The 144,179-nt window shown below is 38.8% G+C and overlaps 5 protein-coding genes across 7 annotated transcripts; 3 read left to right on the forward strand and 2 right to left on the reverse strand.

Moving 5' to 3' along the window:
- Positions 1–4,372: 4,372 nt before the first annotated feature.
- Positions 4,373–36,200, forward strand: LOC127659718 (protein transport protein Sec24B-like). 2 transcript variants are annotated; one of them, XM_052149663.1, is made up of 24 exons: positions 4,373–4,625; positions 6,084–6,740; positions 8,987–9,133; positions 10,092–10,199; positions 14,033–14,116; positions 14,214–14,377; positions 14,455–14,639; positions 14,757–14,859; positions 17,659–17,785; positions 17,977–18,086; positions 18,445–18,557; positions 19,360–19,478; positions 20,679–20,734; positions 22,943–23,149; positions 23,302–23,425; positions 23,524–23,682; positions 24,148–24,321; positions 24,515–24,625; positions 28,134–28,309; positions 28,585–28,722; positions 28,864–28,968; positions 29,144–29,236; positions 33,010–33,113; positions 34,449–36,200. In XM_052149663.1, exons 1-24 carry the CDS (start codon positions 4,529–4,531, stop codon positions 34,561–34,563), a joined length of 3,576 nt encoding a protein of 1,191 aa, XP_052005623.1. In that variant the 5' UTR covers positions 4,373–4,528; the 3' UTR covers positions 34,564–36,200. The 2 variants fall into 2 exon arrangements, with proteins under 2 accessions (XP_052005623.1, XP_052005624.1); XM_052149664.1 differs by lacking the exon at positions 10,092–10,199.
- A 13,196-nt stretch (positions 36,201–49,396) lies between these two features.
- LOC127659757 (homeodomain-only protein-like) lies at positions 49,397–55,768 on the forward strand. 2 transcript variants are annotated; one of them, XM_052149714.1, is made up of 3 exons: positions 49,397–49,448; positions 49,630–49,897; positions 55,316–55,768. In XM_052149714.1, exons 2-3 carry the CDS (start codon positions 49,736–49,738, stop codon positions 55,391–55,393), a joined length of 240 nt encoding a protein of 79 aa, XP_052005674.1. In that variant the 5' UTR covers positions 49,397–49,448; positions 49,630–49,735; the 3' UTR covers positions 55,394–55,768. The 2 variants fall into 2 exon arrangements, with proteins under 2 accessions (XP_052005674.1, XP_052005673.1); XM_052149713.1 differs by lacking the exon at positions 49,397–49,448 and having other exon boundaries at positions 49,487–49,897; positions 55,316–55,767.
- An 11,850-nt stretch (positions 55,769–67,618) lies between these two features.
- LOC127659748 (ADP-ribosylation factor-like protein 9) lies at positions 67,619–74,272 on the reverse strand. The gene is made up of 4 exons (XM_052149699.1): positions 73,780–74,272; positions 72,635–72,803; positions 70,376–70,551; positions 67,619–68,730 (listed from the first exon to the last, which is right to left on the reverse strand). Exons 1-4 carry the CDS (start codon positions 73,987–73,989, stop codon positions 68,554–68,556), a joined length of 732 nt encoding a protein of 243 aa, XP_052005659.1. The 5' UTR covers positions 73,990–74,272; the 3' UTR covers positions 67,619–68,553.
- A 1,328-nt stretch (positions 74,273–75,600) lies between these two features.
- LOC127659728 (signal recognition particle subunit SRP72-like) lies at positions 75,601–87,891 on the reverse strand. The gene is made up of 18 exons (XM_052149676.1): positions 87,754–87,891; positions 86,443–86,563; positions 86,193–86,316; positions 85,797–85,940; positions 85,468–85,579; positions 84,820–84,851; positions 84,602–84,726; positions 81,633–81,690; positions 81,213–81,344; positions 79,702–79,830; positions 79,549–79,621; positions 79,402–79,466; positions 77,644–77,739; positions 77,372–77,553; positions 77,068–77,205; positions 76,878–76,915; positions 76,636–76,795; positions 75,601–76,377 (listed from the first exon to the last, which is right to left on the reverse strand). The coding sequence occupies exons 1-18, from the start codon at positions 87,851–87,853 to the stop codon at positions 76,209–76,211; spliced, it is 1,998 nt and encodes a 665-aa protein (XP_052005636.1). The 5' UTR covers positions 87,854–87,891; the 3' UTR covers positions 75,601–76,208.
- Positions 87,892–96,099: 8,208 nt separating this feature from the next.
- Positions 96,100–120,618, forward strand: adad1 (adenosine deaminase domain containing 1 (testis-specific)). Its single transcript, XM_052149686.1, has 11 exons — positions 96,100–96,253; positions 98,052–98,186; positions 98,293–98,460; positions 103,876–103,950; positions 105,935–106,060; positions 111,133–111,256; positions 115,428–115,598; positions 118,148–118,380; positions 118,887–119,121; positions 119,701–119,833; positions 120,505–120,618. The coding sequence occupies exons 1-11, from the start codon at positions 96,100–96,102 to the stop codon at positions 120,616–120,618; spliced, it is 1,668 nt and encodes a 555-aa protein (XP_052005646.1).
- The last annotated feature ends 23,561 nt before the right edge of the window (positions 120,619–144,179 follow it).

Consider the following 144,179-nt stretch of genomic DNA (forward strand, 5'->3'; position numbering starts at 1 on the left):
AAGGAACACAAAACTTATTGTGAAGGAACACAAACTACAGCAAGGAACACAAAACTTATTGTGAGGGAACACAAACTACAACAAGGGAACACAAAACGTATTGTGAGGGAACACAAACCACATCAAGGAACACAAAACTTATTGTGAGGGAACACAAACTACAGCAAGGGAACACAAAACTTATCGTGAGGGAACACAAACCACATCAAGGAACACAAAACTTCTTGTGAGGGAACAAAACTACAGCAAGGGAACACAAAACGTATTGTGAGGGAACACAAACTACAGCAAGGGAACACAAAACGTATTGTGAGGGAACACAAACCACAGCAAGGAACACAAAACTTATTGTGAAGGAACACAAACTACAGCAAGGAACACAAAACTTATTGTGAGGGAACACAAACTACAACAAGGGAACACAAAACGTATTGTGAGGGAACACAAACTACAGCAAGGAACACAAAACGTATTGTGAGGGAACACAAACCACAGCAAGGGAACGCAAAACATATTGTGAGGGAACACAAACCACAGAAAGGGAACACAAACCTTATTGTGAGGGAACACAAACTACAGCAAGGGAACACAAAACGTATTGTGAGGGAACACAAACTACAGCAAGGGAACACAAAACTTATTGTGAGGGAACACAAACTACAGCAAGGAACACAAAACGTATTGTGAGGGAACACAAACTACAGCAAGGAACACAAAACGTATTGTCAGGGAACACAAACCACAGCAAGGGAACACAAAACATATTGTGAGGGAACACAAACTACAGCAAGGGAACACAAAACGTATTGTCAGGGAACACAAACCACAGCAAGGGAACACAAAACATATTGTGAGGGAACACAAACTACAGCAAGGGAACACAAAACTTATTGTGAGGGAACACAAACTACAGCAAGGGAACACAAAACGTATTGTGAGGGAACACAAACCACAGCAAGGGAACACAAAACATATTGTGAGGGAACACAAACCACAGCAAGGAACACAAAACATATTGTGAGGGAACACAAACTACAGCAAGGGAACACAAAACGTATTGTGAGGGAACACAAACCACAGCAAGGGAACACAAAACGTATTGTGAGGGAACACAAACCACAGCAAGGGACCACAAAACGTATTGTGAGGGAATACAAACCACAGCAAGGGAACACAAAACGTATTGTGAGGGAACACAAACCACAGCAAGGGAACACAAAACTTATTGTGAGGGAACACAAACCACAGCAAGGGACCACAAAACGTATTGTGAGGGAACACAAACCACAGCAAGGGAACACAAAACGTATTGTGAGGGAACACAAACCACAGCAAGGGAACACAAAACTTATTGTGAGGGAACACAAAATTATTTCAGAAAATAAATGATCTCCCTGTCCTCTAAGCTTTCATCAAAATTGTAAAACTTATTCAGCTTCTGAAATGACTTTTCCGGCTGATAACACCTAATGTTAACCAACAACCAAATCACGGTTCAGGCATTGTTTTTGGCTACTGTCGTAGGTAATACAGCCCCTCCCTGATTTATTGTTTTATCGTTGATTATTCTGGTATTGTGGTGAATGCCTTTTAATGTTGATTTTAACACCACTTGTGGTACTTTAACATGTAGGATGCCTGGAGCTTCATTGAGTTAGTCTAAAGTATCTGTTGTACGGCTACTTTTAGTTAGAGAGTAACTATTGAAAATCATTTTTAATTTACATTTTAACAAGTGGTTTTTCTTGCATTGTCACTGTTGTTACAAATGCTGCCAGAATATATGAGCAAAATGCTCTGGACTTTTACAGAAGTCACTGGAAACATTGTGCAGAGGTTTCATTGAGCAATGCTGAATCAATTGCAACAGATTCAGACTTGGTTATTTTCCATCCGGCTTTGTCAATCAGTTCTTCCTTTTGCTAATTACTAACTTCAGTTTATTGCTGTTATATAAAGTGTGTTTGACTGCCAGGAAGATTTTTGCCTAGAGCAAAGACAGACAATGCAATCTTCTTAGTAAAAATGGAGTGGTAATTATTGCCTAGAATTAATTAAGTATACGGTGTATGTGTATGATAAATAATATCATGCAGCATCAGTACATTTCAATGACAAATTAAACGAATGCATTGAAGGATTGGAAGTATTTGTACACATATAATGGATTTAGCAGCTCAATGGGTCAATCTGGCCTGGTGATGGAAGGTTGTAGGTTCAAACCCTAAAAACGACATCACCTAAGATTAAGCCAGTCTTGTCTATGTAAATGACTAATTAACATATTCAGCTGTAGTCATTTTAGATGATATTTCTATCTTCTGAAAATCTGTGGAGAGTGTTTATCTCCAAATATTCCACATACGGCATGGGCCATACAACAGCCTTTAATTTAATGTTTTAATAAATGATCGTTCTTGCACAATTTGTAATGAAATGCGCAGTGAGGTGCTGAAACACGGTCCTATTTTATCATTGGTGTTTTCTAAGTCTAAATAGTTTTTCTTGTTTAGACATAAATCTAACTACATTTCGTGAGTTTTATGCTTAAAACAAGTAATAAACCATTATTTCAAGAACTTTAGCTTCTCCGTGTATCTATTGTAAATGACTCTTTTGCAATGCATAATAAAGATCCTGGGAAAAGAGCATTAAAAGACATATTTCATGGTGTTCAGCAGCTGAAATAACATTGAGTCCTTTCACTGTTTGTCCTCTGGGAGTTTATCCTTTATAATATACATATCCAGTTGGGCTCTACCACGTTCTACTTTCATAATGATATATTACTCATTGCATAAGTACTCTAAAGTCATGATACAGCTAGTTTGTGAGATTGTTTTGCCATTATTGCTCAGCACAATGACTTCATCTATTATGATTTAATTAGTGATCAGATCCAGAATCCAAACCTCCTGAATGAAGTCATTGAGAAATATTGTATCGATCAAATCAATGTAATTAAAGTACATCTTGTCTGCCAAAAATAATCATCAGGATGGACAACCGACGTTATAAACGGGTTAAAGACATGGGTAGCACATCTGGAGAGGTTTGTCTTTTTTCACCCCTGTCAAAACAAACTAAGATGATGCGTAGCGCCACCTGGACAAACATCTTTCATATGGATAAAACACTCCTTTTCAATAATGTTAATGTGCGATTATGCAATGAATACTGTATGGCATCCACCAAACCCACATTTTCATCAAAACCTTTTGCAGGTGCTTAGTTTGTATGTCTCGCATTCAAGTTATTATTATTTTTATAATTTTATTTTATCGCTTTATATATTCAATCGTATTCAATCGTTTTATTGACCTTTCAGCATTATTACAGGTTCATAAAGACAGTTGTCATCAAAAACACTTCATTATTTTGCTGATGGGACATCAATACTAAGTAGACCTCAAATTTTATGTAGACTAAATAATGTAAAATCAACCAAAATTAAATTAGCTAATTAAAAAAAAAAAGAAGATAAATAGCTAAAACTTCATGTTACATTTCCCTCAATTTAACCAAAGATAATTTTACTTTATATTATTTTATTTATATCTGTTCACTTTTATTTTGAAGAGCTTTCGTGGATCTGATCCTTCTGATAGTTTTTTTTTTCAATTTTTTTAATTTATTTTTTTCACACTTTTATTCCTCAATATTTCCACTCAATACAGATTATTAGCTAAAACTTCATGTTACATTTCACTCATTTTAACCAACTTTTTATTTATTTATTTATTTTTTATTTATTTTTTTTACAGTTATATATGGACACGTTTATTTTGAAGAGCTTTTACTGATCTGATCCTTCTGATAGTTTTTTTTTTTTTTCAATTTTTTTAATTCATTTTTTTCACAATTTTATTCCTCAATATTTCCACTCAATACAGATTATTATCTTAAAATTCATGTTACATTTCTTAATTTTAACCAAATTTTATTTGATTTGATTTGATTTTTTTTTTTAAATATATGTTCACTTTTATTTTGGAGAGCTTTCATTGATCTGATCCTTCTGATCGTTTTTTTTTTTACGCATTTATTCCTCAATATTTCCACTAAATACAGGTTATCAGATAAAACTTCATGTTACATTTCGCTCATTTTAACCAAAGTTAATTTTATTTTATATTATTTTTTATTCTTGTACACTTTTATTTTGAAGAGCTTTCATTGATCTGATCCTTCTGATAGTTTTTTAAAAAAAATTTCACACTTTTATTCCTCAGTATTTCCACTCAAAGCAGATTATTAACTAAAAATTCATGTTACATTTCCCTAATTTTAACCAAATTTTATTTTATCATGTACACTTTTATTTTGAAAAGCAGTCAATGATCTGGTCCTTCTGTCACTGGCTTCGCTGTTGTTGATCTCTCTGGATGTAGCGGCTCGTGATCGGATCAGTCCGTCCGTTCTGTCAGACCCACCGTTTAGCTGAGGGCCGGTCGATGGAGACCCACAACTGGTGACAGCGTTATTTGCCTTTTGACGTTATTGAGGATCGTGAAACGCTCGGATAGAGATGTCCACACCGGGTTATACCAACCCGATCTCGTCCGTGAATAACTACGGCATGAACGCGAAGCAGAACGGAGGCGGAGCGGCATCCTGTCAGAACGGTGCGGGAATAAAGCTAAGATACCCGAGTTAGCGGCTAATAGATAATCACATTTAAATGGCTGAGTCAGATATGACAACAGGTTTTGTGCTAAGCTAAAATGCTAACGGCTAAACACATTTAAATCAAATTGAAAGGCTAAAATGCTAAGTGCAAAGACAACTGGATACAGGCCCGAGTTAAAACACTTGTCCTCTGCCTGTCTGGGGTGAAGACTTAAGCTCTGTAGATTAACTGTGTTATAATATATATATATATATATATATATATATATATATATATATATATATATATATTCCTTTCATATAACTCGTGTATTTTTATGTCAATAACTGTAGTCAGTCTAATGCACCTGCTGCTGTGTTGTTTTTATCCTCGTTTTAAAACGGTTGATGGTGCGTGTGATTGATCCTTTCAGGCCTTTTCATGTTGTAGATCTACATTATGAACCAAAAGTGTCATAGTTGTTAATATGTGACTCTTTTTGGATCGCAGTTGTGCTCAGGTCACCGCTCTTTATTTACTGTAAACAGTTTGTCCAATTGACTTCTATTTTATCCGTCCTTCATAAAGCATATAATCCTATATTTACAGTAATCTGGTCATTTTATCTCCATTAAATGCATTTAAAGTAAATTAAAGGAATATTCCGGGTTCAGTACAAGTGAAGCTCAGTCGGCAGCATTTGTGGCATAATGTTGATCACCCTCCTTCGACTCGTCCCTCCTTTTCTTTAAAAAAAGCAAAAATGGAGGTTACATTGAGGCACTTACAATAGAAGTCAATGGGGCCAAATTTTGGAGGGTTTTGAAGCTTATTATTTTATAGAAGCACTTGCGTTCATTCTTCTGTTAAAACTCATGTATTGTTTGAGCTGTGAAGTTGCTTGAATCATAATTTTCAATTTCGTTTTGGGTTTACGGTATTGAAGTTGTAAAATTGGGTGTAACTTTGCACAGAAAAAATTAGTGAGCGAATTTATCTCACTAGAATCATGTTAACACACATATATTGTTTATATCTTATAGCTATACTTTTGAAACAGTGATTATATTATAGTTTACTGTTGGCCCCATTCACTTTCATTGTAAGTGCTTCACTGTTATCCAGAGGGACAAGTCAAAAATATAATTTTGCTGTAATCAACATTATGCCACAAATGCTGTCGATTGAGCTTGTATTAAACCTGGAATATTCCTTTAAGTAGGGCTAACATTAGCAGCAATTAGCTGTGTATCTATCTTTCGTAGATATTGCTTGATACACGAGTGACAGGTGCGTGTTGTTAAATTTCCATCTTGTAATACAGCCATAGAAAAAGGTAAATTTGTCTACAATATTTCCTCATTTGCATTAAACCTGTGATTTGTCTCAGTAATGAGGAAAATTCACATGTGTCATATTTGAATTGCATTTGCATGTTGGTGTTACTAATCAAAGTGATGTTGTTTTTTTACAGGTCCGGCACAGACGTTCCCTTCCGTGTATCCTGCGACCGGCTACTACAGTTCTGCTCCACCGCAGGGTTACGCCACTATGGTGGGACACAGCGCCCCTCCATCTGGGAAAGTTTCAAGCCCAGGCTATAGTGCAAACTATTACATGAACAGCCATGCCCATGGGGGAACTGTACCAGGGGCATCTCTGTACCCAGCACCACCAGGTACGCACCAGTACACCCCCTTTAATGCACCAGCACCCAGAGCGTCTCTCCACCACCCAGTACAGTCATTTCAGCAGGCCACGCCGCACACGATGCCAGCCGGATACTACGAACAGCCACATAAGCACCCCTCACAGGGGCAAACTCATGCCCAGCCTCAGCAGATGCAGCCCAGCTTGGTACCAGCATCCAGCGGCAACAATCTCGGTGCCCCGCTGTACCCCATCGTTTCTTACCCATCAGCCCCTGGTAGCAGTCAGTATGGCACGCTGAGATCGTCTCAAACAGCCGCTGGGCAGCCACTTGTTAACACGGTAATGCAACCACCGCCGACACAGAGTTCTTTGCAAACGTATTATCAAGGGAGTGGGGCCACACCCACACCACCTCATCAAGGTTACGAAGCCCCGCCTCTCAGCCAAACAGCCACTGTCAACGGCCAATCAAGTGCAGGTTTGTATTATTGAGTTTTTCAGTGGATTTATGCTATGATATAAAACAGTGTGAAATCTAGGAAGGATACAATACACGTTGCAATACTTGCATCAAAATACATTGTGATGCATTACAAAATGTACGCAATATTTCTAAATTAAAGGACAAAAGATGACTTAAAGGGACAGTTCACCCAAAAATTTTAATTCTCTCATCATTTACTCACCCTCATGCCATCCCAGATGTGTATGACTTACTTTCTTCTGCTGAACACAAACAAAGATTTCTAATCGAATATCTCAGTTCTGTAGATCCATGCAATGGTGACCAGAACTTTCAAGCTCCAAAAATCACAAAAAGGCAGCACAAAAGTAATCCATATGACTCCAGTGGTTTAATATATATTTTCAGAAGCGATGCAATCACTTTGGGTGAGAAACGGATCAATATTTAGTTCCTTTGTTATGTAAATCTCCAGTTTCACTTTCAGAATGTGAAAGTGAAAGTGGAGATTTATAGTTAGAAAGGATTTAAATATTGATCTGTTTCTCACCCACACCTATCATATCACTTCTGAAGACATGGATTTAAACACTGGAGTCGTTTGGATTACTTTTGTGCTGCCTTTATATGCTTCTAGGATGGCATCTAGGATGGCATGAGGGTGAGTATATGATGAGAGAATAAACATTTTTGGGTGAACTATCCCTTTAAGTCATCTTTTGTCCTTATAAGATAGATTATCCTCTATTTACTTTAAGTTGTGCCTGTGGTTTTGTAACTAAATAGGACTCTGTCATGTGCTTAAAGTAAATTGGCCTTTCACTTCATTCAAAGATGGCCACTTTGATGGGATTTTGAAATGTATTTGACCGTTCAGGCACGTATCCGCAATACCACTAGCGTTCACAGATCACACGCACATGTTCAACGCTCACACACATAAGCCACCTGTCAATCAAACAGCGTGCGGCTGTTTACTAGATCGCTAGATAATTATAAAATCACGTGCTCTGGATTATTATAACAGCAGAATAAGAGTATAAACTGTGTAATTAGTGACAACCGGCTATATTACAAAAATTATTTTGCTATTGGCATAATAATCAGGTTACTTGTCTGGTCAGGCAAGTCAAATTCTCGTGGCTAGTGGATTTTTTAAGGGGCAAGCGTAAATGTCGAGCCCTGTGTGTACTTATACAATGTCATCATTTTGTAAAATTAAACTGGATTTTATATTAAGTAATAATTACAGCCATTTGTTTGGTACTTTCTAACATTTCTAATTTAGGGTTGATTGAGCAGCCTAAAACCTTTTTATTTGACTTTTTTATTCTTATTCTTATTTAATGTGGTTTTTGACGTTATACTTTGTTATACATTTTCAAGAAAATGATATAAAAGAAATGTTCCCTGTTCAAAACAAGCTAAGCTCAATCGACAGCATTTGTAGCATAATGTTGATTATAACATACTTTTTTGTAAAAACATAATAAAAAATTGCTGTTACAATAAGGCGCTTAGAATGGAAGCGAATGGGGCGATCTATAAATGCTCAAATACATACCGTTTCTGAAGTATAGCCACAAGACGTAAACATGCAGTATGTGTTAGCATGATGTTAGTGTGATGAAATTGCTTACAGGGTTTATCTGTGTTTTTTTGTCATGGCGATTAAGTTGGAAATACACCGATCAGCCACAACATTAAAACCACCTGCCTAATATTGTATAGGTCCCGCTTGTGCCGCATAAACAGCACCAACCATGTGATTATCTAATTATCTAATCAGCCAATCGGGTGGCAGCAGTGCAGTGAATAATATCATGCGGGTCAGGAGCTTCCGTTAATGTTCACATCAACCATCATAATGGGGAAAAATGTGATATCAGTGATTTGGACCATGGCATGATTGTTGGTGACTAGAGTCATGTTAAAATACACATTGTTTATGTATCGTGGCTATACTTTTGAAACAATTTGTATTTTAATGTTCTGGATTGGCCCCCATTCACTTCCATTGTAAGTGCCTCACTGTAACTGTGATTTTGAGTTTTGTTAAATAAACGAGTGACAAGTTGAAATAGCTTTTTTTGGTAATCAGCATGATGCCACAAATGCTGTTGATTGAGCTTAACTTGTATTAAACCCGGAACATTCCATTAATGCACACATAAATACAAAATATCAAAACAAGGATCTCTTACAGTCATTGTAAGAGACTGATATTGATTTTTTTCATGTTTTATCTGATGTATTTTTAGTTCAGCAACACTATAACCAAAACCTTCACGATCCCATGAGCCATCATTATGCCGGGGCACCTTCCAGCTCAGAGGCCCACGATAGAGAGAGAGCACCCTTGGGAACCCCCGGCACCTCTGTGCATTCCTCACCAGGACACCATTCAGGTACGAATGATCCACTTTCAGAGGTCATCCATGTACCTTCATCAAATGCCATGTAGTTGGCATTTCATTTCTTGCTGTAGTAGAGTTTCCTGTATTTAGACCGATGACGTGTGTGTGTGTGTGTGTGTGTGTGTGTGTGTGTGTGTGTGTGTGTGTGTGTGTGGTGAATCTCACAAAACCGGAAAAGAACATGAATGTGTCATATTTCACAACAGAATCAAAAGAACACAAGAAACTAGACATTTCAAGTTTGTCAATACACTGTAATGATGGCTTTGAAAGTTTAAACTGTTTTTAAAATTTTTAAGTTTGAGCGAGTGCAATGTAAAGCAGATTAAAGGCCTTTTGCGGGTTTGTTTACACTTGAATTTTTGACAATTTCAGTTTGAATTAACGAGCATTCCGTGGCCCGTTTGAACATTCCGTCAGTGTAACTCTGTGGGATGTTTCAAATTCTTGATCTGCTGTGCCAAAACCAATGTGACATTATTTTTATGACAATTAAGCAATCCTTTTCATTTACTATATGCAAAAATATATATTTTGAGTGGAAACACGACATGGACATGTTTTCGTGAGATTCACCTTGCTGCTCAGATCGATCACAGTCTTTCTCAGATCTGTTTTGTTTTTTATTTTTGGTGTCATTTCAGATTTATTTAGTCTCTTCTCAAAGTATAGAGCTGCGATACTTTAGCTAAACGTTTCATTCATTTCTCATGTCGACTGATAGCCGTATATTCCTTTCACTCAGGCAGCATTTCATTCATATTTCTTTGCATATTCTTTTACACGCTTTGTGCTGTTCGGGTTTTGGTCATATTTTTGTCCTCCTCATGTGCGATTTGGGTAGAAAAAGCACAGATCCCCAGTTCTGATCACCCTCTCTCTTCCTATACTCAAACCCATCTGTCTCTCTCTCTCTCTCTCTGTCTCTCCGATGGTTGATGTATTTCAGGGATGCTGTACGGTGACCACAGGGTGAATAACGCTGTTAGCTCGGCTGCAGACGATCACTCCTCATCCAGTTCTGACCATGAGGAAGAGGATGAGGATGAGGAAGCAGGTCTGCTTTTGCTTTTATTCCTCCACTCACCTCCGTTCCTCACTTTGACATTCCTTCATCTCTCCATTCCAGATTTCCACCTTTTCCATCCCTCCATCTCCTTCCCTTGCATTTTTCTGCTTCATCCCAGTTAATCAATCACTTCAACTCTATAAGTACCCATGAACACACACACACACACACAAACCTTTTCTGTTCTTGAGATGTTGCTTCAATATATCCACATAACTTTCCTTCCTCATGATGCCATCTATTTTGTGAAGTGCACCAGTCCCTCCTGCAGCAAAGCAACCCCAACAACATGATGCTGCCACCCCCATGCTTCACGTTTGGGATGGTGTTCTTCCACTTGCAAGTCTCACCCTTATTCCTCCAAACATAATGATGGCCAAACAGTTTTGCTGTGGATATAGATACTCGTCTGCCGGTTTCCTCCAACATCTTCACAAGGTCCTTTGCTGTTGTTCTAGGATAGATTTACTCTTTTCGCACCAAATTATGTTCATCTCTAGGAGACAGAATGCAGCTCCTTCTGGTGTTTATACTTGCGTACTATTATTACTATAAGTGTTATACTTCTAACATTTGTAGTATAATGCCATTAAGAAAAAAAAGTGAAACACTATGCAGTATGCAACTATAAACTTTTAAAACTGTATTGCAACATGCAACATTTGTCACATGACTTTAAAACATGCATGTTTAATTCGGCAAATGCCACCCAGTTATGGAAATAAATAGTTGTTTTGCATTTTAATCCAGTTTTTTGTGTCTTTTGGCAGTCTGATCAAATAATGAGTCAAGAAGAACAAGTTTTGGCAAATACAGTAGGTCATCCATGCATGCGGATTTGCATACTGTGCTCTACTTGCATTCTATGTGCTGCATACTGCATATATAGAATGAATTGTATGGCAGTACACCATTCCAAACATACCAGCATCACACACATTTCCATACTATCCTGAAATGCCCCCTTTTACATGTACATGTAAACTCTTAAAACATCCTGTACAGACTGGATGTAATAATGAGAAATGTGTCATTACTTCCCTTGAACTCCTCATGCCATTAACTAGGACGCAAGAACTGTTTGTTGTGTAGATAAATGTGATTTTACATTAAAGATGTTAAGTTTACTTTGACCTTTAGCAGCCCTGTTTTAGCTCCTGTGTGTGTGTGTGTGTGTGTGTGTGTGTGTGTGTGTGTGTGTGTGCGCGTGTGTGTGCGCGTGTGTGCGCGTGTGTGTGTGCGTGTGTGTCTGTATCTTTGTGTGTGTGTGTGTGCGTGTCTTTGTTTGTGCACGTGTGTGTGTCTGTGCGTGCACGTGCGTGTGTGTGTGTGTGCGCGCGCGCGCGTGTCTGTCTGTGTGTGTGCACGTGCGCGTGTCTGTCTGTGTGTGTGCACGTGCGTGCGTGTGTCTGTCTGTCTGTGTGTGTGCACGTGCGTGCGTGTGTCTGTCTGCGTGCTTGTGCGTGCGTGCGTGTGTGTCTGTCTGCGTGCGCGTGCTTGTGCGTGCGTGCGTGTCTGTCTGCGTGCGCGTGCATGCACGTGTGTGTCTGTGTGCGTGCGTGCACGTGTGTGTGTCTGTGTGCACGTGCATGCGTGCGCGTGTGTGTGTGTGTGTGTGTGTGTGTGTGTGTGTGTGCACGTGCCTGTGTGTGTGTGTGTGTGTGTGTGTGTGTTTTAGAGAAACCTCTTATGATCTATGAGCGTTAGTGTCATGGGCAGGTTTATATTTAGCTCTTCATTATGAAATATAATTTCTCATAAGAGTTTGGATGTGTCATGTCCAAGCCTGTTACTGATTCATCACATACACTCCAGAGGTTACATCCTCTTTACAGACTTTCCTGCACCTTTCACTGCTGTGAGTGGGAGTGTATTGATAAAACTCCCTGTGTGTTATCAGGAGGTTTGGCTTTCAGATGGTCCCTAAGGAAAAGTTCTACCTCTGATGGCAGGTCATTTATCTCTCCTGAGTTGATGAATTGCAGCTGTGATGTAGTGTGCTTCTTACATTTTTAAGGCAGCTCCTTAGATTCAACACTAAATGGCCAGTGTCCTTAAAAAACATGAAACAGTATTTGCAACGCAAATATTCACAATCCAGATAACCGCTCTGTACAGATGTGGTGAGAAGAATATAATTTCAGAATGCTGTTCTGAGATGCGGGTTGGCGCTGTTTTGGCGGCACAACAGGGACCTCCACAATATAAGGCAGGTGGTTTTAATGTTCGGTGTGTGTGTGTATAGACTGAGAAGCTGCTGCTATGAACAATAATAAGGACCGCTTCACAGCTTGTGCTGTTTTCCCCTTACCTTGTCGTGTGTGAAACGTCACATTAACAGTACAGTAGACAAACTTGTTATATTCGTCATACCTCTCCCACTGCTTCGTTCTTAACTGCTGAATAATTTGTTGTCTCACAACACAATGCTAGTATTCTTCACACTCTGTGATGTCATGACAGTGCAGCTGATGTCTTAAAAGAGCCACACGTGTTTTGCGACATGAGCAATCGGCTTATGCGGCCGGTTAAATTACCGATCACCGATGTTGGCCGATACTGATCAGTGTCTGATTGAAAGAGATATATATATATATGCCGATACTGTATACTCTAATTCAGACCTGTATTTTGTGCAGTTATATACTGGAGTAAACGTTTCAGAGAATGTGGTTTCATTTCTTTAGTGCAGACTGCTGATCCAGTGAGTGAACAGATTGAACATGGGATAACAGGAGCTTAGCCAATCACAGTCTCTCTCTGTGATTAGTGTCAGGTTAAGCTCTCAGTGAGTTTATTACTCAGTCTTCTCCATTGAGAGGATGCTTTGTACTGCAGTGTTACTGATTCAAGCACTCAATCGCTTGAGTCTTCCTTAACCGAACTTGAACCAAACTCTCTGTAAGTGGATTATAAAGTGAAGGGAATAACACAGTTTTCTTTACACACTTCACACGACACTATCCCTGACCTTAAACATGGACTCAATGTGGTTCCTTTTAGTTGTGATAAGGTCTCTGACTATTTTCCGGAACACGCGATTATTTGGAATTCTGGTAAAAAACACGGAAGAACTTTTCACAATGCAAGTAAAGGGAATCACATCTCTGGGGGATGTCTGAGTTTCTTTTTTTTCTTTTAAGGGGTGTGAGTTTGTTTGTTGAATTCACATAAAAGTCTAAATACTTGTGAACCCCTCCATCGACCGGATTCACTGAAATATTTCAAGAATATCAGCTCAGTGAGTATTGATGCTGACTATCACCCCTGGAGTCATGAGTTTGAATCCAGGGTGTGCCGAGTGACTCCAGCCAGGTCTCCTAAGCAACCAAATTGGCCCAGTTACTAGGGAGGGTAGAGTCACATGGGGTAACCTCCTCATGGTCATGATTAGTGGTTCTCGCTCTCAATGGGGCGTGTGGTGAGTTGTGCGTGGATCGTGGAGAGTAGCATGAGCCTCCACATGCTGTGAGTCTCCGCGGTGTCATGCACAACAAGTCACGTGATAAGATGCGCGGATTGACGGTCTCAGAAGCGGAGGCAACTGAGACTCGTCCTCCGCCACCCAGATTGAGGTAAATAGGGATTTTTTTTTTTCCCCCGTTTTTTTTTAAAATGTTCTTCATGACTTTTTGGTATCCGTGGGTGTTTGCTTTTTTTATTAAAACTAACAGGTTTCAATTTTTTTCTTTTGTTATATGAAGGTCACATTAAAACAGAGTTGTAAACTTCTATAGATTCTGTAGTTTCTGATATTGTGAATAAGTTGTGTGTGCAAAAATATGAAACCAGTCATAAACAGCAACTCCCACATCTCACAGGTGGAGACAGCTCATCCACAACCACAGGCAGTGCTTCTCCGGTTCCCAACAGTTATGAGTCTCTGGAGGGCGGCAGTTACCCAGGTACACCCACACAACACACAATGTGACCTCATAGTGCCAGATCTACACATGAATGATGTGTTGACACTTATCGTATTTTAATCTTTCCTTCCTACAGCAGATCTATCGGCTCCTGCTGGCGTGCCCCCTAAACAGGCCCCGCCCTTCGGCTACAACTATCCAACCATGCATCCTGCTTACCAACAAATTCCCGCCCCTTTAACAGACTCCTCCCCCTCTCACAGAGGTTACAACCCAACAGGATACCAGCCGAACTCACAGGTACATATAATGGTGCAAATTTGTGATGTTTCTTTGTAAGAGTTTTTTTTAAGTCGCCTTCCTGTTTGTCCGTGCAGCCGTTCCCGTCTCTTTCCGAGCTGTCATCAGCGTTGGGCGGTCTCAGCGGCGTTCCTGACCTAGAGGTGGAAACCTTGAGACCTGTGAATCTACTCCAGGAGAGAAACATCCTTCCACGCAAACGCACACCTCCACCTGAGCCCAACCTGAGCAATGACCTCCGCAATGTCAACTGCAGCCCAGAGTAAGACAGCAGAGAGATGACGCCTGTCTGTTTGTTTTCATATGGTTGTGGTTTAACACCACAGGTGCACATATGAAGATATGAGTTTCCCTTTCATTCTTTCTCTCTTCCTTCCAGCACGTTCCGCTGTACTCTCACTAACATTCCCCAGACTCAAGCTCTGTTAAATAAAGCTCGCCTGCCTCTCGGATTACTGCTGCATCCCTTCAGAGATTTAACGGTAGGACTCAACCTTCTCTTGCTTTTTTGAAAAGAGTTGGTAAAACTACTGTAAAGTTACTCCCCAGTCCACACAGAACATTCATTGATTCATTGATTATGAGCTCACTGACATATGGTGTCCATATTGACATATCAACACCTGTTTAGTGTTCAGCAACTTGGCCCATCCTGATGAACAAAAGAGAGAACTATACACTAAAGGTTAGCCTAGAGTAGCAGGTTAGATATAGACAGGGTTGTGAGGGTTACTTTTGAAATGTATTCCACTACAGATTACAAAATACATGCTGTAAAATTTAATTTGTAATGTAATCTGTTAGATTACTCAAGGTCAGTAATGTATTCTAAATACTTTGGATTACTTCTTCAGCACTGGTAGATTTTTTAATTTGTTTTGACTCTAAAAAGTTTTCTTGATAATAATAAGATCGTGTCTGGTAACATGTGCATGTAAAATGTCTAGAATTAGCATTTTAGCTTAGCATAAAGCTAACAATTTACACAAGGTTTATTTCTATTTCTTCTGCTCCAAACTTATTTCAAACTTACTTCTCTGTCTGCTCATATGAATGTAACATATCGTAAATAAAATGCAAAGTAATCTCTTCAGTAATCAAAATACTTTTGGGGGGGGGCTGAGTAGCTCAGCGGGTAAAGATGCCGACTACCACTCCTAGAGTCACGACTTCGAATCCAGGGTGTGCTGAGTGACTCCAGCCAGATCTCCTAAGCAACCAAATTGGCCCGGTTGCTAGGGAGGGTAGCATCACACGGGGTAATCTCCTTGTGGTCACTATGGTTCGCTCTTGGTGGGGTGCGTGGTGAGTTGTGCGTAGATGGCGTGGGCCTCCACACGCGCCATGTCTCCGTGGTAACGCGCTCAACCAGTCAAGTGATAAGATGTGCGGATTGACGGTCTCAGAGGCGGAGGCAGCTGAGATTCGTCCTCAGGCACCCGGATTGAGGCGAGTCACTACGTCACCACGAGGACTTCGAGCAAAATTGGGAAATGGACATTCCAAATTGGAAGGAAAAAAAAAGAAAAACTTTTAGAATGTAACTGTATTCTAATTAACAATGATTTAAATTGTAACTGTAGTGGAATACAGTTACATATATTTTGTATTTTAAATACGTAATTCCGTTACATGTATTCCATTACTCCCCAACCCTGCATATAGAAGTCTTAAAGGTACAGTAGCAATAACAGACCATTTAATTGTAAGGGTCAATGAAATTACGACTGTTTTTGTTTTTTAAGACTTTAGGGGGTAAAAATAAATAGTTCCTGTTTAGGGTTAAGCTTAAAGGCCCCAATGTACTTCTTGCGAAATCGAAGAACGGACAAGATTTCGAACAAAATATGTCCAAAAAGGTGTTTTTGAGTTTGATTTGGTGGTTTGAAAGCATGAACTTTCAGTAAAACGTCGTACCTGCTGCTGAACACCATACTGCAATTGGTCTATGCCATCGGGGGTGTGACTTGCTTCTCCATCTACTTTTGACACTGACAGCTGATTCCAGTCATATTTACATTTATTCATTTGGCAGACGCTTTTATCCAAAGTGACATTTTATCAATTTCTGTATTCCCTGGGAATCACGTGCCCTGCCTAGCGTAGCTGTTTTTTCATGAGCCTCAACGCTGCTGATCCCTGCTTGTTTGAGGACTTCAGTGTTAGTAACGAAGTCACTCCAGTGGATGTTTAGGATGGTACGGAGGCAGCGCTGATGGAAGCATCCAAGCAGACGGAGGTTCTGGCTGTAGGTGACCTGGGATGCTGCACCATATAGGAGGGCGGTCAGTACAACAGCTCTGTTGACGCTGATCTTTGTAACCCTCTTGAGACTGGCATTGTGCCACACTTGTTTATAGAGTCTGCCAAAGGTACTGTTTGACTTGGCTAGTCTGTTGTCTATTTCTTTGTCGATCTTGGCATCAGAGGAGTTCACACAGCCTAGGTAGGTGAACTGGTGAACTACGGTGCAAAAAACATCCCGTGAGCTGCAGTTCTGTAGACGGAAATGCCTTGTTGATAAGAGAGATCAACAGAGAATGTCTACGGTAACTCAGATAACCACTGCGTACAATTGTCATAATGCTATTCTGAGATGCGCTGTTTTGGCGGCACGATTGGGACCTACACAATATTAGCCAGGTGTTTAATGTTGATCTGTGTTTATTACTTTAAATCGTTATTGAGTGGTTAAAACGGCTTCCTTTATTGATCATGTCAATTCTACTCATAGAATGAGGCAAATAGTCATTGAAAACACATTTTAGTTAAGATTAAGATTCAACTTTATCCCAACTGAGCTGGGGTCAGAGCACAGGGTCAGCCTTGAAACAGCGCCCCTGGAGCAGATAGGGTCAAGGGCCCAACAGTGGTATCTTGGCTGTGCTGGGGCTTGAACCCCCGACCTTTTGGTCAGTAACACAGAGCCTTAACCGCTGAGCCACCACTGTTGTATTAGTTGATGATTACATGGTCCTCATAGTAAAATGGTCCTCCAAACGCCTCCCCCAGTGTTGTGGCTGGTATCTGAATGTTTGCAAATAGTGTACCGTTGCTCGACTGTTTCAAACTTCTTTCTAGCTCTGAGCGAAGAATGAAGAAGAACTGCTCTGTGAGTATATTGGGGCCTTTACTCTGACTTTCCTCATGAGGGTAAATAGAGCTGACATTTGTGACTATGTTGATTACCACCAACAAATTATTTTGACTCGTTCTTTCGACTTAACTTGTACCGAACCCGGAATATTCCTTTAATAGCCTGTGTCTTTTTCTCTCTGCAGCAGTTACCGGTCATCACCTCTAACACTATAGTTCGTTGTCGTTCATGTCGGACGTATATAAACCCTTTCGTTTCATTTCTGGACCAGCACCGGTGGAAGTGCAATCTCTGTTACAGAGTTAATGATGGTAAGAGCCTACAGTTGTGCTGGGACAGTCTTTGGTCAAATGATTTGTCCTTGGTCTTGGTTGGTGTTTGGATTGTCCCAGTTAATCAAATGACCGTTAAATGCTGGAAATGAGTTTTGGAGACTTCAACATGTTTAGCATGTTCTGTAGGGTGTAGAGGTGTCCTGATAAAGTGTCTTTTTCTCACTCAGTCCCTGATGAATTCATGTATAATCCTGTCACTCGTTCATACGGTGAGCCACACAAGAGACCAGAGGTCCAGAATTCAACGGTCGAGTTCATCGCCTCCTCTGACTACATGGTGAGTGTGTGTGTGTGTGTGTGTGTGTGTGTGTGTGTGTGTGTGCGCGTTTTGGTCACGGCTTGAATAACAGCAGCTCACTTCAAAAATGAATTGGAGAAATTGTAACGCTCCATAAAGCGTCTGTTTAGTTAAAAAGAGTCAATCACTGTTTTGATCCTAAAGGTTTTTAGCCTGATTTCAGCTAAAGAAACTAAATTTACCCAAAACATTCTGTCCCAAACTTACCAACCATTCTTGGAGATTTCAGCCTTTCCCAAGTGAAGTAAATAGGAGCTGTATTATTGCTTAGATTGAAAAGTCGTATGTTTTTTGTTAATCTAGGACATTTCTGCATGTTTTCTCTCTCTTCCTGAAGTTGCGGCCACCTCAGCCTGCTGTGTACTTGTTTGTGTTGGATGTGTCCCATAACGCTGTGGAGTCAGGCTACCTAAATGTGTTCTGCCAGTCTCTACTGGACAACCTGGAAAAGTGAGAGCTCGGACTGAATGTTTTAACATTTTACATAATTATTCTTGTTTTTTCCACAGTCTGTTTCCTGGTATTTATTGTGTGTGTTTGTGTGTCTGTCTGTGTGTGTGTGTGTGTGTGTGTGTTGTGTGTCTGTCTGTGTGTGTGTGTGTGTGTCTGTCTGTCTGTCTGTGTGTGTGTGTGTGTGTGTGTGTGTGTGTGTGTGTGTGTGTGTGTCTGTCTGTCTGTCTGTGTGTGTTTGTGTGTCTGTCTGTCTGTGTGTGTGTGTTTGTGTGTCTGTCTGTGTGTGTGTGTGTGTGTGTGTGTGTCTGTCTGTCTGTCTGTGTGTGTGTGTGTGTGTCTGTCTGTCTGTGTGTGTGTGTGTGTCTGTCTGTCTGTGTGTGTGTGTTTGTGTGTGTGTGTGTGTGTCTGTCTGTCTGTCTGTGTGTGTGTGTGTCTGTCTGTCTGTGTGTGTGTGTCTGTCTGTCTGTGTGTGTGTGTTTGTGTGTCTGTCTGTGTGTGTGTGTCTGTCTGTCTGTCTGTTTGTGTGTGTTTGTGCGCGTGTGTTTGTGCGTGTGTGTTTGTGTTTTTGTTTGTGCGTGTGTGTCTGTGTTTCTGTGTGTGTGTGTGTGTTTCTGTGTGTGTGTGTGTGTGTGTTTCTGTGTTTGTGCATCTGTGTGTGTGTTTCTGTGTTTGTGCGTGTGTGTGTGTGTGTGTGTTTGTGCGTCTGTGTGTGTGTGTGTGTGTGTGTGTGTGTGTGTGTGTGTGTGTGTGTGTGTGCGCGCGTGTTGTGTGTGTGTGTGTGTGTTTTTCTCTCTCTCAGGTTGCCGGGGGATACTCGTACACGAATCGGGTTTGTGACATTTGACAGCACAGTTCACTTCTATAACCTGCAGGAGGGTCTGTCTCAGCCTCAAATGCTCGTGGTGTCTGATATTGATGGTAATTCTGTCGAGTTATCTTGCATTTATCAGTGGAAAGTTTAGGCACTGAAAAATTGCTCATTTTTGCCTATTATAGCCACTTCCACACATGAAATTGCCAGATTCTACTTTTCTATAACCTTTGACAAGCTGTTCTGGAAATATAGAAAACCGCTACTTGTTTGAAAAAAGCGGAGCATGAATCATTTACGTTTGCTGCATTTTCCTGGCAAATGTTTACCTTTGGGAAGTTTCTCATGCCATCACGGGCTTACATGTAAACATTGTGGAGTAATATTTGTGCAGAACTTTGTAACTGGCCCAGACTCGCAGACTTTGTATGTCTGAACTTTTTTACCAATGTTGCAACTTCGTAATTCAACAAAATGTCAGAACTGATTTGTTTCACACATGACCCCTTAAAGGGATAGTTCACCCAAAAATTTGAATTCTCTGATCATTTACTCATCCCAGATATGCATGAATTTCTTTCTTCAGCAGAACACAAATCGAGATTTTTAGAAGAATATCTGTAGGTCCATGCAATGCAAGTGAATGGGTGCCAAAATTTTGAAGCACCAAAAATCACATAGGTCATCAAAAAGTAATCCATATGACTCCATTGGTTAAATCGATGTCTTCAGAAGAGATCTGATAGGTGTGGATTAGAAATACATCAATATTTTAATCAACTGTTACTATACATTATCCTCCCTGCTTAGACAATCTCCTCTTTGACATTCACATTCTTCTACTTGTGTTTGGTGATTCACATTCTTCATGCATACGCCCCCTTTTGGGCAGGCAGAAGAATTTATACCAATTAACTTTAATAATAATCTGTTTCTCCCCCACACCTATCATATCACTTCATGGATTAAACCACTAGAGTCTTATGGGTTACTTTTATGCTGCATTTATGAGCTTCTTGGAGCTTCAAAATGTTGGCACCCATTCATTTGCATTGTATGGACCTGCAGAGCTGAGACGTTCTTCTAAAAATCTTAATTTGTGTTCTGCAGAATAAAGTCAGACACGTCTGGCATGGCATGAGTGTGAGTAAATGAGGAGACTATTCCTTTAACTGAGAAATGCCTGTGTTTTGAAAGCACCTACTGATATGTGTTTGTTGTTGTTTATATCATTTAAAATCGCCTGACAGCATTTGTCTTGTTTTTGTATGAGAGATTAAGAGATGTTCCTGTTTGATTCTGTTTAGATGTTTTCATCCCGACACACGACACACTGCTAGTGAACCTCAAAGAGAGTAAAGAGGTATGAATCTTACCTCACTTTTTTGTTACACCTCACATCTGTGTGTGTGTGTGTGTGAGCTGAGCTGTATATTCACAATTCTGCTCGTATCACATGACTTTTATGTGTGGCTTGTCACAGTTTTGCAGCTATATTATCTCACAGAATGACATCAGAGTTTACGTATTGTGTATGTTTTCTGGTGTACATACTCAGGCTGGGTATTGATACAGATTTCGAGTGTGTGTGCCCGCGTGTGTGTATATGTGCGTGTGTTTCTGTGTGTGTGTGTGTGTGTGTATTTTAGTCAAATTTATTAATTTAAAGTAATTGAGTCGCTGTATTATTATTGTCGCTTGTTTGTGTGCGAGCGATGTGCGTGTGTGTGTGTGTGTGTGTGTGTGTGTGTGTATTTTAGTCAAAGGTATTAGTTTAAAAGAATTGAGTCGCTGTATTATTATTGTCGCGTGTGCGCGTGTGTGTGTGTGTGTGTGTGTGTGTGTGTGTGTGTGTGTGTATTTTAGTCAAAGGTATTAGTTTAAAAGAATTGAGTCGCTGTATTATTATTGTCGCGTGTGCGTGCGTGTGTGTGTCTGTGTCTGTGTCTGTGTGTGTGTGTCTGTGTGTGTGTGTGTGTGTCTGTGTGTGTGTCTGTGTGCGTGTGCGTGCGTGCGTGTGTATTTTAGTCAAAGGTATTAGTTTAAAAGAATTGAGTCGCTGTATTATTATTGTCGCGTGTGCGTGTGTGTCTGTGTCTGTGTCTGTGTGTGTGTGTGTGTGTGTGTGTGTGTGTGTGTGTGTGTGTGTGTGTGTGTGTGTCTGTGTGTGTGTGTGTGTGTGTGTGTGTGTGTGTGTGTGTGTGTGTGTGTGTGTGTGTGTGTCTGTGTGTGTGTGTGTGTGTGTGTGTCTGTGTGTGTGTGTGTGTGTGTGTGTCTGTGTGTGTGTGTGTGTGTGTGTCTGTGTGTGTGTGTGTGTGTGTGTGTCTGTGTCTGTGTGTGTGTGTGTCTGTGTGTGTGTGTGTGTGTGTGTGTCTGTGTGTGTGTGTGTGTGTGTGTGTGTGTCTGTGTGTGTGTGTGTGTGTGTGTGTGTGTGTGTGTGTGTGTGTGTGTGTGTGTGTGTGTGTGTCTGTGTGTGTGTCTGTGTGTGTGTGTGTGTGTGTGTGTGTGTGTGTGTGTGTGTGTCTGTGTGTGTGTGTGTGTGTGTGTGTGTCTGTGTGTGTGTGTGTGTGTGTGTGTGTGTGTGTGTGTGTGTGTATTTTAGTCCGATTTATTAGTTTAAACTAATTGAGTCGCTGTATTATTATTGTCGCTTGTTTTTGTGTGAGCGAGCGCGCGCGCGTGTGTGTTTGCATGTTTCTGTGTGTGTGTGTGTATTTTAGTCAAATTTATTAAAGTAATTGAGTCGCTGTATTATTATTCTCGTGTGTGTGTGTGTGTGTGTGTGTGTGTGTGTGTGTGTATTTGTCCGATTTATTAGTTTAAAGTAATTGAGTCGCTGTATTATTATTGTCGCTTGTTTGTGTGCGAGCGAGCGCATGTGTGTGTGTGTGCATGTGTTTGTGTGCATGTGTTTGTGTGCGTGTGTGTGTCTGTGTGTCTGTGTGTGTGTGTGTGTGTGTGTGTATTTGTCCGATTTATTAGTTTAAACTAATTGAGTCGCTGTATTATTATTGTCGCTTGTGTGTGCGTGCGAGCGAGCGTGTGTGTGTGTGTGTGCATGTGTTTGTGTGCGTGTGTGTTTGTGTGTCTGTGTGTGTGTGTGTGTGTGTGTGTGTGTGTATTTTAGTCCAATTTATTAGTTTAAACTAATCGAGTCGCTGTATTATTATTGTCGCTTGGAGCTTTCTTTGTGGGGAGCGGTAGTGTAGCGGTTAGCGCGCTGCGCTTCGAACCTGGCGACCCGAGTTGAGTGTGTGTAAAAAATGAGTAGGTGTGTAAAACATCGCCAATGGGGAGACAAAGGCGGTCGGGCGAAGACCGTTCCGGCCTTCATAGGTGCTCGCTAACAGCACTTGCCCCTACAGTCTGTTAAGGCTAAATGGGGGATCTTTGTTGTGTGTGTGTGTGTGTGTGTGTGTGTGTGTGTGTGTGTGTGTGTATTTTAGTCAGATTTATTAGTTTAAACTAATTGAGTTGCTGTATTATTATTGTCGCTTGGAGCTTCTTTCTTTTTGAAACTAGCATCTGTAAAAACATTTGCATGTTTTCTGATGGATGTGTGTTTGTGCAGCTGGTGAAGGACCTGTTGAACGCTCTTCCGGGGATGTTTTCACACACGCGTGAGACTCAGTGCACTCTGGGTCCAGCTCTGCAGGCGGCGTATAAGCTCATGTCACCGACAGGCGGTCGAGTGTCCGTGTTTCAAACCCAGCTGCCCACTCTCGGCGTGGGACTCCTGCAATCACGAGAAGATCCCAACCTCCGATCCAGCAAAAAGGTACCTCTCCTGAAACAACATTACACTTAAACCATGTTCCTGCTGTTTAATGTTACCAATAGCTACTGATACCTCATATTAGGAAGGTAACAATCTCATTCCTAGAAAATAAATCCAGATGTGAAGACATAGTGTGTTTTGTTTGTGTTTAGAAGGTGCAGCATTTGGGTCCTGCTACAGACTTCTATAAGAAACTAGCTCTGGATTGTTCTGGACAGCAGATCGGAGTGGATCTGTTCTTACTGAGTTCTCAGTACTCGGATCTGGCTTCATTAGGTACACGCACACTCTCACGCGTACATGTAGTACACGTAGTTTGTCAGCTCTGATATGTGGCTTAATTTCTAAGATGAGACTTTTTGACTCTTGTTCAGCATGTGTGTCTAAGTACTCGGCCGGAAGTGTCTTCTACTATCCATCCTATCACCACGTTCACAATCCAGCACAGAGACAGAAGTTCCAGAAAGATCTCCAGCGCTACCTCACCAGAAAGATCGGATTTGAAGCCGTCATGAGGATCAGGTGTACCAAAGGTGAGCGGGCAGAGAGACACGAGCCAATCGTGGTCAACTTTTGCTATGATTGACACCAGGGCTGGACTTGGAAGTGAAATCGGTCCGGGACTTTACATAGCAACTGGACCAAAAGTTCGCTGTCCTTTTGTGCATATCGGGGCGCAGTTTTGTGGTCCGTTCAGCATAATGCGGCGCCTCATTTTAGCTTATCTCGGCCCGTTTCGCGGCCGGCCCACTGGCCCGTTCGGTTCTCCCGGTGGCCAGTCCGCCCCTGATTGGCCCCAAAGTCCGTCGGCCCACCGGGAAAATGCCCGGTATGCTAGATTACCAGTCCAGCCCTGATTGACACTATCTTTAACCAGCATCTGTAGATATACGGCTCTCTTCAGAGATTGGACAACTCGGCTGTTTTAAGAAACAGGATTTTATTCATGGACAGTTTAGAACCTGCTTTAACTGAAACTTTCTCTGATTGGTCAACAGGTTTGTCCATCCACACTTTCCACGGCAACTTCTTTGTGCGCTCCACTGATTTGCTGTCGCTGGCGAATGTGAACCCAGACACTGGTTTCGCCGTGCAGATGTCCATCGAGGAGAGTTTAGCAGATACATCGCTCGCTTGTTTTCAAGCCGCTCTACTTTACACATCAAGCAAAGGTAAACAAGAGTGTGTCAGATCTACCGGTAGTTTTGATGCACCTCTAAATTCAACGTTGTTGTTATTTATTTATTTTTACTCCTTTTTTTTTTAAGTGGGCCTAAATGACAAATATTTGGCACGCCAGAGTTTATGGGAGTGGTCAGCCAACTAAAGGAGGGTTTCTGATTTGTGTGTATTCATGATTGACAGGTAAACGTCGAATCCGAGTGCACACTCTTTGTCTGCCGGTGGTCAGTCAGTTGAGTGATGTGTTTGCTGGAGCTGATATACAGGCCATCTCGTGCCTGCTGGCCAACATGGGTGAGTACAACACACACACACACACACACACACCTTGATGTTTTTATTTTGTATTTAGTGCCGTGTACTTGGGCAATAATGCACTGGAGGGTGTATTTCTGAAACTATGAATTTCACAGTATGTCAACATACTGCACATTGTGTTCCAGCATATTATATCATATTATTATATAATATTAATAAACTGTACATATTCTTATATTATATTGTCTTATTTATAACATGTTAATATACAGCATAGAAGTGTTCCAGTATTTTAATAATATTATGTTATATCTTATTTATAACATGTTAATATACTGCACAGAAGTGTTTCAGTATTTGTATTATATTATATCTTATTTATAACATGTTAATATACAGCATAGAAGTGTTTCAGTATTTGTATTATATTATATCTTATTTATAACATGTTAATATACAGCATAGAAGTGTTTCAGTATTTGTATTATATTATATCTTATTTATAACATGTTAATATACAGCATAGAAGTGTTCCAGTATTTTAATAATATTGTTATATTTTATTTATAACATGTTAATATTCTGCACAGAAGTGTTTCAGTATTTGTATTATGTTATATCTTATTTATAACATGTTAATATACAGCATAGAAGTGTTCCAGTATTTTAATAATATTATGTTATATCTTATTTATAACATGTTAATATACTGCATAGAAGTGTTCCAGTATTTTAATAATATTATGTTATATCTTAATTATAACATATTAATATACTGCACAGAAGTGTTCCAGTATTTTAATAATATTATGTTATATCTTATTTATAACATGTTAATATACTGCACACAAGTGTTTCAGTATTTGTATTATATTATATCTTATTTATAACATGTTAATATACAGCATAGAAGTGTTCCAGTATTTTAATAATAATATGTTATATCTTATTTATAACATGTTAATATACTGCACAGAAGTGTTTCAGTAATTATATTATATTATATCTTATTTATAACATGTTAATATACTGCACAGAAGTGTTCCAGTAATTATATTATATCGTATTTATAACATGTTAATATACTGCACAGAAGTGTTCCAGTATTTTAATAATATTATGTTATATCTTATTTATAACATGTTAATATACAGCACAGAAGTGTTCCAGTATTTTAATAATATTATGTTATATCTTTTTTATAACATGTTAATATACAGCACAGAAGTGTTTCAGTATTTGTATTATATTATATCTTATTTATAACATGTTAATATACAGCATAGAAGTGTTCCAGTATTTTAATAATATTATGTTATATCTTATTTATAACATGTTAATATACAGCATAGAAGTGTTCCAGTATTTTAATAATATTATGTTATATTTTATTTATAACATGTTAATATACAGCATAGAAGTGTTCCAGTATTTTAATAATATTATGTTATATTTTATTTATAACATGTTAATATACAGCATAGAAGTGTTTCAGTGTTTGTATTATATTATATCTTATTTATAACATGTTAATATACAGCATAGAAGTGTTCCAGTATTTTAATAATATTATGTTATATTTTATTTATAACATGTTAATATACTGCATAGAAGTGTTCCAGTATTTTAATAATATTATGTTATATCTTATTTATAACATGTTAATATACTGCACAGAAGTGTTTCAGTATTTGTATTATATTATATCTTATTTATAACATGTTAATATACAGCATAGAAGTGTTTCAGTATTTGTATTATATTATATTTTATTTATAACATGTTAATATACTGCACAGAAGTGTTCCAGTAATTATATTATATTATATCTTATTTATAACATGTTAATATACAGCATAGAAGTGTTTCAGTATTTGTATTATATTATATCTTATTTATAACATGTTAATATACAGCATAGAAGTGTTCCAGTATTTTAATAATATTATGTTATGTCTTATTTATAACATGTTAATATACAGCATAGAAGTGTTCCAGTATTTTAATAATATTATGTTATATTTTATTTATAACATGTTAATATACAGCATAGAAGTGTTCCAGTATTTTAATAATATTATGTTATATTTTATTTATAACATGTTAATATACTGCACAGAAGTGTTTCAGTATTTGTATTATATTATATCTTATTTATAACATGTTAATATACAGCATAGAAGTGTTTCAGTATTTGTATTATATTATATTTTATTTATAACATGTTAATATACAGCACAGAAGTGTTCCAGTATTTTAATAATATTATGTTATATCTTATTTATAACATGTTAATATACTGCATAGAAGTGTTCCAGTATTTTAATAATATTGTTATATCTTAATTATAACATATTAATATACTGCACAGAAGTGTTCCAGTATTTTAATAATATGATGTTGTATCTTATTTATAACATGTTAATATACTGCATAGAAGTGTTCCAGTATTTTAATAATATTATGTTATATCTTAATTATAACATATTAATATACTGCACAGAAGTGTTCCAGTATTTTAATAATATTATGTTATATCTTATTTATAACATGTTAATATACTGCACAGAAGTGTTCCAGTAATTATATTATATTATATCTTATTTATAACATGTTAATATACTGCACAGAAGTGTTCCAGTATTTTAATAATATTATGTTATCTTATTTATAACATGTTAATATACAGCACAGAAGTGTTCCAGTATTTTAATAATATTATATTATATCTTATTTATAACATGTTAATATACAGCATAGAAGTGTTCCAGTATTTTAATAATATTATGTTATCTTATTTATAACATGTTAATATACAGCACAGAAGTGTTCCAGTATTTTAATAATATTATATTATATCTTATTTATAACATGTTAATATACAGCACAGAAGTGTTCCAGTATTTTAATAATATTATGTTATATCTTATTTATAACATGTTAATATACAGCACAGAAGTGTTCCAGTATTTTAATAATATTATATTATATCTTATTTATAACATGTTAATATACTGCATAGAAGTGTTCCAGTATTTTAATAATATTATGTTATATCTTATTTATAACATGTTAATATACAGCATAGAAGTGTTCCAGTATTTTAATAATATTATGTTATCTTATTTATAACATGTTAATATACAGCACAGAAGTGTTCCAGTATTTTAATAATATTATATTATATCTTATTTATAACATGTTAATATACTGCACAGACGTGTTCCAGTAATGTTATTATATTATTTTAGATTTGTAGCGTTATCTCTTTGATTTATGAAAAATAAAACCTCATAATATATCAAAAATATATTTTAATTGTCTTTTTTGAAAATGTGTCACTAGCTGGGCATTTTGTACATCCACTTTTTGATAGATATAAGTGTTGTGTCTCTAAAGACCCGATTATGTAAGATTGCTTGGGAAAATAACCATGCCTTTAAGGGTTAATGTATATGTTTTGTGTCCATAAAGTACAGAACTGATCATTAACTGCCTATAACTTGTCTTACTAAACAAAAGTTATCTCTCGCTCTCTCTATAGCAATCGACCGCTCCATCTCCTCCAGTCTGTCTGATGCGAGAGACGCGTTAGTCAACGCTGTAGTGGATTGTTTAACAGCTTATCGTGCTAACGGCTCAAACATTCAGCCCTCAGGTCTGATCGCACCTGCTGCCCTGCGTCTCTTCCCTCTATATGTACTGGCTCTGCTCAAACAGGTGAGGGTGCTATACACACATATAGTAGCAGAAGTTCAGTTACTAATCACATAACATGCAAAAGTGATTCTTTCCTTCAGTCCTTGAGCACAACATCACAGAACAACTTGCATTAATGCTTTCTGTAGAGCTAAAAGATACAAACTATACATTTTGAACAATGCAAATTTACATTAGCAATATTAGCAATGCAGAACAATGTTTATGGAAAGTCCTGATGCTGTTATGTGATGTCTAAGTTTGATTTGAGAGCGATTCTGTGTTTGGTCTTTCAGAAAGCACTTCGTACCGGAACGAGCACCCGTCTGGACGAGCGCGTGTTTGCCATGTGTGAGTTCAAGTGTCAGCCGCTTCAACAGATCATGCGTATTGTTCATCCAGACCTCTACAGAATCGACAACATGACCGAACAGGTTACATGCTTTAAAGTGCTATTAGTATGTAATACATACATAGACACACACACACACACACTCTTCCTTTAAGTACATTAAATACGTTATTCTGACTCGTCCTAGTTTGAAAAGTGGTCAAATGTGTTGTCTTTACTTTAGGGGGCACTGCACCTGAACGACAGTGTGATTCCTCAGCCTCCCTTACTGCATCTCACTTCAGAGAACCTCACTAGAGAGGGAGCGTACCTCATGGACTGTGGCAGCGTAAGTACGACTCGACAAAAACGGCAAATGATCATAAAAAAAATCCTCTAATCTGTGGCAACATTGGCACAATTCTTTACTTAACTCATTGCTGAATGTTTGACATGTTGAACTGCCATTTAATCAGTTGGAACTTTATACTTTGACCTTTTGACCTTTGACCTTTGCCCTGTAGGTGATGTATTTGTGGGTGGGAAAATGCTGTAATGAGATGTTTGTACGTGACGTGCTGGGCTGCCACAATTACGCATCCATACCGTCCAACATGGTAAGTGTGTGTAGATGTTTACTGTACATTTTGTGTCAGATTCGACATCAGCTCCGTTGTTTCCAGTTTCCAGATGTTTTGGAATATGATGTTTTAAGTTGTTTGGACTGAAGTCGCTATTCACTATATTAAAAGAGCAGCCGGTGCATTTTTGTAAGATTTCTTCCTTTGCATGTAACGGAAATAAAATGTAAAAGAGTTTGCAAAAGAGTAGATTGTGGCCCTTTATGAAGCTCACTTTTCTGTGCCTGTGGCTCAGTTGGTAGAGCGGGTTGTCTGCTAATCGCAGGGTTGGCGATTCACGGCCCACACGATTCCACATGCCGAAGTGTCCTTGGTTAAGACCATAGACTGTAAAAAAAGATGGACGACGTCCCTTCGCTCTTTTCCATTGGTGAGAACTGAAGCCGCCAGTGTCCCGATATGGCGCTGAAATCTTGGGACTGGAGTCTGCGCGGTTGCGATTTCGGGACCAGACCTGCGCAGTAGTGAACAGGAAGTAAAGCCGCGAAATCAAGGCCCCGCCCTCACTCTCGCTGAATCAATCGCAAGCACACGCCCCTGCACTTTTGACTTTTGACTTATGACGGTGTGAAATAATTAATTATAGAAATTTAGATATTACATTTAAAGCTCCAATCTCCTCAGTCCTCCGAAGATCCCGAAAAAAGTCTGTTGGTGCTTCAGTGACTACTTCGCTCAGAGAACCTGTCAATCACAGCTGTCAATCATGATGTCACAGCACCGCTTTTATAGCATCAAATAACTAAAAACAAACTTATTTTGAAAACAAACACTTGAAATGACATCAACGTGATAGAAACGACAGTAAATGACAGAAACTATCTTTGGAAAAAAGATATGTGACGTGTAATTTAATTGTTTAGTTGGTCTCACGTCCTGTTGAATAACATGGAGAGGCGGGGTTTATGACCTATACTAGGACCAGTCACCGGGGACGATCGAGACGTTTTGGCTTCACTTTTGAGGGCTTGTGCGGCACACTTGGGTAAGACACTGAACCCCAAGTTGCTCCCAATGACAGTTTAGCGCCTTGCAGCTCTGCCCTCATTGGTGTGTGAATGGGTGAATGAGTCACAATGTAAAGCGCTTAACCTCTAAGGTTAAATAGGTGCTATATAAGTGCAGACCATTTACCATTTTTACCATATATATATATATATATATATATATATATATGTAAAATGGTAAATATATATATATATATATATAATATATATATATTATTCTTGTTGCCCATGGATACTATTATTCTGATGCAATTGAAACTTTGTAATGCAGCACTTAGAAACATCTAATCCTTAAAACAAAATTAATAATTTAGTATTATATTATTATAAGAAACTGAGTGAAGTTGTAGTTTTTGAACGCTCTGTACATTCACCAAAAACATATGTAGATAAATATTGCTTTTATTACTATGTATTGGTGCATATGAATGAACATTATGAAATATCATTCTTGTGTTCATTTAAGGACAAACTTTGGTAAACTTTCATTATTTTTAACTAGATTTTTACTTCATGCATTAGACATTTTGAATCTACTTCACTCAATGTTTAACGGTAAAAGACCGTAAAAATGCTACAGTAAAAAAACATGAATTGGCCAATGGGCGGTTACCTTAAAATATACAGTCAACAATTATAATAAATTTAACAAAACAATAGGTGTAATTTTAAGGTAAAATGTTTTACATTTTAGATGTAAAAAGTATAATTAACGGTAAAAATGTATATTATGTTTAACAAGCGAGTACATGTACTTTTTACTGTAAATTATTGTTAAACTTATTGTAAAAACAATAATCTGGTGTTCCCAGAATTCCATGCGTGACCCATTACATTTTATTCTATTTTAGGTTAATAGTTATGTTTCTTCTTATTTTTATTTTCAGTTGTGTAGGGGATAGTGAGATTTTTATAGTCATGTATACAGTAGCAGCCAAAAGTTTGGAATAATGGACAGATTTTGCTGTTTCAGAAGGAAATTGGTACTTTAATTCACCAAAGTGGCATTCAAATGATCACAATGTATAGTCAGGACATCATATAGTCATCACTATTTGAAAAAAGTCATTTTTGATCAAATCTGGACAGCAGCATCCTTGAGTAATCAGGCTAAATTGCTAATTTGGTACTAGAAAATCACTTTAGTACCACAGTTGAAATCTATTTGGTTCATTAAATGAAGCTGAACATTGTCTTTGTGTTTGTTTTTGAGTTGCCACAGGATGCAATATGCATGTGTTAAGGTCAATATTAGGTAAAAAATGGCAAAATAAGAAACCGCTTTCTCTAGAAACTCATCAGTCAATCATTGTTTTGAGGAATGAAGGCGATACAATGCTTGTACACTACAGTCTTCAAAGACAAAGAACAACTGGCTCTAACAAGGACAGAAAGAGATGTGGAAGACCAGATGTACAACTAAACAAGAGGATAAGTACATCAGAGTCTCTAGTTTGAGAAATAGACGCCTCACATGTCCTCATTGAATTCTACCCGCTCAACACCAGTTTCATGTACAACAGTAAAGAGGAGACTCAGGAGGTCTTATGGGAAGAACTGCAAAGAAAAAGCCACTTTTGAAACAGAAAAACAAAAAGAAAAGGTTCAAGTGTGTGAAGAAACAGACATTGACAACAGATAATTGGAAAAGAGTGTTATGGATCTATGGATTCGCCCTTAGAGATAGGGTGAGGAGCTCAGTCATCCGTGAGGAGCTCGGAGTAGAGCCGCTGCTCCTTTGCGTCAGTTGAGGTGGTTTGGGCATCTGGTAAGGATGCCCCCTGGCCGCCTCCCTAGGGAGGTGTTTCAGGCACGTCCAGCTGGGAGGAGGCCTTGGGGAAAACCCAGGATTAGGTGGAGAGATTACATCTCCACACTGGCCTGGGAACGCCTCGGGGTCCCCCAGTCAGAGCTGGTTAATGTGGCTCAGGATAGGGAAGTTTGGGGCCCCCTGCTGGAGCTGCTGCACCCGCGACCCGACTTTGGATAAGCGGTTGAAGATGGATGGATGGATGGTTACGGATCTAAACCCCATTGAGCTTTTGTGGGATCAGCTAGACTGTAAGGTGTGTGAGAAGTGCCCGACAAGACAGACACATCTATGGCAAGTGCTACAGGAAGTGTGGGGTGAAAGGTCACCTGAGTATCTGGACAAACTGACTGCTGGAATAACAAGGATCTGCAAAGCCGTCTTTGCTGCACATGGAGGATTTTTTGGAAGTAGTTTAAGAAGCTCTGTAATAGTAATTTTTCACGTTATTAATGTCCTGACTATACATTGTGATCAGTTGACGCCACTTTGCTGAATAAAAGTACCAATTACTTTCCATAAGAGCAAAATCTGTACATTATTCCAAACATTTGGCCGCTAGTGTATATAGTTTAAACCTCATACAAGTCTTTCATTAACCTTGTTATAATATTGACAGATTAATGAAAGACAGAAGCTGCTTCATGTCTTTAGTTTTACTGGCTTGTTTTTCATTTTGAAAGGCACTGCATCATCTCCTTTATTGTTTCTTGAAAAGGTTCGGATTTTTCCAGACCCAAACCTCACATACCTCACTCCGATTTCACACCACAAACCAATTTCCTAAACCGCTGCGCTCTGCGGACAACCTCAGAATATCCCAGACGCCTCAAACCCAACACATTTATGTAACTGTCATCTTACTGGCATAAAACGGATGAGTTTGGGAGTGTAACAATAACGACTGTATTTTTGTTGTTGTTATTCCACAGACAGAGATTCCGGAATTGCAAACAACGTATTCTGAGAGAACTCAAGCGTTTATTTCTTGGCTGCTGGAGTCAAGAACCTTACATCCTGCTTTCTATGTGGTCAAGTATGTCTGCTCTAGTTGTCTTTATCTCTCTCCTTCCGGCCCAGCATATTGTTCCTGAGGGAGTATAGTATGTTTTATACTATCACAGGCTGCCGCCTCTCGTCGTGGGAGTCAGTACATTCCTCCGAGTTATTTATAGAATGGTTGACGGTTTTGAAATCTGTATTTTAAGGAGCTCACTAACATTTCTCCAGGCTTTAGTGTGATTTAGAGACAACATTAGATCAGTCTTATTGTGCACAATACTCTAAAGAAATAAAAGTTGTAACTTTATTTGAAAGCACTGTTTCTTTTCAGGTCCAAACTACAAGTCCCACCCTACATTATTATAAATATATCGTCCATCCTTAAAAAAATAAATAAATTGGGTCTGGGCAGCTCAGCGAATGTTGGCGCTGACTATCACCGCTGGAGTCGCAAGTTTGAATCCAGGGTGTGCCGAGTGACCCCAGCCAGGTCTCCGAAGCAACCAGATTGGCCCGGTTGCTAGGGAGGGTAGAGTCACATGGGGTAACCTCCTCGTGGTCGTGACTAGTGCTTCTCGCTTTCGGTGGGGCACGGGTAACCTCCTCGTGGTCGCTTTAATTTGTGGTTCGTTCTCAGTGGGGCGTGTGGTGAGTTGTGCGTGGATGACGTGGAGAATAGCGTGAAGCCTCCACACGCGCAAGGTCTCTGCGGTAACTCTCTCAACATGCCACGTGATAAAATGCGTGGATTGACGGTCTCGGACACGGAGGCAACTGAGATTCGTCCTCCGCCACCCCGATTGAGGTTGAGTCACTACGCCACCACGAGGACTTGGCGCATTGGGAATTGGGCATTCCGGATTCGGGAGAAAAGGCAAAAATCAAGGTTACAGTGAGACACAATGGAAGTGAACGGGGACCATTTTTGGCAGGATTAAAGGCAGAAATGTGAATTTCTTGCATTCATTCTTCTGTTTAAACTTGTGTATTGCTTGAGCTGTAAAGTTGTTAAAATCCTCAATTTAGGGTTTGTTGACATTACACTGTCATGGCAATGAAGTAGTAAAATAGTATGTGACTTTATCACACTTAAATCATGTTACCACCTGTATTGTTTACGTCTCGTGGCTACACTTTTGAAACGTTTTCAGACTGGCCTCATTTACTTCCATTGCGAGTGTCTCACTGTAAATATTCCTTTAAACGCGTCATGAATGCGGTTTCATTTCTTTAACGTAATGCACCATATTTCTATGGTGAGGCAGGATATTCAAGAAGAACTGTCGTGTTTAATCTAGACCCTATAGACTACAAAAGTGCTTTGTTCTTCTATTTATTCCCACTCTATTTTCCTTTTCTCTTTTTCTAGGGATGACACATCAGCCAAGACCAATTTTTTTCAACACCTGGTGGAAGACCGAACTGAATCTGCCTTCTCTTATTATGAGTTTTTGCTTCACGTACAGCAACAGATGTCGAAGTAGAACCGGAAAACCCAGTAGAACCAGCCCTAGATTTAAGGCTAGCTTCTGTTCCGCGGCTCAACTTTAGCTGGGAGCTTTTTGATTGGACCGCAGAGAGGCAGAGACACGCCCCCTGGTCAATCACAGCCTTTGACTCCTGTGGGGGCAGGGAGTGGGGGTGATTTAAGAACAATTGAAAATAAAAGATGTTAAAAATTAATTTTATGTGGTCTATTATGGCAAAAAAAGGAAATGAAGAATAGGAGACAAAGAAGAAATGTAGTCGAGCGGATTGCACAAAAGAGACACGTTTAACAAGCTGTTTTCAGTCATTCCCGTTTTCTTTTCCTCCTTTCATATTCACTGCGGATCGCCGGAACCAGCCACTGAGGTGTCGAACTAACGACATCCATTGTCTGCATTAATTTTTTAATTGTTACTGAGTTTTGTAGTTTTTGGATCTGCAGAAACATAGAGAGCATTTATTTATTTGTTTGTTTGTTTGTTTAATACAATCACACCTCAATCACTTCACAACATCTGCTCAGAGACACTGTGTGACTTTTATCTCTATTTTTCTTTATTTGATTGTCTCGTTTTAGCTCTGGGTTTCACTGTATCCTCCCCTCCTTACACTCTATCTTCCTTTTCCACTTCCCTTCCCTTTTCCCTTATTTTTTCCACTTCCATTTTCTCTCCTTCTCTTCTCTTTCCTTTTCCCCTGACTTTTACTTTCATTTTCCTCTTCCCGTTCCCCCTTCCTTTTCCATTATTTATACTTCCCCTTTTTCACTTCCCTTCCCTTTTCCCTTCTTTTGCTTCTCTCTATCCCTTCTCTTTCCTTGCGTTTTCCCTTTTCCCTTGCATTTCCTTTAATTTTCCTCTTCCTTTTCCCTTATTTATCCTTCCCCTTTTTCACTTCCTTTTCCCCTTGCTTTTCCTTAAATGTTCCTCTTTCCTTTTCCCACTTCCTTTCCTGTTCCCTTATTTTTATTTGCTCCTTTCCTTTTTCACTTCCCTCCTCTTTCCTTTCCCCTTCTTTTTCTTCTCTCCTTCTTTTCTCTTTCCTTTCCCATCCCCTTTTTTCCTTTAATTTTCCTCTTCCCTTATTTTCCTTGCTTTTCCGCTTCCCTTCTCTTTCATCTGCCTTTTTCTTCTCTCCGTCCCCTTCTCTTTCCTTTCCCCTGTCCCCCTTTTGTCCTTTAATTTTCCTCTTCCCTTTCCACCCTTTTCCCTTATTTTCCTTTTCCACTTCCCTTCTCTTTCATCTGCCCTTCTCTTTTCTTTCCTCTATTCCACTTCCCTTCTCTTCCCTTTCCACCTTTCCTTTTACTCTTCCCTTATTTTCCTTCCTTTTCCACTTCCCTTCTCTTTCCTTTTCCTTTTTGTAATGTGAACTGTGAAACCGTGTCTGTCGTGAGTGTTCATCTGTTTTCATCCAACATTATGACTCAACAGTGGCTGCTCAAACTTCCCTTTCCTGATCCTCAGCTTCTTGAAACGGTTTCATGAAGCTGCAACGACGTTCCTCATTGACAACTCATTGTTTTCTTAAAGAGAACAAATCAATCCACTTTGTAACGTTCAATATAAATATTTTAATGTGCTATAAGTTATGACAAGCTTATTAAATAAAATGAAATGAAATGATAATTCTAGCTTTGGGTGAGTTTGAATTTCTTAATGTTTGAGCACTGATGGCATCATGTTCTTGCTCTGCATTAATTAACCAGTATTTCTTTAAAACGTAGCAAACTTGTTTTTTTGAAGAAAATGTGAGCGGTGCATTATTCCTGTCCATGACACAAACGGTTAGAGTAAGGACCCGTTCACACAGAACGTGTATTTGTGTTCTGCCTGTGCATTTTCTTTATTTAAACCCTTTAAATCAGTAAAAAACAATTAATCCTGGTCTTCATTTTAACAATCCCGATATCGATCTTTTACTATATGCAAAGTTTGGCACTGGGACCTTTTCACTGCGTGTTGAGTAAAAGTTTGGTTTGACTCGTCCCGTGCAATGCGTGTCCAAAGACGAGATCCACGCAATCCTATTGTCATTGAATAATGTCTCATTTAATATCCTTTCTGTTCTTTACTGTTTATTTTCTCAAAAGCAACTAAAAAGAAAAATGTATTCTAATGATCAAACAAAGCACAGATGTGCTAAATAAACCGTGCACTTTCTCTCTTGTTAATATGTGCTCGCTCACTGAACTGCTGCCGGGAGTCTTAAAGAGACAGTACCGTTTTAGCTCTTGTTCTACAGACATATCTATGTAAATAGTATTTTAAAAACGACAGAAATGAGTGATCCAATAGTTTTGGAGTAAAGTAGTTTTATGTTGTACTGTCATTTATGATCTGCATACATCCTTTGCAATACTTTATGTGCTGATTTGTTCACAGTCTTCGTATTAACAAATAAAAAGCTTTAAACTGTTAGGTAACACTTTACAATACGGGTGCATTAATAAGCATTAATTCATGCTTAATTAATGCACAGATAATACTGAGTTAATCATGAGTCATACATTAACTCAATATTATCTGTGCATTAGTTAAGCATTAATTAATGCTTATTAATGCACCCGTATTGTAATGTTACCAATTGTTATAATTAGAGATTGACCGATAGTGGATTTTGCAGATATACTGATAACTAATGTGGTGGGAAAGGAAGATAACCTATTAATCGGGCGATTCGTTTTTAAAATTGATTTATAGAACGTAAAAAACTAAATTTATTATGTCCTTACTATGACAAAAAGTCCAAAAAGAATTATTTATTTGGTTTAATAACCAGTAAAAATTCAAATTTGGTGAATAACATGGGATTTTTATATATAAACAAGCCCAAAACACACCGGAGACTCTTATTTTGAAATGTGGAAATTATTAAATAACTGACCGATATATAGTTTTTACAGATTAATCGCTGCCGATAACCGATAGATCTCAAAAGCAACTATCAGCACCAATTAATCGGTAAAACCGATATATCGGTCTACTGTAGGAAGGGCCGTCCTCACCCGGTGCCTTGCCAAACAAACGCGCACTTCTGTTCTTTCTGCTTTTGGCGTAGCCTCTTTTCAACAACTAAACTTTCTGATATTTCATGGCAATGATGTCATACATATCCTCTTGCCCAAATAAATGACCAGATTTTCCCTTTTCAGAATCCAAGTTTTTCCCCCTCGCTGTCTCTCTCGTTTTGTGCATTCTTTAGTAATGTTTTATTCAGTGCAACATTTTGCATAATCTCATAAGCTTGTTGTCCTTTGTGATCTGCTGTTTTCCTCTTGCAACACACACAAGCTGTTGTTGGTTATGCATATAGCTGCTGGCCACAGAAATCTGGGTACACTTCCTGCTTGAGCACAAAATATTTGGCTGAGCAGGAAAGATGTGGAAGATTGCGGTATTCCTCACAATGGGCAGAATGCATCTTAAGGGGTCCATAAACATTAGCTGTGTCTTTAAACAAACATAATTGTCAGTAGTCAGTGGTTTATGATAACAGCCTATAAATGGCCTGTGCTGCGGTCAAATCTGATAGGTTACGAGGGTTCTGGATAATATGATAAGATGAAAGTATCAATTAGAGCAGATTCCAGACCAGTTCTGCTTCAGAGAAAACCATTATTTAGATTCCCTACAATTTAAAGGGACAGTTCATCATTTCAACGATTTTAAAAATCAGTATTTTTTACTTACGTTTATGGATCATTATATGCACAGAAACTGACTGAAACATATCAAGATAAAGAGAACAAGAGGAGATTGTGATTATTATTGGTAATGTGATTACTACTGTGCTATTATGCTTTTTATGCTTTTATTACAACTACTTTGTAAAAACACGTTTCATCTGGGTAAATATCATAATATAATATTCCATGTATCACCCCAAAATCAAAAGATAAATGTGGCATTTTTTAATAAGTCTATTTTCTTACATTGAGATATTATTTTCATGACAGGTAAGCCCTTTTTCCTATATCGTAATACAAAATCCCCCTATAAATAAATATAAACAGCATTAATTACATCCATACACCAAATGCTACTAATATATGGATGACCAAAGTATACAAAGTAATCACAATTAAACAAATGAATCATTAAACAATTAATTAAAGGAATAATTCAAATGTACCCATGCATTTATTTTGTAATAAACCATGGAAATAAAATGCATTTACTGTTTAAAACATTTCATGATATCCATTCTCAAAAAATGACCACTTTGTTTATATATATATATATATATATATATATATATATATATATATATATATATATATATTAAAACATGTTATTTGCAACAATAATTTTTAATAATAAAAGGCTAAACTTCCTAAAGACACCTAATGGGTTAATAAAATCCTGATTTTCAAACATCCATACTAATCCATACTATTATTATATGACAAAAATTACTAGCAAGTGAAATATGAAATTGACTCATATTAGCGATAAATATGACAGTTTTATACTTTAGGATTGATGCATAATAACACATTGTAAAGATAACAATCATGAAAAATATTTACTTAAAAGCAAGAGCATTAAGTCCAGTTACTTAAAGGAATATTCCGGGCTTTTGACATTTCCCACCTTTTCTTTAAAAAAAACAGTAAAACTCTGGGTTGAGACACATATGGTAGTAAATGGGGCCAATCTGTAAACGTTAAAATACTCACTGTTTCACAAGTAACGCCACAAGACGTAAACAATATGTGTGAACAGAATTTTAGTGTAATAAAATCAACCCGATCTCATGAAAAGTCGTATATAATTTACGAGTTGGCTATTTCGTGTGGTCTCGCAGGATGTTGTTCGTATAAACTCGTGCGACTTCATCACGTGCAAATTCCCGGATGTCTAATGCGGAAGTAAGTGCGAGTTCCGCGCGCGAGTTCGAGATCCGCGCACGAGGCGTTAAGGACATACTTATTAATATTATGCCCTTACCCAAACACCTTATCTAAACTTAATCAATCAGTAGAGTGTGTAAACATTATAGGATGCTGTTGTGTGTGACAGAAGCAAGTCATTTACGCCTATTAGATGGAAACGATGTCTAGTGACGTCATCGGCTGTAGTGAAATTCATAGGAATTCAAACAAGCGTAGTCCCAAGAAGTCATACATATCCTGACGATTTCGTGTAAAGTTATATACAATTTTAAAACTTGGTTGCAATGACGATGTCAGCAAACCCTAAAACGACGATTAAAACAACTTTACAGCTCAACGTTTTAACAGAAGAATTAATGAAGGTGCTTTTATAAAAATATAAGCTGCACATTTTTGCCTTTAAACCCTCCAAAAATTGTCCCCATTCACTTTAGTTGTGTCTCACTGTAACCTCGATTTTGCTTCATTTTAAAAAGAAACAAAAGGAGGGACGAGTCAATATTTTTTTGTGGCATCAACATTATGCCACAAATGCTGTCGATTAAGCTTAACTTGTATTGAACCCTGAATACTCCTTTAGTTAATATTTACTGCTATATTTACTTCACTCCAAAATCATTTTTATATTATTTTATAATTTATACATAAAGTTGTATTTTGAGATTGTCTTTACCCGTATATTTCTTGACTATATTTCGTGAGAATCACCTCTACATTCTACATTTTCTGTTTACATTATAATTTCTTGCACTCTATAAATATTGCGCAAACATACACACTAGCAAAGGCAAATTAGCAAGACATGCGAGTCGATCTCCATTTGAATGAGTACAGTGGCTTCCATACATCATGATATCCTGTAGACCTCCTTCTGCATATTGGAACACACACACACACACACACACACACACACACACACTGAATCATTTAAATCCATTTATTTCACATGTAGTCTGTACTAGTTACTATTATTTGCATGTCAATAAAAGTGACAGTGTCGTGCTGAGTGACTCCAGCCAGGTCTCCTAAGCAACCAATTGGCCCGGTTGCTAGGGTGGGTAGAGTCACATTGGGGTAACCTCCTCGTGGTCACTGTAATGTGGTTCCCGCTCTCGGTGGCGAGTTGTGCGTGGATGCCGCGGAGAATAGCATGAGCCTCCACATGCGCGAAGGTCTCCGTGGTAAAGCACTCAACAAGCCACGTGATAAGATGCGTAGATTGACGGTCTCAGACATGGAGGCAACTGAGATTCGTCCTCCACCACCAGGATTGAGGCGTCTCACTATGCCACCACAAGGACCTAGAGTGCATTGGGTATTGGGCAATCAAAATTGGGGAGAAAATACAAAAATGTATTAAAAAAAGTGACTGCCTACAAAATGTAAGATTTTGTTTTGGTGTGAGTTCCAGATGACTTCATTGGATCAATGGAGTTGTTATGTAACAGCCATGTGCCGTTTGGTCCACACGTCTGTCTACCAGTCTTTCTATCTTTTTGCTCATGACACGAATCTTCCAATCTTGAACGTATATGCCTGGTTCTGTCCAGGGACTCTCTGGTGTGTTGAAAATGGGCTGTTTTTAGGTCTTCAAGGTTTGAGTTTGTACAGCAAATTGTAAAATAAAAGCTACTGTAGATGTTTACATTTTCCAATGAAAATGAGTGGTGCTAGCCTGGGCTAAACTTGCAGCCTAAGGTGTTCTGAGATGCGGCCAATAGGATGTTTTGGGTGGTTCCTTACTGCTCCAGTTGAAAATATCCCTTTAGTTGAATTTATCCCCTTTTCTCCCCAATTTGGCATGCCCAACTCCCAATGCACTGTAAGTCCTCGTGGTGGTGTAGTGACTCTCCTCAATCCAGGTGGCTGAGGACGAATCTCAGTTGCCTCCACGTCTGAGACCGTCAATCCGCGCATCTTTTAACGCATCTTGTTGAGCGTGTTACCGCGGAGACATAGCACGTGCGGAGGCTCACGCTATTCTCCGCAGCATCCACTCACAACTCACAACGCCCCCCACCGAGAGCAAGAACCACATTATAGTGACCACGAGGAGGTTACCCCCAACATGACTCTACCCTCCCTAGCAACCGGGGCAATTTGGTTGCTTAGGAAGCCTGACTGGAGTCACTCAACACGCCCTGGATTGAAACTTGTGACTCCAGGTGTGATAGTCAGCATCTTTACTCGCTGAGCTACCCAGGCCCCTGCTCGTGTCCTTCCTTAAATTAAATTCTATTTATTGTAATTTGTTTAATTTAATATGTAGTCTATTCAGTTGGAAAACATTTATCCATATAAATGATCCAATCCGAGGAGCTTTTGAACAGCGGTGAAACATTTGTTGCATTCATACGTGCACTTTTACACTGTTGTGAGTGAAAAGGTGAATGTGATGTCACAGAGGAACTTTCCGTTCCGAGCTTAATGGAGTAGATCCATCGTGTTTCTACAGCTTAACAGCTTAACAGCAAATAGTTACCCTTGTGTGAATTGCCATGTGAACATTTAGCTTTATGCTAAGCTAAAATGCTATTTCTTGCCTTTACTTGCATCTGTTAGCCAAAGAAGCAATTCAAAGTATTTAGATAACATTACTGACCTTAAGTAATCTAATGAGATGTATTACATTTTACAGCATGTAATCTGTAGTGGAATACTTTTTAAAAGTAACGCTGCTCATAACATGACATCATTCTAAGCGTTCAGCTATTACGAGTCAACCACACAACCTCAAAACATTTCCAGGAAACTTAACTCACACCAGATCAGATCTAATTATATTCTAATAATTTGAAATGTGCCCATAAGTAGACACCAGCACCATTACTGTAACACGATGATGTCATTTTCAGTGTCCAAACAAACTGTGTACAGTCATTTGATCTGGTTAAAAGGACACTGAATTCATGTCATCAGCTAAACTATTGTCTGAGTCATTCTAGTCTCCCTTTCTTTCTCTCTGTATCTCACTTTTCATTGGTAATCAGGGGTCGCAGCATATTTCAAACAGTGTGAAAAGCAGTTTGTCACTCATTCTTGTTAAATGCATGAACTTTGTCCCTGTCGAGTTATGAAGATATACTGACCATATACAGTCTTTTATGAAGGGAGAAAAAATGCAATAATCTGTTTATACGTCCAAATACAGATGCATACAGTACCAGACCACACAACTGATGTCCCTGATGCTCACCTATGGTCATGAAGGCTGGGTCATGACCGAAAGAACTAGGTCGCGAGTACAAGCGTCCGAAATGGGCTTCCTCAGAAGGGTGGCGGGGTTCTCCCTTAGAGATAGGGTGAGGAGCTCAGTCATCCGTGAGGAGCTCGGAGTAGAGTCGCTGCTCCTTTGCGTGGAAAGGAGTCAATTGAGGTGGTTAGGCATCTGGTAAGGATGCCCCCTGGGCGCCTCCCTAGGGAGGTGTTTCAGGCACGTCCAGCTGGGAGGAGGCCTCGGGGAAGATCCAGGACTAGGTGGAGAGATTACATCTCCAGACTGGCCTGGGAACGCCTCGGGGTCCCCCAGTCAGAGCTGGTTAATGTGGCTCGGGAAGTTTGGGGCCCCCTGCTGGAGCTGCTGCCCCCGCGACCCGACTTTGGATAAGCGGTTGAAGATGGATGCATGGATGGATGGATTCAATAAATACATTATAAAAAACGATCGCTAACTTATTGGTTATCAGCCCTTTTCACCACCTTAGTTATCAGTATTGGCAACCACTTTTGGTCGACCTCTAGCCCAGGCATTTTATTTTATAGCTAGATGACAGAAAAGCTTCTTTAATTAATTGGTTTGTCCTTGTGTTATTTCGTATGAACACTTGTTGGTTTGGCAATAGCATGGGTTGTATATAGGCTATTCTTAGAAGTTTTGTGTCACAACCGTTTTCCTGCTAGCTGCAGCTCTTGCCACTTCTCCTTGTCTATTTTGTCTCCACTTCTGTGTTTGTATTGTTTATGCGGTCCATTCAGCATCATGCCCAATAGTTATGTAGGCTAATATGTTCGGTTTTGTCTAATTCAATTTAGGTTCTTTCTTATAGAAAGCTTTCTAGCACATTAAAGCTTTTAATACATTAAAAAAATGGAGATGTGGTTTTGTGCATATGCCTTGTTATCTTAGGTGATATGATTTTTGTTTGAATCATTTTTAGCATGATTTAAGTTGTGTAGTTTAGTGCTTTGCAGCCATACATTTCCCATTTTTATTGAGGCACACCCAAAAGTAATTTTCTGGCTTCGCCACTGATCTTCATATTTTATCACATTTCTCATTGGCTATGATATAAATTCGAACAATTAGAGGCAGAGGCGTTTCCAGCATTGAAGGACATCCGGGGCTTAGCCCAGACCATTTTATTTTCACACTAGCAACCACTTCTCTGTAGTCCAGAGCTGGTGAGAGGGTATTCTTTGAGTTTTGCTCTGGCTGGGCCTGTTTCTACAGTTCCTAAATCTTCCACTCTAGTACTATCCTCGACTAACTCATCCTCTCTCCTCCCTGAATCATCTGTGATGCAAAAGAACAGATACAGCACATAACTTATTGCAAATCAGCTTCAAACAACTAATTCATCAAGTGCTACATATGTCAAATTGTGGACCAATACCATTGAAGAAAATGTATTGGGAAGAGCAGATCAGTGGGATTGCCCTAAGATCTATCATGATTCTTGAATTTTCATGTACATTAACATAAAGTCATCACAAAAGAGTTATATTATAGTGAGTAAAGTGAGGTAAAAAAATATTGAATATAAATAATTTATATTTTTTGACATAAATAGTCAAAATGATGTATAAGATCCTAAGTTAAAGCAATACATGAATGACTTTAGTCTAAGTTCATTGACACACCATGGCATCGAACTGTATATAATTCTCATCATCTCTATGAGAATAATTCATCTGTCAAAATCCTTTCATTAGGATCATTGGGATAAACAATGTTTCACTTTTAACTTTCTCTAAAGTAAAGTGACTTATTAATTGTTACCAGTTTCCATGCCTGATTCTGGCACAGCTGCTGCTCAGTCTGTAGCTCATCTTTGCTACACTCTACAAAACCATTTAATCAAATCAAGGTGTATATTTCCTACAAACTAATATCACAAAACAAGTCACACATACATTTTATGTTAATGCTTATTGGTTATCCTTAGAGAAAACAACACCTGATAAACAAGAAAAGTACTCTCCGAACAGGGCTCGAACCGCGGTCTCTGTGCAAGCTCCTCCCCTACCTGCTGCATATTCAACAGAGAGGAAGAAACGGAGTCGCCCATAGGCTACCGACAGCAAAGGAACTTATTCTATAGGCTAGATTATACCTATGTCTATTTTTACAGGCTGTATGCAGTATGTGCAAAGCCAAAGCACAATGAAATAAGGCAACTTATGATTTCGGGGGTTTATATAGGCTTTTGTCCGGTTTCATATTTGTCAGTCAACTTTTCAAAATACATTTGGGACTACACTCAAAACATTCAGGGCTGAAGCCCCGGCAAAATCGGCTGCCGCCGCCTCTGATTAGAGGTCGACCGATATATGTTTTTAAATGGCCATGTCGATTCTCAAATCAAGGGCTGAAATTATATCAGCAATAAATAAGCTATTTAGTTGTTCATAAAATTGCTGAAATTAAATAAACACCCATTTTAAACCATACTTGCTCAAAATCCAATCAGAAATATTTGAAAACAGTAAATTTGTTAACGCAATTATTTAAAATGACTCTCACTGTGACTAGTCCTCCCCGTCTCCTCCCTTTCATACAACTTGACTGCAAACATGCGCACTACTCTTGCATATGCTGGATAAGCCAGTAAGAATGCTGGTGAAGTTGTTAACATGCAATGCAAAATTGGGGTAATGGTAAAAAACATACCCATGCCAAACAGTTTATTTTTGCATTTACATGACTACACACATTTTAAGAATAATTGGTGTAAGAACGTGCATGTAGCATCTGAAATGCATGACTTCTCCACCCTGACCTGCCCTGTTCAATTGAACTGTTTCTAATCAGTAAACACCTTAATGCAGATGATCTCACGACCTACGCTGTGCTGAGTAATGCATCTGTATTTTCTGACATTAATAATATCACACAGTGTCACGACTTTGCAAATCAATTGCATTTTGTGCATTCATTTTTCTGGCCATCGACACCCTTTATTAAACATAATACTGGGCTGTTTGTTCAACTCATTATATCAAACAGGGTGTGCAGTCGGTGAATAAACATGCCCCTCTGGATGTGATTGGCACCAAAATAAAGGGCTTGTACTTGCAGGAGCATGTGTGGGCAATGGGATCCACACCTTTATAACTTTGAGTCATTCAAACACCCAACACCCTCTCCTAAGGCAACGGAAAAACACTTATATATAACTTCTCCATGATACCTCAAATTATGTGGCTTACTTTTTAAAGCTAATGTTGTCAAAAACAACAGCAGCAAAACAGCGCCCTCAACTGACAACTGTTATGAACAACATGGCATAAAAATGGCATTATGCCTCAATAATTTGCTGCAACTACAACACTATGAGAACATGAAAAATGATTGACAGGCAGAAAGTGTCATTGTCCGTGGCCCGCGGACACTTTTGTTTCTAGAGCTGTCACAGAGGCCGGTGAGATATTGCACGACACTTCATTAATATTGTAGAGTGGAGGAGGGCGTGGCCTGGCTTGACGGGCGGCACGCCCGGTCCCCAATCAGCCTGGTGGGGGCGCACGAGGAATAAAGGCAGCCGAGGACAACAGTTCGAGAGAGAGAATTACGGGCAGCTGCCCTGTCTGTGTTTGTGTGTGTCTTTTTAGTTAGTTAAATATTGTTTATATTGTTAAGCCAGTTCACGCATCCTCCTTGCCCATCTAAACCCCCTTACACAGGTGCCGAAACCTGGGAAGGTGGAGGGATGCCCGTCATAGAGTCCTCGACACTGCCGTCCACCCAGGGGAGCGCCGCTGCCATCCGCTGGGGGACGGAGTAGCCCGACTGCCCGGATGCAGGGAACGGCCGCCGTCCGAAAGGCGAGGAGGGATGGGACTCCCCGACCGCCTAGAGCGATGGAGTCACTGCCAGGGGCGGAGGTGTGTCCCAACGTGCTGCCAGAAAAGAGGAGAGGCGCTCTGTCCGCTAGAGTTCGGAGGTTGACTCCGGTCCGCCCGGAGAGGAGAGGCTGTCGTCCGCCTGAGAGGGTGGAGGAGTGATCGACGACCATGTGACGGCGCATCAGAGAACTGGTGAGTGAGCTTTTTTCTCTCTCTCCTCTCTCTCTCGACCTGTCGCTCCATCTTGGCCTTTTCCTCGCCTATTTTGTTTTGTTATTCCCCACCTGTCTCCTCCCAGGTCGAGGAAGGAAGGGATGACCTGCCGCCAGAAGGCACCAACCCTGCAATTAGTGGCCAACCCGCTCTACCACCTGAGCCACAGCCGCCCCACATACCTGTGACAACAGCTAATAGTCATGCCCAACATCGGCTCAATCCCACGACCCTGTGATTAAGAGTCTAATGCTCCACCGACTGAGCTAGCCGGGCCTTCGTGCTATTCTCCGCGGCATCCACGCACAACTTACCACGCGCCCCACCGAAAGCGAGAACCACATTACAGCGACCACAAGGAGGTTACCCCATGTGACTCTACCCATCCTAGCAACCGGGCCAATTAGGTTGCTTAGGAGACCTGGCTGTACATTATGTTATATATAACAAATTCTTGAGATAAACCAACTTCCTCTCTTCCTCCGATGTCCAACAAACAGCCATCTTTTACCGCTGCTCCCCCAAAACCTCCCATTCCCTTTAATTCTCCAGTCAAAAAGAGCCTGCAGGCTTCCTTTAACTGTGGCACACATGTAAGTTCAGAACATGACAGAGTGATGTGTCTGTATTTAAATCTCACCATTCAACATTTTTCACAATCCATGGCATGAACAAATACAAGACAAGTGCTGTAAAGGGGAGCGTTCCCACAACTGACCGTAAACGCTGTGATGGAGCGTTTCAACAACTGTTAAAACATGCCATGGAGTTTCGGTTGAGCCCGAATTAAGCACCTGGGATGGGAGAAAGGTATTCAGTTAATTAAAAGAACGTGTTTGTTTGGTTTTGCTGTGTTTTGCATAACATCTGACCAAAAAGTGTAACAAACTCTAAGTCTTTCACACCTGATACACTGATAGCTGCTTTAAAGGATTAGTTTTAGACTCAGTCATTGTTTACTCACTCCTGTGTTGTTATAACCCTGCATGACTTTCTTTCTTTTTCTTAACATAAAGAGAGAAACTGTGAAATAATGTTTTGCTCAGTGATGTCATACAATGGTCGTTGGGGCGTTCAAGAGAAAACATCGTTTTGTTTATCTAAAAACAGGCCCACCACAGCGATAGTGACAACAGAACACAACACAACAGCACACAAAACAAAGAACAGAACTTACTAAACATGTCTGAAGAGTTTGTAATCGAAGAATTGATGCATTTCTATGCCCAGCCTTGTTATTTTGACAATTTTGACCAGTGCCTGTTAACAGCGGGCAGAGTAACTCGCAATGCCGAAAATAGAAAACAAGCGATCGATAGAATGTTCCGTCACTCATCACGGCTGGTTAGGACAAAAACTCTGATTAAAAGACCTTGTATCACGTGTCGTTTGCCGTCAGGTTAGGACACGGTGTGACTGTGGCTGCCTGTAGCCTCCTCTATGTTTGATTTCTGAGTACTCAAAATAAATAAGGCTGGGCATAGAAATGCATCAATTCGTCGACTACAATCTCTTCAGACATGTTTAGTGAGTTCTGTTCTCTGTTTTGTGTGCAGTTGTGATCTGTTATCACTATCGATGTTTTCACTTGAACGCCCCAATGTCACATGGGCGCTGCGTGAACTGTTCCTCTCGTGTCAGGGCTGGACTGGGACGAGAAATCGGCCCGGGATTTTACACAGCAAATGGCCCAAAAGGGGTGGGGGGGTTGTTCGCTGTCCTTTTCCACATATCGCGGCACCGTTTTGTGGTTCGTTCCGCATAAGCTCATAAGATCATTTAACTTATCGTGGCCCATTCGGCCCGTTTCGCAGCAGACCCAACGTTGCTCTCGGTTATCCCGATGGCCAGTCTGGCCCCAAAGTGCGTCGGCCCACCTGGAAAATGGCCGGTATGCCAGAGTACCTGTCCAGCCCTGTCTCGTGTCCCATCATGAACGTGCACAGGAGATCAATGGTTTGTTCCTCACCAAACCTTATCGTATACTTTTATAACAATCATGAGTCTCATGAATAATTAATTAGACTTCTGAATGATACTTTTGTGTTCTTTTGAAGCTTGAAGAGATGGTCACCATAAACTGCCATTGTATGACATCACTGAGCACAACGTTCTGTGTTACAGTGTGGCACTTGCAATGGAAGTGAATGGGGCCCATCCATAAACATTAAAACCATGAGTAAAGTCATATCCGATATTACGACTTTATGCCATGACGACATAACGCTGTAAACCCAAAACGACATAGAAAATGATGATTTAAACAACATTACAGCTCAACTAATTTTTAATTACATTTTTTTTAATTTTACAAAGTTTTAACAGAAGAATTCATGCAAGTGCTTTTATAAAATTATAAGCTTCACATTTCTGCCTATAAACCCTCAAAACATTGGCCCCATTCACTTCCATTGTAAGTGCCTCACGGTAACCTCGATTTTTTTATTTTTTTAAAGGAGGGACGAGTCAAAATAATTTTTTGTGTTAAACAATATCATGCAACAAATGCTGTCAATTAAGCTTATGTACAGTAGAATATTGTGATGTGCTTTAATAATATCATCTTTCAAAGGTACACCTGCTGCTGCAGGCAAACAAACACTGTTTGACACACTTCAGCCCCACGTGACGTCATCTATAGGGCATTACATAATGGTTAGAGTGATCAGAGACTGGGTAGTAGGCGTTTGGACATCATCGCAGCAGGTACAGTTCACATGTTGTGTTTGCCTTTAAAGATACTGCCGGGAGGGCTGTCAGTTAAATTGTCTTTAGAAAAGGGGCGTTCACTGTTGATCAACTTTCTCTGTTGGTGCAGTTTCACGCACATCAGTGGACTGAAGTGTGTGGGTCTCACGCTGACGTTTCTGTTTTCCATTTTCAACAGCATTTACTCGCGGAGACTGGTGTTTTTAAAGACTTTGGACTTTATTTGCATGGGACATTGTGACTCGGTTCAGCCGATGTGTGATTGTTTCATCTGGGGTTGAAACATGACAGCGAATGGAAACGCGATGGCGATGTTTGGGATGCATTTAGCGGAGGATCAGATTAAAGTTCTGGAGGAGAATTTCACCAAGGTCAGCAAACATCCCGACGAAACAACGCTGATGCTGATCGCGGCGGAGTGCGGGCTGAGCGAGGAGGAGACAGCGGTGAGTTTCTTATGAGGGGCGTTCACACCGAAATCGTTATATGTCCGTCCGCGCTGTTTTTCAATTTTTTTTTTAATTTAAACTTGCACTAGACTGGTCTTTTTGAGCCTTGCGCCCCTTCTCGCATAAGATAAAAATTACGTCAACCTTCTAAAACGCGTTTTGATACACCTGCGTACTTTTATGTTCGTTGCGCTGCGTCTAGTTTTTTTAAAAGAGCAAAACAGCGCATTCTGTTTGAACGGCCCCTAAAAAAACACGCGCATCTGAATTCTTGCAACAAAACAATTCTAGAACGCGCCGCGTGTAATCAATAAAGCTGCGTAGAACGGTGACGATATATATATATTTGTTCAATTACTCTATGGGTATTATGAGTTCCAAAAGGTTAAAAGAATTGTTAAAATTTTTTTTTAGAAGAATATTTCAGCTCTGTAGGTCCACACAATGCAAGTGAATGGTGGATAGAACTTTGAAGCTCCAAAAGCACATAAAGGCAGCTTGAAAGTAATCCATACGACCTGCGGTTAAATCCATGTCTTCAGAAGTGATATGATAGGTGTGGGTTAGAAACAGAGCAATATTTAAGTTATTTTTCACTGTAAATCTCTACTTTCACTTTCACATTATTCTTCCTTCCTCATGCATATCGGCATCAACTGGGCTCGGAGAAGAATATATAGTAACAAAAGGACTTAAATATTGAGCTGTTTCTCACCCACACCTATCATATCTCTTCTGAAGACATGGATTTAACCACTGGCGTCATATGTATTACTTTTATGCTGTTTCTATGTGCTTTTTGGCGCTTCAAAGTTCTGCCCACCATTCCCTTGCATTGTATGGACCGACAGAGCTGAAATATTCTTCTAAAAATCTTTGCTTGTGTTCAGCAGAAGAAAGAGAGTCATACACATCTGGGATGGCATGAGGGTGAGTAAATGATGAGAGAATTATAATTTCCCTTTAAAATTGCCTTGTTGGACATTTTAAAGGAATTTTGAGAAAATCATCAATATTTTTAAACTCCCCCTAATGCCAGATTTTATTCCAATAGGGTGGTAAAGATGCCACAATATCTGATATGATATTAAATAAATACATTTGACTGAATAAACTCAAATGAAGACTGTTTTACTACAACTAGCTTAATATATTATAAGTGTTCGCAAAAGTCCCCCCACCCCAACAAAACCATGTCATATGTTTCTTGAAATGGTATTTTGATAGGTTACAGAATAGTTGCAATATTCCTATATGATGGTATTACATGCAAAAAAAATCATAATAAAACGTACATTTGGTACTTGCTTTGATCAGGACACATACTTAGTAACCATGGTGAATTATTGCTGCATAGCAACCTGCCTTACTTTATTTGAACAGGGAAAGTTTTAATGATTATAATAAACACTAAACTAAATTATAAACAAATACAGCTGTCAACGGCGAGGTATTCTTCATTTGATCCAAAGTGACATGCACACTTACAGGTGCAGTCCCCATGTACATAGTAGCCTTAAGTGTCTTACTAAACTGCATGATGAAAATGCACGAATCAGTACCCGTGTGGGTTTGAACACCCTCTCAGTCACCACCAGCCTAGCCTTTAACCGCTACACCACAACAGCAATGCAAACTCCTCTCTGTCATCCCATTCTCATGCATTGTTGTCATGCTTGTTTTGCTGTCACCAGCTCAAAATATCCCGATGACATCATTAAAAGCTGCTGGGTCTGTGCTCTTTTGAATGAGAGAGCTGACACTGACCATAAACAAAGTGTTCAAGCACAATAGGTGACCCGGAGCACCTCCGGACGCGCCTTTCCTCAAATGGATAAGGTTGACGTGTTCAAACACATTGTGTCTGATTTCTAAACACACTCGTTTAAACTACAAACCCATAAAGGAGGTGTAATAAAAGCGAGTTAGTATGTATTAAGTTCATGTATTAATGTCTACATAACTGATGGATATTTCGGGGCTGTGAGCAACACTTCTAGTGCTGACAGAGTTACTGGAAACATTCTATCTTGAGGCTGGTCTGTCACAAAAACAGCGCATGAGTGCATTTACTCAAAATAAAACCGCCTTTGTAATAAATCATTCCACAGAATTTAAAAGCCTTAGTAATTTGTAATTTAAGGGGTGTGTCTTTCTATACAATGTAAGTTCTTAATTAATGCATACATAAAGAGTGAATCTCACGAAAACCAGGTCATATTTTTAACCCTTTAAGCTCGGATGGGCCCGCCGGAAGGAGAAATAATAGGCTAATTATAAAAATATTAACTACAGTGCTGACGAACACAAAATAGGTATCGTTTGAAAGCTTAGAAGCTCTTCTTTACAATGCATGTAGGCATTATGACCAAAGCATCACTAGTGCTATGAAACTTTCAGACCAATAAGAAGTGTTCTGTTTTGAAAACGTATTTTAAAAAAATTGCACTGCACATATTATTGTAATCAATAAATCAAAATCTGATCAAATAGCCACATGTCATATGGCGTTGGAAAGCTCTTAAAGAGTAGAATACAACCAGTCTATTTATTTTACCCACTGACAAAAATATACAGAGTAATAGCTAAGTATATGTCTTTGAAAGACATGTTACATGTAAACAGGTAAACATGTTTGCCGAGTTTCCGCATATCATTTCACATAAAATTTATTTTATATAAAATATCACATACTATTACTTTGAGGAGGTGATTATCTTTAAAACAAACCCACACACAATGTAATCGGATGCATGGATCACTATATAATCCACACGAAGCACAATGTGCACAGCGCATAATGTGTTATATGGCTACAAACATGTTAGCATGTTAGCGGATATGTTGTATGTTGTCCAGCGTCATGGCAACGCTAAACCAATTGTATTAGGATTTTGATTGCTGCAACCAGAGGTGGAAGTCATCCAAATATGGGCAGGGAGGATCGTTTAGTGTAATTACATATGGCCACCAGGAGATGGCGCCAAGAACACAACACAGACTCAATGATGACTCTAATGACACAGAATGAAACTGAATGAGATCTGAGCACGGGTTTTTGTTGTGTTTGTATTTGTAATCAGTTCTTATGTTAAATTATTATGTTTTATTTGCTTGGAGACATCTTTGGACAATTATATAAGGTATACCACTGAAACAGGAAATCTTAAAAACAAACAAACAAACAAACAAAAAACATTCAGAGCTTAAAGGGTTAACCCTAAAATAAAAATAAAATAAGTACGTAATGATAAAAATGAGGCCTATTTTTACAACTTTTATTTTATTTTTTATAGCAACGTTATTTTCATGACAATGACGTGTATTTTCTCCAAATCCTCATGATCATAATGCATCAGGATGTTTATGTGACTCTTATTATTATCAATGTTGACTCTCATTGGATTGTCCTTTAATATAGTAATTCGTACTGTATTACAGTAAACTGTATCACATTGCCACTGTGATTACTGTGATTGCCACTGCCATACAGTGATTTTACTTTGCATGAAAAAGGCTGTAGGCTACAACAGATAATACCATGATGTATTAATATTTTAAAATTAAAAAAAATATATAGTTGTTTTCTAATTATGTCAGTTAGTTAGTTAGTTAGTCAGAAAAGTAGTCTAATACATTTATAGTTTAAATTCTTGTAATCAGATTACAGTTACAGACTTGAAATTAAGGTAATTAATTAAAAATACATTACTTGGGTGACATATTGCTAAAATATTATTTAAATTTAAAACATGATTGCACCGAGCGGAAAAACGAAAATCTTTCTGGAAAGTGTTTTAGAAAGTAACTAATAAATAAGGTAACTGGCAATGTGATGATGTTTTTCATGAAGTAATCAGTAAAGTAATCTGGATTACATTTTTAGAGAAGTAATTATTAATGTGTGGTGGATTACTATTTTTTGAGTAACGTACCCAATACTGACAGTAATTAGAATATGATGGGAAGATGGTCCTAAAATAGGTTTCATTTTCTTTAAGAGATTTGGGTCATATCTGGGTCAGGCCTGTTCTGGTGTAGTCAATGCACCATAGTGAAAAATACTATGTCCTAATATACAGGTACGACTTCATTTCTTAAGCAAATATGACCCGGGGAAAGTGTGTTTGAATAACAAACTCTGTCCCTGTTCTGGGATCTATGACATCACCGCTTTGCATTATTTGAATGTTCAGAAAATGAACACGCAAAGGGCGTGGTATGACAAACAGGGATACGCACCTCTTCCTCCTCCTGCTGTAAACTGGTTGTGCTTGCTTGTCGTGCTCAATAGTAAACACAGGTGTTGTGTCAGAGGGTAAGCCTGTGATGGGTGGATAATGCTGAGGTAAAGGGTTTGGCACAGAGTCAACCACCGATCTCACCCCTACTCAAGACTCAGGCCAGTTACTCACACCCATTACAGATGCCGCCAATATTATCAGACCCTGGAGAAATGAGTCCTGGTCTGTTTTAAACCTGCAACACTGCGAGGCAGACATAATGATCTAGAACTTAGATCTAGTAGTCTGATTTTTTGCAGTCAAGACTAAAGAGAGAACACAAAACTGATGTTACACACACACTTTTTTTTAACTCTGTGGATATTTCACCCCCAAACTGGAGCTCGCACGTACTCATTCGTTTAACAACACTTCCAGCTGTGGCCACCGGGGGCAGTGATTTTAATTTCTGTGTGCATAGATTGACTTCAGTAGCAAAACTTTCAATCGCTCATAATGTGCTATATGTTTACAAACATGCTAGCATGTTAGCGGATATGTTGTATGTTGTCCAGCGTCATGGCAACGCTAAACCAAACGTATTAGGATTTTGATACCTCTGCAATCAGAGGTAGAAGTCATCCAAATATGGGCAGAGAGGATCGTTTAGTTTAATTACATATGGCCACCAGGAGATGGCGCCAAGAACACAGCACAGACTCAATGATGACTCTAATGACACAGAATGGAACTGAATGAGATCTTGTTACTCGTGCCCGCATGCTTTGGAGAGAGAGCATGCCTTTAGTTTTTGTTGTGTTTGTATTTGTAATCAGTTCTTATGTTAAATTATTATGTTTTATTTGCTTGGAGACATTTTTGGACAATTATATAGGGTATGCCACTGAAACTGGAAATCTTAAAAACAAACAAACAAACAAAAAACATTCAGAGCTTCAATCTACTGTTGCCGAATTCACAGTGAGATCATCTGAAAATGAAGGAAACATTCATAACTAGAGACCAGGAAATCATAGATACATGACGGTGGGCTTTTTTGATTCGAATACAGCAACACCTTAGCTTTGAGGCGGCAACATTTGCATGGACGAACGCCAGAGTTAAGTCTAGAATTAGTCTAACCTCTCTCTCTCTCTCTCTCTCTCTCTCTCTCTCTCTCTGTCTTCTGTAGAAATGGTTCAGGATGAGAAACGCTCAGTGGAGGAAAGCTGAAGGACTTCCTGCTCAACTGGGATCAGTGAAGGACTGATGGAAGATCTCCATTCTTCATGATTTCTTTCTGTCTCTCTCTTTGCTCCACTCATTGTTCAATAGACCAGCTCTCTGTCTCTCATTCTTTCTTCTTTTTAAGGACATTTTCTAAAGATTGAAGATCTGTATTGGTCTTTTATTATTTGCTGTATCTAAGTTCATTTGCGGAAAGCAAAGTGTATGTATGCCATATATTTTATTGCCAGAATATAGATAACATGTATTGTATGTAAACATCTGTATATACAGTAAAGAAATACACAGTCTGTATGTTTTATTTCAAGTGTGGATATTTTTTGGTTATCTATCTGTCCGTCTGACGTTCTGTCTATCTAAAGTATGTGAACCCTTTGGAATTAGCTGGTCATTAAATGTGAGCTCATCTTCATCACAAGTATAGACAATCACAATGTGCTTAAGATAACAACACACAAACTATTCAAGTCTTTCACGTCTTTATTGAACACATCCCATTAAACATTAACAATGCTGTGGAAAAAGTAAGTGAACCCTTGGGTTTAATAACTGGTCGATCCTACATTAGCAGCAATAACCTCAATCAAGCCTTTCCGGTAGATGCGGATAATGGATAAGACCTTGTTCAGAAGAAATTTTGGACCATTCTTCTTCACAGAACTGCTTCAGCTCAGACATATTCTCAGGATATCTGGTGTGAACGGCTCTCTTGAGGTCATTCCACAGCATCTCTATTGGGTTCAGGTCTGGACTCTGATTGGGACACTCCAACAGGTGGATTTGCCTTTTTTGAAGCCATTCTGTAGTGGACTTACTTTGATGTTTAGGGTCATTTTCCTGCTGCATCACCCAACTTCTACTGAGCTGGTGTAAAGCCAACCCTAACATTATCCTGTAGGATATCTTGATTAAATTGGGAATTCGTTTTTTCCCTTATTTTTTGATTATGGCAAGCGGTCCAGGCCCCAAGGCAGCAAAGCAGCCTCAAATCATGATGCTCCCTCCACCGTACTTCAATGTTGGGATGGTGTTTTCATGTTCCTTTTTAAGCAATATGTGTGCTGCAAGTTCTTTCCAAACAATTCAACATTAGTTTCATAGTGTTGTGGAGTGTCAAGGTGGTCTTTGGCAAACTTCAGGTGCACAGCAATGTTTTTGTTGGAAAGCGGCCACTTCCTTCATGATGTCCTGCCATGAACACCATACCCATTTAATGTTTTCCATACAGTAGACTCATGAACAGATCATAACCAGATCCAATGAGTCATTCAAGTCTTTATCTGTCACTCTAGGGATCTGCGGGGTGCCCTTTGAGTCATCTTGGCTGGACGGCCACTTCTAGAGAGAGTACCTATAGTACTTAACCGTCTCCATTTATAGATAATTTGATGTATTCTTCAATACATATACAAAGAACAGATTGTGTTTGTTCATCATTGTAACTTAGATGCAGATCAAACCAGATTTTAAGACAAATGTATACATTAATGCAAGTAATTCAACTGGTATAACATACTTTTTCTTGCAATTGTATCCATCCATCCAATCTATCGGTCATGTCTGTCCTCTTACTGTATATCAACAATTGTCACATTTGTGTCTATTTTTATTTCTTCTAAGAAATTTGACCAAAAAAGATCTGAAACGTGATGAAGATGAAGATGTGATGAAGATTATAATGAACCCCTATTGAAGATGAGAGTGAAAGGATATTATGAGGGATGACAAATGGATTGAAGGAACAAAAGCATCCATTTGAAAAACAATGAAGGGAGAGATAAGCGCAGAGGAAATCCAAATGGTAAGACATAAGCAAATAACAGCCGAGGAAGCATATGAAAGACTGGCTTGGGCGGTTGGCAGATGCTGACTGTGTGTGTGTGTGTGTGTGTGTGTGTGTGAGGGTGTGAAAACATTCCACTCCCTCAACGGAAAAACAAATATGTTTATATGACTGCATCACAGATGCTGTTCTGTACACATAAACACACGTTGCAGAAAAAGCTTTTAAGATAATACTGCTACATTAACCGTGGAAGCTTGTACATCCCAAAATATATTACAAGTAATTAACATAAAGAGATACAAATATGAAGCTATCTCTACATTAGAGGAAATGCATTTAGAGTTACCATAAAATCAAAATACCAAAAATCCCCATTTTACTTCAAATGGGTTGTGAAAGGGGTTCATGTGGCAGAACCGCAAGATTGACTTCAGACTCATGTTTATTTGGAAAACACGTCCAGTTTGCATGGAGTAATGACCTCTGATAATCTCCCCTCTCACCTCTTATCTCGTCTGATGAGGTTCTGACTGGGTTGTGACGAGGTTTTCCCATTTTTAATTTAAGGTTAAAACAGAGAGAGTAACCTGACGTGTTTGCATAATTTGAATGGCTGACGAAGAGCCGTGGCATTGTGTGTTACTACGACAACTTAGCACACACAAGTGGAATCTGTCACCCGGGTCAGAGAAAGAGAGAGTTAGAAGAGGACCATGGCCATGAGATGTTTTGAGCCAATTGCAGGATAAGAAAATGGAAGTGAATTAGATGAGAAAGTGACCCGATCAACTGACCAGTGTGCATAAACACAAACTCATAATTGACCCTATAGTACTCGTTCAATATCTTATTGTAAATGATAATGTCGATTCTGAAGGAAAGAAAAGTCTCAAAACCGTGTCAGGAGCCCCTAGTGGCACATTAATAGCACACTTGAACCCTAAAGGCAATTTAAAGATTTCCCACCTTGATAGCAAACAAATATAATGGCTTATACTGGTGGTGGCGTTGTGGGCTAAAGCACATAACTGGTAATCAGAAGGTTGCTGGTTGTATGCATTGCACTTCTGCCACATGAGATGCGGGTTGGTGCTGATTTGGTGGCACGAGGGGGACCTACACAATATTAGGCAGGTGATTTTAATGTTGTGGCTGATCGTGTATATCACAGGATGCAAATAAGCAAGCTCAAAAAAGATAAACAAGTCAGCTGTACATGGAATCTTTTTGGGGGGTGGGGGGTTGCTTGATCTAAACAAGATAAGTGTCATTTGAATGCGTAGAATGTGGATTTTTAAGAAAAAAGTACTTTTCTTACTAACGTTTAGAAAACTGGACATTTTCATGGTCTCGCAAACCACAATGTAATGTTTGGAAAATGTTTTAATAACATAAATTTGCTAACTGGGATATTATGATGTGTTTATCTTGAAATATTCCTCAAAGAGTGTACATGTAAAGATGTTGCACAAAAGGGTGCTCAAAACACATTGTGTGTGTGTGTGTGCGTGCGTGTGTGTAGAGTGTGTGTGTGTGTGTGTGTGTAGAGTGTGTGCGTATGTGTGTAGTGTGTGTGTGTGTGTGTAGAGTGTGTGTGTGTGTGTGTGTGTGTGTGTGTAGAGGGTGTGTGTGTGTGTGTGTGTGTGTGTGTAGAGTGTGTGTGTGTTTATGTGTGCGTAGAGTGTGTGTGTGTGTGTGTGTGTGTAGAGTGTGTGTGTTTATGTGTGCATAGAGTGTGTGTGTGTGTGTGTGTGTAGAGTGTGTGTGTTTATGTGTGCGTAGTGTGTGTGTGTGTGTGTGTGTGTGTGTGTGTAGAGTGTGTGTGTTTATGTGTGCGTAGTGTGTGTGTGTGTGTGTGTGTGTGTGTAGAGTGTGTGTGTTTATGTGTGCGTAGAGTGTGTGTGTGTGTGAGTGTGTGTGTGTGTGTGTGTGTGTGTGTGTGTGTGTGTGTGTGTGTGTGTGTGTGTGTGTGTGTGCAGAGTGTGAGTGTGTGTGTAGAGTGTGTGTGTCACTGGAGTGTGTGTGTCATTGGAAAGTCACATTTCCAATGACTTTGTGTGTGCAAACGCACATCCACATACAGTATTTGCTCATCTAAAGGAATGTTCTGCTCATGAACACTTAATATTTCTGTATTTTATAGTCTAACCCATTCATTTCCAATGGCCGGTCATTTCTGACCGGGAACGCAACACGTGTAACAAAGTGAATTAAAAACAATAAAATTGAAAGAAAATGGTCCAATTAAAGTTTGTGTTTTCAGATCCCATATGTGAACAAAGTCAAGGAATTTTATTCCAATTGGATAAAAAAAAAAAGGGTTAATACTATTTAAATGCAACATCTCAATAAATCACACAAAAAAAAAAAAAAATGTAACTTGCATAAAATAATAAAAAAAATAATCAAAAACAGTTGTTCTTGCCCATGGCCATTAAGGGGTTAAATAAAGTGTGAAATAGAGAGACTGAACATTTATGAGGTATGAATTAAACTAAAAAAAAAGCAAGTTTTTCAGTAATAAAGAGAAATTGAAGAGAATAGAGAGAAAGCAACATTCACATCAATAGCAACTGTGCAGCCTAAATAACATTGATCTGGAAGTGATCTATAAACCAGATGCTGATATTCGGAGATTCTCTTACAGTTTGTTCTCTTCCAAAGTGTTGTCTCGACAGAATGTGAGGAAGACAGAGTCTGGACGCACTGCAGGCACTAAAACACAAAACTCCAGGCAGGTTTGGCAGAACGCTAAAAATAATGTCATACTTGAATTCAGTCAAAGATCACTCCAAGTTCTGAGACAAAATCTCAGACAGTGATTAGAAACCAGAACAAATAGAGACAAAAACAGAAGGAGACCGGTCAGCAAGCTTCTGATGGATGACGGGAAAAATTCATTCATGTGTTTTTGTTATTGCAAATTGAAAAATTTTCTTGATTGTTGTTGTTTTATGACAGTTCTGTAAGACTTGGAAATTTCAGATCAATCAATATCAACAAATTATCAGATCAATTATTTATTTAAGGCTGGAAGACTCTATAAAGACTCTATAAAATGGGTTGTAGCTATATAACAATTTGCATAAAAATTAGGGCTGTCGATTTATCGCTTTTTTAACCTTTTACCAATTAATCATGTCCCCGGACCGTAATAAGGAACGTTCCTACCATTGGAGAAATTTAAGCTTGAAGTACCACCTTTTTTCAACAGGGGGCAGTAAGCAAATCTCCAGCTGTAAAGGCAACGCATAGCGTATACAGAGAGAGAACAAACCAAACTCTACACTAGCGTCAGCACAAGATCAGAACGCGTTCTTGCGTTCAAACGCAGCTAATTTGGGTTCTAAAGGGACGTGTTTTTACGATGTTTATGATGCAACGCAACCAAAGTGAAACGCTCCAAAAGCGTCCGTCTGACGCAAGTGTACGTTGATGCGTTCTAAGAAAAGCCCTTATATCAAATCTCGAACAGATTGACGAATTCAATTGCAAAATGGATTGCAGGCCAATGATTGGCTTATGTTCGATTTATTGCCTTCCGTATTGTCTTATCAATGCTTTACTCGTCTGCCACAATAATGTAATGCATTTTAATTATACGAATTAGAATAGTTATATTTAAATAATTATAAATATAATATGTATTTAAAATGATTTAATCATTACATATTAAATTATTGTTATTTGAAGGCCTTTTTCAGCAAATATTTATTTATGTGTATAATTGCGATTAATTCGATGAATTAATCGGCATATCATGTAATTAATTCGATTACAGATTTTATCGATTAACAGCACTAATAACAAAGATCTTGGAGAATTTATTCTATCACCAAAGGGTGGTTTAACTGTTGTTATTTTTTTATTTAATTAGAAAAAAAAAATGTATTTATAATTTTTTATTTATCCCCTTTTCTCCCAATTTGGAATGCCCAATTCCCACGACTTAGTAGGTCCTTGTGGTGGCGCGGTTACTCACCTCAATACGGGTGGCGGAGGACGAGTCTCAGTTGCCTCCGCTTCTGAGACCGTGAATCTGCGCATCTGATCACGTGACTCGTTGTGCATGACACCGCGGAGACTCACAGCATGTGGAGGCTCATGCTACTCTCCACGATCCACACACAACTTACCACACGCCCCATTGAGAGCGAGAACCCCTAATCATGACCACGAGGAGGTTACCCCATGTGACTCTACCCTCCCTAGCAACCGGGCCAATTTGGTTGCTTAGGAGACCTGGCTTGAGTCACTCAGCACGTCCTGGATTCGAACTCGCGACTCCAGCGGTGATAGTCAGTGATAATACTCGCTGAGATACCCAGACCCACGGGTGGCTTCACTGTTGAACATTTTACAAATGTTCAGAAAACAATCTAATTAAAATCATTAGTATCATGGTTTGCCTCAAAGTACGTGATTGGGAAATTGTCGGGTTTTGTGTAAAACCAACACCACACCTGCGTTTACACTGGACGTACCTGCCTTCCGCCATCTTCGACCACAACGAAGTTCCCTACAATTGAATATTTCCCAAGAAACACCACTCATATTTAAGATTTGAATTATTTATTGAACTCATTCTTGGGGTAAAAGCACTTCGGTTTCTTTAAAGTCAACATAAAACTACATTTACAACCCATTTTACTGTAATGTAATGCATTTCAGTCAAACAGGATATTCAGCTAGGTCAAAATGTAGAGCAAGACTGGATTTTATCCATCGGGAACACATTGGATCGTGAAAAGTGGTCTCTTAATGATAGGTGGCGATGGCGATGGGCTGGAAAGCCGTGAAAAAAAAGTTAGGATCAAGCTATTACATTTTAATGAAAGATTACAAAGACTCTTTCCCCCTATGGGATAGCATGCTCCATGATTTCAAGTTCATGTAAAGTTCTGACCTGTCGGTTGCTGGGGTGGTTGGATTTGGGGTTGGCCAACGGAAGGATTCGGGGTGAAATTACTGCATTCCTCACACTGGGACTCACAAACTGTATATATAATACAGTTCTCATGTAAATAATGACTGTGCCAAATAGGACAGTCATTATTAGTTATTATATCCAGCATAAAACATCCTAACATCTGCGAATCGTTCACAGAGGTCGACTGATATGCCTTTCCCAATGGCCGATAGCGATATGTAGAGAGCAGGATGGCCGATATCAATGCTGATAAACATAATACAATTTAACAACAACAAATCAAATGTCTCAAAATTTCTAGAGTGAAACAAACATTTATTTTATGCAATATTTACTCAGATTTACTCAAACCTTGAGAAATCTTAGAACTGACAGATGGGAAAGTTAACACGTCTGTTAATCGCCCAATAATTGACCTGGTTGATATATACGGCGGTGGCATGTGTTCACATCTACAAGATGCTACAGATCCACAGACTGAAGACAAAAACATTCAGCTGAATCTACAAAAGAAGACGGCCTGCAGCATAGATGATTGATTCCCCATTGGAAAGATTTTGATACTGGAATTGGCTATAAATAAAAGTTGCATGAAGACTTCGCAAACACAATTACACTACAGCAAAAGTCTGTAAAACATCTCGGAGAGAAAATTGGGCCCAGATCTGCCAGACTCCGAATTAAGATTGATAAAAAAAACATCTTTGATCAAACAGAAGACTCGTCTATTGTCTGACTAGCATCTTCTCTCACTAATGAAAATATCAGATGTTGAATTGTTGGCTTCCTCCTCAGTTGCTGCTAATTTTAGTTCTGGGACCGTCTGTGATTTCTCATGAATGTGCCCTTGTGTAGGTCCAGATTAGTCAAGGTCATGATCTCTCATGTGACCTCTTACCTCACTTCCTGGGAACTTCGACCTCTGGTTTTGGGAGTCGCTAGATGGACGATGTTCTCGTACTGTGCTGTGTGACAGCATGGGCGGGAAATCTTCATCATTGTCCTCTCCTCCTCTTCCTCTTTCCTGCAGGAAGATGTGAGAGGGGGTGTCTGACATCCGAGAGAAAATCCGCCTTTTCAAATTAAGACAATAGGACGAGTTTTACAGGATGCTCGCTATCGGCCCTAGAGATGTTCACAAGTCTCTGATGTAGAGTCCGTCATATCATACATGTAATTTGATAACACGTTCCTATATGCTGCAGGCTAGTTTTATAAATGCTGTTGCAGGGCTAAACATTTCATACAAATGTCAGAAAAAGTGAGCAAATGGCCACACATTTTCAAATGAGAGGCTCCCTTGTATCTAAACAGTGTTGCTATATTTAGATCAAATATTTCTCCTAATTTGAGGTCTAAAGGACCAGGTATACTTCATTTTTGCACGGTCTGGATCAGCTCGCACCTGGTTGACCGTGTTGCCTTTGTGAGTATGACGCATACCCACTACACATATGATGCATTCCCACTACATGTATGCCGCATGCCCACTACACGAATGATGCATACCCACTACACGTATGACGCATACCCACTACACGTATGACGCATGCCCACTACACATATGACGCATACCCACTACACATATGATGCATTCCCACTACATGTATGCCGCATGCCCACTACACGAATGACGCATACCCACTACACGTATGACGCATGCCCACTACACGTATGACGCATGCCCACTACACGTATGACGCATGCCCACTACACGTATGACGCATGCCCACTACACATATGACGCATACCCACTACACATATGATGCATTCCCACTACACGTATGCCGCATGCCCACTACACGAATGACGCATACCCACTACACGTATGAGGCATACCCACTACACATATGAAGCATGCCCACTACACGTATGACGCATACCCACTACACGTATGACGCATGCCCACTACACATATGACGCATACCCACTACACGTATGACGCATGACCACTACACGTATGACACATACCCACTACACGTATGACGCATACCCACTACACTTATGATGCATACCCACTACACGTATGAAGCATGCCCACTACACGTATGACGCATACCCACTACACGTATGACGCATACCCACTACACGTATGACGCATGCCCACTACAGGTATGACGCATGCCCACTACACGTATGACGCATGCCCACTACACGTATGACGCATACCCTACTACACGTATGACGCATGCCCACTACACGTATGACGCATACCCACTACACATATGACGCATACCCACTACACGTATGACGCATGCCCACTACAGTTATGACGCATGCCCACTACACGTATGACGCATGCCCACTACACGTATGACGCATACCCTACTACACGTATGACGCATGCCCACTACACGTATGACGCATACCCACTACACATATGATGCATTCCCACTACACGAATGACGCATGCCCACTACACGTATGACGCATACCCACTACATGTATGACGCATGCCTACTACACGTATGACGCATACCCACTACACGTATGACGCATGCCCACTACAACTTCTTCGTGATACTCTTTTAGTACAGTCAATAGCAGGTGCATGCATCAGCGATGCACAAAGCAGAGGGCTGCTTGCACGGGTCAAGAAAATCTAGGCAGTGTGTGTTTATGCAATTTGCGTCATACATACTGTGCATGGAGCAACGCACAACGTCAGACAAATCTTAAGTCAAGTTGTTTTGCAACTTAAGTAGGATTTAATTCAAACTGAACTCGCTGTGAATTCGGCAACAGTAGGTCAAAAGTTCAGCTCCTGAAATCATCACTGCCCCCCAGTGACAAAAAATTAAAGTGTTTCAGTTTCCAGGTGAAATGTCCACAGAGTGGCGCCAAAGCGAGTATTTATTTATTTTTGGTAAATAATGTATATAAAAAAAAGGTCAACAGGAACGCATATTTTATCAACTCTACCCCCTAACCCAAACCCAAACTTAACCATGAGTGGAGTTAAAATTTATTTTAGTGTGAAAATTAACACCTCCAAATCACTCACCATTATTTTTGTCTTGGAGGGGCAGCGGTAGTTGTGATTGAGAGGGGGTGTGGCCTCCAGAATCGTGTGCCCAGATCCGCCCCTGACTATTCATGCTAATCACACCCATATTTCTCAGTACAACCTTTTATAAGGGACATTTTTATGCTCCTTGGATAAGAACAGTGCTGGAAAATGTCTTGCCAGCTGGACTCGTAAAAGCAAATCCGATTTATCCATTATCTCATAAAAACTCCCTGAAACAACCTGCTCATTTAGGGAACACGAGCAGGCTGAGAGTCTTTATCCACAGTGGGAAAATGGCACTTGGGCAGAGAGAGCGAAATATTTTAATCCAGCTTTTCTTCTAATATTGATGTGGAATCTGTTGTAGTAAGACATAAGTTTAGTGTTTGTCAATTTCCTTCGAAATGCAGTTGTGCACTCGCAGGAACTGCATAAACAGATTGGCATTTATTGGACACTGTTGGTGTTAAGTTAATATGAGTTGGCATTTATATAACCCAATCAGTTTTAATGAAATGTTTTAGTAATTTAAGAAAGAACAATATGAGCTGTATGCATGCACAGGCCTGAAAATCCAGAAATTAACAAGAGTCATGGGTGATATTAGAAATGCTACCTTTAACATTTATCAACACTTTTATCACACATACAGTTCAGTCAGTCCAAATCTGAGACCAAATTGATCATCTGAGAAGTTAAAAATGTTTAACTTTTTTAATTAACATTTTAAAATGTTGACAACAGAAGCAAAGTAGAAAAGTTGACAACAAAATTGGAACTGTAGAAAGAAATTCTGCACTATTTAAAGATGGCTAAGAGCGCAAAGGGTCTGCTCTCTGCAACTTTTGTTTTTGTGTCATCTTGGACTTACACTGACACCTAGTGGCTTGGATGGAGCATTGTTTGAAATCAATAGTTTTCAGTTTCAGATGCCATTGTAGAACTTAGTATTCATGGTCGCCATGATTACTTTAATCATTGAGTGAAAGTGTCCAATAACAGAACGGTTACTGAGATTAAGAGTGTAGTATTCGGCTGGACATGTGATTCTAACATGGCCGCCCCCATGTGTGGACCCTCTCCACTGTAGAATAAAACAGCTTTTATAAGGTTACTGATCAAACTGGAGTCTTCATTTTAATGTGTGTGCTCATGATTTTATACAAGTATTGCAAAATTACAATTCATGTCTTTAGGAGTTAAACTTAGTAAATTGTAAATAGTGAGTGTGCCTTTAAGGATCCAGGATATGTACAGCATCATCATGTCTGTTTCTGAACACCGACATAAAACTAATTTATTATTTACCCAAATGATCCCTTCATACCTGCTGTAGCAGCTGAACCTGAGCTCACACTTGTTGCCTTCATGTACGTACACGCACTAAATAAATAACATAAAGGTTTTGTGACATGTGTATTGTTTTAAGACTTCGCGCCATTGTTTTAAGATTTCGCGCCATCACTGACAGCCGTTGCTGTATAAGCCCGTTTTGAGCTGGAAAATCAAATCATAAGTTAATTTATTAAGAAAATATTTTTTTCAAACGTTATTTCTCTTCACATATGCGTATTTACGACGTTTCTGGAAAATAATAATATATACAATAATAAAAAATAAAAAAATGGGAACAAAAAATAAAACCTAAAATAACCATATGACAATAATATTGAGGTTGTCCAATAAAAACTCTCCCAACAACATTCTTGGAAAATTAGCTTGTGGTTTAAAAAATATAACCTTAAGAGAACGTTCCTAGAATGTTACGAATTTGTTCCCAAGAAAATAACTAAACGGGAACCATGTTAACCAGTGTTGGGTAAGTTACTCAAAAATAGTAATACACTTTACAAATCACTTCTCTAAAATTATAATCAGATTACTTTACTAATTACTTCACTGGGCAAGTAATCACATTACTAATTACTTTAATTTTAAATTATTTTCTAAAACACTTTTCCTCTCAATGGATTCAAAAATAATGTCTCTTTTTCCTCCTTGTTCATTGTTGTATATAAATCATACACTCAGCACCTCACATTACTCATTATATTATAGACCTCACTCATTACAAGTCTATAATTCATGTTTAAAATAATTCTACATAATGTTATTTCAAATACATATGAAATAATGTACTTAAAAGTCATTAGATGAATTAAAAGTCAGTAACTGTAATCTGATTACAAATATTTGAAATGTAATGAATTACACTACTTTTCTCATGAAAGTAATTAGATTACAGTAGCTAATTACTTTGTAATCACATTAAACCCAACACTGATGCTAACATTAGGGGATCGTTCAGTGTTTACTGGGTCTCTTAAACCATCAGTATTTTCTTATTGCTCTGTAATAATAATTATTATTATATACTTTTATGACATCAAATTAATTAAGATGATAAGATGATGCATGGGATATTTGCACTTGGTCTGTAGGACTGTTTTCACACAGTGAAAAACTTTGACATTTCCTTGTGCAATTCTTTAAATTTAACATAAAATCAAGAACGTCCATAAACATGTTTTGCATTAATTACCATGTAAAATATGCTATTTCTCTATTAAATATGAAAGTGATATATTTACAGACCTGCCCCATTGGGAATAATGTATTTCACAACCTTTTCAAAAATAAAAAATCATATCATTCAAACCATCTTTAAACGAGCAATAAAAACACAGTACACCCAGTTTTTCTTCAAAAGGCAGACCTCCTCATCCCACAGGAATCACAATAGAGACTTAGCATGTGTCAACAGGTGTCACAAGGGCCTGTTGCCTCACCAAAAAGCTGAAACCAGCCAGTGACTAACAGACCATGCTGGGTAAGTGATATAATTAACACAATACTTACAACAGACCACGATACAGGAAATAATAGGCTAATACAGATGTAAAAGAACTCATGTTATGGATGCTACAAACATACAAGGGGATTTTTTTACACAGTGACAAACGGTTACTTCAATCAATATTTAATAGTTATCAAAATACAATGACAAAATAGATCAAATCTTTACTTGACATTTGATTTCTGGCTTTTAAAAGCCAATTTGAAATAACAGTAGAGTTACAAAATGAATATACAGACGTCGCAGAATAGCCTATTTCTGTAAACCAATTCAAGCATCTGATCATCTAACAAATACGTGACACAAATACTCAAATAACTCAAATCACAAGTTTATAAGGCCCATTACAGAACCACATCACATAATGCACAATCACAACAGCAGCAGCAGCAATTATAATCCATGATAATATATTTAACTATTTTTATCAGAACTACATATATCTACAAAAAAAGGCCTTTTTTTGACATTTGGTTGGAAGACTCTTTGGTGATCTCAAAGACCTGAACATTGTCGAGACATTCGGATATATGTAGTGCAGCGGAAACCAAAGGCAAACCGTTTTAAGACACTTCTAAGTCTCAGCCAATGAAAGGGAGTCAGTTATCAGACATCATCTCTACGATGAGGTCACGGGCGTCTTGTACGCTGCCGTTGGCCTCAGACTTTCCCTTCTTCACTTGAGTACCGATGACACTGAGACGGTGCCCGTCGCCAACGTTACCCAAATCCAGCGCCTCGTAAAGATCAGAGATGCCTCGAGCTCCAGGCATGTCCTGTGTGTGAGAGATAGAAGTTAATGTAAGATCTTGGCATTGAAGATTGTGTTTCTGGACTAATGTGGAAGCACACTCTACGCAAGTACGTGAACGCAAACGCTTCTGGATACACAAGCATGATTTAATGCGTCACTACACAATTCGTAACACAACGCAAAAAAACAGTTGCCATTTGGATTTAAATAAGCCGATACTTAAGAGCCTATGATTGGATCATTATTGCAGTACATCCAGCTCTCGTTGGATCCTCTCTTCGGCTACTAACGAGAGGAACGTCTGCGCCTCATTTACGGACCACACCGTGGTTTTGCACACAGCCATTTCTTTTTACAATTCGAAAGTCGTGTGAACAAATTATACTGCTATCGCTAACTTTATAACTAGCGGGTTGAGGTCCCGTGTCGCAAATACAGTGACACCGGTAGTGACGATTCTCTCTGACCAATCAGTGATCTGCAGGGTTTTAGGGTCACATTTAGTATCGGCTCGGCTCGCTTGGAACCTCGACTGAGGTGGTACTAAAAAAAGTACCAGGTACCATCCACAGTGGAAAACCACAAAAAGCGAGCAGAGTTGAGCTATACCGGCTCGCTAATGAGATTAAACGACTATTCGACAATGAATATTTATGTCTAATTTTTTTTTTATTGTCGACATTGTCGATTATGTCAACTAATAGTTTCACATGCACAATGCGCCGATAATTTACAGGATTGGGACTAAACAGCTGTGTGGCCACAAGAAAGCCACTTGTTAGTGAGGCTAATCATAAAAAGCGCCTTGAATTTGCTAGCATAAAGATTGGACTGTGGAGTGATGGAAATAGGTCATGTGGTCTGATGAGTCCAGATTTACCCTATTCTAAAGCGATGGGTGTGTCAGGGTAAGAAGGGAAGCACATGAAGCGATTAACCCGTCATGCATAGTGCCACTATACAAGCCTCTGGAGGCAGTGTTATGATCTAGGGTTTCTTTAATTGGTCAGTTCGAGGCTAAGCAACATTATGCGGCGATAAAATGAAGTCAGCTGACTACCTGAATGTACTGAATGACCAGGTTATCCCATCAATGGATTTTTTTTCTTCCCTGACGGCACAGGCATATTCCAGGATGACAATGCCAAGATTCATTGGGCTCAAATTGTAAAGGGGGTTCAGGGTTCATGAGGAATCATTTTCACACATGAGCTACCACAGAGTCCTGACCTTAACCCCATTGAAAGTCTTTGGGATGTGCTGGAGAAGACTTTACGGAGTGGTTCGACTCTCCCGTCATCAATATAAGATCTCGGCCAAAAATGAATGCAACTCTGGATGGAAATAAATGTTGTGATGTTGCATAATGTTGTCGAACCAATGGCGTGAATAATGCGAGCTGTAATCAAAGCTAAAGGCGGTCCAACGAAATATTAGAGTATGCAACTTTTCTTTGGGCCAGGCAGTGTACTTAATGCATGTTCTTGCATTACTGTAGTGGTAACCACACCAGTTGTATTTGAAAGAGCATTCTCTCTGACACCAACAGCACGACAAGAATAGCAGCACTGTTTCATCATGTTAATATCACGTTTGATTAGGCAGATGGTCCTGACACACACTCACTCAGACAGAACATGCTGAGAAAGGTTTACAGACGTTCTCACCTGTTTGTTGGCGAGCATCACCAGGGGCAGACAGGGGTTGGCAGACAGGAGCTGATGTAAGTGAAGTTTAGCTAGAGGGAATCGGTCTGCATCAGTCGAGTCCACCACAAACACCAGCACACGAGCTTTACTCAGATACATGTGCCAGTAATCGCGCAGCTTCTCTGATCCTCCAACTGCAAGACACAAACACAGGATTGTTATACTGTCCACATAAGCTACAATTACTAAAACTATAGCATGGTATTACCATGTTTTTTAGACATGGTAAAAATTGTGTTTCTTGCACATATACCGTGGCACTATGACTTTTTATGAATGTTCCATGGTAACATCATGGTTTCTGGACATGTGCCATGGTAATACCGTTGTTTTTTGGAATATACCACAGTAATACCATCATTTTTAGGCATGTCCCATGGTAACATCATGGTTTCTGGACATGTGCCATGGTAATACCGTTGTTTTTTGGAATATACCACAGTAATACCATCATTTTTAGGCATGTCCCATGGTAACATCATGGTTTCTGGACATGTGCCATGGTAATACCGTTGTTTTTTGGAATATACCACAGTAATACCATCATTTTTCGGCATGTCCCAAGATAACATCATGGTTTCTGGACATGTGCCATGGTAATACTGTTGTTTTTTGGAATATACCACAGTAATACCATCATTTTTAGGCATGTCCCATGGTAACATCATGGTTTCTGGACATGTGCCATGGTAATACCGTTGTTTTTTGGAATATACCACAGTAACACCATAATTTTTCGGCATGTCCCATGGTAACATCATGGTTTCTGGACATATGCCATGGTAATACCATTGTTTTTTTGAATATACCACAGTAACACCGTCATTTTTCGGCATGTCCCATGGTAACATCATGGTTTCTGGACATGTGCCATGGTAATAACATTGTTTTTTTGGAATATACCACAGTAATACCATCATTTTTCGGCATGTCCCAAGATAACATCATGGTTTCTGGACATGTGCCATGGTAATACCGTTGTTTTTTGGAATATACCACAGTAATACCATCATTTTTAGGCATGTCCCATGGTAACATCATGGTTTCTGGACATGTGCCATGGTAATACCATTGTTTTTTTGAATATACCACAGTAACACCGTCATTTTTCGGCATGTCCCATGGTAACATCATGGTTTCTGGACATATGCCATGGTAATACCGTTGTTTTTTTGAATATACCACAGTAACACCGTCATTTTTCGGCATGTCCCATGGTAACATCATGGTTTCTGGACATGTGCCATGGTAATAACATTGTTTTTTTGGAATATACCACAGTAATACCATCATTTTTAGGCATGTCCCATGGTAAAGTCATGGTTTCTGGACATATACCATGGTAATACCATAATTTTTAGGCATGTTCCATGGTAACATCATGGTTTTTGGACATGTTCCATGTTACTACCATTTTTATATATATATAATATTTATATACTTAAATCTGTTTTGAATGCTATTCTGATGCTAGTTAAACTTTGTAAATGGTAAATGGTCTGCACTTATATAGCGCCTTTTTAACCTTAACGTATTCAAATCGCTTTACACTGTGACACATTCACCCATTCACACACACATGGCAGTAGAGCTGCCATGCAAGGCGCTAGCTTGCCATTGGGAACAACTTGGGGTTCAGTGTCTTGCCCAAGGACACTTCGGCATGTGGAGTCGTGTGGGCCAGGAATCAAACCACCAATCCTGCAATTAGTGGCCGACCCACTCTACCACCGGAGTCACAGCCGCCATTGTAGTATGGCACTTTTCGTACCACTGTCTCCCCAAGATGATTTGCTTATGTTTTCCTCTTTTGTAAGTCGCTTTGGATAAAAGCGTCTGCCAAATGAATAAATGTAAATGTAGTTTCTGGGAATGTACCCTAGTTTTTTGTACCGTACCATGGTAAAATCATAGTTGTGGGACACGTGCCATAATAATACAGTTTTTTCTTTACATGTGCAATGGTCATAATGGTTTTAGGACATAGTTCTGTCACGGTTGTTTTGGAATATACCATGGTAATTGTATGGTGTGCCTTAGAGTACCATGCTCTATGGTAATAGTATAGATTCATGGAATATATTTAAAATGACTTTATCATAGGACACCTTTTCCATGGTACTGCCAAAGTACTTTTTGCAAGATTATCTACATTCAAATACATACAATAAGTTGAACATGTGTGTGTGTGCAAAGGTCCAAATGAGATGTATTTACTCTCTAGAAACTCAATCTGAAGATCTTCTTTGTTGATAGAGACTGCATTGAAGCCTTGAGTCGGACTTGTGTCCTGTTCCAGGCTGCCTGTGGCAAAACAGTGCAGTAAACTGGTCTTCCCAGCCCCGTCCAGCCCCAAAACCAGCACCTGTGTCCCTGCAGACCTGGGCTGAGATCATATAAACACACAACGACAGTATGACCTCACTGCAGATATCACAGGTCAGTGAGAGTAAAACGTCTTCACAGGTCACACTGACACACAGCACAGGAAGAGGTGGATTAATCTTCAGGAGGTACAGATATTAAATAAAAAGCAGTTTCAATTTTATGAGTTAATCAACAGATGATCAAACAGCTTGTTTTAAAAACCAAACCACTGCATGCAAATCTGATGTGAGATTTTTTTATAATACTTTATAATAATTAACCAACAGGAACTCTTTATAATAAATTTCATTATTAAGTAATTAATAATTTAATTATGCTTAAAATGTAGTTGTTCATATATATACAGTATATATATACAGTATATATATATATATATATATATATATATATATATATATATACATACATACATACATACATATATATATATATATAACATTTAGAAAACATCAAAGTTAGTAAATTTCTAATTATTTGCATGCACTTTAATGGTCTTTAATGGTTAATTGTTGTTATTGTAATGATGTTTATTAATTAACATTTATGGAAACATGAATCAAAGTCGCATGAAATATCTAACTATTTTAATGCACTTTAATGAGGTTAAGCATCATGTATTATGAATATGAATTAAATTAATGAATCAAAGTAGCATAGCATTTCTATTTGCATGTATGTAAAGGATCTGTCAGTATTCACAGGCATAATGTTTATTAATAAATATAAAAACTTTTGAAAATATTTTAATCAAAATTGCATGATTTTTTTACTAATATATATATATATATATTACACATATACATACATAAACAATGTTTATTAATGATAATCCCCACCTGAGAATGGTTACCAACTGTTGTTACTGTAAACTTGACTGATATTTTAATTTCTACTGTGCAAGGCCTCTTGTGCAATCCAAAACAATACAATCATTTCTGTCTATGCGGGCAAACATGAATGAAAATGCAACAAACCTCTGAAATTATCGGCGGCTTTAATGCATTTTCGGTCCTAGTTGCTTTATGCACTTGCTCTTGCCTGCGTTCATCCTCGTTCAACTCTTCTTTCACTTTTTTCTTTGGTTCATCTGGTGTTTTCTGCATCAGGTGGCACACAAAGTACGCGACTCCTCCCGTCAGCGCGAGCGCGGTGCCCACCAACCCGATCTCGCGCACACCGGGCATATTTAAACTTAATTTAAGCCTCAAAATAAATTTCAACTTAAATGCAAAGAAATTAAATACTTTTTGTTCACATGCGCATGGGCATGATCATGTTGCGCCACAGAATGGCCTCCGTGTGGCTCCACAAGTGGATAAGAAACTCTAGCAGTGGATATTTCCGGGACGTCTGTCCACTGGCGGCCATGTCATGAAAGTGCAGCTCCTATCTACTTGAATGGGGGAACACCGAAATCTCAAAAACAGTTTGACAAGATTACAAACAAAGAACATATATAAATCAGCTGTAATCATAAAACAACTGACAACAACTGAATCATAAAATGTGCTTCTTTATCTTAAGTTACGCTTAAAAACGCAGTTTTCCCCGCCTTGTATAGCTAATGCGCATGCGCGTTAGCGTGTTGATTGACAGGTGATGTCTGTATCTGAAATGTGATTGGCTCTTTTACCTATAAGGCGGGACTTCCTTTCTACGTCCCCTGAACGTTCCATTTTCTCCCATTCATTTTAATAGAAGTGACCCGTCAGCTGTATAGAAATGAATTGAGAAAATTCTGTTCTAAACACATCTCAATGTTGTGCAAAATTGTGTTTCTTGGCTTTACATATTGTCTTAACCCTCAGAGACCCACTGTAGCAGAACTACAACGTTTGTTTAAAGCAATTCAATTATACCTATTTAGAACAGTATAACAATAGATGACACACGGTAACACAATAGTTTTTGAGGGGGAAAAAAAAAACAAATTACGCCTTTTTACATAGATAATAAGTACATAAGTGGCTTCCTAAAAACACATTCAAGGAAAAAAGAAAATATAACATCATTATCAATGCTTGGGTCTTTGAGGGTATGACAGGATGATACAAATTAATTCATTAAAACGTAATTTTGGCATATACCGTTTATAAAAAGAAGATTACAACGCAGTAACGCAATAAAAAAATATAATTTTAATTTTAAGTATTTGTGAACTCTTATTGTTTATAAATATAAGCCTATATATATATATATATATATATATATATATATATATATATATATATATATATATATATATATATATAGTTAGTTAGATTTGAATGGAGCTCAATGGGGATTTGGAATAAAGTCCTGAAACAACTTTCTACTGCTTTATTAAACCAATATTGGCATTTATCTAAATAATTCCGATAAGCATATATGGCAGTGCTTAAAGGTGCACTCAGTAACTTTTTGCTTGTGTCATCTAGGACTTGCAGTGACACCTAGTGGCATGGATAGTAATATTTGACTGGTCATGTGATCTCAACATGGCAGCCCCCATGAGGAGACCCTCTCCATGTAGAATAATGTTACATTAACTTTGAACAACACTTATTAATCTTGGTTAATGTTAAATATCATAAACTAGTACTATTTAAAATAAAAAGTTGCATATGTAAATATAGGTTAATGCACTATGAACTAACAACAATTAACCACCATATTAGTACTACCTACAACCATATTGTAAATGTAATGTTTGTTAATTATACCCAAGGCATTTACTAATGTTAACAAATGGAAACTTATTGTAATCACTCTCTCTCTCACACACAAACACACACAAGAAAAAGGAAGACTCTCAAATTGCTTTTTTTATTTCAGGAATCTCTTTATTACGATATAACACTGGGGATCTGCATCAGGTACTTTGAGAAGAGTTTGTTCAAAATCATAATTTGGGTTGAGCTTTATTCAGAAATGTTAAAAATAAAATCACTCTCAACTTCGCACAAACATCCTCTATTGTTTTCCAATGACACACAAAGTTGTTTTACACTCAAGCATACATTTATCAAGCAAGGACAAGGAATAAACTGACCAATCAGAAAGTGTGATTACTTAAAAACAAATTAAAACAGAAATAAGAAATGTCCTAGACACTATGATTTATAGTAGTGCATTTACACAGTGGATTGGATGTAAAAATGTGCTGAAAAAAAAAAAGGCTTGTATGAGCGTTAAGCTCTTTAAACGATTCTTGTTTATTCCAAAGGGCAAAAATAGCTCACCCTATTATGTTCAAAATGCACCCCTCATGAATTTTATGACAAAAATGTTTGCGCAATTCATCCTCCAGGCCACTAGAGGTGTCCTCTTCTGTGTTACATCTCTTTTTTTTTTAGCGTTTCAAAACCAATTAAAGAGAAACGAGAGATTTATTTCAGATCTAATTGTGTATCTCTCCATTTCTCTACCATCCACCTTTTCCTCCCTTCTTTTTCTTCTGTGGGGCCTTTTTCCGAGCAGCTCCGGGCGCGGCGGGTTTCTGTTGCCGTGGAGGCACCGCGTTGCTCGCGGTGCCGGTTCCTGAGCCGGGTCGAGGGGAGGTGGGTGGACTGCTGGCCGTTTTACTGGCGTCACTAAAAAAAAAAAAACATACGCAATCAGGCTCAAGTTCACAAGTTATATGTTTATAAGCATTAAGTGCCATTGTTACATGGCTCTCCGGAACATATACTTGGTTCTGATTGGTCAATCGTGGTATTCAGTGGTCATACATCTCTGAAAATGACTAGGTAGGCAGTTCACTAGATTTTGGATCAGAGCCAGTGTGTCAATCTTTTTCAGCTCCCCACAAGTGGTAAAAGTAGTCATAAATAGCGTGTTTGTAAACTCACAGCTCGGCAGAAGCTCCAGAGGTCGTGCCCTGTGTGCCGCGGCCAACCTGTTCCTTCTTCTTGCCCTTCTTCCTGCCGCGGTAGTACGAACGCTCTCGCATCGGCAACCAGCGCTCAGGGTCTGGGGTCGATTTGGGGTCGTAGTTCTTGGGCAGTTTACCTGAGAAGTGATAGTGAATCAATTGTCAGATTGAGCGACCGATAATTATTCAGTAATAATTAACTATCAGTAGAGAACAAACCTTTCTTCTTTTTCTTCTTCTTCTTAACATCCCCTGGACTAAAATAAAGTGACAAATGTGTAAACTTACAAAAACACTTTCAACTCACTGTAGAAATCTTCAAATACAAGTACATCATTCAAATCTCAATATACATAGGATTTACATTCTGCTTTATTCTAACATAGTTTTAAATGGAGAGTTGTGTTACCCCTGTTCTTTCGGTTGGCTTTCTCCGACGACTTTAGCAGCCTTCTTTCTGATGTACGTGGCTCCGTGTGAGTTTTCTAGCTCATCAACGTCCAAATTAAAGGACATGGTTTCCGGGGATGGGAGGTGTTTACTCAGACTGAATAAAATGATGCTCAGGACAACATACATACGGTTCAAGAACACGTTACTTATTATTACATTTGACTTACTTTTACATGCAGTTTAGCTCACGTGTTACTTCAACCTGGAATTAAACCGGAGAACTTTCTCATTTGATTTAACAGATCTGTGTTTGAGGATACGCTTTGGCCTTGTCCTGATCCACGAGCGAGTATGCGGAGATGAGCTGTGCCAGCGTGTAGACGTCTTTCTTGTTCTGTTTCCACAGCTGTTCTAGATCAATGATCGCCTCTTTCTTACGGCCGTATTTCAGCTTATAGTTCGCAGCTTCGCGCACCAGTGAGAGGTGGGCTGCAGACCCCGTCTGACAGAGAAAAAACAACAACATAATCAAATACAGTAATTCTACGCTATTCGTTAACGGTTATCATACACACTTTCTTTTTTGTTTTACCTGCTCTCTCTGGTAATACTGGATAGCTTGACTGAAGACGTCAATAGCGCTGTCAATGTCTTCTTCATGTGTGTACATCGTGACCAGACCAGAAATCTGTTCAAAAACATTGAACACATTAGCAATACTATGAACCACTGAACAATACCAAGTGTGTTAGTCACACACTTTAATGATAAAGCTCTACAGATGAAACGTGCTGTTGATAACACTAACGTGAAATAAAGCAGCAATTATCAGGGTCCAAGCAGGATTGGAAAAATTTCTAGTTTGAAAACAGATCCCTTGAATGCATTGTATACATTATGGATTTGTTGGAACAGGAGGATTGTCTTAAGTTATAGCACCCCCTAGCATTGTATATTGATTAAATTTGGTACGTGCTATCAGATTGTCCTGGTCCCCATGTGTACAAAGTTGTGAAGTTTGGAGATTGGACTCAAGATACAGGCCAATTCGTCCTAGCACTAAACCTAATCCCAACCCTAATTTGATGTTAATTATAGCACCCCCCCCCCAATGATCATAAATGGATCAAATTTGGCATGTGTCCTTGGACTTTTCTTCTAAGAATGTGTAAAAAATTTGTGAAGTTCAGACATTGCACTGTCAAGATACAAACCAATTAGTCCTAGTACTAAACCTAAATGTGTACCAAGTCTTGAGAAGTTTGGATATTGCACTTAAGATATGGGCCAATTAGTCCTAGCACTAAACCTAAACCCAACCCTAATTTGATTTTTAATTATAGCACCCCCAATTACCATAAATGGATCACATTTGGCATGTGTCCTTGGACTTTTCTGGTGACAACGTGTACCAAGATTTGAGAAGTTTGGACAATGCACTTAAGAAATGGGCCAATTAGTCCTACCACTAAACCTAAACCCAACCCTAATTTGATTTTAATTACAGCGCCCCCAATTATCATAAATGGATCAAATTTGGCATGTGTCCTTGGACTTATCTGTTGACAATGTGTACGAAGTTTTGAGAAGTTTGGATATTGCACTTAAGAAATGGGCCAATTAGTCCTACCACTAAACCCAACCCTAATTTGATTTTAATTATAGCACCCTCAATTATCATAAATGGATCAAATTTGGCATGTGTCTTTGGACTTTTCTGGTGACAACGTGTACCAAGTTTTGAGAAGTTTGAACATTGCAGTTAAAATATAGTCCAATTAGTCCTAGCACTAAACCTATACCTAAACCCAATTCTAATTTGATTTTAATTAGTGCCCCCAATTATCATAAATGGATGAAATTTGGCATTTGTCCTTGGACTTATCTGTTGACAATGTGTACCAAGTTTTGAGAAGTTTGGACACTGCACTGTCAAGATATGGGCCAATTAGTCCTAGCACTAAACCTAAACCCAATCCTAATTTGATTTTATTTAATTATAGCATGCCCTATTATCATAAATGGATGAAATTTGGCATGCCTCCTTGGGGTTTTCTGGTGAAAATTTCTTCCAAGTTTTGTGCAGATTGGACATTATGCTCACAAGATACAGGCAATCAGTCAATATGGGCCACAATTAAGGGTGCGTGGTATGACTACAAACTTACATCATGTAAGAAATCATTTTAAATCATGATAAGAGTATTTTGTGAGTTATTTTAGCAGGAAATTCAAAGAAATTGAACTTATTGAACAAAGAACTGTAAACACATTTAAAAATTATGATTAATTATCCTTATCTATGAAAAGTCCTGCAAAATCCCTTGAAAACAAACAAATAAGAACGTACCATTCCTGGTTTGTATTTATATTCTTCTATCGACTTCAGGATGTCACAGCCTTTAGTCACATGACCTGTGAAGAGTGGACATGCTGATTACTCAAAGCTTCCCGTAAATTCACTCTGCATGTGTGTGTTTATTCTGTACAGACATACCTTGCGTCAAGTACAGTTGTGCCATGGTAAACTTAATTCCAGTAGCACTTTCTGGATGCTGATCTGAAAACCGCTACAGGAGAAGAAAACAATGAGAACTCAACTACAAGAAATAAAACAAAGAGAAAGACCAGGTATAGATGTTTGCAGTACCTGTAAGAGCTCTATGGCTTTATGATGCTGTTTCTCTCTGCAGAGCAAGGCCACCTGGATCAGAACGGGTCTGGGGTTACCGGGGTTCTGGGCCTGCAAGTTTGACGACAGCTTCCTGCACTGATCAGCCTAAGGGGCAACAACCGAGAGGTCACAGAGAGATGCAATCATTTACTTTAGGGTCAGTCCATCTGAAGTGCTCCAATAATTGTAAAGTTGGTTGCTTTAGGGGCCTGGGTAGCTCAGCATGTAAAGACGCTGACTACCACACCTGGAGTCGCAAGTTTGAATCCAGGGCGTGCTGAGTGACTCCAGTCAGGCTTCCTAAGCAACCAAATTGGCCTGGTTGCTAGGGTGGGTAGAGTCATGTTGGGGTAACCTCCTCGTGGTCGCTATAATGTGGTTCTTGCTCTCGGTGGGGCGTGTGGCGAGTTGTGCGTGGATGCCGCGGAGAATAGCGCAAAGCCTCCACATGCGCTAGGTCTCCGCGGTAACGTGCTCAACAAGCCACGTGATGAGCGGATTGACAGTCTCAGATGCGGAGGCAACTGAGATTCGTCCTCCGCCACCTGGATTGAGGCGAGTCACTACGCCACCACGAGGACTTAAGAGCGCATTTGGAATTGGGCATGTAAAATTGGGGAGAAAAGAACTAAAAAGTTTGAATTAAATATATCGGTATTGCAAAACCTCCAGTTTTTATTTATTTTACTTGGTTTCACCACGAAGGCCATCTTTGTGTCATGGCACATGACAAATTTTGGTCATACAGAAGTTTACGGAAATAAGTCCTCTATTATTCTGCTGTGAAAAGGTTGAGTTTCAGGTTCCACTGGTTACAGAGCTCGGGCTAGTAGAAATCTGGGGAAAAGCCACATTTATTCATGCATTCTGAGAACAGAACAGATGTAATACAAGCATCACAAATAAAACAAATGAACAGTATTTGACAGTAATTATGTTTACAGAGGTTTCCAAGTCTAAGCAACAAGAATGTCCAGAATGTTTATATATGTACATGTACCTTATAATGTGCTCTAGAGATCAGTTTTTGTTCCAAGGAGCTAGGACTGTCCCGAGCCGAGATACAGATGTTTCCGTGAACAGCTGTGTAACCAACATTTGTCGTGTGCCATGATTGGCGGCCATGATTGGCGGCCATGGTTAAACCAAGTATAATAAAAACACTGGTGGTTTTGCAATACCAATTAATAAAAATGGTCAAGCAAACTATATTAGACCACTTGATATGGACTGACCCTTTATTCATTTAGCAGACTTTTATTTTTTATCCAAAGCGACCAATAAATGAGAATAATATAAGCAGCTGTGAATAATCCAAGGGAGAAAGCTCACAAATATAGTGCTACATACAAATTGACCACAAGTACAAGAGTTGTACAATGTTCACTTTTTAGTGTGTTTATCTTATTATAATTAGATTTCAATAATCAAGACAAAAGAATTGAAGCATTTTCTACAATACCCACTGATGTCAAATGTTTGTTTACCTGGTTAGTGTACATGGCCAGCAGGGCTTTATTGATCTCAATGGCCTGTAACTGTTTTTTGGCCAGTTTGTGGTCCACCCCCTCTGCATTGGTCAACTTCACCTTCTTCTTGGAGTCAAACACGTTTTGGTCCTAGAGGTTCACAGAGACAGAAAATCAGAGTTACGATAAAGAAACGTTATCAAAAATAAACCTCCAACTCTCCGGTCAAGGCACAACAATTGCTGAAGCATTAGATCCTAATTTACTTATTTCACCTCTGGCTTTTACCCTCATAAATAAAATAAATACTCTTATATCATAGTATGAATCGTTTTAAATTAAGGCAACAGTATATGTCATGATTTTTGCTGGAAATTCAAAGAGAAAATGGTTAATATTTGACAAAACCATGTAGTGATGTTTAATTATATTATTTACCTTGTTGATGGTGATGATGTTATTGGCAGTTACAGCCAGCAGACCCACATCAGACGGTCTGGACACACAGAAACGAAAAATAACTCTTAAAGTCTCATGCGCACCTCACTTGACGTGCATTTACTCAGGTATATACTAGAGGTCATCCGATAGAGGATTTTGCTGAAACCGATAATATAGAATGTTAAAACAAATTATTAGGCCTTCCTTAATTAGACGGGCACAGACAGAGGATACTAGAGTTTAAAATGAATAAAAAAAAAACAAAGTTGCAGTTTATTGTGTAACCAAAACCCCAATAATAACCAGAAGAGACAAACAAATGAAGATTTGGTGCATAATGCAGGACATAAAACTACAAACAAGCCAAAAATATTCCGGGGACTCTTATTTTGAAATAATGAAGGCATGGCTCTGTTTCAATGCTCTATATTGAAGTATTCACCAAATTAAGCTTTTTATAGCCTATATATTAACCAGCTGAAGAGTTTTGTGTAATATATATATATATACATATATATACACACACACAGACACACATATATACACATACATACACGCACACACACAAATATATTCACACACACACACACATAAATACATACGCACACACATAAATAAATAAATACATACGCGCACACATAAATACATACGCGCACACATAAATACATACGCGCACACATAAATACACACAAATATACACGCGCACACACACACACACACACAAATATACACACATACACGCACACAGTGGCAGATTTAGCAAATTGGGGGCCCAAGGCGAAGGTATGTATGGCCCCCCCCCCCCACCAAAAAAATGTACAGACTGAATGGTGGATAGGCAGGTAAAGCTAATCTACGGCCCGTAGCAAGCCTACAGTGCTTTGGTCGGTGGCTGCAGGATTAGCACAGCTAGGGCTTGGGCTATTACTACACTGTAAAAAAAAAAAAAGGAAAAAATAACTTTTAGATTTTCTCTGGCTGATTATAAAACACATTCGTTATGGCATGAAAATCCGAGAGAAAATGTGATCAGGTGTTGTTGGCTATTTATTGATGATGACATAAGCATTATGTAGCGGCCTGATTCACTGATCTACAGAGAGGAATGCTTAATACGAATTAATATTTCACGTTTTTGAGTATTAAAGCTCTGTGAACCTACCGCATGCGAGCTAGCAGTGACAAACAGGTAATCTGAAGAACTTTAAAAACACATGGTGTACAATAACGGTTTTGAACTACAGTATGATGTAGACCAACACAGACATCAAGAATCAATCAACAAAATAATCAACAAAATAATCCGATAAAACTCTGAACATCACAAAACAAGCTACTAAAAAGTTGCAACAATAACAACAGCAAAAATAAAAGCAGATAATAATAATAATAATAATAAAAGAAAATACTAAAGGTGATGATACACAGGGCAACTTTTTGAGCAATGTTGCCATCAACAGGCAACCAGATGAGACACAGGGCCTACGACCGATCTAAAATATCCAGATAGAAAAGTATTGCCCATTTTCAATGGGAAAGTGCCCAAGCAACATTGCTCAAAAAGTTGCCCTGTGTATCATCACCTTTAGGCAATTCAGCATAATTTATTCATGCTGCAATGTATGCTGGGAGATATTGATGAGTTTTGATTGATGGCTCCCATCATGCACTGCACTTATATCATCACAGTTGTTGATAATGATTCATTATGCTGAATCTTGATGTCTGTGTGTGTCTGAAAGTTCAAACCTTCATTGTGTGCACAATGTTTTACAAATTCTTCAGGTTAACGTTATCACAACATATGATGGATCACATGCTGTAGAATCATAGGGCTACTACAATTACGTTAGTAAAAAAATGTTTTACCGTAAATTTCACAGGTTGACTCACCAAAGCCTCCTCATCGCTGTCAAAATGGCCATCACTGGACAACTCTTCCTCAGTGTCAACCTCGACAACACTGTCGGTGACGGCAGGCGGCAACAACGCGATGTCCTCTTCAATTTCTTGGTTGACGTTATCCTCACCTAGCACCATCACAGCTAGCTGCTGCTGTAGCGGCATGTTCAACTCGTTGGACGTTTTTATTCCTGTCTGTATCAGTAACGTTAGCCGTAAAAAAGTGTGTCATCTTTGGCAGCGTTGCCAAATACTTATCAGCGGCTTTTTTTCTTTTAATTGAGCCGCTTGGGTAACTTCTTTTCATTTTCGCGTTTAGACTCGTCTTGTTTCGTCTCTGTTTGTGTACATCCCTGTCCTCCTGTCACTGTGTGTTTATCTTTCGCGGCGCTACCGTTACGGACTAGTCCATTTCATTGTGAAAATAGGGGGTGTATGTGTAGGGACAGATAACATGAACTGGACATTTTAACCAGTACTTCAACGTTTCAACGTATTTCTTAAGAATGTTAATAAAATGTACTATGCTTTTGAAGCGTTCATGATGATAAGCGGCCTTTTATTTGATTATTTCTTATTATTTGTTTTAGGTTGGTTGGGGGCCCCCCTACTTCGACCGCTGGTAGGGGGCCCCAAGCAGCCGCCTACCTATGCCTCTATGTTAAGACCGCCTCTGCACACACACACACACACACGCGCGCACACACACGCGCACACACACACATATATGTATGTATAATAATATATATATATCACCACATGAGGTTTAATGAGGAATAAGTTGTATTATTATATGAAATATGAAGTTCGAGACACAATGCATGGTCTGACGGAGCATGTTTCCATATAGTCCCATTTTTCTTTGCATGCACTCGCTGCAATTTACAACACTTGATTATCTAATAACGGAGAAATAAAATAAAAATATCTCCATAGATTTGTGCCATGGCAAAACCATATCGGTAAAACCAATATGTGCAACCACTGTGCGATGTGTAATGCATGTAGCCTGCAGTATATCGTATACATCTGTGAGCAGTTGTGTGTATGCATGTATTGCTCACTTGAGTTTAATGACTTGATTATAGAGTTGAAGTGCTTCTTCACTTCTGCCCTGCAGCTGCATCACATAAGCCATCTGAGAGTGAATGACAGCCAGCTCAGCGTCCACATCCTCCTCCGTCATATCCTACATAAACAACTCACAATAAATCACCGTGTTCTACATCATTATAACCAGGAGCAGGTTATCGGGCAACAGAGAGAAATACGAATTACTCACAGAGTCCTCAGCCAGAGAATTCCTGCACAACTCTGGGGGAAAAAAACAAAACAGAAATTAAACATAAGAGATTAATGTTCACAGGAAACATTATTTGCCACCTACAGATTTTATGAGCCAAACCAAACACATCCGGAATTCTCGGAATTCAGTCAGCTCTTTAAATGGCTTTTTACAGTAAATGATCTGTCTGGGTTGGATAGCACAAAAATGCAAGTTGGGGGCCAGACTGATTTGAAAAACATACATTATATTTTCTGTGATGGTGTGGACCAGATAGACGCTACAATCCCAGATGTAGTTCATTGTGCGAACAAAATGCATAACACGTGACTTAAACCTATTAACAATCCCGAAATACACCGGGACTCTTATTTTGAAATGTCCTTGCTCCTAGTTCCTCACACAAGCAGATAAGCGCAACAAAATACACATCTACAGCGTATTAAAATCCAAACACTATAACTTCAACATTGCCATAACAAATGAGCAGTTGTCCCCTCCCAGATTCAGGAAGATTCGGCAGACAGGGCCGGAAGGGCAGAGTTCTGCCAGTAGAGCATTCCTAATTAGTCCCTTTTGAGGCGGCTCACTAGGTTTTGAAACAGAGCCACTATAGCCCTCTGAAATAAAAGCGTGACCTCTGACCTTCAGCCTTTTGTAGTTTCTTCATGGCCTCACTGAGCGTTCCTTGACCAATTAGACAGCAGGCACGGTTGTAGCACAGCTCATAGGAGCTCTCCGGTAAACCCAGATCCTCCTGAATATAAACGAAACAACGAATCATTGATGTGATGGAACAGGACACGATGACTTATTTACTCCTCCTTTAAATTCTTTAAACTTCTGAACAAGAGACTAATCATTCCCAATCTTTTTGATAGAGTTACACATCTGTCAGGGCTAAAGAGATTTAAACAGAGAGTCATGTAGGATTATGGGTGGCGGGATGGTTAAAAATGGCACGTGTATCTCACTGGTGCCGTGTTCTCCCAGGTGCTCTGTGCTGCTAACACAGCTGACAGGTTAGTCTTCCTCTCCTCCTCATACTCATCCTGAGAGTTTCTGATGAGGTCTTTATACACAGCACGACACTCTTCATACCGCTCCAATCTGTACAGCTACACACACACACACACACACACACACACACACACACACACACACACACACACACACGTGCATTATGAACTCTGCATTAATTATAGCATCAACTGAACACTTTTATACTCCAACAATCGTCCAAATGATCTTCCGACACTACTATGACAACAAAGACAGAGACTTCCACACCTCATACTCATTAAGAGGATACAGCTAAAAAACTGTGGCCCACACAGAGTCATAACTGGCATACACAACATGGTTCTCACCACTTGGCCATAGAGTTCCTTGAGTTTGTCCGTTTGTTCTGATATTCCCTGGATAGTTTTCAAAGCGTTTTCCACCCTGTTCAGACGGTATTCACAGTAGGCCTTCTCGAACCCGATCATATCACTACAAAGACAGAAAACAAACCACACATGCTTTTAATACAATACGGGTTCACATCACCAGCAAAGTAAATACTACTATTACATACAAGCCTTCTGTGAAATGGGATGCATCCTTGGTTTCTCTCACCTGGTCAGTGATTTGGTGTGAGTGTTTATGACATTCAGGGCTTCTTTAAAACCTCCATTTTGGATCAGACAGACAATTTTACAACGCAGAGCCGTCACATCATCCTTATTTTCATGGAGAACTGCAAATAGAGGGAGAAGACTCATTCAAATCGGTTTATATCATTTTGAAATCTCAAACATTGATATTAAAATGCTGATATTGTACAATAAACTATATTTAAATAAAAATAAAGACATTTGTAAACGGACTTCAAAATATATGATTAAAGGATGAAACTGGTTAACAAAATTACTCGGAAATAGAACTTTAAATAGGAATAAAATTATGAAGAAATCCAAATATATATATATATTTTTTTTTTTTACAAGGAGATTAAGAAATAGAAATATCTGATTAAAGGATAAAACTCGGATAAAAAGTAATTAAATAAATGTAAATAGAACTTTACATACAAAAATAAAATTATGAAGAAATCAAACAAAACAAATTGCAAAAAGACATTAAGAATTAAAAATATATGATAAAACATAAAACAATACTTATTGAATTAATGTAAATAATATAATGAAGAAATCCAAAAACCTTTTGCAAAAATATTACTACATTTAAAAAACGAATTAAGTAAAATGTAAATAGAAATTTACATCCGAATATAAACGTATAAAAAAAATTCAACAAAAACATTTTCCAAACAGACTTTAAGAAAAACTAAAATCTAATTAAAGGATGAAACCCATTAACAAAAATACTTGTTAAATAAATACAAATAATTTAAAAAATAAATGTACATTTATAAAGAAATCCAACGAATTAATAATGTATTAATTAATTAATAAATGTATGATTAAATTATGAAACCTATATAAAACCCTAATTAATAAAATATAAATAGAATTTAAAAACAATTTATAAAGAAATCCAACAAAAATATTTTGCAAACAGACTTAAAAATATATGATTAAATAATAAAACTTGTAAAAATAAAAATTACGAAGAAATCCAACAGCGTGTTTTGTATTGAATGCAGTCCTGTATGACACGTAATCACTAATAATAAACCTCTAAAGACACCCAGAATGTCTTAAAGACCTCAAAGACATCGTTCAAAAGCCTTAACGAGTTAAACTGTTAAATTAATCCATTGCATTTGCCTTAATAAAATATGAATTGACTGTGTAAATACAGATATTCATGACTGGACTGCAGTGCAGGTTAGACACATGTTCCAGCAGAAAAAGAGCACAAACAGAGATTTCATTCACAGGGAGAAACTCGGAACAGAGATATGATAAAAGTGTTTTAATCTACTTTTGTTGACAGCTTTCAGGGCTCTGGTGAAGTCGCCGTTCTGTCCGCAGCGGTTGATTTCGGTCCAGAGAGCAGAAACGGGCCCCGATCCGCTCGCCATCTTTAGCCATATGAGCGGAACACACCAGGACAAAATAAAAGTCCCTTTAAAAGACATTGATAGAATAAAAGTCCCTTTTAAAGACATTGATAGAATAAAAGTCCTAATTCTTCACATCAAAATAAAATGCCAACCAAGTGTTCAAATACCAGCCAAGTGTTATTTTACACATTAAACCTGTTATTTTAGATTTTACATCAAAATATATGGAGATGCTCTTTCCCCAAAGTGACAAGAATGCACATATTTTGATGTAAAATCTAAAATAACAGGTTTAATGTGTAAAATAACATTAAAAATGTATTGTTCTCTTTCTAACACTTGTTCGGTATCTCACCATGGGAACGCCTCAGGTGTGACCGATTGTGGAAGCACCAATGACACCACATCTGTCATGAGAGACAGACCAATCACTGTAGCTCTTAGGGAGTCCCACCTCCCCAATATAAACTACAGCTACCTGCTTGTCCTCATGGATGTCCTCAAAAGATTCCCACACGCAATGCAACACGTGCCTGGGGGCTAAACATGCTCAGGCCACGCTGTCGAGCCTGGACAGTTGCAACCATTGTTCATCGTTCTTGACCACGAAGAAGGAAGAAGGTTGAGAGTAGCCGTTGCTGGCAAAAAGGACCCATGTCTCTCTTCTTGTACCAGAGAAGAGACAGTGGAGCGTCCTCAGGCCCCATCATGGGGTGAAATGATGGACAATGTGTCCCCGGTCCTTCCCGCGTTGTTTGAGGATGTCTTTTCAGGAAAGGAAGACGATGAAGAGGACGAAGCCATGACAGCTATCGTCGAGGAGGACGAGGATGATGATGAGGATGCTATCTTGCCTATGGATCAATCCCGGCTGCCGACTGCACAGGAAGAGTGCTCTTCTTCTCCGGTTCAGTCAGAGTTGGATTTGATTGGGCCGCGGTTAAGCTCTCGATAGATTGGCCATCACAGCTAACTGGCACGGGAGCTGAAATAGGTCTGTATGACGGCAAGAGGCTACCGTCTAGCCTACCTCCGGAGAAGCAATTCCTCCCGGCTGTCCCGGCCTGTATAGCGGAGATGAGACATTATTGGGATATGCCTTTCTCTCACTGAGTACCAATAAAAAGTGTTCTCGAGGCTCGGCGTCCAGGGGATGGGGGAGATGGGGATGTCCGACCCCCCAGGTGGAATTATTAGTTGTTAATCACCTGCACCCAGGCCATCAAGCATCACCTGCACCCTTTTCCTCCACGGGGGCATCAGTGCCGGGAAAGGCGGATCGCTTCACGGCCTCCATCTTCCAGAAGATTTATAAATCTTCAGCACTCGCAGTTCGTGCCCTCAATGCAACGTCCCTCCTGACGGCTTATCAGGCCGAGCTGTTAGAGGAGATGGGACGACAGCTCGACTCTGGATCACCCAACCCAGCTCTCTGGGAGAAGATCAGTATCATCGTGGATTTAAACATGCACATGTCCTGTGGCACGGTTCAAAGCTCTGGAAGGAGCATGGGGTTGGCTGTGGTAGGCGAAAAAGCGCTTTGGCTCTCTGACAAGGAGAAAGTGCCATTTTTGGGTTCTCCAATAGACCCGAAAGCCATGTTCGGAACCACCCTTACTGCTATGCACCAACAATGCGACCTAAGGAAGAAGGAAGGAGAGGCGTTCGAATGTCTCTCACGAAAACCACTGGCTCATCTTTATCAGTTGAGTCGGATTGGCTTCAGGACCCCTGGAAAGGGAGGAGAGTCTGATTTACCCTTGCCCTCCCACTCCACGGCGCACCAGCAATCAGGAAACGTGACACCGCATCCTAATCCAGGCCATTCAAAGCCAAAACTGTCTTTTGAGGTGGAACTCGTGAGACACCGTCTCTCTAATCCCCAGGGACAGAAGAAAAGACAGGCAACCTGATGCGGATGCTCGTCAAGAGGGGGAGCATGGAGACAGCACTATGGGCCCCCCAAATTATCATAAATCTCCCTCCTCGCTTTCCTCCTGAATGTACTTTCTCAGTTCCCCTTTGAACCAGTAGAGGGCATTACCTACTCTTAGACCAAACCTAGCTTTTGTGCCTAAAGTATGTGACTTTCGGGCACGTGCCAGTCAGTAGACTTGGTGGCATTCCACCCACCTCCTTTTTCCTCTGCAGAGGAAGAGCGGTTGCATTCTCTGTGTCCGGTATGTGCTTTAAGGGCATATGTACAGAAGCCCAAAGGGAGAGTACTCAGCTATTTATTTAATGATCTGATTCTCACAAGGGTAAACCTATTTCTTGCCAGCGTCTCTCTCAATGGCTGACTGATGCGATTGTGTTTTGTTACAACAGCTCTAATCCACAAGGGGTATGGCTACATCTGTTCAAGGGCATTTCAATTCAAGAGATTTGTGCTGTGGCGAGTTAGTCATCTCCCCACACACTTCACTGAATGTCACTGAGCCTTCAGTGGCTCATTCTGTCCTTGAGGTGAGAATGCAGCATACTGTACAAAAGGCATATACACATACACTCTTATTACAGTATTCTAAAGCAGATCCATATACTGGTGTACTGTTTTCATTTATCTTATATTAAAGAAAATCTTTCAATACAACTGGTGTGTTCACGTCTGCTTCAGCCAGCATATCTGTGATACAGGAGTTGTCTATATCCCATAGTGAGATGCTGAACGAGTGTTCAGACCCCAGTTCTCTGACAGCATGAAGTGAGGTATCTCACAGCATCGCCCTCCTTCCAGATCGCATGGAGAAGAGATACGCGGAGAATGGTTACGCAAGTAACGTAAAGTTCACATTACAGTGAAAAATGGTTCTGAGAATCAAATCCAGGGGGCAAATATTGCCCCGTTATGGTAAAGTTAGTTTCTGACACTGTGTGGCACTAAGGAATATCTGCAAAAGCATCTGTTTAATGTTTTAAAATCATTCTAATTTATTTATTTAAGCAATTGTTTTCTGTTTTACACATATGCAAAATCCTTCTCAATGCTTGAAAACATCTCTTACATTATACATGTCCATTTTATCATGCTTCAACCTGTGATACTGACACAATAAATCTCTGTTTGTTGAGATAAGGAAAAAAAAAACATGTCCTACATACAAAATAAAAAAAAAGAATTCAATTTTTTTTCTAAATTAAAAACAAAATCCTAATATTAAAAATACTGAAAAAGTTCAATCAAAAGGATATGTGTATGCTCAGAGCATTTATTAATTATATTTGTTAATGGATACTCTATAGTGTAACTAAACCTGTCCTCACCAAGGGGTTACAATGTCAAATTGCCAAACAACAAAAAATGCAACAAATTCATTAATATAAATATCAAATGAAAGGCAAGGATCTGTAATATATCAAACAACACATCAAATACATTTAAATTATATTTCCATAAAAAACTGCCTATAAATGTTGTGTCAACACATGGTCTGGCAATTTTTTTTTTTAAATATATTTCAATCAAACAATATTTAAGTCTCTACGGTCACAGCTTCAACATGATTCACATTTGTGATCATTTCTGTTAATAATTGTAGAATAATTTAGGCATTTTGGTTTAGGTTATAGAGGCAGCTTCAACTGAGGAAAAGAGAAAATGGCTCCATACAACACACGGTTAAGATGGAATCATATCAACAGATAGATAGCTGTGCAATGTGTATATACACGTCCCTCACTCTCCTGACCTCAAGAGGTGCGCTAGGGGCTGTAGCCTTTAGCCTCCTTGTTAGCGCACCTGCCTCCCATGCTGGAGATGCTGGTTCGAGTCCCATATAGAGCGGGTAGAACAGGAGCGTCACAATGGTGCCGTGACCCAGATTGGAGGGAGGTTTAGGGGGTGAGTGTAATGGTAGCCAGCTGGTAGTTAGCTGTGCAGTGTATAAACCTCACTCTCCTGACCTCAAGAGGTGCACTAGCGAATGATGCTAGAGGCTATAGCCTTTAACCTCTTTGTTAGCACACCTGCCTACCATGCCGGAGATGCTGGTTCGAGTCCTATATAGAGCGGGTAGAACAGGAGCTTCACAATGGTGCTGTGACCCAGATGGGAGTGAGATTTAGGGGGTGAGTGTAATGGGAGTCAGCTGGTAGATAGCTGTGCATTGTGTATAAACCTTAAGAGGTGCACTAGCGACTGATGCTAGAGGCTGTAGCCTTTAGCATCCTTGTTAGCACACCCGCCTCCCAAGCCGGAGACGCTGGTTTGAATCCCGTACGGAGCGGGTAGAACAGGAGCATCACAATGGTGCCGTGACCCAGATTGGAGTGAGGTTTAGGCGGGTAAGTGTAATGGTGGCCAGCTGGTAGATAGCTGTGCAATGTGTATAAACCTCACTCTCCTGACCTCAAGAGGTGAGCTAGCGACTGGCGTTAGATGCAGTAGCCTTTAGCTTCTTTGTTAGCGCACCCACCTCCCATGCCGTAGACACCGGTTCGAGTCCTGTACGGAGCGGGTAGAACAGTAGAGTCACACATTTCCCCACTAGATTTTCCTTGTGCCCCCTCTGAAACTTGTGATGCAAAAATATCAAGTAAATGTTAAAATGATCAAGGGAGAGTCTGGTTTGACAAAGAGACAACAAGTTGCCCACCCATAAAAACATTCCTGGTTCACATAATGAGAAATGTCATTTTTTTCAAATGGAAAGGCCACATCAACATGAAAAATATTGACAGAAACATTAAATGCCTAAATGCATTTTTGGGCTTTGCTGGAGTTATAGGATTACCTTCTGTTACTATATTACCCATTTTTACCAGAAGAGGGCACAACATGTCAAACCACACTCAAATTATTTTACAAATCAACAGGCCTTTGCATTGCACACACTTAATTTTTTCTGGACTTTCTAAAAATTCTGTACATCTCTAAATAAAACTGAAATTTAAGCACCCTCTTTATCCCAATATCTCAACAATAAAATCCATCTTTCAACATTTCACATTCTTTTTTGACACTGACGGCTTTTCTGTTTGACGACAGACTTTTATCTCCTGCTTAGTAAAAGCTTTAAAAAGACGTAATGGATAAACGATGTGAGCTTATGTATAAATGTGTCAGCAATACTGTAAATCAAAGCAGTTAATCATCAGCCTGGGCCCGTGTCCAACATCTTGACTAATTCCTCTTATCATCTTCCGGAGTTTACAACAAAGTCAAACTTGATTGGTCTCTCTAGGTGGTTTGGTTGAGGCCTATTATAACGGGCTTAGATTGAAAGAAAACATGTTGTAATGTATAACATCCGTTGATTGCATATACTGTATTTCATCATGTGGGGTGATTTCTGCTGACAAACAGGAATAAGCTCTCCCACATAATGTACATCAATTTAGATTAAAGATCATATCTGCCAACCCATCCAACAGAGCAAAAAGGTGTTTGTGTTTATCAGTCTGCCAACAACCACAGTGTGTCAAATCAACACCCACCTAGCACTGTGCATTTCAAAGCCCCATTCCATAAGCACCCAGAACGGGCCTGGTAGTGCAAAACAGCCTTTAAGCATGACGTATTTCCTAATAAGATAAGATATTAAGGGCGAAAAAACCCGAGACCAAGGATTGAAAACCAGATTTAGGAATAGATAAGCATGGAAATATAAGTTAGGGGAATAATATCAGCGACGTCATGATCTTATAGATTTGTTTCCAGTCATCGTTATTAGCGCGTGGGGTTTGAAGTGGGATGACTTGCTCTTTTGCTCACCATACGAAACACCTCTCATTTTTCCACTGAGCCGATAACTGATATAATCCTGGGATCCTTCCTCCCCACATCCTATCAGTATTTACTATTAGTATTAAAAATCAGTATAGTATTAGTATTAATATGCACCAAATTTACCTAATTACCCCTATGATGAGGTATACAGTGCAGTGAATTAAGGCAAAAATGTGTCTATACGTTTAAATATGTGATGCAAAATGTATATTTGTCAGCAAAACTAATATTACTGTTTCATAAGGATCAATCATTTATGCTGTATTCCTCATTTGTAAATTGCTTTTGACAAATGTATGTGTGTGTGTGTATATAAATAGACATTAGATAATACAGTTATCGTCATTGAAATGGTAAAATCTAAGCATCTGGCTATTGTAAAATGTTTTCGTCTTTTTCTTTTGATGCCGACATTGCATTTTTGTGGTTAATAAAGGTCTTCTATTTTTAGAATATGAAAAAAAGCCTGCATTTTCCTGTTGCACACACACACACACACACACACACACACACACACACACACACACACACACACACACACACACACACACACACAGAGTGTTGAGTCACACACGTCTTTGGAAAACTCTGTTTTCATGAGTAACTCTTTAAAAACCCCTTTGTTGTCCCTAAGCACAGTAAGCACTTCCTGATGAGCTTCAAAGTCCATCACTTTCACTTTTAATCACAGGTCATTACATTAAGATGCTGCTAATGCAAAAAACATACATATGTGGTCGTATTTACGAGAAAATATTTGTTTTGCTTGTGAGAATGCTGTGTGCTTCCAACTGTAATTCAGAAGAAATATAGTTCACACGATTCTGCAAGGGCCTGCAACTATCTATCTATCTATCTATCTATCTATCTATCTATCTATCTATCTATCTATCTATCTATCTGTCTGTCTGTCTGTCTGTCTGTCTGTCTGTCTGTCTGTCTGTCTGTCTGTCTGTCTGTCTGTCTGTCCGTCCGTCCGTCCGTCCGTCCGTCCGTCCGTCCGTCTATCTATCTATCTATCTGTCTATCTATCTATCTGTCTGTCTGTCTGTCTATCTATTTATCTGTCTATCTATCTGTCTGTCTGTCTGTCTGTCTGTCTATCTATCTGTCTATCTATCTATCTATCTATCTATCTATCTATCTACATCTGTCTGTCTGTCTGTTTATCTATCTATCTATGTATCTATCTATTTGTCTGTCTGTCTGTCTGTCTATCTATCTATCTATGTATCTATCTATTTGTCTGTCTGTCTGTCTGTCTATCTATCTATCTATGTATCTGTCTGTCTGTCTGTCTGTCTATCTATCTATCTATGTATCTATCTATTTGTCTGTCTGTCTGTCTGTCTGTCTATCTATCTATTTATCTGTCTATCTATCCATCTGTCTGTCTGTCTGTCTATCTATTTGTCTGTCTGTCTGTCTGTCTATCTATCTATATCTGTCTGTCTATCTATCTATCTATCTATCTATCTATCTATCTATCTATCTATCTATCTATCTATCTATCTATCTCACTGTCTGTCTGTCTATCTATCTATCTTCTGTCTGTCTATCTATCTTCTGTCTGTCTATCTATCATCTATTTGTCTGTCTGTCTGTCTATCTATCTATCTATCTATCTATCTCACTGTCTGTCTGTCACTCACTCTATGTCTGTCTGTCTATCTATCTATCTATCTATCTGTCTGTCTGTCTGTCTGTCTCTCAATTCAATTCAATGGGGCTTTATTGGCATGAATGTAAACAATACAATATTGCCAAAGCAGAACTACATCTTAATCTATTACATTTAGTTTAACAAATATAAAAAAATAAATAAATACAAAACAGGTTCAGAACTGCTGAAGACCACAGTGTTTAAATAACTGAAGAGAACTGACATATCTATTATGATATGATATGATATGAAGATATGACATGTCTCTCTCTCTCTCTCTCTCTCTGCTGTCAGTGTGTTTGAGCTGTGCATCAGTGCTAAAGTGAACGTAAAGTTTTAAAGGTATGCGTGTGTGTTTGTTTTCGTTTAACAGTATTTCTGTGTATATTAGTGTGTTTGAGGACGAGTGATAAACTTTATTCCTTCAGTGACCCGTTATATTAAACCATTTCGTGTTTTTTTTAATTAATTGGTTCGACGGGATTAGCGTGCTAGCAGCGTGATTAGCGCCTCTAATCAACTTTATTTAACGTCAACCCGGTTTATTTCACCACGATAACGGTTTACAATGGAAATATGTTTATATGAGTTCAGTTTTAACGAGTTTGCAAATTAATAAACGAGTTTAAACGCGAATAAAACGATATATAGTGTGACGTGCTGCTCCTTGACGATCACCAATCAATATTTTACAAAATAACATCTTCAGTTTACGTCAGTTTTTCAAAAAAAATTATGTTTTAAGATTAATTTAAAGTTTTGATGTAAGTTTTCATATTCATATACAATAGTCCTCTCTATACACACACACAAACTCTCTCTTAATTAACTTTATTTAATTCATATTTGTCTTTTTAAAGCTGTTCTATGAAGATGATGATGAGAGGTGCTTCCTACAGAGGGGCCAGTATGGTCCACATCCACAGGCCAAACATCTTCCCATCTTCACCTTTCTCCGATTTCAGTGACATCAACAACAACAACAAATTCCTTCCAGGGCAACCTTTCAACAGCACCACCAAAATCAGTTGAGCCATGTTTATTATTTCATTAACCCATTAATTTGATCACTAATGGACCATTGCTTTAATACAAAACCTACCAATGTTTTCATTTTATCTCTTAAATGTATTTCCATTGACAAATGACTACATTGTCATTGTAAAGTCTACATGAAAGTGCATGTTTGGAACCCATGTTAAAGGTGCAGAATGTTCGATTCAGAAACACGTGTTATTAGTGACACCTGTGGCCGTTAAGTGAACTGCAGTCAGCTACGTGTTGCTCGTGCTCGTGCACAGACTCCATAGGGATGCGAGCGTGCATCGACCAAAACAATGACGTAACGTACAAAGAGACTGAACGTGATTCACCAGCATCATGCTGACTTATGAGGTAGCATAATTAAAATGACAGAGTTATGATTGTTTTACTATAAACATTAAGACTGTATATTATACTTGACTCTCCAGTGCTGGAGCAGGGCTAAAACAACGTGTGGATATCGGTCGGACTATGCGAGACTGTAGTTTGAAGTAATCACTTTTCTATGCATGATACATTGACTGCATTTATACGATAGCTCTGTTGGCGTTAGCTAACTAGCCAGCTTTATCAATAGCTGTTAGCTAAATTTGGTGGATGATGACAGTAGCTGTTTATAAAATAGACTGTGCATTATAAATATGTTGACACAATTCAGTCCATCACAACTGTCATTTTGATATATCGATGTGCTATTGTTTTATAATAATAGATTGCAAATATTTTCTGTATAACCAAGTTACGTTACTCTAATGAATGGGCATTTTTGCATTATCTTGCACATTGTGGTTTCACATGGGGGTAATTTATGGTTTCAAAATTTACATTTTTTATATTTTCCACCAGATGTCATAATTTTTTCTCATGTTTGGCCTATGGAGCAATTACATACTTCTTCCCTATTTTCTGTTTGCTGTATTATAGAGTGGCTGCAGGCCACTTGAATAAATGATGCAGCTAAAATTGTGTGTGTGTCTGTTGGTATGGATGTCAATGTGTGTTTTATATGTGTGTATTGAGAAGTGTGTGTGTGTGTGTGTGTGTGTGTGTGTGTGTGTGTGTGTGTGTGTGTGAAAAAATAACATAAGTAAACAAACTAGCGTTTAAAGGGTTAAAATCTGGAAAATTAATGCATTTTTGGTAGTTATGGTCAGGACTTTTGGTTAAAAAAATAATATTAATATATTATGTTTTTTGGCAGTTTTTTGATGCAGACTGTAAGGGGAGTTAAAGGGAAAGGAGGTTTTTATTGTGAGAACCAACTTAACAGTATAAATAACGTTTAATGATAAACTTAACCAAAAACACACAAACATTACCACACACAGGGCAGCTGCCCGTAATTCTCTCTCTCTCTCTCGAACTGTCGTCACCGGCCGCCTTTATCCCTCGCGTGCCCCATCAGGCTGATTGGTGACCGGGCGTGCATCGTTCCAGTCCGGCTCCACCCTCCTCAGCTCTACACAGACATTTTTTTTTTTCTATCTGACACTGCACAAAAAAAAAAAAAATAATGCATCAAAATCAATGTTGTTGCTAATCTTTGACATATCCCAGATTGTGATACCCCCCCGCCCCCCAAAAAATCATCTTAGCATTTAGTATATGGAAAATAATTCATATAAAAATTAAGATATTTTTTTTACATGGATATTTTTGTCCTCGAAGGACCTCTGAGTAACTTTTTTTTTATTGACACACAATGGTTAAGGATGATATTAAGGATCGTATTAGACAATATCAATATATTCTCCTGCAACTGTTTTGTCACTCATTTGCAGATTCCAAACAGAAAATCCTCCAACGCGAATTGATTGACAGATACAAACAAGGAGACATGCATCCAGTGTCAGCACTGTACCAGTTCTCTCGTGTTCTGCAGTTTCAACTGGACCTAAAAGAAACCGTTACCACCGGTACATCTCTCGTTACATCACACATTTACTGTATCCCATCTGATATTGTGTTGTGGATTTGCCTGTTTGTATGCATTCAACATTTGTGGCTTTGTGCTCTGAGCAGCAGGTGTTACAGGGTTTTACTTTGCATTCTGTGCTGTGGTTGACGGAGTCCAGTATAAGACCGGAATGGGCGTTACGAAGAAAGTAGCGAGAGCCAAAGCTGCTGAACTTGCCCTTGAAGAACTCATAGCAAGTCTTGAAAATGATGGGATACCTTCAGATGTTTCCGGTAAAAATGCAAAGATGATTTTAGGCCACTAGAAAACAGAATGATTAATCTTGGGTTATGAGTACCAGTTTAAACCCATTGTAATATGGTGTTCACAGCCTATTTTACCTCGTTTCTGAGTGAAACAGGATTTTTGAGAAACAACGTTGGACATGACTTAATTTTATCAATCGGTAATTGATTGGTTGGTTAAAAGTGGGCGTGAACACCAGAATGAAACCAGATAGATGAAGAGGAGGGGTTAAAAAATAAGAGGTATTCATGATGTCAGTCATTTCAGAGGGGTGTTTTTACATTTTGATGTAGGATTATGAAGACACCTTTAGTTCTTTTGAATAACATGCACCAATGTGGCATGGAACGTGCATCAAAGGAATATTCCGGGTTCAATACAAGTTAAGCTCTGTCGACTGCATTTGTGGCATAATGTTGATTACCACAAAAAAACATTTCCGTCTCATCCCTCCTTTTCTTTTAAAAAATGCAAAAATCGAGGTTACAGTGAGGCACTTACAATGGAAGTGAATTTGGCCAAATGTTTGATGTTTTAAAGGCAGAAATGTGAAACATATAATTTTATAAAAGCACTAATTCTTCTGTTAAAACTCATGTATTATTTGATTATTGTATTATCATGTTAACATGCAGATTGGCCCTATTCACTTCCATTGCAAGTGCCACATTTTTGCTTCTTTTAAAGAAAAGGAGGGTCGAGTCAAAATGAACTTTTGTGGTGAACATTATGCCACAAATGCTTATATTATGAGCTTATACTGAACTCTGAATATTCCTTTAAGTCGGTTGGCTCAATTTAGATATTCTGTTGACTTTAATGGTGAAGTGTGTCATTTCTGTGCTACTTGTTTATTTACTGTTATCGAACAGGTTTCCCGAACCATCCCCCCCATCGACCACTTGTTGGTCAAACAGGTATTCCCGCCCCAAACTCACGCCGTTGTTTGAGGCTACGTCCATAATAATCCATCCTCACTGCCATTTTCAAATGTTTTCCAAAAGTTGCTCGTCTACACTGAAACGTCTGAAAACATTTATATCCCCTTACGCCTCCTACATACCACAAGACTTTCAAAGACGTCAGATCGTGGTACCGTCCATATTACACAACTGTCCGTCTTGTCATGGAAGTCGTAGCGTTTTAGTGTTAGCGACAAGGGTGAACACATTACAAAACATTTCACTATTGACGAATCCACGGCGACTCCAAATGATGTTTCGCAACAGAGTACACGTGAGAAGTGATACGAGATACGAAAACAAATGCATGATCATATGTTATGCATTTCAGAATATGATGTGTATGTTTTTAATCATATTTTATTGGTTACAATATGAAAAAGTACCTCCTACTGAAAAATCAACCTATTTTCTCACCTGACTGTCCAAGAGAATTGGCGATTTATCTCCAACTCTTCTCTTTCTCTACCTGGTTGTGGGACAGTTCAGATGAAACATCAAATAGGCGCTGATGCTCCTGCCAATGTTCCACAAATCTTTCCTCCATTTCTTCGGTCCAATGAGGCTTTCTTGATACAGCAGCCATGCTCGTTGATGTTCTGTTGCGGGTACATCAGGACTCCTCCCACTGAAACATCCCGCCATGTTTCTTGCGCTCTCATTGGCTGTATGTCAACGATGCTGTTGTATTCAGTCAAAACACATTTCACATTGCACGATTTGGAATCGCAGACGTGTCCAGATATTTAAGATCCTAGATATCTCGCTGACATCGGCGACACGTCGGCGCTTCACTCAAATCGCGTCTTTGATAGTGCATGCGTTGCGATCGTCAGGAGCGAGCTCTGATTTGCCTACGATTTTAGGCTTTAGTCGGCGATCTTCACAAAACTGTCGGCGAGCTAAAATCGGCCTTAAAATCATGAACTCGGCATTGCTGTGCATGCAAAATAAAATGTAAGATGCGTGGCACAGCTTTATTTCCATGTGCGGTCTGAAACGCAATTCTAGTGTTCCGCCGTCAGACAGCAATTCGGAGTAAACTTCCTGTTGCCTTTGAAGGAATGCTATGTGAAGGTTGTACAAAGTAGAGTGGTGGTGGCGGCGTAGTGGGCTAAAGCACATAACTTGTAATCAGAAGGTCACTGGTTCAATCCCCACGGCCAGCACGATTGTGTCCTTGAGCAAGGCACTTAACTCCAGGATGCTCCGGGGGGATTATCCCTGTAATAAGTGCACTGTAAGTCGCTTTGGATAAAAGCCTCTGCCAAATGCATAAATGTAAACCTTAACCACCGCTATGAAAGTGAATAGCAAGCACAACAACACCGCTGCAACATGGGCCGCCATCTTGATTGTTTTGAGTTGAATGGATCACATGACTGTGTGAAATGACAACAAACAAGCGAAACGCTCCATTTTCGCTGGACAAAACCCCTGTCGCAGTGTGGACGGAAGGCCTGAGCCAATGTTGTTGAACTGATTGGGATACTCAAACAAACTGAGCAATATTTTGAAAGCGCCACTGAATCATAGTGTTTTCATATTTCGTGATAATGAAGCAACAAATGGCTAAATAAATTAACATTACTTTTACGGAACACCTTAACATTGAAAGTGAGGTTTACACAATATCTGTTCATTAGAGGTCTGCTTTGACCGGTTTCTTGCAATAATAGGCAATCAACCGTGTGGCATTCTTGTTCACACTTTCCATTGAATCGTTGCAAGTGGTTAGTCAGTCCTTCCGTTTTTAAGTCTAATGTAAATATGCACACTTAAAACTTCAATGTGAAAGGTCCCCAAACATCTGAAACCAGAGAACTCCTCCGCTGTCTTCCCTTCCTATCGAAACAGCTCTATAGTCATTCACTGAAACCGTGGTGAAGCTCTTTCCTGTTTGAGGTGGGGGTGCAACATTTGTTTTTCAATGCAGATTTCAAATAGATGGGGTTGTTGCAATTGCTGGCCAGAGATTTAGCAGATATAACAAACATTTTGTCAAGGCATTAGTAGGCATTAATTTAAGCCATTTGTCGACTAGTCGCACATTTATGATATTAGTTTAACTACTTCTTTGGAATATATCTTTGGCATCAGAGTTTCAGGGCTAAGAGAGAATGTTATAAGTATCATTGCTAACACTGTTCTACATTACAGAGGAATACTAAACCGTAATAATGAGCCTTTAAAATAGACATTTTACAAGCGCACGCATGAAGCGACACCGGCAAAAGCGGTGATGATTCTGAATGTGTCGGAAAAACCAGCAAGGAGACTTGTCTGACCATTTAGTTAATGTACAGAGAAATGAACGTTCAGGTTGTGCCGACAGACGATGATCTCGTGGAACGATGATGGTCGGAGTGATCGCCAATAGCTGATGCCTTTGACCATGTCAAAACGATATTTGTCACGTTTTCCCATGTATACAATTATTATTATAAGGCTATTATTATCAAATTAATATTACAAATAATTTGCACGTAGGCACACAGACACGCTCTTGAAGAAACACACTTTATTATATTATTAAGAATGGATGACAGAATAGTCGTCAATGCGCCTATATGAGGCTTGCAGTCTCATGGAACATCTTTTTTTGTTGTGCAAGATCAGTATCATCTATGAGTGCTGCAATTGACCTCAGACATCTCAGTTCAGGAGGTGCTTTGAGTTCAGTTCACTTTATTTCCACAGAACAGTTTATTGTGAACGCAACTCTGCAGCCTGTAAAATAATATAAACTATATGTCTTTGTTGAATTGTTTTGGTTTGTTTGCAGTTGTGTTTCATTGCCTTTCCACTATGTAAAGCGACCTTGGGTTTGTGAAAGGTGCTATATAAAATAAACTTATTATTATTATTATTATTATTATATAAAATAAGAAAAACACACGTTCACCTCGAACCGTGGTTTATATTTCAGTGATTATTATCGTCATTATAATTATTATTTTTACATATATAATTGTTTTTATGTCTTCATTTGTGTAAGTAATTTCCGCCTGTATGTTTATACGAATTCTTGTTCTGATGGTAAATGGAAAGGTGGTTACGTGTGTGTGTGTGTGTATGTGTATATGTATATATATATATATATATATATATATATATATATATATATTATTCTTTTATCAGTTCATTATTTTATTTGCTTTTTTGTTTCATTTGGAGTGCAATTTGAATTTAGAAATGTATTAGATTTAAAGTTTTTCATTCTTGTATTAATTTAATTTTCAACGCAAAATCACTAAAGCAAAAATATTCTCTGATCACTCAGTCCGGGGTTGCCGATGTAATTGTATATTGCAATATATATATATATATATATATATATATATATATATATATATATATATATCACAAACATGATGTATTTTCACGGATAACGAAATACCTGACCGCTAGAGAATGCACAGATGAAGTAGCTTCTTTGCCAGAGAAATTACATTCACATTTATGCATTTGGCAGATGCTTTTATCCAAAGCGACTTACAGAGCACTTATTACAGGGACAATCCCCCTGGAGCAACCTGGAGTTAAGTGCCTTGCTCAAGGACACAATGGTGGTGGCTGTGGGGATCGAACCAGCAACCTTCTGATTACCAGTTATGTGCTTTAGCCCACTACACCGCCATCACCACTCCAGAAATGGTAACAAATGTTACCAGCAGTTTCATTTGAATTTTTGTTCACATAAATAAAAAATAAAGTTCAAAGTTTGAAATCAAGGCGTCTTGCTTTATTGTGTAGTCTTAAAGCTAACCCTGCTGAATGAAAATTACCCCCTAGTAGCACCTAGCGTCCAACCAGCGCTAATAGTTTGTCGTTTTTAACCAACCAATCAAAACATGATCGACCAATACTCTTCTCATCAACTAACGTTTGGTGGACTATCAGGGGGCAGCCCTACATGTCATAGGTATCTATGGAATAACATGTATGTCTGACAGATTTTGATAATTGAATGGATCGATTTTGCGTGTGATGAAAGAACATTTAGAAGTTGTGAAGAGTATGACAATTTCACTGAGAATCAACTCATCCGTTTTGATCAGCATGCCATGTGCATTTAGTTATTGACAATTTACTTACTCTTTTGCACTCATGTGCCAAAACATGTGCAGTTTGCTTAAATGAATAAGAAAGTCAAATCTGGTGTGAACAAGTAACTAATTGTTCAGAGATTTAAACTTAATGTTTTGGAAAAAAAGAAATTCTCATTCGAGAATTGAGCCAAAGTGATTGAGAACTTCAACAGCGTAGCATTGTTGTGGTGAATTGTGCACTGACAAGCACCACCACCACTCTTTTCCATGTTATTGCCTTTATAGTTCTGCTATATCATTTATGCAGTATATGTTCAGCATATCTTGACTTGATATTTTGATGATGCATTTTTGGTTCTTTTAAATGTGTGTGGTTTTGTTGTTTCAGTGGGTCCTCCTCCCCTGCCGGTAAGAGAAAAAGACACGGCAATAGCAGAAATCCATTCTGGAAGAGCTGCACTTGGTAAATGAATTCACAACATCAGCAACTTAAATCTGTTTTAATCTTTTATATAAATTAACTTTTTTTGATAAGAGCCAAAGTCTGGTGCATTTACAGTCATACTCGTACGTTTACACACCCATATCGGAATCTCTTAAAAGTTTAGCATGCTAACAAAATAAGTTGATCTCTCTTATTTAATAAAATTATAAATATCTTGCAGATTGTGCATGGGGTATGTACAATTGAAGTAAAAATTATTAGCCCCCCTATGAAATTTAAATTCTTTTTCAAATATTTCCCAAGTGATGTTTAACAGAGCAAGTGGATTTTAACACAGTATTTCTCATTATATTTTTCCACTGGAGAAAGCCTTATTTATTTCAATTTGCATGGAATCAAAATAATTATTTAAATAAATAAAAAAAACCTCTAAGGTCAAAATGATTATCCCCCTTAAGAAATGATCTGTTTGATTGGCTACGGAACCAACCACTGTTATCCAATGACTCGCCTAATTAACCCCCCAAGCCTTTAAGGTAAACTTCAGATTGAGGATTAGTGTCTTGCAAAACAACTAGTGAAGTAATATAAAACTGTCATCATGGCAAACACAAAATACATTTGTTTAGACTTGAGAAACATTATTGTTAAGGCTCACAAAGCAGAAGGATATACATGTTTATCAAAGCGTTTTCAGGTGTCAAGAACTGCCGTGAGAAGTATTATCAAGAAGTTTGAAGAGACCCACACAGTGGAGAACAAGACTGGCAGAGGCAGGAAGCGAAATATTTCAAAAACCTTGGATGAAAACTGGTGTGAGAGGTTTCTAAAGACCCAAGAACAACTGCCAAGACACTAGTGAATGATTTAGCCAAGTCTGGGATTGATGTCTCAACAAAGACAGTCACTGGAGCCCTGCACAGGTTGTTCTGAGGTTGCAGACCAAGAAAAACTCCACTTCTGAAGAAGAGACACCTCCAAGCTAGACTGAAGTGTGCCAAGGACAACCTTTAGAAAAATTATGCATACTGGAAACGTGTCCTTTTGTCAGATGAGACAAAACTAGAGCTCTTTGGCCATAGAGACGTTGCCTATGTTTGGAGAAAGAAGGGAGAGGCGCTCAACCCAAAGAACACCGTTCCCATGGCGGTGGGAGTATAATGCTGTGGGGATGTTTCAGTGCGTCTGGAACTGGGAATCTCATCAGGGTCGAAGGATTCATGAAAAAGGAAGACTACGAGAAGATTTTGAAAGAGAAGCTCTGGCAATCTGCAACAAAACTTGGTTTGGGTCGACATTTCGTCTTCCAGCATGATAACGACCCAAAGCATACCTCGCTTCTGGTGAAGAACTACCTCCAAACGAGCAAAGTGACAGTCCTTGACTGGGCTGCACAAAGCCCAGACTTGAAAATCTGTTGGTCCACACTGAAGACAAGAGTCCATGCCAGCAGACCAACCAATCTGGAGGAGCTTGAGAGATTTGCTAAGGAGGAATGGGCTGCGACTCCTCGGGAGAAATGCCTAAAACTTGTAGAGAACTACAACTTCAGTTCATACACATTCGAATGCGAGACACTTTTGCTTTCTTCCGTGCACGGAAATTCAAGTTTGGCGAATTCATATGACGATAAGTTGTGTGACCAATAGAAGATGGGAGCATTGCATGCTGACCTCTTGGCTCAATGCAAAAAATGCATATTTCAAAGCTGCATGTTTTTGTTGTTGTAGGATAGTGAGTTGATGATACATTATTATGACATTTTGAATATAATTGTATTTGTTATTAGTGACATGTTATTTATTTAAAACTACAAGACTTGAGTGTGACATCATATCCTGTCCATTGTTGCTTAACTCCTAGTCCCGGATCCCAAGTATCCATTAATCTCAATAGATTTGAACCAAAATAACCTTTTGACTGTTGTAACTAGTAATCAACTGATGTTGTTGAATTTGAAAATACTTTGACTAATAATTTTATTTTGGTTGATTTAACGCAGAGAGAAAGAACCCAATAAAGGATCAAGTACCCAGTGCGGTAAGAGAGATGTTCAACAAGCTAATGGACAGTTACCCAGAATTCTCTGGCTGCGGAGGAACAGTGGCTGCATTTGTCATGCTGTCTCGTAAGTTAGACCACAGACTGGTGTTGTGGGATATGTATTGATAAGGCATGTGACATTTTAGATTTTCCATGTTGCCTTACGAAACCTCTCGAAACCTTTCAAGAACATATCCGGGTCAAATTTCAACCCAAAATCGAAAGAAATAATTAAGACCTTTGTTTTGTTAAAAGAAACGATGGCTATCAGCATGACGATTTTTGAATTGCGATATTATTTTCAATACTAGTTAATCTCAATCGACAGCTTTTGTCACAAAATATTGATTACCGCAAATAATATTTTCATCCCTCTTTTATTTGAAAAAGCAAAAATTGCGGTTGCATTTAGGCACATATAATGGACGTGAATTGGACCAGTCCATACATTCTTATCATCGAACCTAACGATACAAAATCAAAGGCATCAGGAAAAAGTCACAACCTGCTTGGACCGCTTTTATGACGTATATTTTGCGACGGAACATGCCGAACATCCAAATCAATGCTGGCTGTTGGGCGAAATGCACTCATTATGTTTATATATGTATATTTGGTGGCATTTTAACCAGCTGAGAACAAACGAAGAGTTTATAAAATGTGTAAAGGAGTCAAAACAGCGCCTCCGTTGTACACACAAATGAAGATATGCTGCAAGGACGGCTGACCGGTGGTTCTGACGCCTGTCCCGAGCTGTAATGGGCAACATATGCTCCTATGATGAGAAGAACCAGCTGTGCTTGTGGTCAGTATTTGGTCTGTTTAGACATCTTTGGTCCATGTTGCGTTCATATATCAATCGAACCGTACCAGAGTTCGTTTGGAAGTGGACCGAGACCGACTATTCAGGCGTTATCGGTCCGTTTGTTTGGGGCGCACCAAGGTTCGGATAGCAGCTTTCACACTTGTTCAAATGAACCACACTAACAGAGCAATTGCACCAGAGTTCGTTTTAATCGAACCAAACCTGCCAAGTGTGAACACACCCTAAATCTATTAATTCCGAGAATTGATACATGACTGTGGCGTGGGGACGTGGTCATGTCTCGCTCCGCATCACTATAACAAGACACAGGCGTTAGGGTTAATTACAAACCAGGTGACAAGCCTTACCTCTCTCGCTCTCTCTCTCTCTCTCCCGCAGACCGACACATGACCACGTCCCACGCCATGATATACAATAGTTATTAAAATGCAGGGCTCGACAGTAAGGACTGCCCGATTGGCCGGGGCCAGTGTGAGAAATATTCGGGCCAGTTGCTACAACTGTCACTTGCCCGATCAGGCCAGTGCTGCATTTATAACATTAGTGCAAGAACACAAGCGAGAGAGTACAAAAATTACACGGAGCGAACAAAGTCTAACTGAGGAGTGAGTATGAGCGCTCCAAGGCATAGTCGTGTGCATGCACAAGATCGTGCGCACTCTCTGAGCACTGTCAGAGTAATAGCAGCAGCTATTACCAATGTGTAGAAAATAGCAGGCCACGTTTTTCGTTTTTACATGTTGGTGAAAATGAGTAATCCACACATTGGAACACAAGAAATCAACCGTTTCTTTCTATAGGACTGAAAATCCTCTCCATGCATATGTCTCATCATCATCATCATCATCATCATCATCATCTCTCTCGTGCAGCGTAGACTGTCATGCATGAGCTCTCGTTAAGGGACAGAGCGCTAGTTTTATTCCCACTGTAAAAACAAACAAACATTTTCTCTCCTTAATTCACCTTTTGAGATGAAGCGCCGAATGAGACGTAATAAACTTTGTTAAACCCCAGTTATACAGGTGTCTGCTCAGTATCCAAAATGTAAGTATACATTTAATTAGGTCATGTTTCAAAACGTAAACGTTAATTGGACATGATAATGGCTTTTGATATGAAAAGAAGCACGATCACTACGGCTATTAGGCTATTATTACCAGAGCTGTTCAGCTGCAGGGTGAAGATGAATATTTAAAACAGTCTACTTCATAATATCTTCCTCATAAACACCTGTTACATGTCTCATTTCTGGACCGTACAGGTATTTTTGTTCTTTGTGAATCAGTCAGTGTTGGTCTTGTTTGGGTTGTCTGATTTCATGTTATATACACAACGTATATTCACAGATTAGGCCTAATATCGAAATACTGTATGTTACACATCACACCTGATTTAGTAGCAAGTCTGTTCTCTCAGCCAATAATCAAATCTTTAACTCAGTGACTAAATCTTTGATCCTTCTTGTGTAAACACTACACATGGGCAAAAGTGGCATGACTAAACGGGTGACCGAAAACCCATCATCTCCTCCACAGAACTATTGGCTTAAAAGCACACGTGTAAATGGCAGGACGGCTGAGGTTAATATGATGCATTTATGAATTTATATCTGGTAAAGCGCATATATGAGATATGTATATATGTATATATAAGGGATAAATCATATCTTGCAAATTATAAATATGAGTCAATTTTGGGGGATATTTTATTTAAAAAACATTTTCTCCCCCTTTTCTCCCCAATTTGGAATTCCCAATGCTCTCCAAGTCCTCGTGGTGGTTTAGTGACTCGCCTTAATCTAGTTGGCGTAGGACGAATCTCAGTTGCCTCCTCGTCTGAGACCATCAATCCGCACATTTTATCACGTGGCTTGTTGAGTGCGTTACCACGGAGACATAGCGCGTGTGGAGGCTTCACGCTATTCTCCGCAGCATCCACGCACAACTCACCACACGCCCCACCGAGAGCGAGAACCACATTATAGCGACCACGAGGAGGTTACCCCATGTGACTCTACCCTCCCTAGCAACCGGGCCAATTTGGTTGCTTGGGAGACCTGGCTGGAGTCACTCGGCACACCCTGGATTCGAACAGCGTCTTCACTCGCTGAGCTACCCAGGCCCCTGGGGGACATTGTGTTAAAAGCACAAGATATGTAAAACAAATTATTTTTTAAAGCCATTATGGTAAAAACAGCTACTTGTCATTTTTGTGTCCTGTAGAAAAAAATCCTTAGCGTTGAGCCCTGAACTGGATTAAAAAAAATAGTATTCAGTAATCACAGACATCTGGAACAGCCAAAAAAAAGTCACTTAAAAAGACACTTTCATTGTTCGAAAAGGTTTGCAAACCTTTCATATCTCGCCATTCACAGACAGTAAATAAAAGCACATGGCAGATGGGCGTAAGGATCCCTTTCACACTGAAACACTTGCTACTCAAAGACCACCCCAGTTAACCATGTTTCCTGCAGATTATTACGGGAACTGTGGTCTTAGATGAATAATTAGAGCTTCATGAATTAATGACTTCCATTATCAGACCTCACGTAATCATATACATTTACATTTATGCATTTGACAGACGCTTTTATCCAAAGTAACTTACAGTGCACTTATTACAGGGACAATCCCCCCGGAGCAACCTGCAGTTAAGTGCCTTGCTCAAGGACACAATGGTGGTGGCTGTGGGGATTGAACCAGCAACCTTCTGATTGCCAGTTCTGTGCTTTAGCCCACTACACCACCACCACTCCAACTTTGCGACTGACATCAGTTTTTGTGATGTCATGGGAGCTCATTACAATCGGAACTTCCACAATGAATCTCCATAAAGCTGATGTCTGTTTGATAACAATGGTGCACCAAATATGGAAATATAATGAGCACTTTCAACACTGTGATTTCTGATTCTAAACCAGATAAAAAAGGGGAATGTTTGAGATTATTTCTGTCTCTTGGGAGACACTACGTGACAATTGATACATCCACAGGATGTTTGGATTTGTGTCGAGATCTTTAATGTTAGACAATTTCTGACATGAGAAATAGTCATGATTAATGGCAAGGAAGCTGTCCAGATGTCTTAGCCTATTGTTTTATTTTGGGACACGTTTACAGTAATAGACAGGACGTTTGGAGTTGTTGCATTTCTCATGGCAGTTATATTTGCTAAAATGTTACCTGTATGTTGGTGGGTTTGTTTGGAATTTTTTTAATATGGACCCTGACCAAGAAAATAAGTGTACCCTGGTATTAAAATGAAAAGCAAAGCACTCGCATTAAAAGCTAAAGCACTGAAAGCGCCCGTTGCATTGCGAATGGATCATTTACAGAAGCCTGTTCTATTTATGATGAGCTCCAGACATGTTCCAGTTTGTCTGAAATAAAATGAATTACTTACAATGTATCTTATGTGTTGTGTTTCATCCTGACTGTTACATCAGAGCCGCATCATCCTGTTGTTTCTGGTCTCTGGTCTACCGAATCATATTGTATTTTGCATGTATATGCAGTTTTATCCAGATTAAAGGGATAGCTTATCCAAAAATTTAAATTATCTCATCATTTACTCACCCTCATGCTATCCCAGATGTGTTTGACTTTCTCTGCTGAACACAAATTAAAATTTCTAGAATAATATCTCATCCCTGTGGGTCCATACAATGCAAGTCGACAGTGTCTAAAGCTTTCAGGCTCCAAAAAGCACATAGTGGTTTAATCCATGTCTTCTGAAGTGATCCAAATCAGTTTTGGGTGAGAACAGACCAAAATAAAACTCGTTTTTCATATCGAAAGTCTCCTTGACGATTCCGATTTCCAGCTAGATTACACTTCCTAGCGCCATGTAACGCTCGTGTCAAGCACTAGGAAGTGCAATCAAGCTTGAAATGTTGCTCGTGCGTAGAGACTGCAGATGCAAGACGTACAGTGTAAAAGGATTTACATTTTGGTCTGTTCTCACCCTAAAACCAACTGGATCACTTCAGAAGAATAAATCACTGGAGTCTTATGGGTAACTTTTATGCTGCCTTTATGTGCTTTTTGGAGCTTCACCATTCACTTGCATTATTCTTCTAAAAACCTGCATTTTTTTTAGCAGAAGAAAGTAAGTCATGCACATCTGTGATGGCATGTGGGTGAGTAAATTATGAGAGAATTAGCATTTTTGGGTGAACAAGTCCTGTAACATTATAATGAGTTATTAAATATAAAGATTATTCATCCATTTAAACATTGTTTAAGTAGCTCAAGTTAGAAAGAAAACATTTAGGATGTGAGTCATTTTGAATAACAGCTCACTTCAAATCCCAACTGTTCTGTGTGCAGCTACGGGATGTGAGATCATTGGTCTTGGCACGGGCAGTTCTAATACCAAAGCGAGTCCAGTACCCATGGGACGAATCCTGCATGATTCACACGCTGTGGTCATTGCCCGAAGATCACTGATGAGGTAAACAGACTGTTCAACCGGTGTTTAATGCCCATTTTTGCACTTCTAAAAATACTTTTACACATTTGTTTTAATGTACCAGCCAAAACTGTGGACACACTTGACTGAATTGGTTTCTCTTGTTCTTTAAAACCTTTTGATCTTACATGCATGAAAGCAATGATGGAAACAAATATACAGTAAATTATATTGCATGTCATAAAGTTGCTTGAGAGGTGCAATCTAGACAAAGAGAGGATACTTTTTAAGAAGCTCACATATAAGATTTTAATTGTTTAACATTTTAGTCACTATATAATTTCCATACTTTAATTTCTGTTATTATAGCAGTTTTGATGACTTTACTATTATTCTTAAATGTGAATAGTAATAAAGAATGAGGAGTGCTGGGTAGATTACAGTACTTCTGAAATGTAATTAGTACTGGTATTTAAAAAAATAGATACTGATTACAAATGACATCACTATCTGTAACGGAATGTCTCTGATTACATGAGTGACAGATCACTAACTCTCTTTATGAATGAGGAAGTGGGAGCCGGATAAACAATCTACATAGTCGTTTATTTACACAATTTTCAGCACAAACACATAAAGCTTTTTTTTTCAGCAGAACACAAAACACACACGAACACTGCTGCGTGCGTCTCTCTCTCCACTCCGGCGGTCTGGATTGCCCTTTTATCCCCCTCCAGCTCTCACTGTAACACAAAACCGCTGTTACAGATCATTTCCCACAGGTGTCAATCCTTACTGCTCTTCCTCTCCACAGACATCGCTCGGCCACGCCCACATCACCACAACATGTTTTAGGTAATCTACTATAGTTAGATTGCTTTTAGATGACCTTTTTTTTAATTAAATATCACATTAATTCAAGTAGGATAGTTTTTATACATTTTTGGCAAAAATTCAAGAGGAAAATATTATATTTCATTCTTTATTACAAACAACAACAACAAAAAAGTCTTAAACTTCCATCCATCCATCTTCAACCGCTTATCTGAAGTTGGGTCGCGGGGGCAACAGCTCCAGCAGGGGGGCCCAAACTTCCCTATCCCGAGCCACATTAACCAGCTCTGACTGGGGGACCCCGAGGCGTTCCCAGGCCAGTGTGGAGATGTAATCTCTCCACCTAATCCTGGGTCTTCCCCGAGGCCTCCTCCCAGCTGGACGTGCCTGAAACACCTCCCTAGGGAGGCGCCCAGGGGGCATCCTTACCAGATGCCCAAACCACCTCAACTGACTCCTTTTGACGCAAAGGAGCAGCGGCTCTACTCCGAGCTCCTCACGGATGACTGAGCTCCTCACCCTATCTCTAAGGGAGAAGCCCGCCACCCTTCTGAGGAAACCCATTTCGGCCGCTTGTACTCGTGAATTTATCAAATGTAAACGAGTGTTAGGGTAATTAAGAATGGAAAATTGTCAAAATAAAAAAATAAATTATATATATATAATTTATTTTTATAATTTATATATATAATATGTACAAAAACATACAGTGCCTTGCAAAAGTATTCAGACCCCTGCCCAATTCTCTCATATTACCGAATTACAAATGGTACACAAAAATCTCATTCTGATTTATATTTTATTTTAAAACACTGAAACTCAAAATCAATTATTGTAAGTTGACATTGATTTTTTTGGGGGAAATATTTTTATGAAAAATAAAAAGCTAATATATCTTGCTTGCATTAGTATTCAACCACACATTAATATTTGGTCAAGCCACTTTTGCTGCTATAACTGCTTTAAGTCTGTTGGGGTACAAGTGATTTTGGCTTCTTGGCAGATTTGCTCCAGGTTGTTCAGGTTGGTTGGGTGATGCTTGTGGACTGCAGTTTTAAAATAGCGCCACAGATTTTCAATAGGATTGAGATCAGGACTTTGGGCCACTGTAGGACTTTTTTTCTTAGGATCTTTTTGTTTTTAAGCCACTCCAATGTTGCTTTGGCCTTGTGCTTGGGATCATTGTCTTGCTTAAAGGTGAATTCCCTCCCAAGCTTCAGTTTTTTAGCAGACTGAAGCAGGTTCTCATACAATATTTCCCTATATTTTCCCTATATAAAATATCAAACAGAATTACATTTAAAATTTCATATACACACTGATCAGCCACAACATTAAAACCACTGACAGGTGAAGTGAATAGCACTGATTATCTCATTACAATGGCTTCTGTCGAGGGGTGGGATATATTAGGCAGCAAGCGAACAGTCAGTTCTTGAATTTCATGTGTTGGAAGCAGGTAAAATGGGCAAGCGTAAGGATCTGAGCGACTATGACAAGGGCCAAATATTGATGGCTAGACGACTGGGTCAGAGCATCTCCAAAACGGCAGGTCTTGTGGGGTGTTCCCGGTATGCAGTGGATAGTACCTACCAAAAGTGGTCCAAGAAAGGAGAACCGGTGACAGGGTCATGCGCGCCCAAGGCTCATTGATTCACTTGGGAAGGCTAGCTCATTTCGTCTGATCCCTCAGAAGCATTACTGATAGAAAGGTGTCAGAACACACAGTGCATTGCTGCTTGCTGCGTGTGGGGCTACGTAGCCGCAAACCATTCAGACCCCTGTCTACCACCGAAAGTGCCTACAATAAGCACGCGAGCGTAAGAACTGGACCATGGAGCAATGGAAGAAGGTGACCTGGTCTGATTAATCACATTTTCTTTTAGATCACAAGGACAGCCGGGTGCATGTGCGTCGTTTACCCGTGGAACAGAAGGCAGCAGGATGTACTATGTGAAGAAGGCAGGCCGGGGGAGGCAGCGTGACGCTCTGGGCAATGTTCTGCTGGGACACCTTGGGTCCTGGCATTCATGTGGATGTTACTTTAACACGTACCACCTACCTAAAGATTGTTGCAGACCAGGTACACCCCTTCATGGCAACGTATTCCCTGATGGCAGTGGCCTCTTTCAGCAGGATAATGTTCCCCGCCACACTGCCAAAATTGTTCAGGAATGGTTTGAGGAACGTGATGAAGTGTTCAAGGTGTTGATTTGGCCTCCAAATTCCCCAGATCTCAATCCGATTGAGCATCTTTGGGATGTGCTGGAGCTGGACCAACAAGTCCGACCCATGGAGGCCCCACCTCGCAACTTACAGGACTTATAGGATCTGCTGCTAATGTCTTGGTGCCAGATACCACAGGACACCTTCAGAGGTCTTGTGGAGTCCATGCCTCGACGGGTCAGAGCTGTTTTGGTGGCATGAGGGGGACCTACACGATATTAGGCAGGTGGTTTTAATCTTGTGGCTGATCGGTGTGTGTTTGTGTATGTGTGTGTGTGTGTGTGTGTGTGTGTGTGTGTGTGTGTGTGTGTGTGTGTGTATATATATATATATGTGTATATATTATATGTGTATATAATATTTTTGTAAATCTTTTTTTTTATTATTTAAAAAGTAGAATTAGGGGATCAAGAATTTAAGAACAATTTATTGCCGTTGCCTGATTTACATTTAATCATGTAAACCATAAAAGTGACTCTAATCTGATTATGAGTATTTAAAAATGTTATGTAATCTAATTACAAGTATTAGATTTTTGTAATCTGATTATGTAGTCCAGGTTACTTGTAATCCATTACTACCCAGCACTGAGAATGAGTAGGTGAGTCTAAAGTTTTTACAGGTAGTGCATAATATGATTCAGCAAATTAAATGCACACAAAATCACTGAAATTAAAAGAAGAGTTATATTACTCAATATTTTCTCGAAATTCACTTAAAATTAGTGGTCGACCAGTATTTGGAGAATTTTGATATATGGCTCTGACACCAGAGAGTGGGGTGGCTGATGGCCGATATAATGCTGATATATAATTACGATAAAGGCTTTTAAAACGAGACACACGTTTTTATGCAGTATTGACTGAAAATTCATAAACTGCATTATCCATTGACAAGGGTGTCAGAACATTTTGGACACTTCTGTTAATGACCTATACCACTAATCTAAAGGCATGGCTATCTTCAGAGTAATCAGTCTATAACTAATCAAAATGTTGAAAAACAGAAGATTTTATGCATTGTGGGTGGTAATAGTCTCAAAATGACCATATATCAGCCGATTAATTGGCTTGGTCAGTATATCAGTCTGTCATTAATTTAAAGCACTGAAGAGTAAGATTTAGCTTTTACTGAATGTCTGAATGTCCTACAGGTTTCTGTACAGGAATCTGCTTCTGTTCTTCAGTAAGAATAGCTCTCTGGAAGAAAAGTCTGTCTTTCAGCAGGACCAGACCACTAAACTCCTCAGCTTTAAAAACCACATCACTCTACACCTGTACCTGAGTCAACTGCCCAAAGGAGCTGCGCAGATCCCATCACAACTGTACACACACACACACAATATGGGCCATTAACATAGTCTTCCATTCTTGGCATGCATATGTCTATAACAACAAAACATATTGATGGGAATGCCTAACAAGACCATTAGATACAGTGCCCCCCACAATTATTGGCACCCCTGTTTAAGATGTGGTCGAGGACTTCTAAAAATTCTCCTTTTTTTTTTTAAACAACATAGAACCCAAATGCAAAAAAAAAAAATCACACATTTAGAAAAAAAAAAAACTTGAAATCATGTGTCCCACAATTATTGGCACCCCTAACAATTCTGCTGAAAAATGTAATTGATTTTTTTTTTAAATATATTTTTCTGTAGTTGCTAAAGTTGGTCAGGGTATCTAGGAAATTTTAATTAGTAATTCATGACTTTCTGTTTCCCTGGGGTATAAATATGACGTGACACAGAGGCCTAATTCTCTTACCCATTTGTCAACATGGCAAAGACAAGAGAACACACCATTCAAGTAAGGCAGATGTGTGTCGACCTTCATAAGTCAGGCAATGGCTACAAGAAAATAGCCACTCGCCTTAACTTGCCCGTATCTACAGTCAGAGGAATCATTACGAATTTTAAAACAACTGGAACAGTGACAAACAAGGCTGGAAGAAGTCCCAAGTTTATCTTGCCACAACGCACAGTGAGGAGGATGGTAAGAGAAGTAAAAAAAAAGTCCTAAGCTCACTGTCACAGAATTGCATCAAAGAGTGGCATCTTGGGGTCACAAAGTCTCCAAAACAACCATCAGATGCGCTCTACGTGCCAACAAGCTGTTTGGGAGGCATGCAAGGAAAAAGCCTTTTCTCACTAACACTCACAAACGTAAACGTCTGGAGTTTGCTAAGCGGCACTGGGGCTTCAACTGGGATCGTGTGCTTTGGTCAGGGGAGACTAAGATTGAGCTTTTTGGCAACAAACACTTTAAGTGGGTCTGGCGTAAAACAAAAGATGAGTATGCCGAAAAGCACCTCATGCCCACCGTGAAGTATGGTGGAGGATCTGTGATGCTGTGGGCCTGTTTCTCTTCCAAAGGCCCTGGGAAGCTTGTTAGGGTGCATGGCATTGTGAACGCTTTGAACTACCAGGACATTTTAAATAAAAACCTGATGGCCTCTGCCAGAAAGCTGAAGATGGGTCGTCATTGGGTCTTTCAGCAGGATAATGATCCAAAACATGTGGCAAAATCTACACAAAAATGGTTCAGCAGTCACAAACTCAAGGTCCTCCCATGGCCATCTCAGTCCCCAGACCTCAACCCAATCGAAAACCTGTGGGGCGAGCTAAAGAGGAGAGTGAAAACCTGTGGGGCGAGCTAAAGAGGAGAGTGAAAACCTGTGGGGCGAGCTAAAGAGGAGAGTGAAAACCTGTGGGGCGAGCTAAAGAGGAGAGTGCATAAGAGACGACCCAGGACACTGGATGATCTAGAAAGATTGTGCAAAGAAGAATGGTCAAAGATCCCTCTCTCTGTGTTCTCCAATCTTGTGAAATGTTATAGGAGGAGATTAAGTGCTGTCTTGTTGGCAAAAGGGGGTTGTACAAAGTATTAACATCAGGGGTGCCAATAATTGTGGGACACATGATTTCAAGTTTTTATTTTTTCTAAATGTGTGATTGTTTTTTTTTTTACCACCAAAGTAATGTACTTAAATAAAAGGTTGGATTTTTCTCTTTTTTTGCATTTGGGTTCTATGTTGTTTAAAAAAAAAAAGGATAATTTTTAGAAGTCCTCGACCACATCTTAAACAGGGGTGCCAATAATTGTGGAGGGCACTGTACATGTTGCAATTTAAAGACATATTACAGCAAATGAATTGTTTAAACTTTTCATACTATATAGGAATAGTTCACCCCAAACATAAGGTGTTTTGTTTTAAAATGTTTTTTTGTTTCTTCTTCTTTGGAACACAAAACATATTTCTGTCTGCTCTTTTCAAACAATGAAAGGGGATGCAGGCGGGTGTTGTCAATCTCCAAAAAGTGCAAAAAGCACCAGTAAAGTATCATAAACGTTGTCCGTGCAGCTCATGTTCTATATTCCAAGTCTTCTGAAGCCATATGATAGCTTCTGTGAAAATAGACTGAAATTATATATATTGATATTTGCAGAAAATCGTCCCCTTCGCCGCTTTCAGATTCAGAAATGGTGCATTAAGACACATTATAACAAGTTTGATGCCAGTTTGATGCCAGCCACATGCAAAGACTTAGATTACATGCCATTCTTGAATTATTATGATCCCCCTCCCACATTAACTCTTATTGAATTTGAAAAGAACAAGTCAGACATTTTGCAATATAGCTCCCTTTGTGTTCCACAGAAGAAAGACAGTTGTATGGGTTTGGAATGACATGAGGGTTTGTAAATAATTGCAGAATTAGAATGTTTGGGTAAAGTATATGTTTGTGTATATGTTTCAAATTGAAATGGTCACAAAGTGCCTTAAAGTTGTGATTTATTATTTATTTTTTTTGCTAATTCTGAATGTGTTTATTGATAAAGCCAAATGACAATTGTCCTCCTTGTTTTTTAGCCGGCTAAATCCTCTGTCCATCTCTGCATGGGAGGTGAACAATCAGATCGGTCTTCATGTGGTGGTGGAGGGGAAGGTTTTCTCCAAGTTCTCCAGCTCGTATGAGCAGATGGGCTCTCATGTGGTCAGTATGTCCGCCACGGATAAGATCATGCAGTGGCAGGTGTTGGGTTTCCAGGGGGCGCTACTGAGCCACTTTATTGAGCCTGTCTACGTAAGCAGCATCTTCATCGGTAAGTTGAAATATGAAGAACCCGTAGAATGGCGCATAGTACATATCCGAATGCGGAGAGTTTTTTTCATTTTAGTCCTAATTTTTGTCTTGATGAAAATGTCCTTCAAATGAAGTCATTATTTTATCATGTCAATTGAAAATGGTGATTTAGTCAACAAAATAACATTTTATTTCACAGTGATATGTAAAATGATGAAAACGTATCAAACTGTAACAGATATTTAACCAAATATTCAAACATTTAGGAAAAAAAATATTTACTTAAACATGTTTCAAACATATAAAAAAATGTATCAGCAAAAAACAACATGAAACAACTTCAAAACCTGAGCTAATGAAAACACAATGAGTAGAATATATTATATATTATGTTCAGCATTTGTTACATTTAAGAAGTTACTGTGTTGTGAATTCTTTGCGCTTTAGGGGGCTTGTTTAGTGAACATTTTAAAACTACTTTGTATGAACATCCTGTTGGTGTGTCTGGTCTTTCACATTGCTCAGGGGATGGGAGCTGCAGTGATACACGTGGCATGGAGATGGCAGTGAATCAGCGTGTGGATGGCATCACTTCATCACTTCCATTGTATTACTGCGTATACCGGCCACACATCAGCCTGGTGACCTCTGCCATGCCTGCGGATGCTCACTCCACCCAGAAATCTCTCAGCCTGAACTGGAGCCAGGGGGACCTTTCAGTGGAGGTGGTGGATGCTCTCGAGGGCAAGTCCACAGAGGAGTGAGTGCCATTCCATTCCATTCCATTCCATCCATTCCATCCATCCCATCAATTCCATCCCAATCCATCCATCCCAATCCATCCCATCCATCCCATCCATCCATCCATCCATCCATCCATCCATCCATCCATCCATCCATCCATCCATCCATCCATCCATCCATCCATCCATCCATCCATCCATCCATCCATCCATCCATCCATCCATCCATCCATCCATCCATCCATCCATCCATCCATCCATCCATCCATCCATCCATCCATCCATCCATCCATCCATCCATCCATCCATCCATCCACGTTGAGACAGTTTCGGATATTAAGTGTGTTTTTAAGGAAACAGCGAATTCACAAGTTATGCATTCTGACAAGCGTGTAACTTGGTCCAAGTTCACCTGTTCATTGAGATTTTGTAAAAACCCTAAACCAAGTCTGTAGAATAACAGCATGTTGCCACCATAATGAAAGCCATTTGATTATTGTCCTGATGCGTTGGCAATCAAAAAACCTTAGTCAAGGAACATTTTTACTGTAATTTAATTGAAGACATTTCTTTTCTGTTTGCTATCTGTGTACAAGGTCTCCATTTAAGAGTAGTCCCGCCCTGGCCAGCCGTCTTTGCAAGGCAGCTATGTTGAGTCGGTTTAATTTAGTCGCTAAAGAGGCCCAGAGAGAAGAACTGCTCACCGCTGTCACCTACAGGGAGGCAAAGGTACTACGCAGTGTTAGTGAGTTTTAAGGGTTAGTTAACTCAAAAATGTACATTCTGTCATAATTGACCCTCATGTCATATTAAACCTAAAAGGCATTTCATAGTGACACTTACAATTGTAAAAAATGGACCCTTAAGTATCATAAAAGTAGTCCATGTGGCTCGAGCGTCATATTCCAAGTCTTCTGAAGGCATATGATGGGTTTTGTTTTTAAACAACCTAGAATTAAAGTCATTTTGTTGTAAATAGCTTGACGCCGTCCCACAATCATACGTTTTATGGGAGAAGCTTGTTCATGCGAGAACTAGCATTGCTTTTCCTCTGCAAAATGACTCAAATTTTGGGTTGTTTCTCAGCAAAACCAATCGTATGCCTTGGAATATAAGACAAGAGTCACATGGGCCCTTTTTTAAGCTTTAAACTGAATCATTATTAACTGCCATTTTATTGGAAAAATTATCTGCGGTATTCATTTAAAGATCTCCTTTTGTGTTCTGCATTAGACTGTCATATGTGTTTGGAAGGACATGAAAGTGAGTAAATGATGACAGACTTTTCATTTTTTGGGTGAACTGTCCCTTTAATTATGCTAATCAAACAAATACTACATGCGAGTTGTTCATTTCTAAGTATTTAATATTGATCATCTCTTTCTTTATGGAATATCAAGATGATGGCAAAGCTGTACCAGGAAGCCAAGAGTGTCCTGAAGTCTTATTTGTCCAGGAAAGGCTACGGTCAGTGGGTGGAGAAACCACCAATCAGTGACCATTTCTCCATGTGAGAACCTTCCTACAGGTGCCACAAGCCAACGCTATGCCATGTTTAGTTATTTATATGTTTTAGTTGTTTTCGTGTGGTGAACTTAATTAATTTTCGGTTTGGATGTTTTGTTGTTTGTTCAGCTGTTATTTATTGATGGCAAAAAAACAACAAATGTACATGTGTTTAAAGAATGGGAAAACTAGCTGGTGTTAAGGTTTCTTCGCCTAAGTTCAAATACATGGGTAAATGTACATAAATGAAAAACAGTCAGAACAGCCCATAGCACAAAATGAGAAAAAAAGGGGGAAGGTTTTGTTATGTTCCAAGGCAAATAAAAGGTGTTCTTTTGGCCATTTGTTTGTGTTAATGTATCATCCGTGTAAATTCCGTTGTCATTTCCTTTGATCTTTTCAAATGAGAATTCTATTGACTATAGAACTCTAAACTATCACTCCAGTTTAACCTTGTGCGACCCCGCGTCCACATGCGTGGACTGTGTATTTTGGCTTCTCTATACGAAACACGTAATTTAAATGAATTTAAACCAACTGAATATTGTTCACAAGACTCTAGACTGTCATTTAAGGGTTCAACCTCTGGTTCACCGAGTCACGTGACGCAACAGCATCACGTTGATTTCTGTGAAGCGCTTCTACGGGCGCAGAGCCAACAAAAGTGCCTCTGGTAAGAAACCTCTTCACATTTTTTTATTGAAACCTGTTTGGGTGTAAAGAGTAGCATCTCTAGTTTTGTTTGATATGCCGCTTTAAAAAATGCATACATTTTTCGCGCATCAGCGCGCTGATAAACATGATGTCCACGTATGTGGATTTTGGGACATTATTCCCTCAAGAGTTACATTTAAAAAATGTTTTTGTTAATTTGAATAACTTTCAACATCAACACATCTGTGGGTCATTTCGCTTCATTTTAATATACATTTTGTTACATATATATATATTTTTTTTATCACTGTACAATACGGTTCTATTTATCAACACAAGTAAATACATTCCTTTATGCATTTTCACATTGAGAATCAACGGGCTCATCCAAAAGCTGAAAATGTTGCTTTCAGAGGCTTTATATGGAGTTAGATTTCGAACTGTTCTGAGACCAGTGCAGACAGACAGCACACTGGAGGTTAAGTCATTCACTACATAGGGAGCAAGGGAGCATCCTATAGCTCTCTATGCAGCTAAGTGCGTTCGCTCCAAGCATCCGACCAAAAGTTCAGTTTCAGGCTGCATAAAAACTATTTGATTAAAAAAAATATGTCCCCATATGTAGACATACATTTTTAGGAAAACAATTAGCTGTATTTGCTTGTTTGTTCGGTTCTACTAGTTACACATCAAAAAGAGAAATATGAAATGCACACAGCAGGCATATTTGGGTCTCAGGAATTTAAAATGAGCATTTATTGAAACTAAACTGCAAAAACAGCTCATTCTGAAATCTTTGGATTTCGGACTTCAGAAAGCTGAAGCATTAAAGGGGTCATATAATGGTACATGCACTTTTTCAAGTTGATTGTACTGAAATGTGTGTTGGCTGTGCCTGTACACAACCATCCTATTATGATAAAAATCCATCCAGTGTTTTTGTTTTAATCTCCTTATATATTTTCCCCTGCCTCAAATCGAGCCGTTCGACCTTGTGACGTCACACGGTCGGACGCCCCTCCCAGGATTGTTGATTGACAGCAGTGTTTCAACACCGACCCGCCCTCGCTCGTGAGCGAGCTGTCAATCATAGTCCGTCATCATTGTTGATACACTGGAGCAGAATGTCGCCTAAGCGATTGTGGTGTCCTGTTCTTCGGTGTAATAACGAACACAGCAGTCATTTTGATGTTCCTAAATCTGAACCACTGAAGACGCAGTGGCTGAGTTTTGTTTACGATGGGAATATTCCCCACGAGCAACGTCAATGCGTTCATGTTTACGCAAATCATTTTTCACCAGACTGCTTTATAAACGAGGGTCAGTATAAAGCTGGTTTTGCTAAGAAGCTGCTGCTGAAAAAAGATTCGGTACCAACTATTTATATTCCCTCTGCACCTCCAGAAGAAGTAAGTGTAACGTTTTATTAACCTTTATATTAATCTTTGCAAATCGCTTGCACGCTTCACAATGAATGTGGCTAATGTTTACACTCAGGGTACATTACGGCATGTTTTCCATAACGTTACGACGTTCTCAATATAATTCATAATCCCACGTTTATAATGAACAACGTGTTATGGTTATTGTGTTATTAAAAACTGTGTATGGAGGGGCGGGGGTGACCAAAGCTCATTATCATTTAAAGTCATATGCTCTGAAACGGCGTGATGAAAACAGAGCTGTTTTTGAGCAGGTAAAATTAGTGTTTTCTTAAAATACTAATGAGAATTTTTAATAAAAGTATATTACAAAGTTTTCATTTAGACCCTAAAGATTCATATTAACTTGTACAAAAATGGCATTATATGACCCCTTTAACACATGACCGTCCATATTTACATGTCAGTGATGCTTACTGGGGTGTCCAGAAACTTCGCCCATCCAGTCACAATTAGGTAATAAGGAGTGGGATAGATACTATTGTTCCTAAACACAAGAAGAACTAACGATAAGATTTAATAAGAGTCGCGAGTTTGAATCTAAGGTGTGCTGAGTGACTCCAGCCAGGTCTCCTAAGCAACCAAATTGGCCCGGTTGCTAGGGAGTGTAGAGTCACATGGGGTAACCTCCTCATGGTCGCTATAATGTGGTTCTCGCTCTCGGTGGGGCGCGTGCCGAGTTGTGCGTGGAAGCCGTGGAGAATAGCTTAAAGCCTCCACACACACTGCATCTCCGCGGTAACGTGCTCAACAAGCCACGTGATAAGATGTGCGGACTGGTGGTCTCAGACGCGGAGGCAACCGTGGGGCCGTTCACACGACAACACGCCGTTTTGGGGTCCTGAAAACGCACATTTTTGCAAAGGGTTTCAAAGTGCACGTTTTTGAAAACGCAAATTTGTAATACCGATGACGTCATGCGCATGCGTATTATAGGCTATAGGCATGCGCGCGAGTACATTCAAAACTGCAATGGCAGACTACAGGACTGTGTTTGTGCTGCTCAAGATTTTAATTTTATTGCCGCTTCTCCAGCAAAGTAATTGTAGTAATACATTTTCATTGTTTGTATTCGCCACTCTGTGGAAGAATGCTTATGTGCGCAGGCGCATAATGTTTCTTTACAAAGTGGCATCGCCAACTACTGGCCTGGCATGCATAATACAACATTTTTAGCAAATATGACCCGTGTGCTGTCTTTAATAGGCTGTAAGTGAAATCCACTGCTAACGAGAGAGGACACTGTGTGGTATGTGTATGTTGCCGGGCGTTCAGAGAGGTAAACATCCTACTCTAAAACACAGGAAACCTCAGGGGTTTCCTGTCAAAGGTGTAAGTGCATCCAATCACATTCAATATGTGTGTTTATGTTAGTAGTGTTCATGTGAGGATCATGTTTTCACCGAATCGGTTTTTGTTGCAATTTATGAAAAGAGCGCATCTTGCTGTGGAGATTGACCCCTCGTTGAGACCTCGTACCTTTTGTATGTATCTTTTAAAACCTTCAGCGGAAACCTTTCATGCTTGCAATCTGCATGCAACAGAAGGCGATGTTTTATGCATGTGCAAAATGCATGCATGCTGCAAACTGTCAAATTTGCGTCAATGCTTATGTCATTTTTTTTTTCTTTTTTTTTAGCATGTATTATGGTTTATTTTTGTATGATAAAATATCTGTAGCAATGCAAACGGTACTTTAAAGTGATAGTTTAGTCAAAAAGTTGACTTCCTTTATTTTGTGGAACACAGAAAGAGGAAGTGAGGTACTGTTGAATATTAGTGACTGACAGCCTCAGTCACCATTCACTTTAATTCAATGGAAAAAAGAAAGTCAATGGTGACTGAGACTAACATTCTGGCTAACATATCCTTTCCATAGGAGAAAGAAAGTCATATGGGTTTGGAGCAACATGAAGGTGGGCAAATGATGACAACTTATTTTTTTTTTATTTTTTATTTTTTTTATTTTTTTTTTAAAGGGTGAATTATCCCTTTAAGTGAGCCAACATGGGCTCTTATAACAGTACAGTAATTTAGTCACAGTTGAAACTTTGTGATGTGGATTGTCAAACAAATGCGGATGTGGGGTCTGGGCTCAAAGGCCAGGAAGAGTGCGTGAGCAGGGAGGATCAGAGATGGTATAAGGAGGAAGAGACGAGAGACAACACTCAATATGGCACTGTAGGAATGCAAGTCTCACCTCTCCATTAAAAGAGCCACTTATTGATAGAGACATTACCTCATCTTTTTATTAGCTGGACCCACCTGAAAGAGTTTTTTTGTGTGACCAAAGCTATGGAAATAAAATGTCAGATGTTTGTGTACTAACTTGACTTCAAAGGACTTTACAAACATTTTAAATATTGTCATTATTTACTGACTCTTATGTCGTTCCAAACTGCTGTTGTGACTTTTTATGTGGAATGTAATTATATCTTGGTGAAAAGGATCATAACATTAGTCCATGCGAAAGTCTTACTGGTTTGGAGCAACATTAGAGTTAGTAAATAATGACAGAATCTACATTTTGGGGTGAATTTTCCCTTTAAAGCTGACGCTTCTGTGCCACTGAACCGAATTGTGAAAAAAAACATTGTTTTCATCCATCTTTCCGTAAACGTCCCGTCTGCTGTTATAAGCCCTATTTGGATGGGATTAGTTTCCTACATTTAGGGCTGTCGATTTAACGCGTTAATTCAGTTCGATTAATTATATTATAAATAACGTATTTAACGTATTATGTTCCCGGACCGTAATAAGGAAGATTCCTGAGCAATTCAAACTTGTAGTACCACCTGTTTTTGAAACCTCATCCGTTTAGGCAATGCACTATATTGCACATAATAAATCTGTGACTGACTAATTCAATCGCTAAATGGATTGGCGTCTGTTCAATAATATGCAGTATGCAAATAAATATTGTCTTATGCATTTATAAAATATGTGTATATATTATAAATCTCAGTGATTTGAACCGTGGCATGATTGTTGGTTTGAGTATTTCTGTAACTGTTGATCATCAGGGAGCAACACAATATTAGGCAGGTGGTTTTAATGTTTTGGCTGATCGGTATATATCTTCTTCTTTCGGCTGCTCCCGTTAGGGGTCGCCACAGTGGACCATCCGTGATCTGCATATTTGACTTGGCACAGGTTTTACTCCAGATGTCCGTCCGGACGCAAGCCCCCAGTGGCTGGGGGACTCTCAATCACACCTACGGGGCAATTTAGAGTCTCCAATTCACTGAGAACATGCAAACTCAAGGACTCAAATCTGGGACTTTCTTGCTGTGAGGCGACAGTGTTAACCAGAATTATTACTTTATATATTGAATTGTTACTTGCGGGGGTTTCTCAGCATATATTTATATATGCGTTAAATTGCGATGAATTCGATTGATTAATCGGCATGCCATTTAATTAATTAGATTAAGTAAATTTAGCAATGGACTGCCCTAGTTACAATTATTATCAGCTGACTTCTGTGATTTCATTTACTGATTCATACAGGACTAAAACAGGGGTGGAAGTGACTGTTTTCTAAATGTGGGCGTTACAGAAGGTTGAACACATTCAATTCATTTAGCTGATAGAATTAACTTGGCGCGCACAAGTGCGATCTTAACGGTAATTCGGCTAGTTTAAATAGAAGTGCTTGAAAATCCAATATCAGCACATTCGGACATAATTCGATTTTTCAGAACAACCTTAATTTCAGTGGTGGAGCTATGGGGTGGCCGTGGCCACCATGGACGGAAGCCTGGCCACCCCATTGACCACCAAACTCGCAGTTGCTGTTTTGGTCTTTTTATTTTCTGCACACTTTAGTTCTTTAGAGGGGAAATCATCTCTGTACAAACTTAACATGTACACACCAAGGTCGCCAAACCTCTCCGTCCCGGGTGTCATTCTGCCCCCCCCACCCCCCCACAGTCAGACGATATACAAATGCTGACATTAAACATAAAAACATTTCTGTGCCACCACAGACTGATTGCTTGCCCCTGCCTGACCACCCCTTTGAAAACCTCCTGGCTCCGCCCCTGCTTGATTTAGGCGAAAAACATTAGCTAATTCGCTTCATATTCTTTTTGAATTTGTCAGATTCGGACGGGATTAAAATCACAAAGTTCGTCTGTGAAATACGAAATTCCCTAACCTCAGGGAAAACTAGTCCCATCCAAATAGGGCTATAGTCCCGCCCCTAGGTCACGGTATTGGTTGAATCAGTGTTGTTGTGTCAGGCTGGACGGTTTGCTCAAAACGGGAATTTTTAGTGCGCCAAAGAGACACCGTAACCAAGTTTGCATCCGCTTTTTGCGCCTTTCCGTTATCGTCAAAGTGGAAAAGCGTAAAGAAAATGTTTGCGAAATCTGCTGTCTCCTGATCGTTTCCACTCGTGATGACATCATTCTTAAAAAAACACTTTGTCGCATACGTTTTGGTGTAGCGCAAAAGAAAAGTTCTTTAGCCGCTTCCATACAGAATTTTGAGTATATGGCAATTTGTGTACCTTTCGCGTCCCCACGTGTGTAAAATGGAGAGAGTATTGAGGTGATTTATTTACATTGGCCAGCTTCACATATTTGCAATCGTAAGAAATATCAGAAGACCACGTCGAAATGGAGAAGTATGCTTGTCTGTATCTGGGATTATTAGAGGAAGTGAATTGGAATAGCCTACCTGGCAATATACAATAACCGATGGCATTAGAGCGAGCCTGTAATGCTATATTACACTCCTGAATTAGAAAAACGCACAGTCTGTTCACATTATGTGATTTTATTTGACCCTATGTTGCGAAACACACACAAAAAACATCACAAACTTGTCACTCAAATTTGTGCTTGTGTAGACTATTTTTCAAACTTGGAATTTACATTTAATTTAAATGATCAAAACAAAACAACGTCATCAAAACTTGGAATGTGTGAATGAATTTCGCTGTCTTTATAACTTCTAGTATAATATGACCCCATAGCTCTTTTGTTTATCTGTATCTGTACACTTGTTATGATTTAGTTTTCTTTAAAGCTGCACTACATAACTTTGTGCTCTCTAGCGACATCTGTGGTTGAAAGTTAAAACTGCATGCACTTGCAGAAGAACGCTTTACATCAGTCGTGTTTCGGCGCTGCTCATCTGGAGGATGAATCTCATGATTTCAGGTCACCTGGACATCGTCTGTGTGTGATCATGACTGGAGATATTCAGAGGCGGAGTCATAACGTCTCTTATGTTATACGATTAAACATTTAAAACTGAGAATTGACTTGCTTTGATGAACATAACAACACTCTTATTTACATATTCTGAATGAATGAATTTGACTCTTATAGTGTTTTTCTGACACTCAATCACCACTAAGTACCAGCATATCTTAATATGATTATAATGTTTGTATTGTACTACACTTGTCGATTTAAGAGGTGATACTCGTGATATGGCTGATACGAGTTCAATGGAAGACTTTATTATTTTGATATTATATTGTCCAGACTCAGTTACTACAATAGTATTTCTATGTAATGCTCACAATAACACCGTAAACTAAAACACTGATTCAATAATGATGGGGATAAAATATACTTTATTAAACATGAAAATAATACACAATATAACAGTTACAAGAAGTCTGTTTGAGAAGTCATATACTGTATATTAAACATGTCACAGTAACTTCACCAGACAACGATGATGCATCACGATCGGTTAACACACGAGTAATGTTCGATTCATACAAGCATGACAAGCAGCATAAGCTTCAACAGCCCTATCAGACAACATATCCAAGCATTATAGCTGGTAAACAACTTCGCCAAACGGATAACAGATAAATGATGCTGTCCTGAAATGTGTGAGTGTGACTGAACTGAGCTAAACCGCATAGTTAGATTCTCCAGTCGGGACACGAGACAGCCGACACATTTTTCCTGCGTGTGCAGACATGACGAAATGACTCAAGGATGAACGTCATAAGCCAGTGATTTCGTGCCAAATCGAACCCGACAGCTCAAAATACAAATCATTTTTATAGGCTTACCGTAGTGAATCGGGGTGAGGTAAGGACATTGAACACTGATTGTTGATGTCCTCAATCAATAATGGCACTTTGTTCATTTTTAACCAAATAATCTTACATAGTGCTGCTTTAAGTTAATGACTCCCTCCTTATCCCTTTTCTCTTATGTCTATTTGTATCTGTAGCCACTTTTGTTTAATCCCCTGTTATTGCAATACAATAAGAAGCACATGATGCATCACCTGTCCTGCATCATCTCCGACACCCCGTCCACAAATAGTTACATCACTGAAGTTCTTTACGTTGCATCTGAGCACTAAGGTGGATAGAGCCACCGTGCTCATGCAGCTGCCTTTGAGATCAGATAGTATCGATTCATGGTTTTAGGGGCTCAACCACACAGACTCGCAAACTCTCACATGTGGCCTATTTAATTGATTTATTTTCACTTCCCCTCTTGTTTGCTCTGTCAGCGAACTACGCTTTTAATCCCACACACCCCAATCCTTAAACGTTTCCTCTTTAGGAAGGTGGGCGTTAAAGTCTTGAGTAACCAATGTGAAATATGAGGGCAGTTAGAAGCAATTCCAAGCACCGTCAGGATTTTAGTGTTCTGTATGTGCCCTTGGGCTGCCTACAAAATCTTACAACCAAAATCTCACCACACCTGTCAAGAAAGACAGCAGTCTTGTTGGAGAGTTATTGCTTTTCCATGCTGAAGCACCCACTACTGGATGAGACATATGGAGTGAGTAATGTAAGCTGTATTATGATTTTATGGAGGGAAAAAACATGCGTGTGACCACATCAGCATCAAATGAGCTGAATTAGAAAGCGTGGTGAAAGAATGTGCCATTTCGAATAGCACTACGACACTAATGATGAGCGTCCCAGTGTGGTTTTGGTGGGGTAGAGTTATGCACGCTGACTTATTAGTAGTAGGAGTGGAAAATGGGTGGATCTATTTTCCAGGCATGTTTCCCATTGCATGTCATAGAACATGTGATCGGGGGGGGTTTCCCAATGAGTTCACTCACACCATGTCCACCTTAGCGACGGATTGCATCGAACACCCAAAAGCGACCAAACTCACTTCAGACCGCATGTAGGTCAGAAGGTCAGAATCAAAGTTAGCGATTGTAGTTGCGGCATAGGTGGGACGGTTCAATAATGACGCATGCACAGTTAAACCTACTTTGGTAATGTGTGTTCACATTTATTCATCATAAAAATAAATGGTAGGCATCAATATAAATAACCAATAAATAGCATATAAATACATAAATAAACAGTGTATTTGTCTTCATAGAAGAAACATTATTTAGCACTTACAACTATATCAAGAAATACATTCCTAGCAGTGCCATGATACAACATGATTCTACTTGTTTCATAAATGAATGATATGACTATTACATTACAAAAATAGAAACCAACCATTTTAACACTGAACATTAGTAACATTTATAATATTCTGAGCTTAGTTTGAGCACAAAGCTGGACATAAGCTCTTGTAGACCTTCAGCTGTGGACAATAGCGCAGGAAACTCTTAAAGAAACATTACAGGTTTAATACGAGCTCAATCGACAGCATTCGTGGCATCATTTTCAATGTGCATTTGGACAGAAGCGGTTAGAATGTGATTGTGTCACACTGAAACAGTGTAACAGTGAATCAGTGTAACTCAAATTTAAAAAATTCCAAATGGATTTTTACGGTAATTAAACGATGTCACAAAGGCTGTCGATTGAACTTAACTTCCTTTTAGAACGTGGAATAGTTCTTTAACGAGTCCGCGGCCAACTCTCCTTCGCTATGAGCTGTTCTGCTGAGAGTTCAGTCGTTGCAACAGAGTTTTGATGTTCTCCAGGAACGTCTTCCAGGGTTGTTGGGTCGAATTATGACAGTCGAAGTCCCCGTGTGCGCCAGCTTGAGGCTAGTTAAGAGTAGGAGAGATAAAGAGAGATGAGTAAGTCAACCGATTATTGATCATTTAGCTGTCTGAGCTTCTAATGTCCTCATTAATAGTTAGAAAGCGAATGTTCACTTACTTCAGGTGTGACTGCTTCAACTCTGTTGTCCAGAAATGTGCTGAGAACTTGTAAATCATATTTAGTGTTCTCGTCTTCGCACTCGTTAGAAAGAACGTCCAGCTCCGCAATGGAACAAGTCAAAGCTGCAACCAAGGAATCATCCTAAAAGGGAAAGAGACAGGAATGATGGTGGTTAAAAATATAATCCATAGTTTAAAATGCTCTGCCGACTGATGGGTTCATACAGATGGTTTTTGTTGAGAGGAAGGTGTCTCTGGGGATGCGAGCGTGTGTGTGTGAGAATAGTTGTAAGCTCTGTGTTTGCTGACTTGAGGTTTTATGTAGTAAACTCCTTCCTGTGTGAGTGATCTCTCATCTGACTGTAGCAAACAAACTAATGTCAAGTGCTCAAGTTGCCATTAAAGACATAGAAGAAAGCTCTGGCTTATCTGTACTTACGTTTACATCAGTAGGGGTGTAGTATCTTGCTTCTGAGTCTAGCTGTAAGACAAAAAGTTAAGAGTGAACGAGTTAGTTTAATCAACACAAACAGATAAGCATGAAGAAATGTTATTGCTGGGTGATGTAAAGTAAGGTACTTACACATCCACCTGTTTGGTGAATTAAGTCATCAATTATTTCTATTGTTTCCGCATATTCTTTATTTCTCACAGGCTGAGCGGTCAGACAGCAGACCACAGTCAGTGTGAGAGCACAAATCCAGTGTAGAGCGGGCATGATGTGTCAGTGGATGTCCTTGAGATTCACCTGTAGGTTATCCTCTGTGCACTGATGCGAGTGACTTGTAACCAGCCAGTGTGGTCTCTTTTTATTGGAAAATGAATGGGTGGGCAGAAAGACTTCAGATATTAGCAAATACAATCAACTGGTGGAGTTTTTTTTTTCCTTTGATGACTGTTGGGATTTTTCTCATTGCCCTTTCTCCCTCAGCTAGCCCCCACCCCCCTCTCCTTCCACCATATACCTCACTGTGTGTGTGTGTGTGTGTTTGTGTGTGTGTGTGTGTGTGTGTGTGTGTGTGTGTGTGTGTGTTGAGGTTTTACATATGTCATATTCTATCAACAGCTGAATGTGGGGAGGTTATTAGAGATAAATATATTTGATACATTTTTCAAATATTTGTTAAGCAACCTTGATACATCATGATGATTCTGTCTGTATTATGTCATAGTCATCCACTGACATGGCTCATTAGTTGTTTAGGTTCAGTTCAAGAACCCAAACAACACACTTGGTCTGTTTCTCTCATGTATAAGACTGTGGTCTGCCTACTTCTTGGTTCTTGGTTCAAGAAGCATTTTTTCCCCTTTCCTAAAAGAGTTGTAAGCAATGAACCAAACCAACCAGCTGCGAGGTGAATCACAACATCGCAAACTTTGATTTGAAACAAAAAAGCATTTGAAAATCGCACAAAAAGACAAACGTACCAGACTGTGACCTACAATCCCATGAATCATTGCGGATGACGTAGTTGAATTAAAAAAACGATGGAAAGATAACAATATTGATTTCAAGTTGTCGATTATACGTAAAGAAATAATACGTATTGAACCCAATGTATTTTAAGGATATTAGATGCACAATTAAATTAGGGCTGTCAAGTGATACAAAATATTAATCTAATTAATTACCTGCCGTGCCAATAAATTAATTGAATTAATACACCATTATTTGCCGAGAAAGGCCCCCAAATAAAGATAATAATGCAAAATAGTTCAAATATTTATAAATATTATATATATATATATATATATATATATATATATATATATATATATATATATTAGGGCTGTCGATTTAACGCTTTAATTCCGTGCAAAAAATAATAAATTTTTATTAATATTAATATTTTATTAATTTGACTATAAATTAATCGTTATAAAATTAACGCAATTAATTGCATTTACTGTAATATGGAAGATTCCTGAGAAATGGAAGCTTGTAGTACCACCTGTTTACTCCAGGGGGCAGTAAGTGAAACTTCAGCTGTATGAGAAACACGCAGTATATACAGTGAAGAAAACAACCTTGAGCAGCAACAATACAAACATGCGTTACGTTCTTGCATTCAAAACACTTGATTTAGCGCAAATGCGAACTAAAGAGATCTCGAGATGTGTTTAAAGATTGAGTATTAAACTATATTTAACTTGAAACATTTTATGTTTATGACACAACGCACCCGAGACGCTACACAAGCATGTCTGACGCAGGTGTAGATTGACGGTTCTTAAACAAGCCCTCATAATAAATCTCCAACTGATTGACAAATTCACTTGTGTAATGGATTGCTGTGAACTGTGTGCCAATGATTAACTTATGATCAATAATATGGTAATAAACAATACATTGTATTATAAAGCCACTTTTTGTCTTATCAATGATTAACTCTTCTACCACAAAAATGTAACGCATTTTAATTATCTGAATATTTTTTATTATACATATCTAATTTTTAAATATTTAAAGATAACTATGTATAATTATATATTGATATAAATATGTATAATCATTATATATTGAGTAATTGCTATATAAGGGGCTTTCTCAGCAAATATTTGTGTATGCGTTTAAATTTGATTAATCACGATTAATTAATCGGGACATCATGTAATTAATTCGATTAACATTTTTAATTGATTGACAGCCCTAATATATATATATATATATATATATATATATACATATATAAATTCAGTTTGAATTAAATAGCATTATTGTGGCAGATGAATAATGCATTGATCAGACGATACAAAAATTGGCTTAATAACTCAATATATTGTTTGTTTTATTCTCATGTCATTGAACAAGCCTACAATCGAGTTCATCAATGTGTCCAGTTCTCACAGTACACATTTTTGCATTTCATCTGCGCTATTTTTAGTTGTGCTCTTGTTTACATGTGCATGCCTCAGACGGACATGTTTGGTATCCAGCATCATAACCAACACATTTTTAGGATGCTTTGTCAAGTGGAAACTTAAAATCACGTCAAGATTCCTGTATTCTCTTGTGGTTCACCCTCCTGTTGTGCTCTATTGCAAATTTAACATGGTTGGAAATGTGTTTACTGATATTTTATGGATGATATAAAAGTGCATTGGTGGTGGTGTAGTGGGCTAAAGCACATAACTGGTAATCAGAAGGTTGCTGGTCCCCACAGCTACCACCATTATGTCCTTGAGCAAGGCACCGGGGGATTGTCCCTGTAATAATTGCACTGTAAGTCGCTTTGGATAAAAGCATCTGCCAAATGCATAAATGTAAATGTAAAAGACGTAAAAAATCCATAAAGGTGACATGTATCTTTATGGATATTGAAACAGGTTGATTCCCCCACAAAGTGTAAACACAGTGGCGCTTTCAAAACATTGCTCTGTTTGTTTGAGCGTTCCACCTACTCTAAAAGTTTGATTTCAGTTGGAATAAAACAATAATTCATCTGTTTAAAATGTCATGTTAATGCTTTATTGAGTCTAGTTTATTGCGAAGTCAGACTAACAGACCTAGATAATGAGATATGAGCTCGGCTTCGATATCTACGCATGTAAACGTACTGTTTGAGATTGGCATCCTTGTTGTCCGCCTAATTAATTATGGGGGGTGTTCGGGAAACAATCACTATTTTTGCAATTCCATTCGGTGACATCATATCCTTCAAAATATATGCAAATTAAAGTACAAAAGTCAATAATAGTGATGTCATAATTTTTATTAATGTTATTAATAAGTTATTATACACCCCTGCTGTAAAGAGGACATGCATAATAATCCGGATGCTGGAACATATCATGTCCCTATTCCTTTGCCAATAATTGGAACGATGAGGTCAAACATACTGATCTCACTATGAATTCTGTGACAGGAAGTCGAACGTTTTGCTGCTTAAATCGATGTGTGCTCACCGAAATTCAAATCACTGGCCCCTAGTGGACGAAGCTGGACGTGACATTTCTTGGTAAAATGTCCAAAGAGTGCCACCAAATGAGAGTTGTATATATTTCCATGCATCCAGCTTCAACCGCTTATCCGAAGTCGGGTCGCGGGGGCAGCAGCTCCAGCAGGGGGCCCCAAACATCCCTATCCCGAGCCACATTAACCATCTCTGACTGGGGGACCCCGAGGCATTCCCAGACCAGTGTGGAGATGTAATCTCTCCACCTAGTCCTGGGTCCTCCCCGAGGCCTCCTCCCAGCTGGATGTGCCTGAAACACCTCCCTAGGGAGGCGGCCAGGGGGCATCCTTACCAGATGCCCAAACCACCTCAACTGACTCCTTTCAACGCAAAGGAGCAGCGGCTCTACTCCGAGCTCCTCACGGATGACTGACTCGCCCTATCTCTAAGGGAGAAGCCCACCACCCTTCTGAGGAAGCCCATTTTGGCCGCTTATACTCGCGACCTAATTCTTTCGGTCATGATGTATATATTTGAGAGAAAATACAACCTACAAATCCTGCTCAGCATTGTTTATGCGAAGGTGATTACTTCCTGGTTTGTATATGGGACCGGAAGCCTTGTCACGTAGACTTCTCATGCAACCCGCTGTCAGTAGCCCTTAAGTGAAACCACGATTGAAATGATGCAAAAATGTCTGATGGATGATTGCATTTGCTGCAGTTTGAGGTTGTCAAACTAGTAGGCACATAGAGTTTGTGTTAATATTTTCATGGCTGTGAAATTATTATCTTCGATACTTAAACAGCATATCATATTTCCTATTTCCAAATAACTAAAATGCTCTTAAAGTCTGCATTTCCTTTTATATAGTAACTTTGTTTGGTTACTAGCTATAGATTTCATTAGAGACCGTTATCTCCACACAGGTGTTACAGGTCGCTCTGTTCACTGTATGTTATGCACCTGTGACGCATTCATCCGACAGCTGGGTTTGCAGTAGCTGCATCTCCAGTTGCAATATACGGAGATGTCATGCCTAATGATCCTTATAATCGGGTGAAACTTTGTGATCCAAGTTTCATTATTGAATTTGCCCGTTAAGGATTAAGCTTTAACATGGATTAAAAATAATGTATGTGCTGATTTATTTGCCCCGAGCTTTAAACTTACCCCTTTTCTCACTTTCTCTATGCATAAAATTGCAATAAGGCCAAAATAGAAACTAGTAAACTGAATTGCTCATAAGGCATCATTTTGTACCTGGTTTTGGTTTCACTGTAAAACCGAACAAACTTTGATGCTGTCTTACAAAAATCTGTTTGGTTTGTCAATTACATTAGTGGTATAAAATGGCAAAAGTTTCAAAGTGTTTTCTCTGTTTCCTGTGGCCAAACACAACATTAGGCCACCTATGATTAAAGTGGTTCTCTCCACACTCTTTGTTCCTTTTCCTCCTCTTTAAAATGGGTTTCCAAATAAATGATCCCACAGGAGGTGATTTAATTTCCCTGTCTTCGGTTGCATCACTACTGACCCATTGCCAAAGTGCCAATCCTTACAAAGAGTACTGTAGCGTCATAGTACAGTGATAGTATAAGATGGTAAAAGCATTGTACTTTATGATTCATGATTTTAGGTACTTAAAAACTTTATCATTATAGTAGTGAGTGACCAAAAAACCTGATAATACCGTGCTACTTTTCGGAGATTGAAATGACATCAATTAACTCAATGTCCATTAACCTTGTGTGACCCCCATGTACACGTGTGTGGACGTTGTATTTTGGCGTCGCTATACGTAACGCATAATTTAATTTAAACTGACTCATCTCAGGTCAGGAGACTGTGTGCTGTCAGTAAAGGGTTAAACTTTCAACGAGTCATGTGACAAAACAACATGGCGCCGACCACAGCGTAGTTTGTCTTTAGTAGAAACGCCAACAAAACTGCATTTGGTAAGAAACCCAAGTACGTTTTTACATTGAAACCTGTTTGAGTCAAAAGAGAAGAGTCTCTAGTTTCATCCGATATGCCATTTTGTAACATTTGAGCAATATATCGCAAAACGCCACTGAATGTACGCTGAAATGTACTATAGCGCAAGGTTTTCATTAGAAATCGTACGTACATTTAAAGTGCATTTTCACATTGAGAAAAAACGTTTCTTTCGGAGGCTTTATTTGGAGTTAGGATGAATATATGGTGCATTTCAATCTGTTCTGAGACCAGACAGACAGACAGCACACTAGAGGTTAAGTCATTCACTACATAGGGAGCAAGGGAGCATCCTATAGCTCTCTATGCAGTTAAGAGCGTTCACTCCAATCATCCGACCAAAAGTTCAGTTTCGGGCTGCAGATGATGTTTGGAGCCCTCAACGTGTTTGGCACACATGGGACAATGATCATCAGTACATAGATTCAACATTTATAATGTATACATTTATTTGAACATGGTTGGCAGTGATTGGATAACTTCTGATTGGTAAATAGTGGCAGAAATGTGTCTAAACTGTCTGTGCTTGAATCTTTCATCCACAGAGGTTTTCTGGTTCGAGTGCTGTCCAGCCAAGTCAGATTTCTTGGTGGCCAATACAACAACGGTCTCATCAAACAACACTAAAAACTGTGTTTTTGGACGTAGTTTCTACGAGTCTCTACATTGGTTAATATTACATTCTGTCTGAACATCAGTGAAAAAGTACCATTGACTCAGTTTTGTCTTTTGTTTGCCTGATTTGAGGTCAAAACGCCAGAAAACTTTTCATGCTCTATATTTTATTGCTTTTATGAAAAATAACTTTGTGATTAAGAGGCTTTATAATAACCTTAGTTTTGTGTTATCATGGCTCTGCTTCACTAGATTTCCCCTTTTTACCCTATAATGAATCATTGGAGACACACTGATACTTTTTCCATGTTGCTTCGCAATAGTAGATTGATCTAGAGTTTTTTTTAAATTTTTTTTAGATCTGGGGTGAGATGGGGACAAAATTGGTCTGATTTTTAAACTCTAATATATTCATATAAATAAGTGCATTGGTGTTTTTTTTTACGGTTAATCTGAAGGTGTAGGACTGGGATTTTACATAGCAACTGGCCCAAAAGTGGTTGAGGATTTGGGGGGATTTCACTGTCCTTTTCTGCATAATGCGGTGAAAGCGACTCTATTACATCATGGAAGCTCTCGGTTGCTGCAGAGCTCGTTTGGAGCCCTTCGTTTGCCGAGATTCACTGATTGGTGTTCAAAATATAAGCTTGCATCAAAATAAAAGCTTGCATCACAATAAAAGCTAGCATCACAATAAAAGCTTGCATCACAATAAAAGCTAGCATCACAATAAAAGCTTGTATGAAATTAAAAGCTGGATTCAAAATAACAGCTCGCATCAAAATAAAAGCTTGCGTCAAAATAAAAGCTTGCGTCAAAATAAAAGCTGGATTCAAAATAAAAGCTCGCATCAAAATAAAAGCTGGATTTAAAATAAAAGCTTGCATCAAAATAAAAGCTTGATTCAAAATAAAAGCTCGCATCAAAATAAAAGCTTGATTCAAAATAAAAGCTTGCATCAAAATAAAAGCTGGATTCAAAATAAAAGCTCGCATCAAAATAAAAGCTTGATTCAAAATAAAAGCTTGATTCAAAATAAAAGCTTGATTCAAAATAAAAGCTTGCATCAAAATAAAAGCTGGATTCAAAATAAAAGCTCGCATCAAAATAAAAGCTTGATTCAAAATAAAAGCTCGCATCAAAATAAAAGCTTGATTCAAAATAAAAGCTCGCATCAAAATAAAAGCTCGCATCAAAATAAAGGCTTGATTCAAAATAAAAGCTCGATTCAAAATAAAAGCTCGCATCAAAATAAAAGCTTGATTCAAAATAAAAGCTTGCATCAAAATAAAAGCTTGCATCAAAATAAAAGCTTGATTCAAAATAAAAGCTCGCATCAAAATAAAAGCTTGCATCAAAATAAAAGCTTGATTCAAAATAAAAGCTCGCATCAAAATAAAAGCTTGCATCAAAATAAAAGCTTGATTCAAAATAAAAGCTTGCATCAAAATAAAAGCTTGATTCAAAATAAAAGCTCGCATCAAAATAAAAGCTTGCATCAAAATAAAAGCTGGATTCAAAATAAAAGCTCGCATCAAAATAAAAGCTTGATTCAAAATAAAAGCTCGCATCAAAATAAAAGCTCGCATCAAAATAAAGGCTTGATTCAAAATAAAAGCTCGATTCAAAATAAAAGCTCGCATCAAAATAAAAGCTTGCATCAAAATAAAAGCTTGCATCAAAATAAAAGCTTGATTCAAAATAAAAGCTCCTATCAAAATAAAAGCTTGCATCAAAATAAAAGCTTGATTCAAAATAAAAGCTCGCATCAAAATAAAAGCTTGCATCAAAATAAAAGCTTGATTCAAAATAAAAGCTCACATCAAAATAAAAGCTTGATTCAAAATAAAAGCTCACATCAAAATAAAAGCTTGATTCAAAATAAAAGCTTGCATCAAAATAAAAGCTTGATTCAAAATAAAAGCTTGCATCAAAATAAAAGCTTGGTTCAAAATAAAAGCTCACATCAAAATAAAAGCTTGATTCAAAATAAAAGCTCACATCAAAATAAAAGCTGGATTCAAAATAAAAACTTGCATCAATTTAAAAGCTCACATCAAAATAAAAGCTTGATTCAAAATAAAAGCTTGCATCAAAATAAAAGCTTGATTCAAAATAAAAGCTCACATCAAAATAAAAGCTTGATTCAAAATAAAAGCTCGCATCAAAATAAAAGCTTGATTCAAAATAAAAGCTTGATTCAAAATAAAAGCTTGCATCAAAATAAAAGCTTGATTCAAAATAAAAGCTTGCATCAAAATAAAAGCTTGATTCAAAATAAAAGCTTGATTCAAAATAAAAGCTTGCATCAAAATAAAAGTTTGATTCAAAATAAAAACTTTCATCAAAATAAAAGCTCACATCAAAATAAAAGCTTGCATCAAAATAAAAGCTTGATTCAAAATAAAAGCTCACATCAAAATAAAAGCTTGCATCAAAATAAAAGCTTGATTCAAAATAAAAGCTCACATCAAAATAAAAGCTTGCATCAAAATAAAAGCTTGATTCAAAATAAAAGCTTGCATCAAAATAAAAGCTTGATTCAAAATAAAAGCTCACATCAAAATAAAAGCTTGCATCAAAATAAAAGCTTGATTCAAAATAAAAGCTCACATCAAAATAAAAGCTTGCATCAAAATAAAAGCTTGATTCAAAATAAAAGCTCACATCAAAATAAAAGCTTGCATCAAAATAAAAGCTTGATTCAAAATAAAAGCTTGCATCAAAATAAAAGCTTGATTCAAAATAAAAGCTTGCATCAAAATAAAAGCTTGATTCAAAATAAAAACTTGCATCAAAATAAAAGCTTGATTCAAAATAAAAGCTTGATTCAAAATAAAAACTTGATTCAAAATAAAAGCTTGCATCAAAATAAAAACTTGATTCAAAATAAAAGCTTGCATCAAAATAAAAACTTGATTCAAAATAAAAACTTGCATCAAAATAAAAGCTTGATTCAAAATAAAAACTTGATTCAAAATAAAAGCTTGCATCAAAATAAAAACTTGATTCAAAATAAAAACTTGCATCAAAATAAAAGCTTGATTCAAAATAAAAGCTTGCATCAAAATAAAAGCTTGATTCAAAATAAAAGCTTGCATCAAAATAAAAGCTTGATTCAAAATAAAAACTTGCATCAAAATAAAAGCTTGATTCAAAATAAAAGCTCACATCAAAATAAAAGCTTGCATCAAAATAAAAGCTTGATTCAAAATAAAAGCTTGCATCAAAATAAAAGCTTGATTCAAAATAAAAACTTGCATCAAAATAAAAGCTCACATCAAAATAAAAGCTCACATCAAAATAAAAGCTTGCATCAAAATAAAAGCTTGATTCAAAATAAAAGCTTGCATCAAAATAAAAGCTTGATTCAAAATAAAAGCTTGCATCAAAATAAAAGCTTGATTCAAAATAAAAGCTTGCATCAAAATAAAAGCTTGATTCAAAATAAAAACTTGCATCAAAATAAAAGCTTGATTCAAAATAAAAGCTCACATCAAAATAAAAGCTTGCATCAAAATAAAAGCTTGCATCAAAATAAAAGCTTGATTCAAAATAAAAACTTGCATCAAAATAAAAGCTTGATTCAAAATAAAAGCTCACATCAAAATAAAAGCTTGCATCAAAATAAAAGCTTGATTCAAAATAAAAGCTTGCATCAAAATAAAAGCTTGATTCAAAATAAAAGCTTGCATTCAAAATAAAAGCTCACATCAAAATAAAAGCTCACATCAAAATAAAAGCTTGATTCAAAATAAAAGCTCGCATTTTTGTTTGATGTAAAAGTATGCAAAAAAATTTCATTAATAAAGATATTAATTAAATAAGTGTCCTGAGATATTTCACCGGTCTCTGTGGCGGCTCTAGACTCTGTTAACAGACCACGGCGTCTGACGCTTCCTGTCTGTCAATCATTTTGTATGTTCTCATAGTGTTGTAGTTGCAGCGAATTATTGAGGCTTAATGCCAGTTTTATGCCATTTCATTCATAACAGTTGTCAGTTGGGGGCGCTGTTCTGCTGCTGTTGTGTTTGAGAACCGTGGGATGACGATCTTCTGCTCGGTGTTGGTCTCTACGGTATCGTTGATGTGCGGGTTTTGGAAAGAGGGGCCGTGGCTACTTTAACGGCTCATCTTGTGGAAATTCCAGAACGGCAAAATCACTTACCTTTCACTTTTTAAATAGGCGAAAGGAGTGTGTTCATTAGCCCATTACCATGTTAGCATATTTTGTGCTTTTGAACTATGAGCAATTGTTATAGTAACCACTAAAGATTGACTGGATGCTCAGTGGAAGTTCTGTCCTCATTAAAGGCCCTTATCATGCAGAGTGACTTTCTCTTAGTGGTTATATTACTGCAAAGGTGTGGGAAGTGTTTAGTGAAAGTGAGAAAGAAGGGAAGCCATGAGGGAAAAGCCCTCTGGTGCGCTTTGGAAGGGCTTGTGCATCACAGGGGCAAAATGCTTCTAAAGGTGACAAGGACATAATGTTGTCACGGAAAAGGTTTATTCAGCACCTAAGGGCACCCATTTTATGTGAGTGTGATTGAACTCTGTTTGTTATCTTGAACAATCTTCACTTAGTTACGTCAGGAACCCACTGACTTTTCCCTTTAAAAAAAAAAACCTCAGGTGTAACCAGATAAAGCAACAACAATGCTTTTTATTTTCTTTAACCAGCTGCGACCATGACACATTTTTTCAATAGCTTGGTTTCTATTTTTGTAGTCTCGTGTTGGATAGCCTCACTCAGAGAATTGGCATTAGTCCAAAAATCCCTTAAAAATCAAATGTCTTCTTTTTCTAAACAAGATTTTTGCCACTTTTAGCTTCATTATATAGGAAAGTAGAGAGGAAGACAGTTATGCTTCATTTATGTATTGACTTTGTCTTAGATGTTTCTCCTAAACCTCCATAAGAGAAATAAAGGTAGACACAATTAAGACTCAAATATAAAATCTCAGAGATTACGCTGAGATCTGTTCTGAAACTCTAGAGGAGGCAAATGAGAGATAATTGGGGTCTTATTTTCAAGAATGAAAAGATTGAGAAGCAGGAGACTCGAGCAATAATGTGACTCTTAAAACATGTTTATTTATCCTTAACATTTTTGTGTTGTTTTTTGATTCTGATGGTTGCTTATTAGGAATGTCAAATTGTTTAGACATAATTTTAATGCATAATGTGACTCCGGGGTGTGTTGCAAAGCATTGTTTTTATCAGAACTTGTTTGGCAGGAAGTTCCTGAGTGATTCAAGTGGTTAGTGAATGGCTTAAGCTCTAAAGCCGCTTGCGAGGGTCTGAGGCTTCACGGTCAGGCGTGGGTTGTGGGTAGAAACAGTGACAATACTCATTTATAAAATGTTCTCCTCAAAATAAAAACCACATAGTTGCGTCAAGGTAAGCTATCGCGAACTATGGAAAAATGGCAAGGTCAGAGCAAGAAGGAAAATTACTAGTTTCACAAGTTTTCATGCCATTTAACAAAAGCCCCATTCACACGTGCAACCAAGTAAATTATAGGAAAATCGTTGGGTTGCCTTTTCTGGTAAATGTGCCAAATGAGCTGTTCACTCATATCATTAATAAGTCAATTTATAGGTAAAGACACAAATTTGCATTTAGGAAAATTGCCAGAGCCAAACTGACTGTGATTCACACATGATCTCTAAACAGGAAATTGTTGGTACTTTTCTGGAAAAGGCTGTATGTGTGAACGCAGTTAATGATAAGGAAGCTCAGTTCTCTCAATGGTTTGTCATCTGCAGGAACGGAACATGATAATGAATACATTTGTGATAAACTGTGTGATAAACAGAGAGACAGACAGATAGATATATAGATAGACAGACAGATAGATATAGTTGACCGAGCTTTAACTTCCTGGCTTGAGATGTTGCTTCAATATTTCCTTCCTCATGATGCCATCTATATTGTGATGTGCAACAGTCCCTCACGCAGGAAAGTACATGATGCTGCCACCCCCTATGCTTCACGGTTGGGATGGTGTTCTTCGGCTTGCAAGCCTCACCCTTTTTCCTCCAAACATAACGATGGTCATTATGGCCTAAATTTCACAGTGAAATTTTTGTTTCAGCAGACAAGTTGACATTTCTATAAAAAGAAATATCTTTGTCCGGTAGTCTGGCATTTATATGGCGGTTTTTGAGCAGTGGCTTCTTCCTTGCGCAGCAGTCTTTCAGGTTATGTCAATATAGGACTCATTTTGCTGTGGATATAGATACTTGTCTACTCGTTTCCTCCAGCATCTTCACAAGGTCCTTTGCTGTTGTTCTGAGATTGATTTGCACTTTTCACACCAAACTACGTTCATCTCTAGGAGACAGAATGCAGCTCCTTCCTGAGCGGTTTGATGGCTGCGTGGTCCCATGGTGTTTATACTTGTGTACTATTGTTTGTACAGATGAACGTGGGACCTTCATGCATTTGGAAGTTGCTTCCAAGGATGAACTAGACTTCGACAGATAGATAGATATAGATTGATGGATGGACGAACAGAGAGACAGACATTTCATAACATTTACATTTATGCATTTGGCAGACGCTTTTATCCAAAGCAACTTACAGTGCAGTTACCCCCCCGGAACAACCTGGAGGTAAGTGCCTTGCTCAAGGACACAATGGTGGTGGCCGTGGGGTTAGAACCTGTGACCTTCTGATTAACAGCCCTGTGCTTTAGCCACTACGCCACCACCAATCCACACCACTCATAAGACTGAGTTCCTGAGCAATGGAGGAGTCAGGAAACAATGAAGCAGTTCAAGTAAGACTTTATTTTCAGTCCACTTTTCACTCTGCACACTCTTGGTCTCTTGGACTACTCTTAGAACATGTCGTGTCGCTCTCTCCCACTCAGATACTCTGGCG

Source organism: Xyrauchen texanus, chromosome 19 (assembly GCF_025860055.1).
Source record: "Xyrauchen texanus isolate HMW12.3.18 chromosome 19, RBS_HiC_50CHRs, whole genome shotgun sequence".
NCBI classification, from domain to species: Eukaryota; Metazoa; Chordata; class Actinopteri; order Cypriniformes; family Catostomidae; genus Xyrauchen; species Xyrauchen texanus.

Bases quoted from the DNA above. Each gene is read 5' to 3' on its own strand.
- adad1 (XM_052149686.1), top strand. From the start codon at position 96,100: ATGATGATGAGAGGTGCTTCCTACAGAGGGGCCAGTATGGTCCACATC. The intron at 98,187-98,292 runs GTACATCTCTCG...TGCTCTGAGCAG, and splicing joins AAAAGAAACCGTTACCACCG to CAGGTGTTACAGGGTTTTAC. The intron at 106,061-111,132 runs GTAAGTTAGACC...TTCTGTGTGCAG, and splicing joins TGCATTTGTCATGCTGTCTC to CTACGGGATGTGAGATCATT.
- LOC127659757 (XM_052149714.1), top strand. From the start codon at position 49,736: ATGACAGCGAATGGAAACGCGATGGCGATGTTTGGGATGCATTTAGCG. The intron at 49,898-55,315 runs GTGAGTTTCTTA...TGTCTTCTGTAG, and splicing joins TGAGCGAGGAGGAGACAGCG to AAATGGTTCAGGATGAGAAA.
- LOC127659718 (XM_052149663.1), top strand. From the start codon at position 4,529: ATGTCCACACCGGGTTATACCAACCCGATCTCGTCCGTGAATAACTAC. The intron at 4,626-6,083 runs GTGCGGGAATAA...GTTTTTTTACAG, and splicing joins AGCGGCATCCTGTCAGAACG to GTCCGGCACAGACGTTCCCT. The intron at 33,114-34,448 runs GTATGTCTGCTC...CTCTTTTTCTAG, and splicing joins CCTGCTTTCTATGTGGTCAA to GGATGACACATCAGCCAAGA.
- LOC127659748 (XM_052149699.1), bottom strand. From the start codon at position 73,989: ATGCCCGGTGTGCGCGAGATCGGGTTGGTGGGCACCGCGCTCGCGCTG. The intron at 72,804-73,779 runs GTTTGTTGCATT...ATATGATCTCAG, and splicing joins AGCCGCCGATAATTTCAGAG to CCCAGGTCTGCAGGGACACA. The intron at 68,731-70,375 runs GTGAGAACGTCT...TCTCACACACAG, and splicing joins TGATGCTCGCCAACAAACAG to GACATGCCTGGAGCTCGAGG.
- LOC127659728 (XM_052149676.1), bottom strand. From the start codon at position 87,853: ATGGCGAGCGGATCGGGGCCCGTTTCTGCTCTCTGGACCGAAATCAAC. The intron at 81,691-84,601 runs GTGAGCAATACA...CTGTGTGTCCAG, and splicing joins AATCAAGTCATTAAACTCAA to ACCGTCTGATGTGGGTCTGC. The intron at 76,916-77,067 runs GTAACACAACTC...ACTTTATTTTAG, and splicing joins AGCCAACCGAAAGAACAGGG to TCCAGGGGATGTTAAGAAGA.